This window comes from Lactuca virosa, chromosome 4 (genome assembly GCF_052849685.1).
Source record: "Lactuca virosa cultivar CGN04683 chromosome 4, Lactuca_virosa_CGN04683_v6, whole genome shotgun sequence".
Lineage (NCBI taxonomy): Eukaryota > Viridiplantae > Streptophyta > Magnoliopsida > Asterales > Asteraceae > Lactuca > Lactuca virosa.
In genome coordinates, this window is record NC_136429.1 from 514,549,175 (window position 1) to 514,693,353 (window position 144,179).

The 144,179-nt window shown below is 39.1% G+C and overlaps 3 protein-coding genes, 1 non-coding gene and 3 pseudogenes across 4 annotated transcripts; 3 read left to right on the forward strand and 4 right to left on the reverse strand.

Moving 5' to 3' along the window:
- Positions 1 to 14,943: 14,943 nt before the first annotated feature.
- On the reverse strand, positions 14,944 to 15,829 carry LOC145107062 (uncharacterized). The gene is made up of 2 exons (XM_079043940.1): positions 15,118 to 15,829; positions 14,944 to 15,026 (listed from the first exon to the last, which is right to left on the reverse strand). Exons 1-2 carry the CDS (start codon positions 15,827 to 15,829, stop codon positions 14,944 to 14,946), a joined length of 795 nt encoding a protein of 264 aa, XP_078900066.1.
- A 13,795-nt stretch (positions 15,830 to 29,624) lies between these two features.
- Positions 29,625 to 34,032, forward strand: LOC145169495 (pescadillo homolog; annotated as a pseudogene).
- A 9,507-nt stretch (positions 34,033 to 43,539) lies between these two features.
- On the reverse strand, positions 43,540 to 44,425 carry LOC145107063 (uncharacterized). Its single transcript, XM_079043941.1, has 2 exons — positions 43,714 to 44,425; positions 43,540 to 43,622 (listed from the first exon to the last, which is right to left on the reverse strand). Exons 1-2 carry the CDS (start codon positions 44,423 to 44,425, stop codon positions 43,540 to 43,542), a joined length of 795 nt encoding a protein of 264 aa, XP_078900067.1.
- Positions 44,426 to 58,219: 13,794 nt separating this feature from the next.
- On the forward strand, positions 58,220 to 62,627 carry LOC145169497 (pescadillo homolog; annotated as a pseudogene).
- A 9,509-nt stretch (positions 62,628 to 72,136) lies between these two features.
- Positions 72,137 to 73,022, reverse strand: LOC145107064 (uncharacterized). Its single transcript, XM_079043942.1, has 2 exons — positions 72,311 to 73,022; positions 72,137 to 72,219 (listed from the first exon to the last, which is right to left on the reverse strand). Exons 1-2 carry the CDS (start codon positions 73,020 to 73,022, stop codon positions 72,137 to 72,139), a joined length of 795 nt encoding a protein of 264 aa, XP_078900068.1.
- A 13,794-nt stretch (positions 73,023 to 86,816) lies between these two features.
- LOC145169498 (pescadillo homolog) lies at positions 86,817 to 91,224 on the forward strand (annotated as a pseudogene).
- A 15,710-nt stretch (positions 91,225 to 106,934) lies between these two features.
- Positions 106,935 to 107,041, reverse strand: LOC145110208 (small nucleolar RNA R71). Its single transcript, XR_013709589.1, has one exon. It is a non-coding gene; the product is annotated as a small nucleolar RNA R71 (small nucleolar RNA).
- Positions 107,042 to 144,179: the final 37,138 nt, after the last annotated feature.

A 144,179-nucleotide genomic window follows, 5' to 3' on the forward strand; every position in this document is an offset into this window, starting at 1 on the left:
CCAGAATACCCTTGGAAGTCAAACTGGTCAACTCTTGGTCAAAGTCAAAGTCAACAGCCGAGGTCAACAGTCCATGTTGACCTGACTCACTGAGTGCACTATACTGACTCGTCGAGTTCTTCCAAACTCACAGAGCCATGAAACCCTCGTTGACTCGCCGAGTCATCTCCCAGACTCGCCGAGTTGAATCGCAACTCAAGACTCGTAACCCTAATGTGACTCGCCGAGTCGGGCGGCCCGACTTATCGAGCTCCTTCGCCCCAATCCATAATCTAGCGATTCTGAGCTAACCAATTGTTCCAAATTGTAGATCCAACCTTATAGGGCATGCTTCTCACGTAAAGGTGCAAACTTTACGTGTATGCAAGGTGATTTTGGCTCAATACAAGCTAGGGAGAAGGTCCATGTCAAAACTGACGATAACCTGAGTAACTTGCAATATTGGAAACTCATCATGTCCCCTTCCTGAATCTAGTCCCTTTCCGCGCTGACAGGATGATGCATCCATCAGTTTCCGGGCAACTCCCATGAACAACCAGCTATATCACATAAACACTCATACGTGGCCCAATCAGGCTCGGGCTGGAATACCAGGTACGCCTACGACGGGTCCAGTCATCCCTAGGATGGTATACCCTCATATCGTCACGCCTGTTTTGCCCAATCAACCCTCGGGTTGGAATACCAAACACATCAGGTCCAATCAATCATAGGGTCCGGTCATCCTCATGATGGAATACCCTAGATTGGAATACCACTACATACATAACCCATGTCTACAACCATACTTGGAATCCAAGGAACTATCCTTGCATCTCCTTCAAACTCCTCTGATTCGACACAACCGAGTACAGCTCACCCAAATCTCAACAATACGCTTACCCCAAACACGCTACAACATGGAACATAAATATCACGATCTCTACGCCCACGACCTATGACTAGAATACCCTCACATGGTCCTCAGCATAGGTCTAGATTGCTTCCGAGTCTGTCAACCCCGCTACCTCCACTTCTGATTGTCCAAAGCTCCATCCTGGAGATACTCGCCTCCTCAACTTCCAAGGAGGCCTAAACCATGACCTCGCAACATCAGTCAGTGCCGCAGTGTTGAAATCCCACCTTACACTATCCACTGGTGGAACACGTTGCCATTCTATCACACATATACTCAGAACCTGATCACATAGCTAATAAACCCATGCAGAGTCTTCATCACACTTTCCCAACATATTCATCACTTGAAGACAGTCCCACTGATTGCTATTAGCATAGCAGTATACTCAAAGCCCACACATAGATCTACAATACATACAGAGTCTTCAGCATACTGGACCGCCTCATTGCACCCCTCTAGTAACCGTCATCCAAACTGCATCAGGCAGTATCTTCCAAAGCAAACGCCGCATCCGAGAATTTCCAATTCTCCCCCACTTAGAGCACTAACTACTGTCTACCGGCGGCGAAGTTGGTACGCGACTCAATTGTCCCTATCCGAGGCAACGAACTTCAAAGAATCCGAGTTCCTGTTGATGATTTCTGAATCCCTGAATCCTGGCTGCTCGTCCTGGTCTGGCGATTTCTCTATCCTATCTCTTTCTCCTGAATGCACCACCGGATCCTATATAATCCCTTAACAATAAATTCTCACTAGCATCTCCTATGCCCTAATAACTCACGCAGGAAATAAACGGAACTCATAATACCATCATGAACAAAAGATAAGAGAAAAGACATACCGGTCGTCACCTCTGGCGCTGCCCCGGTCTCCTCGGCTATAAGCTGATAGGCACGCCCTTGAGCCTTTGGAGGCTCTGCTCTACCCTGACCCCCGTCAGTAAGCCTCAAAGTGGCTGGTGCTGGGGCCTGCACTGGCCTGGCAGCCAATAGAGGACACTGGGCCTTCATATGGCCCACCTGCTCGCAATGATAACAAAGTCGGACTCCGACAGCTGGAGTCTGCTGTCTGCAGTCCCTGGCTATGTGACACTCCTTGCCACACTTGTGGCACCCAGAAGAAGACCGACAACCTCCATCATGCACCTTGCCGCACTTCCCACAAGTGCGACTCCTCTGACTTCCCTGTCGATAATCAGTGGCCCTCAACCGTTTCGGCGCAGGCTGTGACTGCACCGGGGCCTGCCTCTGCTCCTTCAGCTGGAGCTCAATCTCTAACTCGCGCCGCCTGGCGGCCTCCTATAGATCCAGCAAGGTATCACATCTCTGCGTGGACACGAACTGTCTAATGTCCGTCTTGAGCATGCTCAGATACCGGGTCATCTGAGCCTGCTCCGTCGCAAACTCAGGGAAAAACATCGCCCTCTCCGTAAATATCCTGGTGATCTCCGTCACCGACTCTGAATCCTGTCTCTGCTCCAAAAATTCCTGAGCCAGCCTCTCCCGCTCAACCCGCGGAACATAACGGGTACTGAACATGTCCCGAAACTGATCCCAAGTAACCGCAGCCCGCTGCGCGTCAAAATATGATCCCGTAGTCAACCTCCACCAATCCTTTGCCCCGAGCCTCAACAGGTTCAGAGCACACCTCACCCTCTGGTCAGCAGGGCATGAACACGTGAAGAAACATCCCTCCACGTCCGACAACCATCTCATAGCAACAATCGGATCCTGAATCCCGTCGAAGGTAGGGGCTTCGTATTATTGAAGTCCCGATACTGGAAGCCCCGACCGACTCATCCCCTTGCCGCTGCTACAGCCGTTTAGCTGCCGCGACAGCCGTCTCAGCAAGAGCTGCATATCGGTCATCAAAATACTCCCTCATAGCGGACTTAATAGTCCCAAACAACTCCGGAATCTGACCCTAGACAATCTCGACCACCTCCTCGCGGATGATCTCCCTGACCCGATCCTCTGTCAACACTGGCTCCCCCTGGCCGATAATCTCAAGTGCTACTGGGGCCTCCTGCTCACCCTGTCCCGATCTCGATCCGGATCCAGTCACGACACGCCTCGTAACCACCATACTGAAAATATAAGAGGAAGATATCAGACAATCCGCATAGATAACCGGGAACCAACTCCCTTCTAAACCCTAGGGGTTGTGACTTCCTTGCTATGCGTATGGGTCATGTTCTTTCAGTAGTACGGGCCCATACTACCTTCCACACCTACCCATATTTGTCTCAAGTATCATCACAACACCCTAACACTATACATATATACACATACTGGTTGCTCGACCTCACCCCTAGAGGAAGGCTAAATATCACATAATTGGCCTCTCGGCCTCTCACAACCCACCCTACCACCAACTATCACACGACCCTCCATTGGTGCCAATTACTATTGCATGAATACAATCACATGCCGCACGGCTTAAACAATCTTAAGCTAAAAGATTCAATCCTACAACGGTTGGACTCAGACAAGAGCTGCGCAGTAGGACCAAATCCCTTACCCTAAGACCATTTAACCCCTGTAGCATGTGACTTAGAGTATTCACCCAATAGTTAGTTCACACACGAAAGATTCACACAACACTCGATATGGTACTCTACATAAGATAAGGCATCAAAGGTCAGGCAGTTCTATCATACAATTCCTGAGGATCCCTATCTTATCACTAGCATGTTATTCTAACATATCACATAAACAAATAACTGTATCGTATTTTAGGGTCTACTTACTGGCTCCGGCTGATCGTACACCCTGCATCCTCCTTTACTTATTTTGAAAACCATTAAAAACATTTAGAAAATCTTTCCTTGATTTGAGACTGGATTCACACGAATGTTCCTCCAATTCACTCAAACCAAGGCTCTAATACCAACTTGTTGTTGGATTAATGTCTAAGTCCATAACTATAATTGGTAAGACTTGACCCGACCCGGCATGGTCCATTTGGGTTGCATGGCATCATGCATTTGGATAGACTATAATGAGAAAAATAACACTTAAGGTTGGTTAATATATTATAAGTTCTAATATATATTAATAAGGTTATTTAATTAGTATTGATCAAGAATTAATTTGGAATTAATTAAGTGATCAAAAGGAGACTAATTAAATATATGGGTTGATTGTGTAAATCATTCATTCTTATATATGTGGGCTTGTGATCCAAGATTCCTTATGTTGGACTAAGTCCATGGGGTGACCCATGGATACTCCATGGAGGTTAAAATCCATGGAGCATAAGGAATGGGTAAAGTTATGAGTTACATGGTGTAACCCTAATAGCCACCATATAAAAGAATCCCATGGCTCAAGAAATCGGACACTAATGTGTGAGTGTGAGGGCTAGACGATTTCAAGGAGTGTTCAAGTTTCTCTCAAGTTATTCCAAGTGTATTTGGTGTTGTGTGAATCATTTGAGGTGTCACACTTGGGGCACTAGGCACTCAAGCTTCATGAAGACATTCTACATCAATGAGGTATGTATTCTATCTTGTTATATTTATTATTTTGTATGCTAGATTAGGATAATACCTTGGATGTTCATAATTGTATGTATAATAAAAAAAACATAGATCCAAGGTATTTAGGGTTGCATGTACACTTAGGAGTGTTAGAATGCTCATAACCCAACAGTGGTATCAGAGCCTAGGCTTGTTTTCTTGTTATACTTGCAAAAGTAGCTGAAAAATCGAGTTGGATGCATATATTCGATTGTTTTGGCTGGAATTGGACTAGGAACATTACCCTAAGATGTTTTTGGACTTATAAACTTGTTTTTGATGTGGTAATGTTCATGCTAATCCAATTTCTAAGATAATTGTCATAATTTCAAGATTTGTATTAGTTTGTATGTTCATGCTAATTTCTTGAAGATTGATGATTTGAATCATCTTGTTCTTATGAGGTTCTTAGATTAATAGAAAAGTTGTGTGAAATAGTTGTTTTCAATCCATTTTAATCTAAGAGTTGATTCCAAAGTGTGTTTTTGTAACTTGTCCTCAAGTTATATGAAAAGTCACATTTAAGAATCATAAAACTCATAAAAGTTGGCAAAGGTTACAAAATGAAGAGTCTAGTTCTAATTAAATGGTTTTATGACTCCATAACTTGTCCTCAAGTTATGGAACTTGAAGAGTTTTTTTTAATTAAAACTATTTTAAACTCATAAGTTATGGAATTAATTAGTTTTGAATAGTTTCAAAACTTGCCCTCAAGTTTTGGAATTTGAAAAGTTTTCACTTATGAATACTTTAATTCCAAGTTAGCCCTTAGAATTTTAAAAGTTAAAATTCAACCCTTATACTTTATAATATTATAAGTTAATAATATTTATATATATGTATAAGAGTAAAGTCAGTCTTACCGTTAGTAGGCCTCATTCACGAAGCCGGTCTATAAGGGGGGTATAAGGTTACTGCCTATAAAATGGCAGTTTAATGGGTGTCCACTCTCACCCACCGCTTCCTTGACTGGTGGAGGGTCGTTAGCCGAACGGGTATGACAAGGACTATAATTCTCCTTTCATTAAAAGTATTAATGATAAATACTAAGTAACTAAACACTTATTAATACCCAATCTTAGTTACTTAGGAAAATGTGAATTTGGTGCTAACCCATGAAATTACACTTTGCACTTTGCTTAAGTCGTTAGTGGAGCGTGTGTGGTTAACCGGCACACTAACCTGGACTTAACAAGGTAGGCAAAGGGTAACTTAATATTTATCATAGTATCGGTGGAGCGTGTGTGGTTAACCGGCACACTGATTAAGGGGTAAATATTAAGGGTACCAAGTATATTTGCATGGTTATTCACACCTTGTTTTGTGATCCTCGGCATCCCAGTCACAAAACCTGAAGGGCACACTCGAGATTGAAACATGCCTTTGAACAGTTCAATGAATCTCAAAGATCTAGGACTTTCAAATCCAATTAAAACCTAATAAATTATTTCGTTTTTCATGGTGGAAATTGGTGAATCGTCATTCACCTACCTTCAAATATTTTATAGCTTGGATTACGGCATCCCTGTTCTAAGTTATAAAATAGTTTGTTGGGTCCTAGCCTTAATATTTCATATTGGGTGTCATATTAAGGACTTTAAATCAATTATCTTGAATATCTCCCAAAAAGATGTCTGGTCTAGACATTTATGATCTTCCCAAATCTCTTGAAACAAGCTTTCCTAAATGAAGATGATGTCCCATGGATATCATACTTCTTTCACCTCCTCAAATTATTCTCCCTAACCCACAAGTTCCTAAAAAGTTTAAGGTCACTCAAGCCCTATTGGCAAGGCAAGGTCTAGGTGTGATCACATCTTGGAGATGTAGTCACATATTGACAAGCCGGGAGAGTTGGGTGTCAAAGTCTTGAGAAAGTTGGTGGCTCAACTACTTTCTAAGTCACATAGTGAGTTCTTTTGGGAATCCTATGAAACAGACTAAGACAAGACCCTTAATGATCTTGTCTATTTGCTAAGATCAACTTCCTAAAACGCTATGGACATTGACAATGATGACATTGGATATCCAGTAAAGCTCTCTCTTCCCAATGGAAAGGGATCGGCCATAGTCAACTCGGTTGACCCAATGGTAAAGAGAGAGGCGAAGTCTGAGATAGTCCCATTATCAAGGGTCCATAGGTAACTATTGCCAAAGGAAGGGGCATTGGTTACGAAGCTGCCAAATTTACCTAAGGATGTTAAAGTCAATAAGTTTGGCTCTACTTCAGGTAAAGTCCATTGTCTAACTCTATTAAGTACATGCTGATTCTGATCGCGAAGATGGATTTCAATCGCATGGTTCGGTGATCAGAATTTTGGGCTATTACTTAAGAGTTATGATATTTATATTGCTTAGGAATAGATAACAACAAGGTTTTCATATGGATTGTAAGGAAAAGTTTTTCCGCAAATTTTTAAAATAAAAGAAAAAGGTTTTGATTTTATTTATTTTAAGTATCCTTACAATGGCATTTGTGAAAAGTTGTTGCTTATAAGATTCCATTGATAGCAATATTGGAAAAATGGATTTGATTCTTTCGGTTGTGGTAGTGTCTAATATTACCAAATAAGGAAAGATTCTCATCACCCAAGGTTCAATTGGACCGAAACTTGGAATCATGCAAGTTTTATACTATGATGAATGAGAACTTTCAGCTTGGAAAATTAAGACTAATTCCTTATGTGAATAAGGAAAGGACTAAGGGATCGAGTACACATTCTTGTGCACTGGTCAAGTCCACCACAAAAGATCAAGACGACTATTCGTCATGATTTACTTAAGTTCAGTAAATATGGTTATACTTATAAGTTTAAGTATAAGTCTGTAGCATTGGAGAAGTTTCAATGTGAGACAGAACGAATAAGAAGAATCAAAGTATGGCAGAAAGATACAAGTTTCTCAAATCTGAAAAAATAGGAGAGTACTTTAGTATCATGTTTATGATCATCTTAATGATTAAGATACCATATCACAATTGGTCCTCTAAAGTCATCTTAGTGCATTCTTATGACTAAGAAGAGGAGTCATGAATTGTTGAAATGGTTAAATCAAAAAGATGAGTCATACTTCGTTCCAAAACAATTCTTAGAGTCATACTCCAAGATTGTAACTTGAGTGACATATCTTAAAGAGGGTTTGTTAACACTAGTCAAATGTAAGAGTAAAAGGTTATCTACTCTTGTACATTTGAAATTGGTAAGTTGTGATGTTTTGGATAAAACAGAGACCAACTTAGGCCAATTGTGTAAAGTGTTAGTCTTGATAGAGAATCCACACTATCTCTTGAATATTTGACAAGGGAGTCTTATATGTCAAGAGGACAGTGGGAGTCTTAAAGCTCTTGAAAGTTTCAAGACTTAATCAAGAATAAAACCTAAAGTCCTTCACTAGCACACGACTTGAGGTTTATAACCTATCGTGTTGAAATTTTTGTGCCTATTCAAGTTGGCTTTGCATAGGAGTTCTGAGAGTTCTCAATTGGTTGCACAACTACTTGGAAGCAATGGCAGGCACCTGAGCTGCCAAATGGCAAGAATTTAAGATTGCACAAGTTTAATCAATATGAGTTTGGATTTGTCACTAACCTTGTCTTGTGATTATGGTTTTGACAAATTCACATGGATAAGAACACATACACTATTAAATCTAAGTGTTATAAGGTTTCTCTCCGATTCATGAAAATGATGGTGAGGAAACACTTTCACTAAGTAGATTTTAGCTAGATAGCAATTGTGATATTTGCATTCTCAAAGTCGTTAGTGGAGCGTGTGTGGTTTACCGGCACACTAACATGGACTTGTGAGAAGTGGAAAAGGTCTAAACAATTGAGACTATGATTATGGCATCCCTTTTCATAGTTCTAAAATTGTTTAGACACACATGTGAGCTATCTAAGAGAGGTGTATGATTTTGATAAAGTTTTATCAAAACAATCTAGTATCAGAAATCTGAACTTTGGTAAGAAAGTCAGCTGATTTCTGAGTACATGTCAAAGCTAGTGGGAGCATAAGTGTTATGTTAATAATCATCATGTTAGTGGGAGCATGATAATTATGACAAAGGTTGCAAGTTAGCAATGTTAATTATAGAAAACAAAAGTTTCAATTCGTGAGGTTGCAGGGGTTGAAAAAGTTGTTTTGCTATAATTAAGGGAGAGAAAATTATACTTCATTTCAATTCTAAAAGCTTAGATTGAGATTTTAATCGTATTTAATCAAGGATATATATATGAATTTCATGTTGGAATGGCTCAACATAAGGAAATTCTATATATGGGTCCATTATTTGCGTTCTAAAATTCGATTATGATTAGGAAATTATACTTCATTTCAATTCTAAAAGCTTAGATTGAGATTTTAATCGTATTTAATCAAGGATATATATATATATATATGAATTTCATGTTGGAATGGCTCAACATAAGGAAATTCTATATATGGGTCCATTATTTGCGTTCTAAAATTCGATTATGATTACGGCATCCCTTTTCATAATCTGAATTTTGAGAACTTGGCAAATTGAAATGGAAATATTATAGCAAAAGACTGGTTTAGTCTTTATGTGAGACATCATGAATCGTGTCCCATATGCTTCGGATATAGGATCGATTACATGTGCTATATTCATCCTTTCTAAAATTTTCAAAATGCCTGGGGCATTATGAAGGGAAAAGGTCTAGAATTGGATATGACTAAAATGATTAAGCAATTATCGAGGACAATCTAAGGTTTACCAAAGATTGGTTGCTCAAGGATAGTTGGAAGTATAATGTTAATTCTGGAAGGACCATATTGACATAATCTGTAAGGAGGCAACTCTTGTTCAGAAGTGATAGTCAAAATGGAATATGGAAATGTTTCAAAGTTAGAAATTATTCAATCTGTGTAAGATTAGGAAACTTAATGAAAGAAGGATGTTTCCAAGGAGCTGATCTCCTTTGGAATGCTCTGTAATGATTGTTGTCAAGTCTTTCTGACTTCGTGCATAATCATTAAGAGGATCAATGCATATAAGTTTAGAATCTAACAGATTTCAGTAAATGGCATGAATATGGAATTCTTGCATTTGCAGTAAGGATTTGGGACTGTGAAAAGAGGATCATTGGAGTGATGTTCAATTGATCTATTTTACAAAGTAAAGATCATAGACAAACATAGTATGCATACTTGGTGTATGACATGACTAGTGTTTAGAAAACATAGTGTACATGCTTGGAGCATGGGACAACTATTGTTTTAAATTCAAGTATAAAGTTGATAAAACCGAAACAATGAATAATGAGTAATCGGTATGGGATAAATAAAAGTGTTTATTTATATTCATAGGGTTTGATACCATATTTGATTCATTTATTCTTGTGTTTCACTTTGCATGTTTTGACTTCCAGAATAAGTAAGTCGCTCTTCCTGAATGATTAAGTTATTCAAACCATCCACAGTCGGTCATATGTTGGAAGTAGATATGAATCAAGACTGTCATGGGTTGGTTTGTAGAGGTCCAAGTTGGTCGACAAAGTGGTGCTACAACACTCATGAGTGCTCATAAGTTCTGAGTATTGGATTCAACCCGCGCTCATTTGAATCACTTCATGGATTTTATCACGAGTGATCATGAGACGATAATATCTTATATTCTTCAAACCTAGAGATATGAGTTGTTACTATGAGTTGGTTATACATTGATTGCACGAAAACGCATTGGTAACTCGATGTTATAAAACGTGCCTTTGTGTATGATTCAACAAGTAGTAGAACAAGCCATATGAGTCGAAGTTTATCCATTCCTTTTACCTTCGGGATAAAAGCGATATCTGTGGGCCCCTCGATGATTTAAAGATGATACATGTGAGTGCTTGGCCAAGCCAGGACTGATTTGATTTGTTCAATCGGTCAGTCATCATGAATCGGAAATCGGGAAACAACAAATGGACAGAGAGAATGATTGATAATCCATGTCTCAGTCCATATGATATCTAGAATGGAGGAATATATGATCCCTTATCTAATGGACAAGTCATTGACAAAGGTCAGAGTTCATCGACAAGGTCAGAGTTTGACAGAAGCTTTTGAGAGCTACGATTGCTGATCGGTTCCTGAAGTCATACGCAATAATAGTTTTAGACTTATCCAAGTGGGAGACTGTTGGATTAATGTCTAAGTCCATAACTATAATTGGTAAGACTTGACCCGACCCAGCATGGTCCATTTGGGTTGCATGGCATCATGCATTTGGATAGACTATAATGAGAGAAATAACACTTAAGGTTGGTTAATATATTATAAGTTCTAATATATATTAATAAGGTTATTTAATTAGTATTGATCAAGAATTAATTTGGAATTAATTAAGTGATCAAAAGGAGACTAATTAAATATATGGGTTGATTCTGTGAATCATTCATTCTTATATATGTGGGCTTGTGATCCAAGATTCCTTATGTTGGACTAAGTCCATGGGGTGACCCATGGAAACTCCATGGAGGTTAAAATCCATGGAGCATAAGGAATGGGTAAAGTTATGAGTTACATGGTGTAACCCTAATAGCCACCATATAAAAGAATCCCATGGCTCAAGAAATCGGACACTAATGTGTGAGTGTGAGGGCTAGACGATTTCAAGGAGTGTTCAAGTTTCTCTCAAGTTATTCCAAGTGTATTTGGTGTTGTGTGAATCATTTGAGGTGTCACACTTGGGGCACTAGACACTCAAGCTTCATGAAGACATTCTACATCAATGAGGTATGTATTCTATCTTGTTATATTTATTATTTTGTATGCTAGATTAGGATAATACCTTGGATGTTCATAATTGTATGTATAATAGAGAAAACATAGATCCAAGGTATTTAGGGTTGCATGTACACTTAGGAGTGTTAGAATGCTCATAACCCAACACTTGTAACACCCAAAAATTCAAGCCAATTTAAACCTTTTTAAAAACATTACATATCCATTAACTATTACAAAACTTGTTTTCAAAATGTATCATATCAGAGTATCCCAGAAACAAATTCATAAAAAGTGAGGAGTTGTACGATCATGCCTTTGCCTTGCCATGATCTCCTGATGTACCTGAAACAATAAACTGAAACTGTAAGCCCGAAAGCTTAGTGAGTTACCCCCAGAATACCCATACACACAACCATACACGTAAAGCAATGAACAACATACTATGGGTCCAGTCAACCATCGGGTTGGAATACCCCTGGCCCTCAACCATCGGGTTGGAATGCCAACATACTACGAGTCCAATCATCCTCGTGATGGAATACTCTCGGCCCATAACCATCGGGTTGGAATGCCCACACACCTACACATGCAACAACTACTATGGTTCCAATCATCCATCGGGATGGAATACCCCAGGCCCTCAACCATCGGATTAGAATGCCAACCTACTATGAGTCCAATCATCCTCGGGATGGAATACTCTCGGCCCACAACCATCGGGTTGGAATACCCACATACGATGAGTCCAATCATCCTCGGGATGGAATACTCTCGGCCCATAACCATCGGGTTGGATTGCCCACATACGATCAATCAAACATGTGCACATATATCAGATAATCATATAACAGTCTACAAGACAACATACTAGGGCTCTATCATCCTCGGGATGGGATACCCTCCACTACTGCTCAATCATGCACATATAACAGGTAATCTCCTACCAGCATACAGACAGTCAGACCAAACTATAGGTCACTAAGCATAACCACATCTGATCTACCAGGATACAAATCTAACTGATCATACTAGCATATAACCATCCTATCTACCAGGATGTCGAGCTAACATATCACAATAGTAACTATCTCAAATAACAAATCAAAGGGTCGGCCTTGGTTCCGTAGACCCTAGAGTATAGTGAGGATAACTACCTTGCAATTTCCGAACTGAAGGAATAAGATCAAATCCTCCGATCACAGCCACGAACTCCACCACCTAACACTATGATGGAACCACATCTATAAGTGCTCAATTACCAGAATACCCTTGGAAGTCAAACTGGTCAACTCTTGGTCAAAGTCAAAGTCAACAGCCGAGGTTAACAGTCCATGTTGACCTGACTCGCCGAGTGCACTATACTGACTCGTCGAGTTCTTCCAAACTCACAAAGTCATGAAACCCTCGTTGACTCGCCGAGTCATCTCCCAGACTCGCCGAGTTGAATCGCAACTCAAGACTCGTAACCCTAATGTGACTCGCCAAGTCGGGCGGCCCGACTCGCCGAGTTCCTTCGCCCCAATCCATAATCCAGCGATTCTGAGCTAACCAATTATTCCAAATTGTAGATCCAACCTTCTAGGGCATACTTCTCACGTAAAGGTGCAAACTTTACGTGTATGCAAGGTGATTTTGGCTCAATACAATCTAGGGAGAAGGTCCATGACAACAATGCTCACAAACAAGCTAAAGGGTTGATACTTTATGATTTCATGGACCAAGACAAGTCTAGATCTGAAGTTGCACCCTCATATCTAGACCCAAAACCCGAAATGGATCTTAAACATGCTAAGTGGCCCCAAATCTCATCCATGAAAAGATCTAGATGCAACAAGGTCAAGGTAACGACTTGTTACCTTCAAACTGATGCCACTGAGCAGAGAAATCGAATCCACCAGCTCCTCTATGATCTTCTTAAACTCCAAGCCTTCTTGCAAAAACACACTTTCCCTCCTTCACACACTCAAAATGGGGGTTTGGATCGGTTAGGGCTGCTTCTGGACGTCAAGGGGGTGATAAGGGGGCTGAGGTAAGGACTTAAGGCCCTTTAAATAGGGTGCAATCCCTAAAACTAGGGTTTTCTCTTCCCAGCACCAACTCGTCGAGTCCAGCCGCCGACTTGGCGAGTTAGTCACTTAACACGTGGCAAAAACCCGCTCCTACTCGACGAGTAGGCATACCTACTCGCCGAGTAGACTCCTTAAATTACACATAAGCCCCTAAATCATACGTCTGAAGTTTGGGATGTTACAAGCCACCTCCTGTGAGAACGACCCCCAAGAAACCCTAAGTGAAAGAGTGCCTTTTTAGATCCCCATTATAGTGTTTAGAGGAGTTCTTGAATGTGAAGAGTGAAGTGTGAAAAGCTTGGAGTTGGGAAGCATCTTGATGGATCTTTGAACGTGATGGGCATAAAATTAGATAAGAAAAATAATGAATTAGTGATTTTGGGCTCAAAAATAGGATATGAACAGTAACAATCCAAAGAAATTTGAATTAATTGGGCTTATGAATCGAATAATGATCGGATCAACATTTTGTACTCTTAAACTTAATAAAATCGAATCAAAATGATTTTAACCAATGAAAATGAAAATTAATTGGATCAACAAAATTTGGAAATAAAAGCAAATATATCCAATGGAATCAAAATGATCAAAAACGATTTCAAGAACACGATTCCGAGAGATTTCGATAGATTTTGAATTAAAAAGATAATTGGATCAACAAATTTGAAATTGAAAGCAAATATATCTAATGGAGAGACTCACCAAAAAATTCGAATCTTCGAGTTGATTACACACAAAAATATTGCTATCTAGGATCGTTGATTTTGAAAAGTTGTTAAACCTTCAAGATTAAGCTCTGATACCACATGTAGGGTCCCAATGAAGATGACCAATGCAGAATTAAAGAATCAATACATAATCGATAAGACTCAGGTTAAAGTTTAAGCACAAATTTGTATAGATATTGGAGAAAGTACAAAAAATATAGAAGCATGTGCTTGCTTACTATACTACTCTCTCTCTCTCTCTATCTATCTCTCTCTTACTCTCTCTATCTCTCTAGAACTAGAACTAGACTAGAAATCTATACAATAGGAGCTCTCTAAAACCTATACATGAAAACTATGCAAGTATATATATATATATATATATATATATATATATGTATATATATATATATATATATATATATATATATATATATATATATATATATGCAAGCTCTACCCAAAAAACCCATATCATAAAGGGTAAGCCTAAGACACCATCCAATAAAGAGCTTTGCATCCATGTGTGCACTTTTCCATAATTTATGACCATTCTCCTGATATCACCTCCGACATGCACATGATGTACTTTACTCGAGAGAAAAGATGGAAGATAAGTCTTATTGGTTTGGCGGTACAATTGGTTCCGAGTCCTAATTTATAAGACATGTTGGTCTAATTTATACTATAAGACTTGTTGGCTAATATTTGGGAAAAACTCGAAGATAAGAACTAATTAGATTGGTTAAATATCTATTTTGAGCGAAATAAGGCTTTTAATAGACAATTTGCTACATGTTTCTGTGTTTGGTCTTTATAACCCTGTTGCATGAGGAGTAGAGGGCGGCCAAAGTTTTGGTTATCATGGTGGACTATTGTGAAGCAGGGCCGTCTCAAGACGATTTGAGGCCCGGGGCGAAAAAAAAATGGGGCCCTTAGTGATAGATATATAAATATAATTTTTATTTTTGGTAAAGGAGGGCGGTACCTCCGAAAATTTTTATTAATTAGAAAAAAATTAATACAACTGCAGGCTGGGGACTCCCCACCTATGGAAAGGAAAAAGCTTCGGGACAGGCCCAGAAGCCAAACAATCTAATACTATAAATACAAAGCAACAAAATAAAAAAGGCTATAACATGATTTGCACCCTTTTACATAAACATAGCAAAGAAAAACAAAAAAAATTTACATTTACGAGCTTTTTTAGAAGCAAAGTCATTATAAATAGTATCAAGATCAATTTTATCCAACATATCTTTTTCGATACATAACATAGCCAAACCATTCAATCTTTCCTTTGACATAGATGATCTCAAATAACTTTTTAATAATTTTAATTTTGAAAAACTTCTTTCTGCTGATGCTACAGTAACAGGTATAGTTAATAATATTCGATATGCAATGAAAACATGTGGATAACAATCTTCAGTTTTAACGAACTCAAGAATTTCAACAGCGGACATAAAAACGTTTGTCAAAGTCATTTGTAACACTTGAAGTTCGGAAAACAAATCATTTGAATCTACATCACACAAGTTATTATGAGAAAATTGTTTTGTGAAATTAGTACAACTTTTTTTAAGTTCAATGTCATCCAATGACTTTAACTTTTTTGAATTATATAAAAATTCAAAAATATTTTCAAAAATAGTTAATTGTTCAAATCTACTCTTTAATGAAACAATTGCCATATCAACAACAACCATAAAATATTCAATTCTAAACGATTCTTCGGCTGACTGTAATTCTTGTGCATTATCAATCTCATCAAATTGCATTTTTCTAGTAACTTGACGTCTTATTCGAAATGTAGGTTCAACATCCATATCAATTGATATGGCTTTAGCGTTATCTAAACTAGGTGAAAATCCTTCATTTCTATATTTCTCAAAGAACGACATTATACTTTTTAATTGATTAATGGTGGCATCAATACACATAGATTTAGTTTGTAATTTTTTACTTACCATATTAATAGCAAATAAAATATCATACCAAATTACCATACCAAGTAAAAATTCATAACTTTCTATGGCACCAACTAAACTTTCTGCTTCACTTTTTGATTTAGCATCATTGCATGATTTACCTAATTCAATTAAACCTTGCCTTATTTTAGGAGCTTGAAACCTAAAAGCTTTGACACTTTTAATTCTACTTTCCCAACGTGTATTAGATAAACATTTTTCAGTTAAATTGTGAACATTTTCAAGTAGTATGTTCCATCTTTTAGTAGAACTCGAAAATAGTACAAATATGCGTTGCACAACTCCAAAAAAAAGAAATAGTTTTTTCACATGAATGAGTCATATCACTAACTGTAAGATTAAGACTATGGCAAGCACATGACATATACAACGCTCTTGGATTAATTTCAAGTAATTGTTTTTGAACCCCTTGGTGTTTCCCTTTCATGTTAGAACCATTATCATAACCTTGCCCTCTTATGTCATCAATATTAAGACCGATTGATTTAATTGCATATAATAATTCGTTAAATAGTCCTAAACCAGACGTATCATCTACCTTCAAAAATTCTAAAAAGTATTCTTCAACTTTTATTTTGTTACTAGATATGTTCACACATCGAATAACTAGAGTCATTTGTTCTTGGTGACTTACATCGGGGGTACAATCAAGAATCACATTAAATATTTTGCTTCTTTAATAATTTTAATTATAGAATTTCTAACGTTGTGAGCTAAAATAGAAATTAGTTCATTTTGGATATTGTGCCCTAAATAATGATTATGGGTTTCATGATTTTCTATGCCTTTAACATGATCTTGCATTACACTATCAAATTGTGTCATCATTTGAATTACTCCTAAAAAATTACCGTTATTATCTTGATTAAGCTTCTCGTTAGATCCTCGAAAAGCTAAATTATATTTGGATAAATATTTCACGGCAACAATTATTCTTATTAAAACTTGTCTCCAACGTTCTTTTTCTTTTATATATATATTTGTTGTAAGTCCTTATCAATTGTTTCATTCTTACCCAATCTTACTCTTAGCTCATTCCAAGATCGCACACATAAAATATGTTGAGCACTATTTTCATGTTCATCAAGTCTTTCATAAAGGTGTTTCCAATTATTAAATCCATTATTTGCCAAAGAAATTTGATTATTATTATTATTAATAGGTTTAAAGAATTTACAACAAAAACAATAAATTATATCTACTTGTTTAGAATAAATTAACCATTTTCGATCGCTTGTTTCACCATTACCTAGCTTTCTAGTATAAGCACCATAAGAAAAATGTCTAGATAAACTATCTTTAGGAAACACAAGATTTGATTCTCTAATTGGTCCTTTTTCAACTAAAATTTCCCTTAATTTATTGTCAATATTATCCCAATTACTTGGATCATAAATATTTAAAGGAGGAACAAATTGATGGCCATTTTCATTCATATCATTTTCACTACTAACATTATTTTCATTACTAATTTCATTCTCATTAGTGCTATTTTCATCTTCATTAGTGGCATTACTTTCATTAGGAATTTTATTCTCGTTAGTGTTATGTTCATTCTCATTAGTGGCTTTATTATCAATTTCATTCGTATTAGTGTTATTTTCATCCTTATTGGTAACTATATTTTCATTACGAATTTCATTCTCATTATTATTATTTTCATCTTTATTAGTAACGTTATTTTCATTATCAAATTCAATCTCATTAGTGTTAATTTCATTATCATTGTGGCTATTTTCATTATCACTTGTAATATTTTCATGTTGAATTGAAGCATTGGGATTATCTATTTTTTTATAAATTTATCCATGAATCCGTTTTGAGTCTGTTCATCTTGTTCTATTTTTTGTTTCTTTTTCCTTTTTTGACTTCCGGATAGATGTTTTCTAGGAAGCATTATTATATATTGGTTATTATATGTGGATTTTTATTTAAACAAAGCAATGGAAGACAATGATAATATAAGATTATTAGATAGAGCAATGGAAAAAGAACACCTGATTCATCAATTTGTAGGCTCACTAGGCTGTTGCCAAGTTGCTATCTGCTTCCAAAAAGATTTATATTTCTTTTTCAATTACTCAATTACCTACACTCAATATATGAGACAAAGTTAAATTCGTATATATAAAAAAACAGAAACAGAAAATTGAAAAGTTCAAGTTGATTAAATGGGGCTGATAACAGAAATCAGAAGTCAACAAAACCGATTTTGGGTATCATCTATATCATGATTCAGAAATTAGTTTTGGGGACTTTCACAAATCAACAAAATCTATTTGAAAGATAAAATATAAGAAATCAGATGGAGAAGAAAATTGAGAAAACACGATGTAACATCCCAATTTTCACGTCCAAAATTTTCCTTTTTGATTAATTGATTTGTAAAACATTTGTAATAAAACACCATTCGATCATATCATTTCATAAAAATATATCTCGTGTCTGAAAACCAAATCATGAAAATAATAATAATGTCAGAGTACAATCCCAGAACATCTCATAATGCGGAAAAACCAATGCGTGTGTGTATGATGTGCCGCTACCGCGCCAGCTCCTTCCCCTTCGCTGAAGAGGTACCTGAAACAAAACTGTAAACTGTAAGCACAAAGCTTAGTGAGTTCCCCCATCGTCCACATACCATACAATCATATAGCATACATACTGCCAGGCATTTCTGGGGTGCCTGACCTACCCGGTACGGCCATTCTGGGGTGCCGACCTACCCGTACGGCCATTCTGGGGTGCCGACCTACCCATGCGGCCATTCTGGGGTGCCGTCCTACCCGTGTCAAGCCATTTTGGGGCGCTGACCTACCCATGTCGAGCCATTCTGGGGTGCTGACTACCCTTCGGTCCTAACAACCGAACCTCGGGGACTATTTCACCCCTACTACTACTATCACATATATCATAACATAATCTACTGTCAGACATATCTGGGGTGTCCGACCTACCCTTCGGTCCTAACAACCGAATCTCGGGGACCGTTCCCCCTCCTACTACCTCTATCTCATATAACACATCATGCTAGCAGCTAAACATATCATAACATACTGTTAGGCATATCTGGGGCGCCTAACCTACCCTTCGGTCCTAACAACCGAATCTCTATCACTATCACATATCATATCACGCTAGCATATAACATATCAGGTAGTAGCAACACAGATGAATATCACAAAGACAAACATCTATCGATCCCTACTGGTGGGCCGACATTGTGGCCTTAGACCCACCGCTATTGGAAGGTAACTCACCTCGTAGTAGCTGCTGATCTGTGCGGGAACTCTCTATCTGCTGCTGCTGCTCCGGAAATCCTCCGGCTATAAATCCCACAAAACACACAATCAGAATCTGATATCTACTCTTTGGGTAAAATGACCATTTACCCCTGATCAAGTCAAGTCAAAGTCAAAATCAACTTCCAGTTGACCTGACTCGCCGAGTTGGCTAGCCAACTCACCGAGTCCCTAACCTTCCATTTGTCCTTATACACGACTCTACTCGTCGAGTTGGGCCGTCAACTCGACGAGTTCTTCTCTCATATGAACGTCACATGAAAACTCATCCGACTCGCCGAGTTGATGAACAACTCGTCGAGTCCACCTTCATCTGATGAACAAGATCTGTCCTCGACTCGCCGAGTTGATGAACAACTCGTCGAGTTCTAAGAAGATTGCCTTGGACTCGCCGAGTCCAAGAACGGACTCGCCGAGTCCAGTCTTGACCAATTCCATACAGTTGATTTAAATGGGATCTAACACACCAAAACCATAGATCTGGCCTCCTAATGTCCACTTTATACGTAAAGTTCCAAACTTGATGCACATGCATGGGGTTTTTAGCTCAAAATCCACATAAAGTGTCCTACAATGAGCATGGGGCTATCATGGCCCTAAAGTTGGCACCTTTATGCCATGAAACCCCTCTTAAGGCCCAGATCTGAAGTCAAAACCCACTCCACACTTCCAATACCAAAACACGACTTAGCAATCCAAAGAAATCCCAAGTTAAAGATGAATAACACATAGATGAGTCAAGACAGGGGCATTATACCTTGAAGCTGCTGAAAATGAAGTAAAATCTCTGGATCTACTGTCCCCAACTCAGGTTCCAAGCTCCTTTCTTCCTTCCAAGCTTTACAACCACACAAGAACACCAAAAATGGCCTCAACAATGCACAAACGGCTAGGGTTTCAATGAGAAGTGTTTTAGGAGCATAAGGGACAATATGGCCGTCATATCATTGCTTAAATAGGGTGCAAACCCTCGGATTAGGGTTTTTGGTCCGAACAACACCTACTCGCCGAGTCCGGGACCCGACTCGCCGAGTTCATCACTTAAGTCACGCGTCCCTTCTCGCTTCTACTCGGCGAGTTGGTCCTTCAACTCGCCGAGTCCAAGGCCAAAATGCAAAATATTTAAAGAATTAATAAAAAGAATACGTACCAAGAACCAAGTGCTACAAATCTCCCCCACTTATTTTAGACTTCGTCCTCGAAGTCTGCTGCTCGCTCCTGAAACAGCTCGGGGTAATGCTCCATCATCTCGTCTACCGGCTCCCAAGTCCACTCCGACCCCTTCCAGTGCTGCCATTGCACCTTCACGAGTTCCACTCTCTTGTTCCTCAAATCCTTCGACTTCCGGTCGAGAATCGCCACAGGCCGCTCAATGTAGTTCAGGCTGTCATCAACCTGAATATCCTCTAGGGGCACCACTGCTGAGTCGTCCACCAGGCACTTCCGCATCTGGGAGACGTGGAAAGTGCTGTGGATCTGACTGAGTTCGGCTGACAGATCCAGCCTGTACGCCACCTTGCCCACCCGGGCTACAACCCTGAATGGTCCAATGTACCTTGGGCCCAACTTGCGCCGCTTCCTGAATCGGATGACGCCTTTCCAAGGCGACACCTTCAGGAGAACCATATCCCCGACCTGGAACTCCAGGTCCGAATGACGCTTGTCGGCATAATTTTTCTGCCGACTCTGAGCAGTCTGAAGCCTGCTCCGGACCTGCTGAATCCTCTCCGTCGTCTTGAGCACCACTTTGGTGCTCCCCATGACTCTCTGTCCAACCTCGCCCCAACATATCGGGGTCCTGCACCTCCTCCCATCAACATCTCGAAGGGAGGACGGTCGATGCTCGCGTGGTAACTATTGTTGTAGGAGAACTCTACCAATGGAAGGTAGGTATCCCAACTACCTCTGAAGTCTAAAACACATGCCCTCAGCATATCCTCCAGAGTCTGGATGGTCCGCTCGCTCTGGCCATCCGTCTGCGTGTGAAAGGCGGTGCTGAAATGCAGACGAGTACCCAACTTGTCATGGAATTTCTTCCAAAACCTGGAAGTGAACCGCACATCCCTATCCGAAATCACCGAAACTGGCACTCCATGCCGCGCCACCACCTCTCTGATATAGATATCGGCCAATTTCTCGGCCGAGATGCTCTCCTGAATCGGGATAAAGTGGGCGCTCTTGGTAAATCGATCGACGATGACCCAAATCGAATCCACTCCCCGCGCGGTCCTGGGAAGCTTGGTGATAAAATCCATCGTAATATCCTCCCATTTCCACAGCGTAATATCCAACGGCTGCATCTTTCCGTGTGGTCTCTGATGCTCGGCCTTGACCTTCCTGCAGGTCAAGCACCGCTCCACATACCATGCCACATCCCGCTTCATGCAGGGCCACCAATAGTCAAGACGAAGATCCCTATACATCTTCGTCGCCCCGGGATGAATGGAGAATCGGGATTTGTGCGCCTCCTTCATCAAAACCTGGCGCACGCCTCCGAGGTATGGAACCCACACCCTGCGGTGTAGCGTCAATAATCCCCTGCTGTCATAGTCGAAGGAGGAAACCTGACCCACTATACGCTCACTCTTCCGATGTTCCTCCTTCATAGCCTCCTGCTGGGCCTCTCGGATCTGCTCCAATAACGGGGTCACTACTGTCATCTGCATGCATATATCTCTGATCGGTGCCGCCTTGCGGCTAAGCGCATCGGCCACCACATTGGCCTTCCCCGGATGGTAAAGGATCTCACAATCGTAATCCTTCACCACGTCCAACCACCGACGCTGCCTTATGTTTAGATTCGGCTGATCCATGAGGTACCTCAAGCTTTTGTGGTCCGTGTAAATCGTACAACGAACCCCATAGAGGTAATGACGCCAAATCTTAAGGGCGAACACAACAGCCCCCAGCTCCAAATCGTGCGTCGGGTAGTTCGCCTCGTGAGGCTTCAGCTGCCTCGAAGCGTAAGCGATAACATGCCCTTTCTGCATCAATATTGCGCCCAAGCCTGAGATGGACACATCACAGTACACGACGAGATCCTCCATGCCCTCTGGCAGGGCTAAGATTGGCGCCTCGCACAATCTCTATCTCAGTGTCTCGAATGCAGCCTGCTGTTCAGGCCCCCAACGAAAGACCACGGCCTTCCTCGTTAGCCTGGTCAGGGGTAAGGCTATCTTGGAGAAATCCTGGATGAATCTCCGATAGTAGCCAGCTAATCCCAGGAAACTCTGAATCTCAGATGGAGACTTCGGAACCTCCCATCTCATCACGGCCTCCACCTTGGCCGGATCTACCGAAATCCCGTTCTGGTTGACAAGGTGCCCAAGAAACTGCACCTCGCGCAACCAGAACTCACACTTGGAGAACTTGGCATATAAGTTCTCCCTCCTCAAAGTCTCTAGAACCTCTCGCAGATGCTCCTCGTGCTCCTCCTGCGTCTTGGAGTAAACCAATATATCATCAATAAACACTATCGCAGACCGGTCTACCATCGGTCTACACACGCGGTTCATGAGGTCCATGAATGCGGCAGGAGCATTGGTGAGCCCGAAAGGCATCACCACGAACTCATAGTCGCCATAACGCGTCCGAAACGCCGTCTTCTGTACATCCTCCTCTCTGACCCTCATCTGATGATACCCTGAACGCAAATCAATCTTGGAGAACCAAGATCCCCCCTGTAGCTGGTCAAAGAGGTCGTCAATCCTCGGGAGTGGGTAACGGTTCTCCACCGTTACCTTATTCAGCTCCCTATAGTCTATACACATACGATGCGACCCGTCCTTCTTCTTCACAAACAGAATCGAGGCTCCCCAAGGCGGACTACTCGGCCTGATAAATCCCTTGTCTAGCAGCTCCTGCAGCTGCGTAGACAACTCCTGCATCTCGGGAGGAGCCAACCGATATGGTGCCTTGGCTATCGGAGCCGCACCAGGAACTAGGTCGATCCTGAACTCTACCTGTCGCTCCGGAGGTATCCCTGGCAACTCCTCGGGGACTACATCCGCGAACTCTCATACTACGGGCACATCGCCCACCGTCGCCCTACCCGCCTCCCGGGTATCCATAACATACGCGACATAACCTGCGCAACCCTGCTGAAGGTAACGCCTAGCTCTCGCTGCTGAACACCAAGCTGGTCCTCGCTGTGGCCTTTCGCCCTGAATCACTAGCTCTCCCCCACCTGGGGTCCTGACTCGCACTAGCTGTTGTGCGCAATCTATCACCGCCCCGTTAGGGCTTAGCCAATCCATACCGATAATCACCTTGTTCCCCCGTAAAGGTATGGGAACCAGATCCACCAGGTAGCGCTCCTCAAATAATCTCAGTACATAATTTCGGAAGACCTCAGATGCTCGCACTGATCGGTCGTCAGCAATCTCGACCTCTAGAGGGCAATCCAACATGCCCGAAGACTCAGAAAACTTCTTGCTAAGCGCAAGAGAAACAAACGATCGGGTAGCACCCGAATCAAACAATACCTGAACTGGGATACCGTTCACATGGAACAATCCTAAACAGAGCACATATCAATATCATAAACATCATATAAATAAATCAGAGGGAAAGAATCATACCCGTCACCACATCGGGTGCGGCGCGTGCCTCCTCGGTAGTCAGCTGAAATGCCCGAATCCTCACCACCGGAGCCTTTGCCTTGCCCTGCCGGCCATCTGTAATCCGCAGGGTCGCTGGAGCTGGCGCCTTCACTGGCGCTGCTGCTGCTGTCAACTGGGGGCAGTTGGCCTTCTTGTGGCCCCTCTGGTTGCAGTGGAAACACAGCAACTCAGACGTCTGAATAACATGTGCAGGGGTGGTACAATCCCTGCTGAAGTGCCCCGTCTTGCCGCACTTATAGCAGCCCGACGACCCCAATCTACATGCCCCCTCATGTGGCCTGCCGCATTTCCTGCAGCGGCCCGGTCCTGACTGGCCTTTCGGCCTACCATCTGATCCTTTGGGCTTCTTTCCCGAAGCCCCTATCGTCTGTCCCTCCTCTTCCTTCCTCTTCCGGATGTGCTCCAGATCTATATCCCTCTCCCTTGCCCTGACAATCATAGAATCCAGGGTAGGGCAAGCTGAAAAACTGACATGCTCCCGAATGTCGGCTCGCAACATGTCATGGTAGCGGGTCCTCCTCATATCCTCATCACCCGCATACTGGGGCACCAGTAACGCCCTCTCCCGGAACTTGGCGGTGATCTCCGCCACAGTCTCCGTCGTCTGCCTCATATCCAAAAACTCCCTGGCCAGCTGTTGAAGCTCTACATCTCGCGCAAACTCTGCTCTGAACCGGGTCACAAAGTTCGGCCATGTCATAGCCTCAACAGCCGAGGCTCCCAATGAGTCACCAACAGACTCCCACCAATCTCTAGCTCTGTATCTCAAACACCCTGCTGCATATCTCACCTTCGACCCCTCGGGGCAGAAGCTGGTCAGCTGCGCAGACTCAATGTCTGCAATCCAGCGTCTGGCCACAATGGGGTCCTTCGCCCCGTGGAAGTCCGTCGCACCACTGCTCCTGAAGTCCTTAAAGGACAGTGTGCGAGATCCTGACTGGCCAGATGCCATGTCACTCCTGAACGCCCTGAGGCGGTCCTCCATCAGCTCAACTATCCCTTCCTTGATCGACCCGAAAATGATGGGGGTCGACTCAAGGATGCCTCTGGTGATCTCTGACGCGATGAACTCGCGTAGCCTCTCATCCACTGGTTCGGAACCTGAACCCGGACCTGATCCCTCTCCCGAACTGCCAACTGCTGGCCTCGAACGTAGTACCACCATTCTGCAATACATAATGATAACTGTCAGTGGTACTGATACATCTTAGAGGGATCACATCTACTGCAAGGTTCCTGGTCTCGCCTCAGCCTTCCTCAATTCAAGTACGGATCCTCTGCTTTCAGTAGTACGGGCCCATACTACCTTCCACATCTATCCGTACTTTCCTCAAGAACTGCCTTGACTCCACCAAGTCCCTTCTACTACTACTGCTGATCTCATGCTACTCTCATCCTAGGCTTGCCCTAGGTAACCACCCACCCACTCTCCGTCATCAGCTGCATAAGAAGTCCCTGCTTTCTTCCCCTAACTAGCTCGCGAATACTATTACATATTACTCAGACTAGATAATTCTTCGAATGAGAGACCCTACCCTACAACGGTTGGACTCAAACAAGAGCTGCGAAATAGGGCTAGACCCAACCTTCTGGAATTATTTAGTCCTTGCAATATGTAACTTAACGTATTCATTTACTAGTTAGTGAAAGACAGCTAGAACTCCTAAAAGCACAAAGCAAGCAGCATTCAGACAAAGGAAACTACTCAAGCAAATCTATTTCCATAACAAGAAACTGTACTAGCATACAATGCTAAGCTCATACTATCAGGCATAACCTAAACAGGCTATCCTACTGCTGTCTACTCAATACTAGCATGCAATTCTCATAAAGCTGAAGCACATAAAGCAGGCACATAAGGCATCATTCCTAGATCCTTAGTCCTATTCTAGCATGCAGTTCTACTGAAACTGGTAAATCATAACATGAACTTGTATGGGTACTCTGGGGAAAACTTACTTGAGCTCGGCCGGTCGCGCACATCACACACCTTGTTCTTTCTCAAAACTCTTTTACTTAGCCTTTAGAAAATCATTTCTTTATAAAAATCTTTTAATCCCTCGATTTGAGTCCAGACACCCCCGAAGGTGTGTCCGAATCCCTCAAACCAGGGCTCTGATACCAACTTGTAACATCCCAATTTTCACGTCCAAAAATTTCCTTTTTGATTAATTGATTTGTAAAACATTTGTAATAAAACACCATTCGATCATATCATTTCATAAAAATATATCTCGTGTCTGAAAACCAAATCATGAAAATAATAATAATGTCAGAGTACAATCCCAGAACATCTCATAATGCAGAAAAACCAATGCGTGTGTGTATGATGTGCCGCTACCGCGCCAGCTCCTTCCCCTTCGCTGAAGAGGTACCTGAAACAAAACTGTAAACTGTAAGCACAAAGCTTAGTGAGTTCCCCCATTGTCCACATACCATACAATCATATAGCATACATACTGCCAGGCATTTCTGGGGTGCCTGACCTACCCGGTACGACCATTCTGGGGTGCCGACCTACCCGTACGGCCATTCTGGGGTGCCGACCTACCCATGCGGCCATTCTGGGGTGCCGTCCTACCCGTGTCAAGCCATTCTGGGGCGCTGACCTACCCATGTCGAGCCATTCTGGGGTGCTGACTACCCTTCGGTCCTAACAACCGAACCTCGGGGACTATTTCACCCCCTACTACTACTATCACATATATCATAACATAATCTACTGTCAGACATATCTGGAGTGTCCGACCTACCCTTCGGTCCTAACAACCGAATCTCCGGGACTGTTCCCCCTCCTACTACCTCTATCTCATATAACACATCATGCTAGCAGCTAAACATATCATAACATATTGTTAGGCATATCTGGGGCGCCTAACCTACCCTTCGGTCCTAACAACCGAATCTCTATCACTATCACATATCATATCACGCTAGCATATAACATATCAGGTAGTAGCAACACAGATGAATATCACAAAGACAAACATTTATCATACGATCCCTACTGGTGGGCCGACAATGTGGCCGTAGACCCACCGCTACTTGAAGGTAACTCACCTCGTAGTAGCTGCTGATCTGTGGGGGAACTCTCTATCTGCTGCTGCTGCTCCGGAAATCCTCTGGCTATAAATCCCACAAAACACACAATCAGAATCTGATATCTACTCTTTGGGTAAAATGACCATTTACCCCTGATCAAGTCAAGTCAAAGTCAAAATCAACTTCCAGTTGACCTGACTCGCCGAGTTGGCTAGCCAACTCGCCAAGTCCCTAACCTTCCATTTGTCCTTATCCACGACTCTACTCGTCGAGTTGGACCGTTAACTCGACGAGTTCTTCTCTCATATGAACGTCACATGAAAACTCATCCGACTCGCCGAGTTGATGAACAACTCGTCGAGTCCACCTTCATCTGATGAACAAGATCTGTCCTCGACTCGCCGAATTGATGAACAACTCGTCGAGTTCTAAGAAGATTGCCTTGGACTCGCCGAGTCCAAGAACGGACTCGCCGAGTCCAGTCTTGACCAATTCCATACAGTTGATTTAAATGGGATCTAGCACACAGAAACCATAGATCTGGCCTCCTAATGTCCACTTTATACGTAAAGTTCCAAACTTGATGCACATGCATGGGGTTGTTAGCTCAAAATCCACATAAAGTGTCCTACAATGAGCATGGGGCTCTCATGGCCCTAAATTTGGCACCTTTATGCCATGAAACCCCTCTTAAGGCCCAGATCTGAAGGCAAAACCCACTCCACACTTCCAATACCAAAACATGACTTAACAATCCAAAGAAATCCCAAGTTAAAGATGAATAACACATAGATGAGTCAAGACAGGGGCATTATACCTTGAAGCTGCTGAAAATGAAGTAAAATCTCTGGATCTACTGTCCCCAACTCAGGTTCCAAGCTCCTTTCTTCCTTCCAAGCTTTACAACCACACAAGAACACCAAAAATGGCCTCAACAATGCACAAACGGCTAGGGTTTCAATGAGAAGTGTTTTGGGAGCATAAGGGACAATATGGCCGTCATATCATTGCTTAAATAGGGTGCAAACCCTCGGATTAGGGTTTTTGGTCCAAACAGCACCTACTCGCCGAGTCCGGGACCCGACTCGCCGAGTTCATCACTTAAGTCTCGCGTCCCTTCTCGCTTCTACTCGGCGAGTTGGTCCTTCAACTCGTCGAGTCCAAGGCCAAAATGCAAAATATTTAAAGAATTAATAAAAAGAATACGTACCAAGAACCAGGTGCTACACACGAAATCTAGAAAATTGATAAATCTCTATCACTCTAAGAAATCTGAAAATCAGTAAAAAAAAAAAGTAAAAATCAATTGCTTATTCTTACCTGATCAGATGTTATTGCTTCCTTATTGCTCAATCGATTACTGGAAAGTCTGGATGGAATCGATTTCAGAAATCAGTTGTTCTCGTAATCTCGTTTTCCTTCAATATCGGGAGCGGGAGTGCGGGACTGTGGAAGATACGAGGGGTCGAGGGGACAGTTCAAGAATCAAGGTTCAAGGACGATAGCAATTGGCATTGAAAACTGAAGAGTCCCGCTTTAGGCTTGAACGAATCAACGTGCGTACGAGAAGCTACCGAGAAATCAGGCGCCAATTTTTTTTTTCTGATTACCTAATGGAACTCTATATGGGCCTCAATGTTTCAGAAAACACATACCAGACTATTTCTATTTGCTATAACAGACTTCTTAAATGGGCCCTATACAAATTTTGGGGCCCTGGGCCATTGCCCAACCTGCCCCCCCTATTGGGTCGGGCCTGTTGTGAAGGATAAGAACGATGTGGGGGTGGGGTGGTGGGTCCAAATTCATTCACATATAAGGGTAGTATAATTATTTTACATAGACAAAAAAACAAAATCGTAATATTTGAAAACCACAGCGATGAAATGTATAAATTTTATGAAAATAAAATCGAAACTTCAAATTTGACCAAACAATAGGGGCTAGTTCTGTAATTTAGTCTAAATTAAATAATAAATGCAAAGTTGCCCACAGCGTATTGTGGCTGCCTAAGTCCATTTTATAAGTTGAATTTTAAAGATTGCCCAAATCCATTTTATAAGTTGAATTTTGACGATTATATTAATAAAAGTTAGATATCATTATATTTGTTAGAAGATAAATATACAAAACCGATACCATTGACTAACTCCAATATATACCGTTGAATAAAAATGAATTACATATGACCAAATTCATACGTAGTAAAGTACATAAAAATATTTACGAAAATATAAAGAAATTATATTTTATATCAACACACATAAAAATAAGTAAGATTATTTTAAAGTTAACGAACGGAAGTTCAAATAATCAAACATGTTATATGTGATATGATTCATACGTAAGAAGCATACATAATATAAACATGAAAACGTTAAAATGTTACATCGAAACGTAGACAAACTCAAATTTATACCGAGACATACATACAAAAACAAGTAATTTTTTGGGTTAAATATAAAACGTTAGAAAATAAAAGGGTTGAAACTGATATTTTAAAAGGTTCAAAATAGAAGGACTTAAAATAACATTTTGCGAAATATAGGAATAAAAAATATCATTCTTGAAAGTTAAAAGAAGACAAGGGGTGGAAAGTATATTTCTGAAAGTTGAGGGGAGGTAAATATGGTAACACCGACATTACCTTAATGTAGTAGTATAATACTTTTTTAATGCGAAAACCGTAAGATATATAGTTTCACGATCGAAGAACATACGCCTCCCTTTCTTCGTCGCCGAACTTCGGCCACCCACAGCCTCCCTTTCCCTCTCCAGAGAAAGGATTTCAACTCGCTGAGTCACCTTTCACCGGAGCACCGTACCTCACCATCTTTCCTAGAAGCAGATTCGTGACTGCTAGCAGCCATGCCTAAACATTACAGGCCTCCAGTAAGTTTCAAACGAAACTTACAAGTAATTCCCTACACGGAAGAATATCGTTTTTATGTTGCGTTTTTTACTTATGGTTTGCAGGGGAAGAAGAAGGAAGGGAACGCCGCCAGATACATCACTAGGTCGCAAGCTGTTAAGGACCTGCAAGTCAGTCTTTCCGTGTTCAGGTATTAATTTGCTTTGAATCTACTTGGCGTATGTTGTAGACATATAGATGTGTATGAGGTGAGATAAGAAGCACAAAAGCTCAATGTTTGAATTTGCAATCGACGTAGTTAAATGTATATTCATATTGAGTGTTTTGAATGAGGATCTAGAATGAAGAATTTGAATAAGTTTTTATTGTTAAATGTATTGATTTATCTTCAATGAGCGTTTTTGAGATAAGAGGTTCAGAACCCTAGTTTGGAGTGATAAGAAGTCCATAACCCTAATTTGATGTCATTTACTACCATGATCAAGGGTCTTATTGATTTAAAAAGCAAAACATGTAATAGTGTGGATTTGAATAGTTACTCTCTTGTGTTGTGTATTTGATAGTTAAATATTTGGTACGTATTCAATTCATAAGAGGTTCTATATTTTCAATTATGTATACTCACTCTAATAATCCAAATGTTTTGGTTGTTTATGATTCAATAGGAAATTATGTATCTTCAAAAAAGTTTTTCCTCGAGACCCGAAGAAAAAAGTGAAGGGAAACCACCATACCTATTATCACATGAAAGATATTTTGGGTCTTAAACATGAGCCACTTCTTGTCAAGTTTCGTGAGACTAGGACATATGAGAAAAAGAAAAAGAAAGCAATGTCTAAGAAGAACAAAAATCTTGTTGAATGCGTGTCGACACGCAAGCCTTCTTACACACTTGATAGGCCTATCCTTGAGAGGTTAGTGTGACTATATATCTAACTTATAAAACACTTTTTGTTGCATTTTCCTTTTGACTCAATGAGGACATTACTTAATCCAGTAAGCTATATAGCTATATATTGGTTTTTCTTTTGCACTAAATGCAGAAAGAAAGACTTGATAGCAAAAGTCAAAAGGAGACTTTCCCAATTAAGTCCTAACTTTTTACAAATTTGACTTCAGGTATCCAACATTCATTGATGCATTAAGAGTTTTGGATGATGGACTCACCATGGTGCATCTTTTTGCTGCATTACCTGCTATAGAAAGGGAAAACATTCAAGTAGAAAGAATCCATAACTGTAGAGGGTATATATGTGTAATGTGTTCCCATATTTTGAATATCTAATTTTATATCTTAATGGTTTATATCTTTTTAATTTCTTTAGGTTGAGTCTTGAGTGGCAAGCATATGTCTCTCGCACACATAAATTGCGAAAGGCTTTCATATCTGTGAAAGGCATATATTACCAGGTATAGAAATCATCACATATATAAATTATTAAATTTGATGTTATATAGAATGTAAATTTACCAATTTGCCCCTTTTAGGCAGAGGTTGAAGGGCAAAAAATCACATGGTTGACACCTCATGCACTACAACAAGTAATGCCTCAAGATGTAGATTACAAGATCATGCTTACATTCTTGGAATTATATGAGGTTTGTGATAATGATCAAGCTTCTACCTTTCTTATGAATATTATCTTTTTGTTTTAACTCTTACTTACATATAAATTGATTAAAATATGCAGAATCTCCTTGGTTTTGTTAATTTTAAACTCTACAATTCGATTAATTTGAAATATCCACCTATCCTTGATCCTCGACTGAAATCTTCAGCTTCAGGTATGAATTTTCTATCACATGATAGATTAATTATTACTAGATATCATAAGGTAAATTAACTTTTTAAAAATTTGTGCAGATTTATATGCTTTGACAAGGTATGTTGAAAATGCTGGTGATGAGAATGAAGATGATAAAGAAACAAGAGCATGTAAAACCCTTTTCAAAAACATGACATTCTTCTTGAGTCGTGAGGTAAATAAAGTCGATGTTTTTTTAAAAAAAAAAAAATTAATAAATGCTTCACCTTCAAGCTTCTTTCATCTTGTTAAAGTGAGTGTCTATTTGTTTTACAGGTTCCAAGAGAATCATTGCTTTTTGTGATTACGGCATTTGGTGGTGTGGTTTCATGGGAGGGAGATGGAGCTCCATTTGAGGAATCTAACCAGAGCATTAATTATCAGGTATTTTATTATTTTATTATAAAAAATTCTTTTATATATTTCTTACTAATTAATATTATTCTGGTGTTTTATTTTTGTAGATTGTTGATAGGCCAAGTCAAAGTCACCAGAGATTATATACAGCCACAATGGGTCTTTGATTGCATAAATGCACGAATTATACTACCAACCGAAGAGTATATTGTTGGGAAGTAAGTTCAATGAACACCACTTTTTAACATTAATTTTTAATAGAGTATAATTTTTTGTCCTTAAGTATAGCTGATTTTTGCATATTTGGTCCTCAAAAGTTTTCTATCACAATTTTAGACCTTATTTGAGGTTCTTGTAATGTTTTTGGTACCTTTTCACACTAAATGACCATCTTTGGTCCTAAATTATGGCTGATTTTTGCAATTTTGGTCCCAAAAAGTGTTCTTTAACAATTCTAGTTCTTATTTGAGATTCTTGTAATGTTTTTGTTCATTGTTCAAAGTAAAATGACTATTTTCGGTCCCAGAGTAGAGTATATCTGATTTTTGCAAATAAGGTCCCAAAATATTTTCTTATACATTTTTGGTCCCTTTTTTCCAAGTAAAATGATTATCTTTGGTCCCAGACTATAGCTGATTTTTGCAATTCTTGTCCCAAAAAGTGTTCTTTTACAAATTTAGTCCTTATTTGAGGTTCTTGAAACGTTTTTGTTCCTTGTTCAAAGTAAAACGGACATTCTTGGTCCTTGAGTAAAGCTGATTTTTGCAATTTGGTCCCACAAATTTTTCTTTCAGTTTTGGTTCTTATTTCAGGTTCTTGTAACATTTTTGGTCCCTGTTTCATGTAAAATGACTATTTTCGGCCTAAGTATAGTTGATTTATGCAATTTTGGTCCTAAAAGTATAGTCATTTTTCTTGGAACCTAGACCAAAAAATGTTTCAAAAAACTCAAATAAGGACTAAAATTGAAATAATAAACGATACCCAGGGACCAAAAGATGATAATAGTTGTTAACATTGTTATTGTGTGTAAATCAGGGTTCTTCCACCACATTTGTCTCCATTTGTTGACAATGAAGTAGAAGGGTATGTACCCGAGTATGCAAAGACCATTAAAAGGCATCAAGCTGCTGCTAGAAAAGAGATCCTCCCAATGCCAGGTGGCGAACAAGATGATCTTAATAATGCCCAAAATCTACTTGCTGAAGGCATCATTGATCGCACTAAAGCCAAAGAAGCCGCGGAAAGAAAAAGAAAGGTTACTCTCCTTCCCTCCTGCTTTACAAATTTACATTTTTGGTCCTTGTGCTTTGGTCGTCCTCTCGGATTTGGTCCCCAAAAGAATCTTTCTTTCTTCTTGCTCCCTGTTTCATTACGCCTTACATTCCAATGATTGATGAATAATGATAAAATTTTGTATCTTTTCTTGATCGGCAAATGACCATTATGCCCTTGCATCCCAGAAAGCTTATTTACGATCTTCATTATATTTAGTGTGCTTACCCCCCAATAAGCCCATTAAGTAAGAAAAGAATCAGCTCCTTAGTCTATGAGTTGGTGTTGTGTTGAACCTACCTGTGTAAAATGACGATTTTACCCCTTGGGGATGCAGATGGCGATGCTTCAAGAGGAGTATCATCAGGAACTAAAAAAGGAACTGGAAGGGACAACACAACATGCACCCACTACACCTAAAGAGAGCAAGAAGAAGAATAAGAATGTTGATGATGAAGAAACGGAAGATGATGAAAATCTGCAGCAGTTTGCTGATGATAATGACAACATGTCAAAGGTTGCCATGTCACGTAAAAAGAGGAGACTTTATGAAGCCATGAAGGTTAGTTTACCTTACTTTGTATTTATCTATTTTTTTTATCAAGAAGCCCATAATATGTTTTGTTTATTTAATTTGTGTTTCTTTGTGTCCAGATTTCGCAAGAAAGGAAAAAGGCAAGTGTGGATACTCTCAAGACAAGGAAGAAAAATATTTAAAACTCCAAGAAAACAACATCTGACTGAAGCTGATTTAGAGATTCAAGGTCCTTCCCTGCGTTTTTATAATCAAAGCAATGAATTAAATTTTGTAGGTATAGGCTTTTTTTTACTTGTTTTTATAACGGTGGATTTTTTTCTCAAAATTTGGTTTGTTTCTGGATCTGATGATATTCTTACTAAATCACATATGGTATGACAGTGAATTTGTTCTCTGTGAGTATTAATTTGTGTTTATGTTTTTCACATATTATGTTTAACATCTTAGAATTAGAAAAACTTATAATTTTAAAAGAATGTGAACCCATGTGATATGATTATTTTTTTCACATAACTATCTCCAATAGTATAAGGGAGCTCTTATACCGTTGGAGTGAAATGTTTTTTGGTTAATAATATCAACCTCTTTAGGCTATTGTTAAACCTCTTCTTTTCTTTTCTTCCTTTCTATGTTTGTCATTGCCATATCATTTTCACCCTCATTGCTTTCTTTCAACCTATATTATATTCGTTTTTCATCTTTCATTATTTTAATTTAATACAAATAATAAAAATAATTCTTAAGATAGTTACATTATTTCATTAAATAAAAAAAATACAATAAAAAGTACAACGACAATGGTGAAAAAAGAGTATTAGATAGATTGAAATTTTGTTTGAAAATTGAGTGTGGTTGTGGTTATGGTTGTGCTAGGAAGATGAGGTTGGTTACATGATGATAGCGGCGTTGTGAAAATTGAGGAATTTTGAAAATTCATTTTAGAGGTTAATAAGAGAGAAAATAAGAGAGGGTGGTGTGAAAAAAATTATTAAAGTTTATGGGTATTTGACCGTCCGTTATACCCACCACTAATCATTATAGTGGTGAGTGTCACATCATCACCACAATACCCACCACTAACCATGGGATATCTACCACAATACAATTCTTATTTTTTTTATTTTTAAATAAAATATATATATTTTATTGTAGAGAGAGAAGAGAAAGTTAGAGAGATATAGAGAGAGAGAGAGAGAGAGAATGCAATTGGATGTGGTGATCCATGGTATACACCACAATTTACCACGACCACTATCAACCACTAAACACCATGATGGTGTTCGTGGTTAGTGGTCGTTGCCACCTAGACCACGAAAGGCTTTGTGGTATGCATACCTGATGGCCTTATAGAAGGTATTATGTTTTCTTTTCAAAAAGTAATCGTTGTCAAAAGAGAAGAAAAAAAAAAGGAGAATGCAACGTGGTTCCATTTAGTGTGGGCAACGTCCTAGCCTATACGGTGTTCCCGTCGGGAACAAGTGCTACATGTCGGCCACTGCAGGGTGCGGTCCTTTAATAACGCAAAACCTTACATTTTACATTTCACTGAATGTTTTTTTAAGCTTAATGTTTGATACAATTAAGTCATTTTATTTAACAATGTTCCATTTTATTCCCTTATTTTATTTAACATTTAAAGTTTTATTATTTTTTGATTAATTAGTTTTTATCATTTTAATCTCCAATGTTAAATATTAAATTCGTAATTATCACATGATGTTTTTATTGTATAACTATTAGGGGTGTGCATGGGTCGGTTTGGGTCGGTTTTGGACCCAAACCCAACCCAACCCATAAATGGTCGGTTTCTGATTTTAAGAACCCAATAGGATCGGTTTCTGGTCGGTTCGGTTTCTCGGATTCTGAGGTCGGTTTGGGCGGTTTTTCGGTTTCTTGGGTTCAACCCATATATTCATGGGTTCTGGGTTTAAACCCGTGGGTTTTGGGTTTTAACCCATTTTTCATAAATGAAGCAACAAGTTAAATACTTTAAAAAACATCAAATTTAAGTTAAATCCTTCAAAAAACATGAGTCTTACAACAAATAGTCTATTACAAGTCACAACCATAGCCTGAAATAGTCTATTACAACCAAAAAACAATCAAGTATGGGTCGGTTTCTCGGGTTGGATGGGTCGGTTTTTTTGGGCGGTTTGTCGGTTTTAAGTATGGGTCGGTTTCCCGGGTTGGATGGGTCGGTTTCTAGGTAAAAATCGAAACCGAACCCGATTTTTCGGTTTTTAAAAAATTTAAACCCTAACCGTCGGTTTTGCTTCGGTTTCGGTTTTTTCGGTTTCGGTTTCGTCGGTTTCTCGGTCTTGGTTTGGGTTTGCTCACCCCTAATAACTATAACTAATAATAATTTTATCATCTTTTAATTTAAAAAAAAAGACCCGCTATATTTATCGTTTTCAGTTTTGTTTGTTTGTGCTATTTTATGGTTATAAATAGGGATGCGCATATGTACCGGGTAACCGACCGCAACCGGTACCGGTCGGGCTGGGACCGGGACGATATTCTTGTGGATTTTTGGAACCATGAACCGGTAGAACCGGCAAAAACCGGAACCATATGTTGCTATTTCTCAAGTACCGGTTTCAACATTGAAGACACGGCAAGAACCGGTAGGAACCGGAACCGAAAGAACCGGAACCGGTAGAACCGGCGGTCCGGTTCGGTTCCTATTTTCCACCAAGTTCGGTTCCCGAGCCGGTTCCGGTTCGGACCGTTTCCTGCCGGGTCGATTACTTTGCTCCTCCCTAGTTATAAAAGAAAACGTTGTTGATGTTATTGTATGTCAAAACACTCATGATCTCTTTATTTATATACTATAATATGTTATTTTTATTTAATGATATAGTCAAGTGCTTTTCAATTTTATAAATATTATATATGTTTAAAATTAATAAATTATAAGGGGTTTAATACTATATTTGTGAAGATGATGGTAATTAGTTAAATTCTTAAAAAAAATTAAAAATAGTTAATGAATGGAGATGATTTAAATAAATATCATTTTGTTTAATTAAGTAATTAGTGAAAATATGATATAACAAAGCAAACAAATTATACATAAGGGTCGAGGCTTGAAGATGCTTTTATGTTATACTTATGTTTGAACATGTCACAATTATGTTTTTAATATGTTATGCTTAACAACATTTTCCCAAAAAAACGCTAAAAATGGTAACGAAAATTTTGAAATCATGAATAAACTTAAAACCATTTTAACCACCAATGATCATTTTGCAAAGCATTGAAAGATTAAATCAACCATAGAAGGAAAAAATATCACAACCATTGAAAACTTTGATTCTCATGGGAATTGGGAGTTGATGAAGTATGGCACGAAACTCCAAAGTATAAGTTATCTAAATGTATCCACCAAGTAAGAGTAAACCGATAGAATGCAAAACCTCTCTAGAGGTATCCACCGTCCTAGCCTATGCGTGAGGTTGCAGGGGTTGAAAAAGTTATTTTGCTATAATTAAGGGAGAGAAAATTATACTTCATTTCAATTCTAAAAGCTTAGATTGAGATTTTAATCGTATTTAATCAAGGATATATATATGAATTTCATGTTGGAATGGCTCAACATAAGGAAATTCTATATATGGGTCCATTATTTGCGTTCTAAAATTCGATTATGATTAGGAAATTATACTTCATTTCAATTCTAAAAGCTTAGATTGAGATTTTAATTGTATTTAATCAAGGATATATATATATGAATTTCATGTTGGAATGGCTCAACATAAGGAAATTCTATATATGGGTCCATTATTTGCGTTCTAAAATTCGATTATGATTACGGCATCCCTTTTCATAATCTGAATTTTGAGAACTTGGCAAATTGAAATGGAAATATTATAGCAAAAGACTGGTTTAGTCTTTATGTGAGACATCATGAATCGTGTCCCATATGCTTCGGATATAGGATCGATTACATGTGCTATATTCATCCTTTCTAAAATTTTCAAAATGCCTGGGGCATTATGAAGGGAAAAGGTCTAGAATTGGATATGACTAAAATGATTAAGCAATTGTCGAGGACAATCTAAGGTTTACCAAAGATTGGTTGCTCAAGGATAGTTGGAAGTATAATGTTAATTCTGGAAGGACCATATTGACATAATCTGTAAAGAGGCAACTCTTGTTCAGAAGTGATAGTCAAAATGGAATATGGAAATGTTTCAAAGTTAGAAATTATTCAATCTGTGTAAGATTAGGAAACTTAATGAAAGAAGGATGTTTCCAAGGAGCTGATCTCCTTTGGAATGCTCTGTAATGATTGTTGTCAAGTCTTTCTGACTTCGTGCATAATCATTAAGAGGATCAATGCATATAAGTTTAGAATCTAACAGATTTCAGTAAATGGCATGAATATGGAATTCTTGCATTTGCAGTAAGGATTTGGGACTGTGAAAAGAGGATCATTGGAGTGATGTTCAATTGATCTATTTTACAAAGTAAAGATCATAGACAAACATAGTATGCATACTTGGTGTATGACATGACTAGTGTTTAGAAAACATAGTGTACATGCTTGGAGCATGGGACAACTATTGTTTTAAATTCAAGTATAAAGTTGATAAAACCGAAACAATGAATAATGAGTAATCGGTATGGGATAAATAAAAGTGTTTATTTATATTCATAGGGTTTGATACCATATTTGATTCATTTATTCTTGTGTTTCACTTTGCATGTTTTGATTTCCAGAATAACTAAGTCGCTCTTCCTGAATGATTAAGTTATTCAAACCATCCACAGTCGGTCATATGTTGGAAGTAGATATGAATCAAGACTGTCATGGGTTGGTTTGTAGAGGTCCAAGTTGGTCGACAAAGTAGTGCTACAACACTCATGAGTGCTCATAAGTTCTGAGTATTGGATTCAACCCGCGCTCATTTGAATCACTTCATGGATTTTATCACGAGTGATCATGAGACGATAATATCTTATATTCTTCAAACCTAGAGATATGAGTTGTTACTATGAGTTGGTTATACATTGATTGCACGAAAACGCATTGGTAACTCGATGTTATAAAACGTGCCTTTGTGTATGATTCAACAAGTAGTAGAACAAGCCATATGAGTCGAAGTTTATCCATTCCTTTTACCTTCGGGATAAAAGCGATATCTGTGGGCCCCTCGATGATTTAAAGATGATACATGTGAGTGCTTGGCCAAGCCAGGACTGATTTGATTTGTTCAATCAGTCAGTCATCATGAATCGGAAATCGGGAAACAACAAATGGACAGAGAGAATGATTGATAATCCATGTCTCAGTCCATATGATATCTAGAATGGAGGAATATATGATCCCTTATCTAATGGACAAGTCATTGACAAAGGTCAGAGTTCATCGACAAGGTCAGAGTTCGACAGAAGCTTTTGAGAGCTACGATTGCTGATCGGTTCCCGAAGTCATACGCAATAATAGTTTTACACTTATCCAAGTGGGAGACTGTTGGATTAATGTCTAAGTCCATAACTATAATTGGTAAGACTTGACCCGACCCGGCATGGTCCATTTGGGTTGCATGGCATCATGCATTTGGATAGACTATAATGAGAGAAATAACACTTAAGGTTGGTTAATATATTATAAGTTCTAATATATATTAATAAGGTTATTTAATTAGTATTGATCAAGAATTAATTTGGAATTAATTAAGTGATCAAAAGGAGACTAATTAAATATATGGGTTGATTCTGTAAATCATTCATTCTTATATATGTGGGCTTGTGATCCAAGATTCCTTATGTTGGACTAAGTCCATGGGGTGACCCATGGATACTCCATGGAGGTTAAAATCCATGGAGCATAAGGAATGGGTAAAGTTATGAGTTACATGGTGTAACCCTAATAGCCACCATATAAAAGAATCCCATGGCTCAAGAAATCGGACACTAATGTGTGAGTGTGAGGGCTAGACGATTTCAAGGAGTGTTCAAGTTTCTCTCAAGTTATTCCAAGTGTATTTGGTGTTGTGTGAATCATTTGAGGTGTCACACTTGGGGCACTAGGCACTCAAGCTTCATGAAGACATTCTACATCAATGAGGTATGTATTCTATCTTGTTATATTTATTATTTTGTATGCTAGATTAGGATAATACCTTGGATGTTCATAATTGTATGTATAATAGAGAAAACATAGATCCAAGGTATTTAGGGTTGCATGTACACTTAGGAGTGTTAGAATGCTCATAACCCAACACTTGTAACACCCAAAAATTCAAGCCAATTTAAACCTTTTTAAAAACATTACATATCCATTAACTATTACAAAACTTGTTTTCAAAATGTATCATATCAGAGTATCCCAGAAACAAATTCATAAAAAGTGAGGAGTTGTACGATCATGCCTTTGCCTTGCCATGATCTCCTGATGTACCTGAAACAATAAACTGAAACTGTAAGCCCGAAAGCTTAGTGAGTTACCCCCAGAATACCCATACACACAACCATACACGTAAAGCAATGAACAACATACTATGGGTCCAGTCAACCATCGGGTTGGAATACCCCTGGCCCTCAACCATCGGGTTGGAATGCCAACATACTACGAGTCCAATCATCCTCGTGATGGAATACTCTCGGCCCATAACTATCGGGTTGGAATGCCCACACACCTACACATGCAACAACTACTATGGTTCCAATCATCCATCGGGATGGAATACCCCAGGCCCTCAACCATCGGATTAGAATGCCAACCTACTATGAGTCCAATCATCCTCGGGATGGAATATTCTCGGCCCACAACCATCGGGTTGGAATACCCACATACGATGAGTCCAATCATCCTCGGGATGGAATACTCTCGGCCCATAACCATCGGGTTGGATTGCCCACATACGATCAATCAAACATGTGCACATATATCAGATAATCATATAACAGTCTACAAGACAACATACTAGGGCTCTATCATCCTCGGGATGGGATACCCTCCACTACTGCTCAATCATGCACATATAACAGGTAATCTCCTACCAGCATACAGACAGTCAGACCAAACTATAGGTCACTAAGCATAACCACATCTGATCTACCAGGATACAAATCTAACTGATCATACTAGCATATAACCATCCTATCTACCAGGATGTCGAGCTAACATATCACAATAGTAACTATCTCAAATAACAAATCAAAGGGTCGGCCTTGGTTCCGTAGACCCTAGAGTATAGTGAGGATAACTACCTTGCAATTTCCGAACTGAAGGAATAAGATCAAATCCTCCGATCACAGCCACGAACTCCACCACCTAACACTATGATGGAACCACATCTATAAGTGCTCAATTACCAGAATACCCTTGGAAGTCAAACTGGTCAACTCTTGGTCAAAGTCAAAGTCAACAGCCGAGGTTAACAGTCCATGTTGACCTGACTCGCCGAGTGCACTATACTGACTCGTCGAGTTCTTCCAAACTCACAAAGTCATGAAACCCTCGTTGACTCGCCGAGTCATCTCCCAGACTCGCCGAGTTGAATCGCAACTCAAGACTCGTAACCCTAATGTGACTCGCCAAGTCGGGCGGCCCGACTCGCCGAGTTCCTTCGCCCCAATCCATAATCCAGCGATTCTGAGCTAACCAATTATTCCAAATTGTAGATCCAACCTTCTAGGGCATACTTCTCACGTAAAGGTGCAAACTTTACGTGTATGCAAGGTGATTTTGGCTCAATACAATCTAGGGAGAAGGTCCATGACAACAATGCTCACAAACAAGCTAAAGGGTTGATACTTTATGATTTCATGGACCAAGACAAGTCTAGATCTGAAGTTGCACCCTCATATCTAGACCCAAAACCCGAAATGGATCTTAAACATGCTAAGTGGCCCCAAATCTCATCCATGAAAAGATCTAGATGCAACAAGGTCAAGGTAACGACTTGTTACCTTCAAACTGATGCCACTGAGCAGAGAAATCGAATCCACCAGCTCCTCTATGATCTTCTTAAACTCCAAGCCTTCTTGCAAAAACACACTTTCCCTCCTTCACACACTCAAAATGGGGGTTTGGATCGGTTAGGGCTGCTTCTGGACGTCAAGGGGGTGATAAGGGGGCTGAGGTAAGGACTTAAGGCCCTTTAAATAGGGTGCAATCCCTAAAACTAGGGTTTTCTCTTCCCAGCACCAACTCGTCGAGTCCAGCCGCCGACTTGGCGAGTTAGTCACTTAACACATGGCAAAAACCCGCTCCTACTCGACGAGTAGGCATACCTACTCGCCGAGTAGACTCCTTAAATTACACATAAGCCCCTAAATCATACGTCTGAAGTTTGGGATGTTACAAGCCACCTCCTGTGAGAACGACCCCCAAGAAACCCTAAGTGAAAGAGTGCCTTTTTAGATCCCCATTATAGTGTTTAGAGGAGTTCTTGAATGTGAAGAGTGAAGTGTGAAAAGCTTGGAGTTGGGAAGCATCTTGATGGATCTTTGAACGTGATGGGCATAAAATTAGATAAGAAAAATAATGAATTAGTGATTTTGGGCTCAAAAATAGGATATGAACAGTAACAATCCAAAGAAATTTGAATTAATTGGGCTTATGAATCGAATAATGATCGGATCAACATTTTGTACTCTTAAACTTAATAAAATCGAATCAAAATGATTTTAACCAATGAAAATGAAAATTAATTGGATCAACAAAATTTGGAAATAAAAGCAAATATATCCAATGGAATCAAAATGATCAAAAACGATTTCAAGAACACGATTCCGAGAGATTTCGATAGATTTTGAATTAAAAAGATAATTGGATCAACAAATTTGAAATTGAAAGCAAATATATCTAATGGAGAGACTCACCAAAAAATTCGAATCTTCGAGTTGATTACACACAAAAATATTGCTATCTAGGATCGTTGATTTTGAAAAGTTGTTAAACCTTCAAGATTAAGCTCTGATACCACATGTAGGGTCCCAATGAAGATGACCAATGCAGAATTAAAGAATCAATACATAATCGATAAGACTCAGGTTAAAGTTTAAGCACAAATTTGTATAGATATTGGAGAAAGTACAAAAAATATAGAAGCATGTGCTTGCTTACTATACTACTCTCTCTCTCTCTCTATCTCTCTCTCTCTTACTCTCTCTATCTCTCTAGAACTAGAACTAGACTAGAAATCTATACAATAGGAGCTCTCTAAAACCTATACATGAAAACTATGCAAGTATATATATATATATATATATATATATATATATATATATATATATATATATATATATATATATATGCAAGCTCTACCCAAAAAACCCATATCATAAAGGGTAAGCCTAAGACACCATCCAATAAAGAGCTTTGCATCCATGTGTGCACTTTTTCATAATTTATGACCATTCTCCTGATATCACCTCCGACATGCACATGATGTACTTTACTCGAGAGAAAAGATGGAAGATAAGTCTTATTGGTTTGGCGGTACAATTGGTTCCGAGTCCTAATTTATAAGACATGTTGGTCTAATTTATACTATAAGACTTGTTGGCTAATATTTGGGAAAAACTCGAAGATAAGAACTAATTAGATTGGTTAAATATCTATTTTGAGCGAAATAAGGCTTTTAATAGACAATTTGCTACATGTTTCTGTGTTTGGTATTTATAACCCTGTTGCATGAGGAGTAGAGGGCGGCCAAAGTTTTGGTTATCATGGTGGACTATTGTGAAGCAGGGCCGTCTCAAGACGATTTGAGGCCCGGGGCGAAAATTTTTATAATTTTTATTTTTGGTAAAGGAGGGCGGTACCTCCGAAAATTTTTATTAATTAGAAAAAAATTAATACAACTGCAGGCTGGGGACTCCCCACCTATGGAAAGGAAAAAGCTTCGGGACAGGCCCAGAAGCCAAACAATCTAATACTATAAATACAAAGCAACAAAATAAAAAAGGCTATAACATGATTTGCACCCTTTTACATAAACATAGCAAAGAAAAACAAAAAAAATTTACATTTACGAGCTTTTTTAGAAGCAAAGTCATTATAAATAGTATCAAGATCAATTTTATCCAACATATCTTTTTCGATACATAACATAGCCAAACCATTCAATCTTTCCTTTGACATAGATGATCTCAAATAACTTTTTAATAATTTTAATTTTGAAAAACTTCTTTCTGCTGATGCTACAGTAACAGGTATAGTTAATAATATTCGATATGCAATGAAAACATGTGGATAACAATCTTCAGTTTTAACGAACTCAAGAATTTCAACAGCGGACATAAAAACGTTTGTCAAAGTCATTTGTAACACTTGAAGTTCGGAAAACAAATCATTTGAATCTACATCACACAAGTTATTATGAGAAAATTGTTTTGTGAAATTAGTACAACTTTTTTTAAGTTCAATGTCATCCAATGACTTTAACTTTTTTGAATTATATAAAAATTCAAAAATATTTTCAAAAATAGTTAATTGTTCAAATCTACTCTTTAATGAAACAATTGCCATATCAACAACAACCATAAAATATTCAATTCTAAACGATTCTTCGGCTGACTGTAATTCTTGTGCATTATCAATCTCATCAAATTGCATTTTTCTAGTAACTTGACGTCTTATTCGAAATGTAGGTTCAACATCCATATCAATTGATATGGCTTTAGCGTTATCTAAACTAGGTGAAAATCCTTCATTTCTATATTTCTCAAAGAACGACATTATACTTTTTAATTGATTAATGGTGGCATCAATACACATAGATTTAGTTTGCAATTTTTTACTTACCATATTAATAGCAAATAAAATATCATACCAAATTACCATACCAAGTAAAAATTCATAACTTTCTATGGCACCAACTAAACTTTCTGCTTCACTTTTTGATTTAGCATCATTGCATGATTTACCTAATTCAATTAAACCTTGCCTTATTTTAGGAGCTTGAAACCTAAAAGCTTTGACACTTTTAATTCTACTTTCCCAACGTGTATTAGATAAACATTTTTCAGTTAAATTGTGAACATTTTCAAGTAGTATGTTCCATCTTTTAGTAGAACTCGAAAATAGTACAAATATGCGTTGCACAACTCCAAAAAAAAGAAATAGTTTTTTCACATGAATGAGTCATATCACTAACTGTAAGATTAAGACTATGGCAAGCACATGACATATACAACGCTCTTGGATTAATTTCAAGTAATCGTTTTTGAACCCCTTGGTGTTTCCCTTTCATGTTAGAACCATTATCATAACCTTGCCCTCTTATGTCATCAATATTAAGACCGATTGATTTAATTGCATATAATAATTCGTTAAATAGTCCTAAACCAGACGTATCATCTACCTTCAAAAATTCTAAAAAGTATTCTTCAACTTTTATTTTGTTACTAGATATGTTCACACATCGAATAACTAGAGTCATTTGTTCTTGGTGACTTACATCGGGGGTACAATCAAGAATCACATTAAATATTTTGCTTCTTTAATAATTTTAATTATAGAATTTCTAACGTCGTGAGCTAAAATAGAAATTAGTTCATTTTGGATATTGTGCCCTAAATAATGATTATGGGTTTCATGATTTTCTATGCCTTTAACATGATCTTGCATTACACTATCAAATTGTGTCATCATTTGAATTACTCCTAAAAAATTACCGTTATTATCTTGATTAAGTTTCTCGTTAGATCCTCGAAAAGCTAAATTATATTTGGATAAATATTTCACGGCAACAATTATTCTTATTAAAACTTGTCTCCAACGTTCTTTTTCTTTTATATATATATTTGTTGTAAGTCCTTATCAATTGTTTCATTCTTACCCAATCTTACTCTTAGCTCATTCCAAGATCGCACACATAAAATATGTTGAGCACTATTTTCATGTTCATCAAGTCTTTCATAAAGGTGTTTCCAATTATTAAATCCATTATTTGCCAAAGAAATTTGATTATTATTATTATTAATAGGTTTAAAGAATTTACAACAAAAACAATAAATTATATCTACTTGTTTAGAATAAATTAACCATTTTCGATCGCTTGTTTCACCATTACCTAGCTTTCTAGTATAAGCACCATAAGAAAAATGTCTAGATAAACTATCTTTAGGAAACACAAGATTTGATTCTCTAATTGGTCCTTTTTCAACTAAAATTTCCCTTAATTTATTGTCAATATTATCCCAATTACTTGGATCATAAATATTTAAAGGAGGAACAAATTGATGGCCATTTTCATTCGTATCATTTTCACTACTAACATTATTTTCATTACTAATTTCATTCTCATTAGTGTTATTTTCATCTTCATTAGTGGCATTACTTTCATTAGGAATTTTATTCTCGTTAGTGTTATGTTCATTCTCATTAGTGGCTTTATTATCAATTTCATTCGTATTAGTGTTATTTTCATCCTTATTGGTAACTATATTTTCATTACGAATTTCATTCTCATTATTATTATTTTCATCTTTATTAGTAACGTTATTTTCATTATCAAATTCATTCTCATTAGTGTTAATTTCATTATCATTGTGGCTATTTTCATTATCACTTGTAATATTTTCATGTTGAATTGAAGCATTGGGATTATCTATTTTTTTATAAATTTATCCATGAATCCCTTTTGAGTCTGTTCATCTTGTTCTATTTTTTGTTTCTTTTTCCTTTTTTGACTTCCGGATAGATGTTTTCTAGGAAGCATTATTATCTATTGGTTATTATATGTGGATTTTTATTTAAACAAAGCAATGGAAGACAATGATAATATAAGATTATTAGATAGAGCAATGGAAAAAGAACACCTGATTCATCAATTTGTAGGCTCACTAGGCTGTTGCCAAGTTGCTATCTGCTTCCAAAAAGATTTATATTTCTTTTTCAATTACTCAATTACCTACACTCAATATATGAGACAAAGTTAAATTCGTATATATAAAAAAACAGAAACAGAAAATTGAAAAGTTCAAGTTGATTAAATGGGGCTGATAACAGAAATCAGAAGTCAACAAAACCGATTTTGGGTATCATCTATATCATGATTCAGAAATTAGTTTTGGGGACTTTCACAAATCAACAAAATCTATTTGAAAGATAAAATATAAGAAATCAGATGGAGAAGAAAATTGAGAAAACACGATGTAACATCCCAATTTTCACGTCCAAAATTTTCCTTTTTGATTAATTGATTTGTAAAACATTTGTAATAAAACACCATTCGATCATATCATTTCATAAAAATATATCTCGTGTCTGAAAACCAAATCATGAAAATAATAATAATGTCAGAGTACAATCCCAGAACATCTCATAATGCGGAAAAACCAATGCGTGTGTGTATGATGTGCCGCTACCGCGCCAGCTCCTTCCCCTTCGCTGAAGAGGTACCTGAAACAAAACTGTAAACTGTAAGTACAAAGCTTAGTGAGTTCCCCCATCGTCCACATACCATACAATCATATAGCATACATACTGCCAGGCATTTCTGGGGTGCCTGACCTACCCGGTACGGCCATTCTGGGGTGCCGACCTACCCGTACGGCCATTCTGGGGTGCCGACCTACCCATGCGGCCATTCTGGGGTGCCGTCCTACCCGTGTCAAGCCATTCTGGGGCGCTGACCTACCCATGTCGAGCCATTCTGGGGTGCTGACTACCCTTCGGTCCTAACAACCGAACCTCGGGGACTATTTCACCCCTACTACTACTATCACATATATCATAACATAATCTACTGTCAGACATATCTGGGGTGTCCGACCTACCCTTCGGTCCTAACAACCGAATCTCGGGGACTGTTCCCCCTCCTACTACCTCTATCTCATATAACACATCATGCTAGCAGCTAAACATATCATAACATACTGTTAGGCATATCTGGGGCGCCTAACCTACCCTTCGGTCCTAACAACCGAATCTCTATCACTATCACATATCATATCACGCTAGCATATAACATATCAGGTAGTAGCAACACAGATGAATATCACAAAGACAAACATCTATCGATCCCTACTGGTGGGCCGACATTGTGGCCTTAGACCCACCGCTATTGGAAGGTAACTCACCTCGTAGTAGCTGCTGATCTGTGCGGGAACTCTCTATCTGCTGTTGCTGCTCCGGAAATCCTCCGGCTATAAATCCCACAAAACACACAATCAGAATATGATATCTACTCTTTGGGTAAAATGACCATTTACCCCTGATCAAGTCAATTCAAAGTCAAAATCAACTTCCAGTTGACCTGACTCGCCGAGTTGGCTAGCCAACTCGCCGAGTCCTTAACCTTCCATTTGTCCTTATACACGACTCTACTCGTCGAGTTGGGCCGTCAACTCGACGAGTTCTTCTCTCATATGAACGTCACATGAAAACTCATCCGACTCGCCGAGTTGATGAACAACTCGTCGAGTCCACCTTCATCTGATGAACAAGATCTGTCCTCGACTCGCCGAGTTGATGAACAACTCGTCGAGTTCTAAGAAGATTGCCTTGGACTCGCCGAGTCCAAGAACGGACTCGCCGAGTCCAGTCTTGACCAATTCCATACAGTTGATTTAAATGGGATCTAGCACACCAAAACCATAGATCTGGCCTCCTAATGTCCACTTTATACGTAAAGTTCCAAACTTGATGCACATGCATGGGGTTTTTAGCTCAAAATCCACATAAAGTGTCCTACAATGAGCATGGGGCTATCATGGCCCTAAAGTTGGCACCTTTATGCCATGAAACCCCTCTTAAGGCCCAGATCTGAAGTCAAAACCCACTCCACACTTCCAATACCAAAACATGACTTAGCAATCCAAAGAAATCCCAAGTTAAAGATGAATAACACATAGATGAGTCAAGACAGGGGCATTATACCTTGAAGCTGCTGAAAATGAAGTAAAATCTCTGGATCTACTGTCCCCAACTCAGGTTCCAAGCTCCTTTCTTCCTTCCAAGCTTTACAACCACACAAGAACACCAAAAATGGCCTCAACAATGCACAAACGGCTAGGGTTTCAATGAGAAGTGTTTTAGGAGCATAAGGGACAATATGGCCGTCATATCATTGCTTAAATAGGGTGCAAACCCTCGGATTAGGGTTTTTGGTCCGAACAACACCTACTCGCCGAGTCCGGGACCCGACTCGCCGAGTTCATCACTTAAGTCCCGCGTCCCTTCTCGCTTCTACTCGGCGAGTTGGTCCTTCAACTCGCCGAGTCCAAGGCCAAAATGCAAAATATTTAAAGAATTAATAAAAAGAATACGTACCAAGAACCAAGTGCTACAAATCTCCCCCACTTATTTTAGACTTCGTCCTCGAAGTCTGCTGCTCGCTCCTGAAACAGCTCGGGGTAATGCTCCATCATCTCGTCTACCGGCTCCCAAGTCCACTCCGACCCCTTCCAGTGCTGCCATTGCACCTTCACGAGTTCCACTCTCTTGTTCCTCAAATCCTTCGACTTCCGGTCGAGAATCGCCACAGGCCGCTCAATGTAGTTCAGGCTGTCATCAACCTGAATATCCTCTAGGGGCACCACTGCTGAGTCGTCCACCAGGCACTTCCGCAGCTGGGAGACGTGGAAAGTGCTGTGGATCTGACTGAGTTCGGCTGACAGATCCAGCCTGTACGCCACCTTGCCCACCCGGGCTACAACCCTGAATGGTCCAATGTACCTTGGGCCCAACTTGCGCCGCTTCCTGAATCGGATGACGCCTTTCCAAGGCGACACCTTCAAGAGAACCATATCCCCGACCTGGAACTCCAGGTCCGAATGACGCTTGTCGGCATAATTTTTCTGCCGACTCTGAGCAGTCTGAAGCCTGCTCCGGACCTGCTGAATCCTCTCCGTCGTCTTGAGCACCACTTTGGTGCTCCTCATGACTCTCTGGCCAACCTCGCCCCAACATATCGGGGTCCTGCACCTCCTCCCATCAACATCTCGAAGGGAGGACGGTCGATGCTCGCGTGGTAACTATTGTTGTAGGAGAACTCTACCAATGGAAGGTAGGTATCCCAACTACCTCTGAAGTCTAAAACACATGCCCTCAGCATATCCTACAGAGTCTGGATGGTCCGCTCGCTCTGGCCATCCGTCTGCGTGTGAAAGGCGGTGCTGAAATGCAGACGAGTACCCAACTTGTCATGGAATTTCTTCCAAAACCTGGAAGTGAACCGCACATCCCTATCCGAAATCACCGAAACTGGCACTCCATGCCGCGCCACCACCTCTCTGATATAGATATCGGCCAATTTCTCGGCCGAGATGCTCTCCTGAATCGGGATAAAGTGGGCGCTCTTGGTAAATCGATCGACGATGACCCAAATCGAATCCACTCCCCGCGCGGTCCTGGGAAGCTTGGTGATAAAATCCATCGTAATATCCTCCCATTTCCACAGCGTAATATCCAACGGCTGCATCTTTCCGTGTGGTCTCTGATGCTCGGCCTTGACCTTCCTGCAGGTCAAGCACCGCTCCACATACCATGCCACATCCCGCTTCATGCAGGGCCACCAATAGTCAAGACGAAGATCCCTATACATCTTCGTCGCCCCGGGATGAATGGAGAATCGGGATTTGTGCGCCTCCTTCATCAAAACCTGGCGCACGCCTCCGAGGTATGGAACCCACACCCTGCGGTGTAGCGTCAATAATCCCCTGCTGTCATAGTCGAAGGAGGAAACCTGACCCACTATACGCTCACTCTTCCGATGTTCCTCCTTCATAGCCTCCTGCTGGGCCTCTCGGATCTGCTCCAATAACGGGGTCACTACTGTCATCTGCATGCATATATCTCTGATCGGTGCCGCCTTGCGGCTAAGCGCATCGGCCACCACATTGGCCTTCCCCGGATGGTAAAGGATCTCACAATCGTAATCCTTCACCACGTCCAACCACCGACGCTGCCTTATGTTTAGATTCGGCTGATCCATGAGGTACCTCAAGCTTTTGTGGTCCGTGTAAATCGTACAACGAACCCCATAGAGGTAATGACGCCAAATCTTAAGGGCGAACACAACAGCCCCCAGCTCCAAATCGTGCGTCGGGTAGTTCGCCTCGTGAGGCTTCAGCTGCCTCGAAGCGTAAGCGATAACATGCCCTTTCTGCATCAATACTGCGCCCAAGCCTGAGATGGACACATCACAGTACACGACGAGATCCTCCATGCCCTCTGGCAGGGCTAAGATTGGCGCCTCGCACAATCTCTGTCTCAGTGTCTCGAATGCAGCCTGCTGTTCAGGCCCCCAACGAAAGACCACGGCCTTCCTCGTTAGCCTGGTCAGGGGTAAGGCTATCTTGGAGAAATCCTGGATGAATCTCCGATAGTAGCCAGCTAATCCCAGGAAACTCCGAATCTCAGATGGAGACTTCGGAACCTCCCATCTCATCACGGCCTCCACCTTGGCCGGATCTACCGAAATCCCGTTCTGGTTGACAAGGTGCCCAAGAAACTGCACCTCGCGCAACCAGAACTCACACTTGGAGAACTTGGCATATAAGTTCTCCCTCCTCAAAGTCTCTAGAACCTCTCACAGATGCTCCTCGTGCTCCTCCTGCGTCTTGGAGTAAACCAATATATCATCAATAAACACTATCGCAGATCGGTCTAACATCGGTCTACACACGCGGTTCATGAGGTTCATGAATGCGGCAGGAGCATTGGTGAGCCCGAAAGGCATCACCACGAACTCATAGTCGCCATAACGCGTCCGAAACGCCGTCTTCTGTACATCCTCCTCTCTGACCCTCATCTGATGATACCCTGAACGCAAATCAATCTTGGAGAACCAAGATGCCCCCTGTAGCTGGTCAAAGAGGTCGTCAATCCTCGGGAGTGGGTAACGGTTCTCCACCGTTACCTTATTCAGCTCCCTATAGTCTATACACATACGATGCGACCCGTCCTTCTTCTTCACAAACAGAATCGAGGCTCCCCAAGGCGAACTACTCGGCCTGATGAATCCCTTGTCTAGAAGCTCCTGCAGCTGCGTAGACAACTCCTGCATCTCGGGAGGAGCCAACCGATATGGTGCCTTGGCTATCGGAGCCGCACCAGGAACTAGGTCGATCCTGAACTCTACCTGTCGCTCCGGAGGTATCCCTGGCAACTCCTCGGGGACTACATCCGCGAACTCTCGTACTACGGGCACATCGCCCACCGTCGCCCTACCCGCCTCCCGGGTATCCATAACATACGCGACATAACCTGCGCAACCCTGCTGAAGGTAACGCCTAGCTCTCGCTGCTGAACACCAAGCTGGTCCTCGCTGTGGCCTTTCGCCCTGAATCACTAGCTCTCCCCCACCTGGGGTCCTGACTCGCACTAGCTGTTGTGCGCAATCTATCACCGCCCCGTTAGGGCTTAGCCAATCCATACCGATAATCACCTTGTTCCCCCGTAAAGGTATGGGAACCAGATCCACCAGGTAGCGCTCCTCAAATAATCTCAGTACACAATTTCGGAAGACCTCAGATGCTCGCACTGATCGGTCGTCCGCAATCTCGACCTCTAGAGGGCAATCCAACATGCCCGAAGACTCAGAAAACCTCTTGCTAAGCGCAAGAGAAACAAACGATCGGGTAGCACCCGAATCAAACAATACCTGAACTGGGATACCGTTCACATGGAACAATCCTAAACAGAGCACATATCAATATCATAAACATCATATAAATAAATCAGAGGGAAAGAATCATACCCGTCACCACATCGGGTGCGGCGCGGCCTCCTCGGTAGTCAGCTGAAATGCCCGAATCCTCACCACCGGAGCCTTTGCCTTGCCCTGCCGGCCATCTGTAATCCGCAGGGTCGCTGGAGCTGGCGCCTTCACTGGCGCTGCTGCTACTGTCAACTGGGGGCAGTTGGCCTTCTTGTGGCCCCTCTGGTTGCAGTGGAAACACAGCAACTCAGACGTCTGAATAACATGTGCAGGGGTAGTACAATCCCTGTTGAAGTGCCCCGTCTTGCCGCACTTATAGCAGCCCGACGACCCCAATCTACATGCCCCCTCATGTGGCCTGCCGCATTTCCTGCAGCGGCCCGGTCCTGACTGGCCTTTCGGCCTACCATCTGATCCCTTGGGCTTCTTTCCCGAAGCCCCTATCGTCTGTCCCTCCTCTGCCTTCCTCTTCCGGATGTGCTCCAGATCTATATCCCTCTCCCTTGCCCTGACAATCATAGAATCCAGGGTAGGGCAAACTGAAAAACTGACATGCTCCCGAATGTCGGCTCGCAACATGTCATGGTAGCGGGTCCTCCTCATATCCTCATCACCCGCATATTGGGGCACCAGTAACGCCCTCTCCCGGAACTTGGCGGTGATCTCCGCCACAGTCTCCGTCATCTGCCTCATATCCAAAAACTCCCTGGCCAGCTGTTGAAGCTCTACATCTGGCGCAAACTCTGCTCTGAACCGGGTCACAAAGTTCGGCCATGTCATAGCCTCAACAGCCGAGGCTCCCAATGAGTCACCAACAGACTCCCACCAATCTCTAGCTCTGTCTCTCAAACACCCTGCTGCATATCTCACCTTCGACCCCTCGGGGCAGAAGCTGGTCAGCTGCGCAGACTCAATGTCTGCAATCCAGCGTCTGGCCACAATGGGGTCCTTCGCCCCGTGGAAGTCCGTCGCACCACTGCTCCTGAAGTCCTTAAAGGACAGTGTGCGAGATCCTGACTGGCCAGATGCCATGTCACTCCTGAACGCCCTGAGGCGGTCCTCCATCAGCTCAACTATCCCTTCCTTGATCGACCCGAAAATGATGGGGGTCGACTCAAGGATGCCTCTGGTGATCTCTGACGCGATGAACTCGCGTAGCCTCTCATCCACTGGTTCGGAACCTGAACCCGGACCCGATCCCTCTCCCGAACTGCCAACTACTGGCCTCGAACGTAGTACCACCATTCTGCAATACATAATGATAACTGTCAGTGGTACTGATACATCTTAGAGGGATCACATCTACTGCAAGGTTCCTGGTCTCGCCTCAGCCTTCCTCAATTCAAGTACGGATCCTCTGCTTTCAGTAGTACGGGCCCATACTACCTTCCACATCTATCCGTACTTTCCTCAAGAACTGCCTTGACTCCACCAAGTCCCTTCTACTACTACTGCTGATCTCATGCTACTCTCATCCTAGGCTTGCCCTAGGTAACCACCCACCCACTCTCCGTCATCAGCTGCATAAGAAGTCCCTGCTTTCTTCCCCTAACTAGCTCGCGAATACTATTACATATTACTCAGACTAGATAATTCTTCGAATGAGAGACCCTACCCTACAACGGTTGGACTCAAACAAGAGCTGCGAAATAGGGCTAGACCCAACCTTCTGGAATTATTTAGTCCTTGCAATATGTAACTTAACGTATTCGTTTACTAGTTAGAGAAAGACAGCTAGAACTCCTAAAAGCACAAAGCAAGCAGCATTCAGACAAAGGAAACTACTCAAGCAAATCTATTTCCATAACAAGAAACTGTACTAGCATACAATGCTAAGCTCATACTATCAGGCATAACCTAAACAGGCTATCCTACTGCTGTCTACTCAATACTAGCATGCAATTCTCATAAAGCTGAAGCACATAAAGCAGGCACATAAGGCATCATTCCTAGATCCTTAGTCCTATTCTAGCATGCAGTTCTACTGAAACTGGTAAATCATAACATGAACTTGTATGGGTACTCTGGGGAAAACTTACTTGAGCTCGGCCGGTCGCGCACATCACACACCTTGTTCTTTCTCAAAACTCTTTTACTTAGCCTTTAGAAAATCATTTCTTTATAAAAATCTTTTAATCCCTCGATTTGAGTCCAGACACCCCCGAAGGTGTGTCCGAATCCCTCAAACCAGGGCTCTGATACCAACTTGTAACATCCCAATTTTCACGTCCAAAAATTTCCTTTTTGATTAATTGATTTGTAAAACATTTGTAATAAAACACCATTCGATCATATCATTTCATAAAAATATATCTCGTGTCTGAAAACCAAATCATGAAAATAATAATAATGTCAGAGTACAATCCCAGAACATCTCATAATGCAGAAAAACCAATGCGTGTGTGTATGATGTGCCGCTACCGCGCCAGCTCCTTCCCCTTCGCTGAAGAGGTACCTGAAACAAAACTGTAAACTGTAAGCACAAAGCTTAGTGAGTTCCCCCATTGTCCACATACCATACAATCATATAGCATACATACTGCCAGGCATTTCTGGGGTGCCTGACCTACCCGGTACGACCATTCTGGGGTGCCTGACCTACCCCGTACGACCATTCTGGGGTGCCGACCTACCCATGCGGCCATTCTGGGGTGCCGTCCTACCCGTGTCAAGCCATTCTGGGGCGCTGACCTACCCATGTCGAGCCATTCTGGGGTGCTGACTACCCTTCGGTCCTAACAACCGAACCTCGGGGACTATTTCACCCCCTACTACTACTATCACATATATCATAACATAATCTACTGTCAGACATATCTGGAGTGTCCGACCTACCCTTCGGTCCTAACAACCGAATCTCCGGGACTGTTCCCCCTCCTACTACCTCTATCTCATATAACACATCATGCTAGCAGCTAAACATATCATAACATACTGTTAGGCATATCTGGGGCGCCTAACCTACCCTTCGGTCCTAACAACCGAATCTCTATCACTATCACATATCATATCACGCTAGCATATAACATATCAGGTAGTAGCAACACAGATGAATATCACAAAGACAAACATCTATCATACGATCCCTACTGGTGGGCCGGCAATGTGGCCGTAGACCCACCGCTACTTGAAGGTAACTCACCTCGTAGTAGCTGCTGATCTGTGGGGGAACTATCTATCTGCTGCTGCTGCTCCGGAAATCCTCCGGCTATAAATCCCACAAAACACACAATCAGAATCTGATATCTACTCTTTGGGTAAAATGACCATTTACCCCTGATCAAGTCAAGTCAAAGTCAAAATCAACTTCCAGTTGACCTGACTCGCCGAGTTGGCTAGCCAACTCGCCGAGTCCCTAACCTTCCATTTGTCCTTATCCATGACTCTACTCGTCGAGTTGGACCGTCAACTCGACGAGTTCTTCTCTCATATGAACGTCACATGAAAACTCATCCGACTCGCCGAGTTGATGAACAACTCGTCGAGTCCACCTTCATCTGATGAACAAGATCTGTCCTCGACTCGCCGAATTGATGAACAACTCGTCGAGTTCTAAGAAGATTGCCTTGGACTCGCCGAGTCCAAGAACGGACTCGCCGAGTCCAGTCTTGACCAATTCCATACAGTTGATTTAAATGGGATCTAGCACACCAAAACCATAGATCTGGCCTCCTAATGTCCACTTTATACGTAAAGTTCCAAACTTGATGCACATGCATGGGGTTTTTAGCTCAAAATCCACATAAAGTGTCCTACAATGAGCATGGGGTTCTCATGGCCCTAAATTTGGCACCTTTATGCCATGAAACCCCTCTTAAGGCCCAGATCTGAAGGCAAAACCCACTCCACACTTCCAATACCAAAACATGACTTAACAATCCAAAGAAATCCCAAGTTAAAGATGAATAACACATAGATGAGTCAAGACAGGGGCATTATACCTTGAAGCTGCTGAAAATGAAGTAAAATCTCTGGATCTACTGTCCCCAACTCAGGTTCCAAGCTCCTTTCTTCCTTCCAAGCTTTACAACCACACAAGAACACCAAAAATGGCCTCAACAATGCACAAACGGCTAGGGTTTCAATGAGAAGTGTTTTGGGAGCATAAGGGACAATATGGCCGTCATATCATTGCTTAAATAGGGTGCAAACCCTCGGATTAGGGTTTTTGGTCCGAACAGCACCTACTCGCCGAGTCCGGGACCCGACTCGCCGAGTTCATCACTTAAGTCTCGCGTCCCTTCTCGCTTCTACTCGGCGAGTTGGTCCTTCAACTCGCCGAGTCCAAGGCCAAAATGCAAAATATTTAAAGAATTAATAAAAAGAATACGTACCAAGAACCAGGTGCTACACACGAAATCTAGAAAATTGATAAATCTCTATCACTCTAAGAAATCTGAAAATCAGTAAAAAAAAAGTAAAAATCAATTGCTTATTCTTACCTGATCAGATGTTATTGCTTCCTTATTGCTCAATCGATTACTGGAAAGTCTGGATGGAATCGATTTCAGAAATCAGTTGTTCTCGTAATCTCGTTTTCCTTCAATATCGGGAGCGGGAGTGCGGGACTGTGGAAGATACAAGGGGTCGAGGGGACAGTTCAAGAATCAAGGTTCAAGGACGATAGCAATTGGCATTGAAAACTGAAGAGTCCCGCTTTAGGCTTGAACGAATCAACGTGCGTACGAGAAGCTACCGAGAAATCAGGCGCCAATTTTTTTTTTCTGATTACCTAATGGAACTCTATATGGGCCTCAATGTTTCAGAAAACACATACCGGACTATTTCTATTTGCTATAACAGACTTCTTAAATGGGCCCTATACAAATTTTGGGGCCCTGGGCCATTGCCCAACCTGCCCCCCCTATTGGGTCGGGCCTGTTGTGAAGGATAAGAACGATGTGGGGGTGGGGTGGTGGGTCCAAATTCATTCATATATAAGGGTAGTATAATTATTTTACATAGACAAAAAAACAAAATCGTAATATTTGAAAACCACAGCGATGAAATGTATAAATTTTATGAAAATAAAATCGAAACTTCAAATTTGACCAAACAATAGGGGCTAGTTCTGTAATTTAGTCTAAATTAAATAATAAATGCAAAGTTGCCCACAGCGTATTGTGGCTGCCTAAGTCCATTTTATAAGTTGAATTTTAAAGATTGCCCAAATCCATTTTATAAGTTGAATTTTGACGATTATATTAATAAAAGTTAGATATCATTATATTTGTTAGAAGATAAATATACAAAACCGATACCATTGACTAACTCCAATATATACCGTTGAATAAAAATGAATTACATATGACCAAATTCATACGTAGTAAAGTACATAAAAATATTTACGAAAATATAAAGAAATTATATTTTATATCAACACACATAAAAATAAGTAAGATTATTTTAAAGTTAACGAACGGAAGTTCAAATAATCAAACATGTTATATGTGATATGATTCATACGTAAGAAGCATACATAATATAAACATGAAAACGTTAAAATGTTACATCGAAACGTAGACAAACTCAAATTTATACCGAGACATACATACAAAAACAAGTAATTTTTTGGGTTAAATATAAAACGTTCGAAAATAAAAGGGTTGAAACTGATATTTTAAAAGGTTCAAAATAGAAGGACTTAAAATAACATTTTGCGAAATATAGGAATAAAAAATATCATTCTTGAAAGTTAAAAGAAGACAAGGGGTGGAAAGTATATTTCTGAAAGTTGAGGGGAGGTAAATATGGTAACACCGACATTACCTTAATGTAGTAGTATAATACTTTTTTAATGCGAAAACCGTAAGATATATAGTTTCACGATCGAAGAACATACGCCTCCCTTTCTTCGTCGCCGAACTTCGGCCACCCACAGCCTCCCTTTCCCTCTCCAGAGAAAGGATTTCAACTCGCTGAGTCACCTTTCACCGGAGCACCGTACCTCACCATCTTTCCTAGAAGCAGATTCGTGACTGCTAGCAGCCATGCCTAAACATTACAGGCCTCCAGTAAGTTTCAAACGAAACTTACAAGTAATTCCCTACACGGAAGAATATCGTTTTTATGTTGCGTTTTTTACTTATGGTTTGCAGGGGAAGAAGAAGGAAGGGAACGCCGCCAGATACATCACTAGGTCGCAAGCTGTTAAGGACCTGCAAGTCAGTCTTTCCGTGTTCAGGTATTAATTTGCTTTGAATCTACTTGGCGTATGTTGTAGACATATAGATGTGTATGAGGTGAGATAAGAAGCACAAAAGCTCAATGTTTGAATTTGCAATCGACGTAGTTAAATGTATATTCATATTGAGTGTTTTGAATGAGGATCTAGAATGAAGAATTTGAATAAGTTTTTATTGTTAAATGTATTGATTTATCTTCAATGAGCGTTTTTGAGATAAGAGGTTCAGAACCCTAGTTTGGAGTGATAAGAAGTCCATAACCCTAATTTGATGTCATTTACTACCATGATCAAGGGTCTTATTGATTTAAAAAGCAAAACATGTAATAGTGTGGATTTGAATAGTTACTCTCTTGTGTTGTGTATTTGATAGTTAAATATTTGGTACGTATTCAATTCATAAGAGGTTCTATATTTTCAATTATGTATACTCACTCTAATAATCCAAATGTTTTGGTTGTTTATGATTCAATAGGAAATTATGTATCTTCAAAAAAGTTTTTCCTCGAGACCCGAAGAAAAAAGTGAAGGGAAACCACCATACCTATTATCACATGAAAGATATTTTGGGTCTTAAACATGAGCCACTTCTTGTCAAGTTTCGTGAGACTAGGACATATGAGAAAAAGAAAAAGAAAGCAATGTCTAAGAAGAACAAAAATCTTGTTGAATGCGTGTCGACACGCAAGCCTTCTTACACACTTGATAGGCCTATCCTTGAGAGGTTAGTGTGACTATATATCTAACTTATAAAACACTTTTTGTTGCATTTTCCTTTTGACTCAATGAGGACATTACTTAATCCAGTAAGCTATATAGCTATATATTGGTTTTTCTTTTGCACTAAATGCAGAAAGAAAGACTTGATAGCAAAAGTCAAAAGGAGACTTTCCCAATTAAGTCCTAACTTTTTACAAATTTGACTTCAGGTATCCAACATTCATTGATGCATTAAGAGTTTTGGATGATGGACTCACCATGGTGCATCTTTTTGCTGCATTACCTGCTATAGAAAGGGAAAACATTCAAGTAGAAAGAATCCATAACTGTAGAGGGTATATATGTGTAATGTGTTCCCATATTTTGAATATCTAATTTTATATCTTAATGGTTTATATCTTTTTAATTTCTTTAGGTTGAGTCTTGAGTGGCAAGCATATGTCTCTCGCACACATAAATTGCGAAAGGCTTTCATATCTGTGAAAGGCATATATTACCAGGTATAGAAATCATCACATATATAAATTATTAAATTTGATGTTATATAGAATGTAAATTTACCAATTTGCCCCTTTTAGGCAGAGGTTGAAGGGCAAAAAATCACATGGTTGACACCTCATGCACTACAACAAGTAATGCCTCAAGATGTAGATTACAAGATCATGCTTACATTCTTGGAATTATATGAGGTTTGTGATAATGATCAAGCTTCTACCTTTCTTATGAATATTATCTTTTTGTTTTAACTCTTACTTACATATAAATTGATTAAAATATGCAGAATCTCCTTGGTTTTGTTAATTTTAAACTCTACAATTCGATTAATTTGAAATATCCACCTATCCTTGATCCTCGACTGAAATCTTCAGCTTCAGGTATGAATTTTCTATCACATGATAGATTAATTATTACTAGATATCATAAGGTAAATTAACTTTTTAAAAATTTGTGCAGATTTATATGCTTTGACAAGGTATGTTGAAAATGCTGGTGATGAGAATGAAGATGATAAAGAAACAAGAGCATGTAAAACCCTTTTCAAAAACATGACATTCTTCTTGAGTCGTGAGGTAAATAAAGTCGATGTTTTTTTAAAAAAAAAAAAATTAATAAATGCTTCACCTTCAAGCTTCTTTCATCTTGTTAAAGTGAGTGTCTATTTGTTTTACAGGTTCCAAGAGAATCATTGCTTTTTGTGATTACGGCATTTGGTGGTGTGGTTTCATGGGAGGGAGATGGAGCTCCATTTGAGGAATCTAACCAGAGCATTAATTATCAGGTATTTTATTATTTTATTATAAAAAATTCTTTTATATATTTCTTACTAATTAATATTATTCTGGTGTTTTATTTTTGTAGATTGTTGATAGGCCAAGTCAAAGTCACCAGAGATTATATACAGCCACAATGGGTCTTTGATTGCATAAATGCACGAATTATACTACCAACCGAAGAGTATATTGTTGGGAAGTAAGTTCAATGAACACCACTTTTTAACATTAATTTTTAATAGAGTATAATTTTTTGTCCTTAAGTATAGCTGATTTTTGCATATTTGGTCCTCAAAAGTTTTCTATCACAATTTTAGACCTTATTTGAGGTTCTTGTAATGTTTTTGGTACCTTTTCACACTAAATGACCATCTTTGGTCCTAAATTATGGCTGATTTTTGCAATTTTGGTCCCAAAAAGTGTTCTTTAACAATTCTAGTTCTTATTTGAGATTCTTGTAATGTTTTTGTTCATTGTTCAAAGTAAAATGACTATTTTCGGTCCCAGAGTAGAGTATATCTGATTTTTGCAAATAAGGTCCCAAAATATTTTCTTATACATTTTTGGTCCCTTTTTTCCAAGTAAAATGATTATCTTTGGTCCCAGACTATAGCTGATTTTTGCAATTCTTGTCCCAAAAAGTGTTCTTTTACAAATTTAGTCCTTATTTGAGGTTCTTGAAACGTTTTTGTTCCTTGTTCAAAGTAAAACGGACATTCTTGGTCCTTGAGTAAAGCTGATTTTTGCAATTTGGTCCCACAAATTTTTCTTTCAGTTTTGGTTCTTATTTCAGGTTCTTGTAACATTTTTGGTCCCTGTTTCATGTAAAATGACTATTTTCGGCCTAAGTATAGTTGATTTATGCAATTTTGGTCCTAAAAGTATAGTCATTTTTCTTGGAACCTAGACCAAAAAATGTTTCAAAAAACTCAAATAAGGACTAAAATTGAAATAATAAACGATACCCAGGGACCAAAAGATGATAATAGTTGTTAACATTGTTATTGTGTGTAAATCAGGGTTCTTCCACCACATTTGTCTCCATTTGTTGACAATGAAGTAGAAGGGTATGTACCCGAGTATGCAAAGACCATTAAAAGGCATCAAGCTGCTGCTAGAAAAGAGATCCTCCCAATGCCAGGTGGCGAACAAGATGATCTTAATAATGCCCAAAATCTACTTGCTGAAGGCATCATTGATCGCACTAAAGCCAAAGAAGCCGCGGAAAGAAAAAGAAAGGTTACTCTCCTTCCCTCCTGCTTTACAAATTTACATTTTTGGTCCTTGTGCTTTGGTCGTCCTCTCGGATTTGGTCCCCAAAAGAATCTTTCTTTCTTCTTGCTCCCTGTTTCATTACGCCTTACATTCCAATGATTGATGAATAATGATAAAATTTTGTATCTTTTCTTGATCGGCAAATGACCATTATGCCCTTGCATCCCAGAAAGCTTATTTACGATCTTCATTATATTTAGTGTGCTTACCCCCCAATAAGCCCATTAAGTAAGAAAAGAATCAGCTCCTTAGTCTATGAGTTGGTGTTGTGTTGAACCTACCTGTGTAAAATGACGATTTTACCCCTTGGGGATGCAGATGGCGATGCTTCAAGAGGAGTATCATCAGGAACTAAAAAAGGAACTGGAAGGGACAACACAACATGCACCCACTACACCTAAAGAGAGCAAGAAGAAGAATAAGAATGTTGATGATGAAGAAACGGAAGATGATGAAAATCTGCAGCAGTTTGCTGATGATAATGACAACATGTCAAAGGTTGCCATGTCACGTAAAAAGAGGAGACTTTATGAAGCCATGAAGGTTAGTTTACCTTACTTTGTATTTATCTATTTTTTTTATCAAGAAGCCCATAATATGTTTTGTTTATTTAATTTGTGTTTCTTTGTGTCCAGATTTCGCAAGAAAGGAAAAAGGCAAGTGTGGATACTCTCAAGACAAGGAAGAAAAATATTTAAAACTCCAAGAAAACAACATCTGACTGAAGCTGATTTAGAGATTCAAGGTCCTTCCCTGCGTTTTTATAATCAAAGCAATGAATTAAATTTTGTAGGTATAGGCTTTTTTTTACTTGTTTTTATAACGGTGGATTTTTTTCTCAAAATTTGGTTTGTTTCTGGATCTGATGATATTCTTACTAAATCACATATGGTATGACAGTGAATTTGTTCTCTGTGAGTATTAATTTGTGTTTATGTTTTTCACATATTATGTTTAACATCTTAGAATTAGAAAAACTTATAATTTTAAAAGAATGTGAACCCATGTGATATGATTATTTTTTTCACATAACTATCTCCAATAGTATAAGGGAGCTCTTATACCGTTGGAGTGAAATGTTTTTTGGTTAATAATATCAACCTCTTTAGGCTATTGTTAAACCTCTTCTTTTCTTTTCTTCCTTTCTATGTTTGTCATTGCCATATCATTTTCACCCTCATTGCTTTCTTTCAACCTATATTATATTCGTTTTTCATCTTTCATTATTTTAATTTAATACAAATAATAAAAATAATTCTTAAGATAGTTACATTATTTCATTAAATAAAAAAAATACAATAAAAAGTACAACGACAATGGTGAAAAAAGAGTATTAGATAGATTGAAATTTTGTTTGAAAATTGAGTGTGGTTGTGGTTATGGTTGTGCTAGGAAGATGAGGTTGGTTACATGATGATAGCGGCGTTGTGAAAATTGAGGAATTTTGAAAATTCATTTTAGAGGTTAATAAGAGAGAAAATAAGAGAGGGTGGTGTGAAAAAAATTATTAAAGTTTATGGGTATTTGACCGTCCGTTATACCCACCACTAATCATTATAGTGGTGAGTGTCACATCATCACCACAATACCCACCACTAACCATGGGATATCTACCACAATACAATTCTTATTTTTTTTATTTTTAAATAAAATATATATATTTTATTGTAGAGAGAGAAGAGAAAGTTAGAGAGATATAGAGAGAGAGAGAGAGAGAATGCAATTGGATGTGGTGATCCATGGTATACACCACAATTTACCACGACCACTATCAACCACTAAACACCATGATGGTGTTCGTGGTTAGTGGTCGTTGCCACCTAGACCACGAAAGGCTTTGTGGTATGCATACCTGATGGCCTTATAGAAGGTATTATGTTTTCTTTTCAAAAAGTAATCGTTGTCAAAAGAGAAGAAAAAAAAAAGGAGAATGCAACGTGGTTCCATTTAGTGTGGGCAACGTCCTAGCCTATACGGTGTTCCCGTCGGGAACAAGTGCTACATGTCGGCCACTGCAGGGTGCGGTCCTTTAATAACGCAAAACCTTACATTTTACATTTCACTGAATGTTTTTTTAAGCTTAATGTTTGATACAATTAAGTCATTTTATTTAACAATGTTCCATTTTATTCCCTTATTTTATTTAACATTTAAAGTTTTATTATTTTTTGATTAATTAGTTTTTATCGTTTTAATCTCCAATGTTAAATATTAAATTCGTAATTATCACATGATGTTTTTATTGTATAACTATTAGGGGTGTGCATGGGTCGGTTTGGGTCGGTTTTGGACCCAAACCCAACCCAACCCATAAATGGTCGGTTTCTGATTTTAAGAACCCAATAGGATCGGTTTCTGGTCGGTTCGGTTTCTCGGATTCTGAGGTCGGTTTGGGCGGTTTTTCGGTTTCTTGGGTTCAACCCATATATTCATGGGTTCTGGGTTTAAACCCGTGGGTTTTGGGTTTTAACCCATTTTTCATAAATGAAGCAACAAGTTAAATACTTTAAAAAACATCAAATTTAAGTTAAATCCTTCAAAAAACATGAGTCTTACAACAAATAGTCTATTACAAGTCACAACCATAGCCTGAAATAGTCTATTACAACCAAAAAACAATCAAGTATGGGTCGGTTTCTCGGGTTGGATGGGTCGGTTTTTTTGGGCGGTTTGTCGGTTTTAAGTATGGGTCGGTTTCCCGGGTTGGATGGGTCGGTTTCTAGGTAAAAATCGAAACCGAACCCGATTTTTCGGTTTTTAAAAAATTTAAACCCTAACCGTCGGTTTTGCTTCGGTTTCGGTTTTTTCGGTTTCGGTTTCGTCGGTTTCTCGGTCTTGGTTTGGGTTTGCTCACCCCTAATAACTATAACTAATAATAATTTTATCATCTTTTAATTTAAAAAAAAAGACCCGCTATATTTATCGTTTTCAGTTTTGTTTGTTTGTGCTATTTTATGGTTATAAATAGGGATGCGCATATGTACCGGGTAACCGACCGCAACCGGTACCGGTCGGGCTGGGACCGGGACGATATTCTTGTGGATTTTTGGAACCATGAACCGGTAGAACCGGCAAAAACCGGAACCATATGTTGCTATTTCTCAAGTACCGGTTTCAACATTGAAGACACGGCAAGAACCGGTAGGAACCGGAACCGAAAGAACCGGAACCGGTAGAACCGGCGGTCCGGTTCGGTTCCTATTTTCCACCAAGTTCGGTTCCCGAGCCGGTTCCGGTTCGGACCGTTTCCTGCCGGGTCGATTACTTTGCTCCTCCCTAGTTATAAAAGAAAACGTTGTTGATGTTATTGTATGTCAAAACACTCATGATCTCTTTATTTATATACTATAATATGTTATTTTTATTTAATGATATAGTCAAGTGCTTTTCAATTTTATAAATATTATATATGTTTAAAATTAATAAATTATAAGGGGTTTAATACTATATTTGTGAAGATGATGGTAATTAGTTAAATTCTTAAAAAAAATTAAAAATAGTTAATGAATGGAGATGATTTAAATAAATATCATTTTGTTTAATTAAGTAATTAGTGAAAATATGATATAACAAAGCAAACAAATTATACATAAGGGTCGAGGCTTGAAGATGCTTTTATGTTATACTTATGTTTGAACATGTCACAATTATGTTTTTAATATGTTATGCTTAACAACATTTTCCCAAAAAAACGCTAAAAATGGTAACGAAAATTTTGAAATCATGAATAAACTTAAAACCATTTTAACCACCAATGATCATTTTGCAAAGCATTGAAAGATTAAATCAACCATAGAAGGAAAAAATATCACAACCATTGAAAACTTTGATTCTCATGGGAATTGGGAGTTGATGAAGTATGGCACGAAACTCCAAAGTATAAGTTATCTAAATGTATCCACCAAGTAAGAGTAAACCGATAGAATGCAAAACCTCTCTAGAGGTATCCACCGTCCTAGCCTATGCGTGAGGTTGCAGGGGTTGAAAAAGTTATTTTGCTATAATTAAGGGAGAGAAAATTATACTTCATTTCAATTCTAAAAGCTTAGATTGAGATTTTAATCGTATTTAATCAAGGATATATATATGAATTTCATGTTGGAATGGCTCAACATAAGGAAATTCTATATATGGGTCCATTATTTGCGTTCTAAAATTCGATTATGATTAGGAAATTATACTTCATTTCAATTCTAAAAGCTTAGATTGAGATTTTAATTGTATTTAATCAAGGATATATATATATGAATTTCATGTTGGAATGGCTCAACATAAGGAAATTCTATATATGGGTCCATTATTTGCGTTCTAAAATTCGATTATGATTACGGCATCCCTTTTCATAATCTGAATTTTGAGAACTTGGCAAATTGAAATGGAAATATTATAGCAAAAGACTGGTTTAGTCTTTATGTGAGACATCATGAATCGTGTCCCATATGCTTCGGATATAGGATCGATTACATGTGCTATATTCATCCTTTCTAAAATTTTCAAAATGCCTGGGGCATTATGAAGGGAAAAGGTCTAGAATTGGATATGACTAAAATGATTAAGCAATTGTCGAGGACAATCTAAGGTTTACCAAAGATTGGTTGCTCAAGGATAGTTGGAAGTATAATGTTAATTCTGGAAGGACCATATTGACATAATCTGTAAAGAGGCAACTCTTGTTCAGAAGTGATAGTCAAAATGGAATATGGAAATGTTTCAAAGTTAGAAATTATTCAATCTGTGTAAGATTAGGAAACTTAATGAAAGAAGGATGTTTCCAAGGAGCTGATCTCCTTTGGAATGCTCTGTAATGATTGTTGTCAAGTCTTTCTGACTTCGTGCATAATCATTAAGAGGATCAATGCATATAAGTTTAGAATCTAACAGATTTCAGTAAATGGCATGAATATGGAATTCTTGCATTTGCAGTAAGGATTTGGGACTGTGAAAAGAGGATCATTGGAGTGATGTTCAATTGATCTATTTTACAAAGTAAAGATCATAGACAAACATAGTATGCATACTTGGTGTATGACATGACTAGTGTTTAGAAAACATAGTGTACATGCTTGGAGCATGGGACAACTATTGTTTTAAATTCAAGTATAAAGTTGATAAAACCGAAACAATGAATAATGAGTAATCGGTATGGGATAAATAAAAGTGTTTATTTATATTCATAGGGTTTGATACCATATTTGATTCATTTATTCTTGTGTTTCACTTTGCATGTTTTGATTTCCAGAATAACTAAGTCGCTCTTCCTGAATGATTAAGTTATTCAAACCATCCACAGTCGGTCATATGTTGGAAGTAGATATGAATCAAGACTGTCATGGGTTGGTTTGTAGAGGTCCAAGTTGGTCGACAAAGTAGTGCTACAACACTCATGAGTGCTCATAAGTTCTGAGTATTGGATTCAACCCGCGCTCATTTGAATCACTTCATGGATTTTATCACGAGTGATCATGAGACGATAATATCTTATATTCTTCAAACCTAGAGATATGAGTTGTTACTATGAGTTGGTTATACATTGATTGCACGAAAACGCATTGGTAACTCGATGTTATAAAACGTGCCTTTGTGTATGATTCAACAAGTAGTAGAACAAGCCATATGAGTCGAAGTTTATCCATTCCTTTTACCTTCGGGATAAAAGCGATATCTGTGGGCCCCTCGATGATTTAAAGATGATACATGTGAGTGCTTGGCCAAGCCAGGACTGATTTGATTTGTTCAATCAGTCAGTCATCATGAATCGGAAATCGGGAAACAACAAATGGACAGAGAGAATGATTGATAATCCATGTCTCAGTCCATATGATATCTAGAATGGAGGAATATATGATCCCTTATCTAATGGACAAGTCATTGACAAAGGTCAGAGTTCATCGACAAGGTCAGAGTTCGACAGAAGCTTTTGAGAGCTACGATTGCTGATCGGTTCCCGAAGTCATACGCAATAATAGTTTTACACTTATCCAAGTGGGAGACTGTTGGATTAATGTCTAAGTCCATAACTATAATTGGTAAGACTTGACCCGACCCGGCATGGTCCATTTGGGTTGCATGGCATCATGCATTTGGATAGACTATAATGAGAGAAATAACACTTAAGGTTGGTTAATATATTATAAGTTCTAATATATATTAATAAGGTTATTTAATTAGTATTGATCAAGAATTAATTTGGAATTAATTAAGTGATCAAAAGGAGACTAATTAAATATATGGGTTGATTCTGTAAATCATTCATTCTTATATATGTGGGCTTGTGATCCAAGATTCCTTATGTTGGACTAAGTCCATGGGGTGACCCATGGATACTCCATGGAGGTTAAAATCCATGGAGCATAAGGAATGGGTAAAGTTATGAGTTACATGGTGTAACCCTAATAGCCACCATATAAAAGAATCCCATGGCTCAAGAAATCGGACACTAATGTGTGAGTGTGAGGGCTAGACGATTTCAAGGAGTGTTCAAGTTTCTCTCAAGTTATTCCAAGTGTATTTGGTGTTGTGTGAATCATTTGAGGTGTCACACTTGGGGCACTAGGCACTCAAGCTTCATGAAGACATTCTACATCAATGAGGTATGTATTCTATCTTGTTATATTTATTATTTTGTATGCTAGATTAGGATAATACCTTGGATGTTCATAATTGTATGTATAATAGAGAAAACATAGATCCAAGGTATTTAGGGTTGCATGTACACTTAGGAGTGTTAGAATGCTCATAACCCAACACTTGTAACACCCAAAAATTCAAGCCAATTTAAACCTTTTTAAAAACATTACATATCCATTAACTATTACAAAACTTGTTTTCAAAATGTATCATATCAGAGTATCCCAGAAACAAATTCATAAAAAGTGAGGAGTTGTACGATCATGCCTTTGCCTTGCCATGATCTCCTGATGTACCTGAAACAATAAACTGAAACTGTAAGCCCGAAAGCTTAGTGAGTTACCCCCAGAATACCCATACACACAACCATACACGTAAAGCAATGAACAACATACTATGGGTCCAGTCAACCATCGGGTTGGAATACCCCTGGCCCTCAACCATCGGGTTGGAATGCCAACATACTACGAGTCCAATCATCCTCGTGATGGAATACTCTCGGCCCATAACTATCGGGTTGGAATGCCCACACACCTACACATGCAACAACTACTATGGTTCCAATCATCCATCGGGATGGAATACCCCAGGCCCTCAACCATCGGATTAGAATGCCAACCTACTATGAGTCCAATCATCCTCGGGATGGAATATTCTCGGCCCACAACCATCGGGTTGGAATACCCACATACGATGAGTCCAATCATCCTCGGGATGGAATACTCTCGGCCCATAACCATCGGGTTGGATTGCCCACATACGATCAATCAAACATGTGCACATATATCAGATAATCATATAACAGTCTACAAGACAACATACTAGGGCTCTATCATCCTCGGGATGGGATACCCTCCACTACTGCTCAATCATGCACATATAACAGGTAATCTCCTACCAGCATACAGACAGTCAGACCAAACTATAGGTCACTAAGCATAACCACATCTGATCTACCAGGATACAAATCTAACTGATCATACTAGCATATAACCATCCTATCTACCAGGATGTCGAGCTAACATATCACAATAGTAACTATCTCAAATAACAAATCAAAGGGTCGGCCTTGGTTCCGTAGACCCTAGAGTATAGTGAGGATAACTACCTTGCAATTTCCGAACTGAAGGAATAAGATCAAATCCTCCGATCACAGCCACGAACTCCACCACCTAACACTATGATGGAACCACATCTATAAGTGCTCAATTACCAGAATACCCTTGGAAGTCAAACTGGTCAACTCTTGGTCAAAGTCAAAGTCAACAGCCGAGGTTAACAGTCCATGTTGACCTGACTCGCCGAGTGCACTATACTGACTCGTCGAGTTCTTCCAAACTCACAAAGTCATGAAACCCTCGTTGACTCGCCGAGTCATCTCCCAGACTCGCCGAGTTGAATCGCAACTCAAGACTCGTAACCCTAATGTGACTCGCCAAGTCGGGCGGCCCGACTCGCCGAGTTCCTTCGCCCCAATCCATAATCCAGCGATTCTGAGCTAACCAATTATTCCAAATTGTAGATCCAACCTTCTAGGGCATACTTCTCACGTAAAGGTGCAAACTTTACGTGTATGCAAGGTGATTTTGGCTCAATACAATCTAGGGAGAAGGTCCATGACAACAATGCTCACAAACAAGCTAAAGGGTTGATACTTTATGATTTCATGGACCAAGACAAGTCTAGATCTGAAGTTGCACCCTCATATCTAGACCCAAAACCCGAAATGGATCTTAAACATGCTAAGTGGCCCCAAATCTCATCCATGAAAAGATCTAGATGCAACAAGGTCAAGGTAACGACTTGTTACCTTCAAACTGATGCCACTGAGCAGAGAAATCGAATCCACCAGCTCCTCTATGATCTTCTTAAACTCCAAGCCTTCTTGCAAAAACACACTTTCCCTCCTTCACACACTCAAAATGGGGGTTTGGATCGGTTAGGGCTGCTTCTGGACGTCAAGGGGGTGATAAGGGGGCTGAGGTAAGGACTTAAGGCCCTTTAAATAGGGTGCAATCCCTAAAACTAGGGTTTTCTCTTCCCAGCACCAACTCGTCGAGTCCAGCCGCCGACTTGGCGAGTTAGTCACTTAACACATGGCAAAAACCCGCTCCTACTCGACGAGTAGGCATACCTACTCGCCGAGTAGACTCCTTAAATTACACATAAGCCCCTAAATCATACGTCTGAAGTTTGGGATGTTACAAGCCACCTCCTGTGAGAACGACCCCCAAGAAACCCTAAGTGAAAGAGTGCCTTTTTAGATCCCCATTATAGTGTTTAGAGGAGTTCTTGAATGTGAAGAGTGAAGTGTGAAAAGCTTGGAGTTGGGAAGCATCTTGATGGATCTTTGAACGTGATGGGCATAAAATTAGATAAGAAAAATAATGAATTAGTGATTTTGGGCTCAAAAATAGGATATGAACAGTAACAATCCAAAGAAATTTGAATTAATTGGGCTTATGAATCGAATAATGATCGGATCAACATTTTGTACTCTTAAACTTAATAAAATCGAATCAAAATGATTTTAACCAATGAAAATGAAAATTAATTGGATCAACAAAATTTGGAAATAAAAGCAAATATATCCAATGGAATCAAAATGATCAAAAACGATTTCAAGAACACGATTCCGAGAGATTTCGATAGATTTTGAATTAAAAAGATAATTGGATCAACAAATTTGAAATTGAAAGCAAATATATCTAATGGAGAGACTCACCAAAAAATTCGAATCTTCGAGTTGATTACACACAAAAATATTGCTATCTAGGATCGTTGATTTTGAAAAGTTGTTAAACCTTCAAGATTAAGCTCTGATACCACATGTAGGGTCCCAATGAAGATGACCAATGCAGAATTAAAGAATCAATACATAATCGATAAGACTCAGGTTAAAGTTTAAGCACAAATTTGTATAGATATTGGAGAAAGTACAAAAAATATAGAAGCATGTGCTTGCTTACTATACTACTCTCTCTCTCTCTCTATCTCTCTCTCTCTTACTCTCTCTATCTCTCTAGAACTAGAACTAGACTAGAAATCTATACAATAGGAGCTCTCTAAAACCTATACATGAAAACTATGCAAGTATATATATATATATATATATATATATATATATATATATATATATATATATATATATATATATATATATGCAAGCTCTACCCAAAAAACCCATATCATAAAGGGTAAGCCTAAGACACCATCCAATAAAGAGCTTTGCATCCATGTGTGCACTTTTCCATAATTTATGACCATTCTCCTGATATCACCTCCGACATGCACATGATGTACTTTACTCGAGAGAAAAGATGGAAGATAAGTCTTATTGGTTTGGCGGTACAATTGGTTCCGAGTCCTAATTTATAAGACATGTTGGTCTAATTTATACTATAAGACTTGTTGGCTAATATTTGGGAAAAACTCGAAGATAAGAACTAATTAGATTGGTTAAATATCTATTTTGAGCGAAATAAGGCTTTTAATAGACAATTTGCTACATGTTTCTGTGTTTGGTATTTATAACCCTGTTGCATGAGGAGTAGAGGGCGGCCAAAGTTTTGGTTATCATGGTGGACTATTGTGAAGCAGGGCCGTCTCAAGACGATTTGAGGCCCGGGGCGAAAATTTTTATAATTTTTATTTTTGGTAAAGGAGGGCGGTACCTCCGAAAATTTTTATTAATTAGAAAAAAATTAATACAACTGCAGGCTGGGGACTCCCCACCTATGGAAAGGAAAAAGCTTCGGGACAGGCCCAGAAGCCAAACAATCTAATACTATAAATACAAAGCAACAAAATAAAAAAGGCTATAACATGATTTGCACCCTTTTACATAAACATAGCAAAGAAAAACAAAAAAAATTTACATTTACGAGCTTTTTTAGAAGCAAAGTCATTATAAATAGTATCAAGATCAATTTTATCCAACATATCTTTTTCGATACATAACATAGCCAAACCATTCAATCTTTCCTTTGACATAGATGATCTCAAATAACTTTTTAATAATTTTAATTTTGAAAAACTTCTTTCTGCTGATGCTACAGTAACAGGTATAGTTAATAATATTCGATATGCAATGAAAACATGTGGATAACAATCTTCAGTTTTAACGAACTCAAGAATTTCAACAGCGGACATAAAAACGTTTGTCAAAGTCATTTGTAACACTTGAAGTTCGGAAAACAAATCATTTGAATCTACATCACACAAGTTATTATGAGAAAATTGTTTTGTGAAATTAGTACAACTTTTTTTAAGTTCAATGTCATCCAATGACTTTAACTTTTTTGAATTATATAAAAATTCAAAAATATTTTCAAAAATAGTTAATTGTTCAAATCTACTCTTTAATGAAACAATTGCCATATCAACAACAACCATAAAATATTCAATTCTAAACGATTCTTCGGCTGACTGTAATTCTTGTGCATTATCAATCTCATCAAATTGCATTTTTCTAGTAACTTGACGTCTTATTCGAAATGTAGGTTCAACATCCATATCAATTGATATGGCTTTAGCGTTATCTAAACTAGGTGAAAATCCTTCATTTCTATATTTCTCAAAGAACGACATTATACTTTTTAATTGATTAATGGTGGCATCAATACACATAGATTTAGTTTGCAATTTTTTACTTACCATATTAATAGCAAATAAAATATCATACCAAATTACCATACCAAGTAAAAATTCATAACTTTCTATGGCACCAACTAAACTTTCTGCTTCACTTTTTGATTTAGCATCATTGCATGATTTACCTAATTCAATTAAACCTTGCCTTATTTTAGGAGCTTGAAACCTAAAAGCTTTGACACTTTTAATTCTACTTTCCCAACGTGTATTAGATAAACATTTTTCAGTTAAATTGTGAACATTTTCAAGTAGTATGTTCCATCTTTTAGTAGAACTCGAAAATAGTACAAATATGCGTTGCACAACTCCAAAAAAAAGAAATAGTTTTTTCACATGAATGAGTCATATCACTAACTGTAAGATTAAGACTATGGCAAGCACATGACATATACAACGCTCTTGGATTAATTTCAAGTAATCGTTTTTGAACCCCTTGGTGTTTCCCTTTCATGTTAGAACCATTATCATAACCTTGCCCTCTTATGTCATCAATATTAAGACCGATTGATTTAATTGCATATAATAATTCGTTAAATAGTCCTAAACCAGACGTATCATCTACCTTCAAAAATTCTAAAAAGTATTCTTCAACTTTTATTTTGTTACTAGATATGTTCACACATCGAATAACTAGAGTCATTTGTTCTTGGTGACTTACATCGGGGGTACAATCAAGAATCACATTAAATATTTTGCTTCTTTAATAATTTTAATTATAGAATTTCTAACGTCGTGAGCTAAAATAGAAATTAGTTCATTTTGGATATTGTGCCCTAAATAATGATTATGGGTTTCATGATTTTCTATGCCTTTAACATGATCTTGCATTACACTATCAAATTGTGTCATCATTTGAATTACTCCTAAAAAATTACCGTTATTATCTTGATTAAGTTTCTCGTTAGATCCTCGAAAAGCTAAATTATATTTGGATAAATATTTCACGGCAACAATTATTCTTATTAAAACTTGTCTCCAACGTTCTTTTTCTTTTATATATATATTTGTTGTAAGTCCTTATCAATTGTTTCATTCTTACCCAATCTTACTCTTAGCTCATTCCAAGATCGCACACATAAAATATGTTGAGCACTATTTTCATGTTCATCAAGTCTTTCATAAAGGTGTTTCCAATTATTAAATCCATTATTTGCCAAAGAAATTTGATTATTATTATTATTAATAGGTTTAAAGAATTTACAACAAAAACAATAAATTATATCTACTTGTTTAGAATAAATTAACCATTTTCGATCGCTTGTTTCACCATTACCTAGCTTTCTAGTATAAGCACCATAAGAAAAATGTCTAGATAAACTATCTTTAGGAAACACAAGATTTGATTCTCTAATTGGTCCTTTTTCAACTAAAATTTCCCTTAATTTATTGTCAATATTATCCCAATTACTTGGATCATAAATATTTAAAGGAGGAACAAATTGATGGCCATTTTCATTCGTATCATTTTCACTACTAACATTATTTTCATTACTAATTTCATTCTCATTAGTGTTATTTTCATCTTCATTAGTGGCATTACTTTCATTAGGAATTTTATTCTCGTTAGTGTTATGTTCATTCTCATTAGTGGCTTTATTATCAATTTCATTCGTATTAGTGTTATTTTCATCCTTATTGGTAACTATATTTTCATTACGAATTTCATTCTCATTATTATTATTTTCATCTTTATTAGTAACGTTATTTTCATTATCAAATTCATTCTCATTAGTGTTAATTTCATTATCATTGTGGCTATTTTCATTATCACTTGTAATATTTTCATGTTGAATTGAAGCATTGGGATTATCTATTTTTTTATAAATTTATCCATGAATCCCTTTTGAGTCTGTTCATCTTGTTCTATTTTTTGTTTCTTTTTCCTTTTTTGACTTCCGGATAGATGTTTTCTAGGAAGCATTATTATCTATTGGTTATTATATGTGGATTTTTATTTAAACAAAGCAATGGAAGACAATGATAATATAAGATTATTAGATAGAGCAATGGAAAAAGAACACCTGATTCATCAATTTGTAGGCTCACTAGGCTGTTGCCAAGTTGCTATCTGCTTCCAAAAAGATTTATATTTCTTTTTCAATTACTCAATTACCTACACTCAATATATGAGACAAAGTTAAATTCGTATATATAAAAAAACAGAAACAGAAAATTGAAAAGTTCAAGTTGATTAAATGGGGCTGATAACAGAAATCAGAAGTCAACAAAACCGATTTTGGGTATCATCTATATCATGATTCAGAAATTAGTTTTGGGGACTTTCACAAATCAACAAAATCTATTTGAAAGATAAAATATAAGAAATCAGATGGAGAAGAAAATTGAGAAAACACGATGTAACATCCCAATTTTCACGTCCAAAATTTTCCTTTTTGATTAATTGATTTGTAAAACATTTGTAATAAAACACCATTCGATCATATCATTTCATAAAAATATATCTCGTGTCTGAAAACCAAATCATGAAAATAATAATAATGTCAGAGTACAATCCCAGAACATCTCATAATGCGGAAAAACCAATGCGTGTGTGTATGATGTGCCGCTACCGCGCCAGCTCCTTCCCCTTCGCTGAAGAGGTACCTGAAACAAAACTGTAAACTGTAAGTACAAAGCTTAGTGAGTTCCCCCATCGTCCACATACCATACAATCATATAGCATACATACTGCCAGGCATTTCTGGGGTGCCTGACCTACCCGGTACGGCCATTCTGGGGTGCCGACCTACCCGTACGGCCATTCTGGGGTGCCGACCTACCCATGCGGCCATTCTGGGGTGCCGTCCTACCCGTGTCAAGCCATTCTGGGGCGCTGACCTACCCATGTCGAGCCATTCTGGGGTGCTGACTACCCTTCGGTCCTAACAACCGAACCTCGGGGACTATTTCACCCCTACTACTACTATCACATATATCATAACATAATCTACTGTCAGACATATCTGGGGTGTCCGACCTACCCTTCGGTCCTAACAACCGAATCTCGGGGACTGTTCCCCCTCCTACTACCTCTATCTCATATAACACATCATGCTAGCAGCTAAACATATCATAACATACTGTTAGGCATATCTGGGGCGCCTAACCTACCCTTCGGTCCTAACAACCGAATCTCTATCACTATCACATATCATATCACGCTAGCATATAACATATCAGGTAGTAGCAACACAGATGAATATCACAAAGACAAACATCTATCGATCCCTACTGGTGGGCCGACATTGTGGCCTTAGACCCACCGCTATTGGAAGGTAACTCACCTCGTAGTAGCTGCTGATCTGTGCGGGAACTCTCTATCTGCTGTTGCTGCTCCGGAAATCCTCCGGCTATAAATCCCACAAAACACACAATCAGAATATGATATCTACTCTTTGGGTAAAATGACCATTTACCCCTGATCAAGTCAATTCAAAGTCAAAATCAACTTCCAGTTGACCTGACTCGCCGAGTTGGCTAGCCAACTCGCCGAGTCCTTAACCTTCCATTTGTCCTTATACACGACTCTACTCGTCGAGTTGGGCCGTCAACTCGACGAGTTCTTCTCTCATATGAACGTCACATGAAAACTCATCCGACTCGCCGAGTTGATGAACAACTCGTCGAGTCCACCTTCATCTGATGAACAAGATCTGTCCTCGACTCGCCGAGTTGATGAACAACTCGTCGAGTTCTAAGAAGATTGCCTTGGACTCGCCGAGTCCAAGAACGGACTCGCCGAGTCCAGTCTTGACCAATTCCATACAGTTGATTTAAATGGGATCTAGCACACCAAAACCATAGATCTGGCCTCCTAATGTCCACTTTATACGTAAAGTTCCAAACTTGATGCACATGCATGGGGTTTTTAGCTCAAAATCCACATAAAGTGTCCTACAATGAGCATGGGGCTATCATGGCCCTAAAGTTGGCACCTTTATGCCATGAAACCCCTCTTAAGGCCCAGATCTGAAGTCAAAACCCACTCCACACTTCCAATACCAAAACATGACTTAGCAATCCAAAGAAATCCCAAGTTAAAGATGAATAACACATAGATGAGTCAAGACAGGGGCATTATACCTTGAAGCTGCTGAAAATGAAGTAAAATCTCTGGATCTACTGTCCCCAACTCAGGTTCCAAGCTCCTTTCTTCCTTCCAAGCTTTACAACCACACAAGAACACCAAAAATGGCCTCAACAATGCACAAACGGCTAGGGTTTCAATGAGAAGTGTTTTAGGAGCATAAGGGACAATATGGCCGTCATATCATTGCTTAAATAGGGTGCAAACCCTCGGATTAGGGTTTTTGGTCCGAACAACACCTACTCGCCGAGTCCGGGACCCGACTCGCCGAGTTCATCACTTAAGTCCCGCGTCCCTTCTCGCTTCTACTCGGCGAGTTGGTCCTTCAACTCGCCGAGTCCAAGGCCAAAATGCAAAATATTTAAAGAATTAATAAAAAGAATACGTACCAAGAACCAAGTGCTACAAATCTCCCCCACTTATTTTAGACTTCGTCCTCGAAGTCTGCTGCTCGCTCCTGAAACAGCTCGGGGTAATGCTCCATCATCTCGTCTACCGGCTCCCAAGTCCACTCCGACCCCTTCCAGTGCTGCCATTGCACCTTCACGAGTTCCACTCTCTTGTTCCTCAAATCCTTCGACTTCCGGTCGAGAATCGCCACAGGCCGCTCAATGTAGTTCAGGCTGTCATCAACCTGAATATCCTCTAGGGGCACCACTGCTGAGTCGTCCACCAGGCACTTCCGCAGCTGGGAGACGTGGAAAGTGCTGTGGATCTGACTGAGTTCGGCTGACAGATCCAGCCTGTACGCCACCTTGCCCACCCGGGCTACAACCCTGAATGGTCCAATGTACCTTGGGCCCAACTTGCGCCGCTTCCTGAATCGGATGACGCCTTTCCAAGGCGACACCTTCAAGAGAACCATATCCCCGACCTGGAACTCCAGGTCCGAATGACGCTTGTCGGCATAATTTTTCTGCCGACTCTGAGCAGTCTGAAGCCTGCTCCGGACCTGCTGAATCCTCTCCGTCGTCTTGAGCACCACTTTGGTGCTCCTCATGACTCTCTGGCCAACCTCGCCCCAACATATCGGGGTCCTGCACCTCCTCCCATCAACATCTCGAAGGGAGGACGGTCGATGCTCGCGTGGTAACTATTGTTGTAGGAGAACTCTACCAATGGAAGGTAGGTATCCCAACTACCTCTGAAGTCTAAAACACATGCCCTCAGCATATCCTACAGAGTCTGGATGGTCCGCTCGCTCTGGCCATCCGTCTGCGTGTGAAAGGCGGTGCTGAAATGCAGACGAGTACCCAACTTGTCATGGAATTTCTTCCAAAACCTGGAAGTGAACCGCACATCCCTATCCGAAATCACCGAAACTGGCACTCCATGCCGCGCCACCACCTCTCTGATATAGATATCGGCCAATTTCTCGGCCGAGATGCTCTCCTGAATCGGGATAAAGTGGGCGCTCTTGGTAAATCGATCGACGATGACCCAAATCGAATCCACTCCCCGCGCGGTCCTGGGAAGCTTGGTGATAAAATCCATCGTAATATCCTCCCATTTCCACAGCGTAATATCCAACGGCTGCATCTTTCCGTGTGGTCTCTGATGCTCGGCCTTGACCTTCCTGCAGGTCAAGCACCGCTCCACATACCATGCCACATCCCGCTTCATGCAGGGCCACCAATAGTCAAGACGAAGATCCCTATACATCTTCGTCGCCCCGGGATGAATGGAGAATCGGGATTTGTGCGCCTCCTTCATCAAAACCTGGCGCACGCCTCCGAGGTATGGAACCCACACCCTGCGGTGTAGCGTCAATAATCCCCTGCTGTCATAGTCGAAGGAGGAAACCTGACCCACTATACGCTCACTCTTCCGATGTTCCTCCTTCATAGCCTCCTGCTGGGCCTCTCGGATCTGCTCCAATAACGGGGTCACTACTGTCATCTGCATGCATATATCTCTGATCGGTGCCGCCTTGCGGCTAAGCGCATCGGCCACCACATTGGCCTTCCCCGGATGGTAAAGGATCTCACAATCGTAATCCTTCACCACGTCCAACCACCGACGCTGCCTTATGTTTAGATTCGGCTGATCCATGAGGTACCTCAAGCTTTTGTGGTCCGTGTAAATCGTACAACGAACCCCATAGAGGTAATGACGCCAAATCTTAAGGGCGAACACAACAGCCCCCAGCTCCAAATCGTGCGTCGGGTAGTTCGCCTCGTGAGGCTTCAGCTGCCTCGAAGCGTAAGCGATAACATGCCCTTTCTGCATCAATACTGCGCCCAAGCCTGAGATGGACACATCACAGTACACGACGAGATCCTCCATGCCCTCTGGCAGGGCTAAGATTGGCGCCTCGCACAATCTCTGTCTCAGTGTCTCGAATGCAGCCTGCTGTTCAGGCCCCCAACGAAAGACCACGGCCTTCCTCGTTAGCCTGGTCAGGGGTAAGGCTATCTTGGAGAAATCCTGGATGAATCTCCGATAGTAGCCAGCTAATCCCAGGAAACTCCGAATCTCAGATGGAGACTTCGGAACCTCCCATCTCATCACGGCCTCCACCTTGGCCGGATCTACCGAAATCCCGTTCTGGTTGACAAGGTGCCCAAGAAACTGCACCTCGCGCAACCAGAACTCACACTTGGAGAACTTGGCATATAAGTTCTCCCTCCTCAAAGTCTCTAGAACCTCTCACAGATGCTCCTCGTGCTCCTCCTGCGTCTTGGAGTAAACCAATATATCATCAATAAACACTATCGCAGATCGGTCTAACATCGGTCTACACACGCGGTTCATGAGGTTCATGAATGCGGCAGGAGCATTGGTGAGCCCGAAAGGCATCACCACGAACTCATAGTCGCCATAACGCGTCCGAAACGCCGTCTTCTGTACATCCTCCTCTCTGACCCTCATCTGATGATACCCTGAACGCAAATCAATCTTGGAGAACCAAGATGCCCCCTGTAGCTGGTCAAAGAGGTCGTCAATCCTCGGGAGTGGGTAACGGTTCTCCACCGTTACCTTATTCAGCTCCCTATAGTCTATACACATACGATGCGACCCGTCCTTCTTCTTCACAAACAGAATCGAGGCTCCCCAAGGCGAACTACTCGGCCTGATGAATCCCTTGTCTAGAAGCTCCTGCAGCTGCGTAGACAACTCCTGCATCTCGGGAGGAGCCAACCGATATGGTGCCTTGGCTATCGGAGCCGCACCAGGAACTAGGTCGATCCTGAACTCTACCTGTCGCTCCGGAGGTATCCCTGGCAACTCCTCGGGGACTACATCCGCGAACTCTCGTACTACGGGCACATCGCCCACCGTCGCCCTACCCGCCTCCCGGGTATCCATAACATACGCGACATAACCTGCGCAACCCTGCTGAAGGTAACGCCTAGCTCTCGCTGCTGAACACCAAGCTGGTCCTCGCTGTGGCCTTTCGCCCTGAATCACTAGCTCTCCCCCACCTGGGGTCCTGACTCGCACTAGCTGTTGTGCGCAATCTATCACCGCCCCGTTAGGGCTTAGCCAATCCATACCGATAATCACCTTGTTCCCCCGTAAAGGTATGGGAACCAGATCCACCAGGTAGCGCTCCTCAAATAATCTCAGTACACAATTTCGGAAGACCTCAGATGCTCGCACTGATCGGTCGTCCGCAATCTCGACCTCTAGAGGGCAATCCAACATGCCCGAAGACTCAGAAAACCTCTTGCTAAGCGCAAGAGAAACAAACGATCGGGTAGCACCCGAATCAAACAATACCTGAACTGGGATACCGTTCACATGGAACAATCCTAAACAGAGCACATATCAATATCATAAACATCATATAAATAAATCAGAGGGAAAGAATCATACCCGTCACCACATCGGGTGCGGCGCGGCCTCCTCGGTAGTCAGCTGAAATGCCCGAATCCTCACCACCGGAGCCTTTGCCTTGCCCTGCCGGCCATCTGTAATCCGCAGGGTCGCTGGAGCTGGCGCCTTCACTGGCGCTGCTGCTACTGTCAACTGGGGGCAGTTGGCCTTCTTGTGGCCCCTCTGGTTGCAGTGGAAACACAGCAACTCAGACGTCTGAATAACATGTGCAGGGGTAGTACAATCCCTGTTGAAGTGCCCCGTCTTGCCGCACTTATAGCAGCCCGACGACCCCAATCTACATGCCCCCTCATGTGGCCTGCCGCATTTCCTGCAGCGGCCCGGTCCTGACTGGCCTTTCGGCCTACCATCTGATCCCTTGGGCTTCTTTCCCGAAGCCCCTATCGTCTGTCCCTCCTCTGCCTTCCTCTTCCGGATGTGCTCCAGATCTATATCCCTCTCCCTTGCCCTGACAATCATAGAATCCAGGGTAGGGCAAACTGAAAAACTGACATGCTCCCGAATGTCGGCTCGCAACATGTCATGGTAGCGGGTCCTCCTCATATCCTCATCACCCGCATATTGGGGCACCAGTAACGCCCTCTCCCGGAACTTGGCGGTGATCTCCGCCACAGTCTCCGTCATCTGCCTCATATCCAAAAACTCCCTGGCCAGCTGTTGAAGCTCTACATCTGGCGCAAACTCTGCTCTGAACCGGGTCACAAAGTTCGGCCATGTCATAGCCTCAACAGCCGAGGCTCCCAATGAGTCACCAACAGACTCCCACCAATCTCTAGCTCTGTCTCTCAAACACCCTGCTGCATATCTCACCTTCGACCCCTCGGGGCAGAAGCTGGTCAGCTGCGCAGACTCAATGTCTGCAATCCAGCGTCTGGCCACAATGGGGTCCTTCGCCCCGTGGAAGTCCGTCGCACCACTGCTCCTGAAGTCCTTAAAGGACAGTGTGCGAGATCCTGACTGGCCAGATGCCATGTCACTCCTGAACGCCCTGAGGCGGTCCTCCATCAGCTCAACTATCCCTTCCTTGATCGACCCGAAAATGATGGGGGTCGACTCAAGGATGCCTCTGGTGATCTCTGACGCGATGAACTCGCGTAGCCTCTCATCCACTGGTTCGGAACCTGAACCCGGACCCGATCCCTCTCCCGAACTGCCAACTACTGGCCTCGAACGTAGTACCACCATTCTGCAATACATAATGATAACTGTCAGTGGTACTGATACATCTTAGAGGGATCACATCTACTGCAAGGTTCCTGGTCTCGCCTCAGCCTTCCTCAATTCAAGTACGGATCCTCTGCTTTCAGTAGTACGGGCCCATACTACCTTCCACATCTATCCGTACTTTCCTCAAGAACTGCCTTGACTCCACCAAGTCCCTTCTACTACTACTGCTGATCTCATGCTACTCTCATCCTAGGCTTGCCCTAGGTAACCACCCACCCACTCTCCGTCATCAGCTGCATAAGAAGTCCCTGCTTTCTTCCCCTAACTAGCTCGCGAATACTATTACATATTACTCAGACTAGATAATTCTTCGAATGAGAGACCCTACCCTACAACGGTTGGACTCAAACAAGAGCTGCGAAATAGGGCTAGACCCAACCTTCTGGAATTATTTAGTCCTTGCAATATGTAACTTAACGTATTCGTTTACTAGTTAGTGAAAGACAGCTAGAACTCCTAAAAGCACAAAGCAAGCAGCATTCAGACAAAGGAAACTACTCAAGCAAATCTATTTCCATAACAAGAAACTGTACTAGCATACAATGCTAAGCTCATACTATCAGGCATAACCTAAACAGGCTATCCTACTGCTGTCTACTCAATACTAGCATGCAATTCTCATAAAGCTGAAGCACATAAAGCAGGCACATAAGGCATCATTCCTAGATCCTTAGTCCTATTCTAGCATGCAGTTCTACTGAAACTGGTAAATCATAACATGAACTTGTATGGGTACTCTGGGGAAAACTTACTTGAGCTCGGCCGGTCGCGCACATCACACACCTTGTTCTTTCTCAAAACTCTTTTACTTAGCCTTTAGAAAATCATTTCTTTATAAAAATCTTTTAATCCCTCGATTTGAGTCCAGACACCCCCGAAGGTGTGTCCGAATCCCTCAAACCAGGGCTCTGATACCAACTTGTAACATCCCAATTTTCACGTCCAAAAATTTCCTTTTTGATTAATTGATTTGTAAAACATTTGTAATAAAACACCATTCGATCATATCATTTCATAAAAATATATCTCGTGTCTGAAAACCAAATCATGAAAATAATAATAATGTCAGAGTACAATCCCAGAACATCTCATAATGCAGAAAAACCAATGCGTGTGTGTATGATGTGCCGCTACCGCGCCAGCTCCTTCCCCTTCGCTGAAGAGGTACCTGAAACAAAACTGTAAACTGTAAGCACAAAGCTTAGTGAGTTCCCCCATTGTCCACATACCATACAATCATATAGCATACATACTGCCAGGCATTTCTGGGGTGCCTGACCTACCCGGTACGACCATTCTGGGGTGCCTGACCTACCCCGTACGACCATTCTGGGGTGCCGACCTACCCATGCGGCCATTCTGGGGTGCCGTCCTACCCGTGTCAAGCCATTCTGGGGCGCTGACCTACCCATGTCGAGCCATTCTGGGGTGCTGACTACCCTTCGGTCCTAACAACCGAACCTCGGGGACTATTTCACCCCCTACTACTACTATCACATATATCATAACATAATCTACTGTCAGACATATCTGGAGTGTCCGACCTACCCTTCGGTCCTAACAACCGAATCTCCGGGACTGTTCCCCCTCCTACTACCTCTATCTCATATAACACATCATGCTAGCAGCTAAACATATCATAACATACTGTTAGGCATATCTGGGGCGCCTAACCTACCCTTCGGTCCTAACAACCGAATCTCTATCACTATCACATATCATATCACGCTAGCATATAACATATCAGGTAGTAGCAACACAGATGAATATCACAAAGACAAACATCTATCATACGATCCCTACTGGTGGGCCGGCAATGTGGCCGTAGACCCACCGCTACTTGAAGGTAACTCACCTCGTAGTAGCTGCTGATCTGTGGGGGAACTATCTATCTGCTGCTGCTGCTCCGGAAATCCTCCGGCTATAAATCCCACAAAACACACAATCAGAATCTGATATCTACTCTTTGGGTAAAATGACCATTTACCCCTGATCAAGTCAAGTCAAAGTCAAAATCAACTTCCAGTTGACCTGACTCGCCGAGTTGGCTAGCCAACTCGCCGAGTCCCTAACCTTCCATTTGTCCTTATCCATGACTCTACTCGTCGAGTTGGACCGTCAACTCGACGAGTTCTTCTCTCATATGAACGTCACATGAAAACTCATCCGACTCGCCGAGTTGATGAACAACTCGTCGAGTCCACCTTCATCTGATGAACAAGATCTGTCCTCGACTCGCCGAATTGATGAACAACTCGTCGAGTTCTAAGAAGATTGCCTTGGACTCGCCGAGTCCAAGAACGGACTCGCCGAGTCCAGTCTTGACCAATTCCATACAGTTGATTTAAATGGGATCTAGCACACCAAAACCATAGATCTGGCCTCCTAATGTCCACTTTATACGTAAAGTTCCAAACTTGATGCACATGCATGGGGTTTTTAGCTCAAAATCCACATAAAGTGTCCTACAATGAGCATGGGGTTCTCATGGCCCTAAATTTGGCACCTTTATGCCATGAAACCCCTCTTAAGGCCCAGATCTGAAGGCAAAACCCACTCCACACTTCCAATACCAAAACATGACTTAACAATCCAAAGAAATCCCAAGTTAAAGATGAATAACACATAGATGAGTCAAGACAGGGGCATTATACCTTGAAGCTGCTGAAAATGAAGTAAAATCTCTGGATCTACTGTCCCCAACTCAGGTTCCAAGCTCCTTTCTTCCTTCCAAGCTTTACAACCACACAAGAACACCAAAAATGGCCTCAACAATGCACAAACGGCTAGGGTTTCAATGAGAAGTGTTTTGGGAGCATAAGGGACAATATGGCCGTCATATCATTGCTTAAATAGGGTGCAAACCCTCGGATTAGGGTTTTTGGTCCGAACAGCACCTACTCGCCGAGTCCGGGACCCGACTCGCCGAGTTCATCACTTAAGTCTCGCGTCCCTTCTCGCTTCTACTCGGCGAGTTGGTCCTTCAACTCGCCGAGTCCAAGGCCAAAATGCAAAATATTTAAAGAATTAATAAAAAGAATACGTACCAAGAACCAGGTGCTACACACGAAATCTAGAAAATTGATAAATCTCTATCACTCTAAGAAATCTGAAAATCAGTAAAAAAAAAGTAAAAATCAATTGCTTATTCTTACCTGATCAGATGTTATTGCTTCCTTATTGCTCAATCGATTACTGGAAAGTCTGGATGGAATCGATTTCAGAAATCAGTTGTTCTCGTAATCTCGTTTTCCTTCAATATCGGGAGCGGGAGTGCGGGACTGTGGAAGATACAAGGGGTCGAGGGGACAGTTCAAGAATCAAGGTTCAAGGACGATAGCAATTGGCATTGAAAACTGAAGAGTCCCGCTTTAGGCTTGAACGAATCAACGTGCGTACGAGAAGCTACCGAGAAATCAGGCGCCAATTTTTTTTTTCTGATTACCTAATGGAACTCTATATGGGCCTCAATGTTTCAGAAAACACATACCGGACTATTTCTATTTGCTATAACAGACTTCTTAAATGGGCCCTATACAAATTTTGGGGCCCTGGGCCATTGCCCAACCTGCCCCCCCTATTGGGTCGGGCCTGTTGTGAAGGATAAGAACGATGTGGGGGTGGGGTGGTGGGTCCAAATTCATTCATATATAAGGGTAGTATAATTATTTTACATAGACAAAAAAACAAAATCGTAATATTTGAAAACCACAGCGATGAAATGTATAAATTTTATGAAAATAAAATCGAAACTTCAAATTTGACCAAACAATAGGGGCTAGTTCTGTAATTTAGTCTAAATTAAATAATAAATGCAAAGTTGCCCACAGCGTATTGTGGCTGCCTAAGTCCATTTTATAAGTTGAATTTTAAAGATTGCCCAAATCCATTTTATAAGTTGAATTTTGACGATTATATTAATAAAAGTTAGATATCATTATATTTGTTAGAAGATAAATATACAAAACCGATACCATTGACTAACTCCAATATATACCGTTGAATAAAAATGAATTACATATGACCAAATTCATACGTAGTAAAGTACATAAAAATATTTACGAAAATATAAAGAAATTATATTTTATATCAACACACATAAAAATAAGTAAGATTATTTTAAAGTTAACGAACGGAAGTTCAAATAATCAAACATGTTATATGTGATATGATTCATACGTAAGAAGCATACATAATATAAACATGAAAACGTTAAAATGTTACATCGAAACGTAGACAAACTCAAATTTATACCGAGACATACATACAAAAACAAGTAATTTTTTGGGTTAAATATAAAACGTTCGAAAATAAAAGGGTTGAAACTGATATTTTAAAAGGTTCAAAATAGAAGGACTTAAAATAACATTTTGCGAAATATAGGAATAAAAAATATCATTCTTGAAAGTTAAAAGAAGACAAGGGGTGGAAAGTATATTTCTGAAAGTTGAGGGGAGGTAAATATGGTAACACCGACATTACCTTAATGTAGTAGTATAATACTTTTTTAATGCGAAAACCGTAAGATATATAGTTTCACGATCGAAGAACATACGCCTCCCTTTCTTCGTCGCCGAACTTCGGCCACCCACAGCCTCCCTTTCCCTCTCCAGAGAAAGGATTTCAACTCGCTGAGTCACCTTTCACCGGAGCACCGTACCTCACCATCTTTCCTAGAAGCAGATTCGTGACTGCTAGCAGCCATGCCTAAACATTACAGGCCTCCAGTAAGTTTCAAACGAAACTTACAAGTAATTCCCTACACGGAAGAATATCGTTTTTATGTTGCGTTTTTTACTTATGGTTTGCAGGGGAAGAAGAAGGAAGGGAACGCCGCCAGATACATCACTAGGTCGCAAGCTGTTAAGGACCTGCAAGTCAGTCTTTCCGTGTTCAGGTATTAATTTGCTTTGAATCTACTTGGCGTATGTTGTAGACATATAGATGTGTATGAGGTGAGATAAGAAGCACAAAAGCTCAATGTTTGAATTTGCAATCGACGTAGTTAAATGTATATTCATATTGAGTGTTTTGAATGAGGATCTAGAATGAAGAATTTGAATAAGTTTTTATTGTTAAATGTATTGATTTATCTTCAATGAGCGTTTTTGAGATAAGAGGTTCAGAACCCTAGTTTGGAGTGATAAGAAGTCCATAACCCTAATTTGATGTCATTTACTACCATGATCAAGGGTCTTATTGATTTAAAAAGCAAAACATGTAATAGTGTGGATTTGAATAGTTACTCTCTTGTGTTGTGTATTTGATAGTTAAATATTTGGTACGTATTCAATTCATAAGAGGTTCTATATTTTCAATTATGTATACTCACTCTAATAATCCAAATGTTTTGGTTGTTTATGATTCAATAGGAAATTATGTATCTTCAAAAAAGTTTTTCCTCGAGACCCGAAGAAAAAAGTGAAGGGAAACCACCATACCTATTATCACATGAAAGATATTTTGGGTCTTAAACATGAGCCACTTCTTGTCAAGTTTCGTGAGACTAGGACATATGAGAAAAAGAAAAAGAAAGCAATGTCTAAGAAGAACAAAAATCTTGTTGAATGCGTGTCGACACGCAAGCCTTCTTACACACTTGATAGGCCTATCCTTGAGAGGTTAGTGTGACTATATATCTAACTTATAAAACACTTTTTGTTGCATTTTCCTTTTGACTCAATGAGGACATTACTTAATCCAGTAAGCTATATAGCTATATATTGGTTTTTCTTTTGCACTAAATGCAGAAAGAAAGACTTGATAGCAAAAGTCAAAAGGAGACTTTCCCAATTAAGTCCTAACTTTTTACAAATTTGACTTCAGGTATCCAACATTCATTGATGCATTAAGAGTTTTGGATGATGGACTCACCATGGTGCATCTTTTTGCTGCATTACCTGCTATAGAAAGGGAAAACATTCAAGTAGAAAGAATCCATAACTGTAGAGGGTATATATGTGTAATGTGTTCCCATATTTTGAATATCTAATTTTATATCTTAATGGTTTATATCTTTTTAATTTCTTTAGGTTGAGTCTTGAGTGGCAAGCATATGTCTCTCGCACACATAAATTGCGAAAGGCTTTCATATCTGTGAAAGGCATATATTACCAGGTATAGAAATCATCACATATATAAATTATTAAATTTGATGTTATATAGAATGTAAATTTACCAATTTGCCCCTTTTAGGCAGAGGTTGAAGGGCAAAAAATCACATGGTTGACACCTCATGCACTACAACAAGTAATGCCTCAAGATGTAGATTACAAGATCATGCTTACATTCTTGGAATTATATGAGGTTTGTGATAATGATCAAGCTTCTACCTTTCTTATGAATATTATCTTTTTGTTTTAACTCTTACTTACATATAAATTGATTAAAATATGCAGAATCTCCTTGGTTTTGTTAATTTTAAACTCTACAATTCGATTAATTTGAAATATCCACCTATCCTTGATCCTCGACTGAAATCTTCAGCTTCAGGTATGAATTTTCTATCACATGATAGATTAATTATTACTAGATATCATAAGGTAAATTAACTTTTTAAAAATTTGTGCAGATTTATATGCTTTGACAAGGTATGTTGAAAATGCTGGTGATGAGAATGAAGATGATAAAGAAACAAGAGCATGTAAAACCCTTTTCAAAAACATGACATTCTTCTTGAGTCGTGAGGTAAATAAAGTCGATGTTTTTTTTTAAAAAAAAAAATTAATAAATGCTTCACCTTCAAGCTTCTTTCATCTTGTTAAAGTGAGTGTCTATTTGTTTTACAGGTTCCAAGAGAATCATTGCTTTTTGTGATTACGGCATTTGGTGGTGTGGTTTCATGGGAGGGAGATGGAGCTCCATTTGAGGAATCTAACCAGAGCATTAATTATCAGGTATTTTATTATTTTATTATAAAAAATTCTTTTATATATTTCTTACTAATTAATATTATTCTGGTGTTTTATTTTTGTAGATTGTTGATAGGCCAAGTCAAAGTCACCAGAGATTATATACAGCCACAATGGGTCTTTGATTGCATAAATGCACGAATTATACTACCAACCGAAGAGTATATTGTTGGGAAGTAAGTTCAATGAACACCACTTTTTAACATTAATTTTTAATAGAGTATAATTTTTTGTCCTTAAGTATAGCTGATTTTTGCATATTTGGTCCTCAAAAGTTTTCTATCACAATTTTAGACCTTATTTGAGGTTCTTGTAATGTTTTTGGTACCTTTTCACACTAAATGACCATCTTTGGTCCTAAATTATGGCTGATTTTTGCAATTTTGGTCCCAAAAAGTGTTCTTTAACAATTCTAGTTCTTATTTGAGATTCTTGTAATGTTTTTGTTCATTGTTCAAAGTAAAATGACTATTTTCGGTCCCAGAGTAGAGTATATCTGATTTTTGCAAATAAGGTCCCAAAATATTTTCTTATACATTTTTGGTCCCTTTTTTCCAAGTAAAATGATTATCTTTGGTCCCAGACTATAGCTGATTTTTGCAATTCTTGTCCCAAAAAGTGTTCTTTTACAAATTTAGTCCTTATTTGAGGTTCTTGAAACGTTTTTGTTCCTTGTTCAAAGTAAAACGGACATTCTTGGTCCTTGAGTAAAGCTGATTTTTGCAATTTGGTCCCACAAATTTTTCTTTCAGTTTTGGTTCTTATTTCAGGTTCTTGTAACATTTTTGGTCTCTGTTTCATGTAAAATGACTATTTTCAGCCTAAGTATAGTTGATTTATGCAATTTTGGTCCTAAAAGTATAGTCATTTTTCTTGGAACCTAGACCAAAAAATGTTTCAAAAAACTCAAATAAGGACTAAAATTGAAATAATAAACGATACCCAGGGACCAAAAGATGATAATAGTTGTTAACATTGTTATTGTGTGTAAATCAGGGTTCTTCCACCACATTTGTCTCCATTTGTTGACAATGAAGTAGAAGGGTATGTACCCGAGTATGCAAAGACCATTAAAAGGCATCAAGCTGCTGCTAGAAAAGAGATCCTCCCAATGCCAGGTGGCGAACAAGATGATCTTAATAATGCCCAAAATCTACTTGCTGAAGGCATCATTGATCGCACTAAAGCCAAAGAAGCCGCGGAAAGAAAAAGAAAGGTTACTCTCCTTCCCTCCTGCTTTACAAATTTACATTTTTGGTCCTTGTGCTTTGGTCGTCCTCTCGGATTTGGTCCCCAAAAGAATCTTTCTTTCTTCTTGCTCCCTGTTTCATTACGCCTTACATTCCAATGATTGATGAATAATGATAAAATTTTGTATCTTTTCTTGATCGGCAAATGACCATTATGCCCTTGCATCCCAGAAAGCTTATTTACGATCTTCATTATATTTAGTGTGCTTACCCCCCAATAAGCCCATTAAGTAAGAAAAGAATCAGCTCCTTAGTCTATGAGTTGGTGTTGTGTTGAACCTACCTGTGTAAAATGACGATTTTACCCCTTGGGGATGCAGATGGCGATGCTTCAAGAGGAGTATCATCAGGAACTAAAAAAGGAACTGGAAGGGACAACACAACATGCACCCACTACACCTAAAGAGAGCAAGAAGAAGAATAAGAATGTTGATGATGAAGAAACGGAAGATGATGAAAATCTGCAGCAGTTTGCTGATGATAATGACAACATGTCAAAGGTTGCCATGTCACGTAAAAAGAGGAGACTTTATGAAGCCATGAAGGTTAGTTTACCTTACTTTGTATTTATCTATTTTTTTTATCAAGAAGCCCATAATATGTTTTGTTTATTTAATTTGTGTTTCTTTGTGTCCAGATTTCGCAAGAAAGGAAAAAGGCAAGTGTGGATACTCTCAAGACAAGGAAGAAAAATATTTAAAACTCCAAGAAAACAACATCTGACTGAAGCTGATTTAGAGATTCAAGGTCCTTCCCTGCGTTTTTATAATCAAAGCAATGAATTAAATTTTGTAGGTATAGGCTTTTTTTTACTTGTTTTTATAACGGTGGATTTTTTTCTCAAAATTTGGTTTGTTTCTGGATCTGATGATATTCTTACTAAATCACATATGGTATGACAGTGAATTTGTTCTCTGTGAGTATTAATTTGTGTTTATGTTTTTCACATATTATGTTTAACATCTTAGAATTAGAAAAACTTATAATTTTAAAAGAATGTGAACCCATGTGATATGATTATTTTTTTCACATAACTATCTCCAATAGTATAAGGGAGCTCTTATACCGTTGGAGTGAAATGTTTTTTGGTTAATAATATCAACCTCTTTAGGCTATTGTTAAACCTCTTCTTTTCTTTTCTTCCTTTCTATGTTTGTCATTGCCATATCATTTTCACCCTCATTGCTTTCTTTCAACCTATATTATATTCGTTTTTCATCTTTCATTATTTTAATTTAATACAAATAATAAAAATAATTCTTAAGATAGTTACATTATTTCATTAAATAAAAAAAAAATACAATAAAAAGTACAACGACAATGGTGAAAAAAGAGTATTAGATAGATTGAAATTTTGTTTGAAAATTGAGTGTGGTTGTGGTTATGGTTGTGCTAGGAAGATGAGGTTGGTTACATGATGATAGCGGCGTTGTGAAAATTGAGGAATTTTGAAAATTCATTTTAGAGGTTAATAAGAGAGAAAATAAGAGAGGGTGGTGTGAAAAAAATTATTAAAGTTTATGGGTATTTGACCGTCCGTTATACCCACCACTAATCATTATAGTGGTGAGTGTCACATCATCACCACAATACCCACCACTAACCATGGGATATCTACCACAATACAATTCTTATTTTTTTTATTTTTAAATAAAATATATATATTTTATTGTAGAGAGAGAAGAGAAAGTTAGAGAGATAGAGAGAGAGAGAGAGAATGCAATTGGATGTGGTGATCCATGGTATACACCACAATTTACCACGACCACTATCAACCACTAAACACCATGATGGTGTTCGTGGTTAGTGGTCGTTGCCACCTAGACCACGAAAGGCTTTGTGGTATGCATACCTGATGGCCTTATAGAAGGTATTATGTTTTCTTTTCAAAAAGTAATCGTTGTCAAAAGAGAAGAAAAAAAAAAGGAGAATGCAACGTGGTTCCATTGAGTGTGGGCAACGTCCTAGCCTATACGGTGTTCCCGTCGGGAACAAGTGCTACATGTCGGCCACTGCAGGGTGCGGTCCTTTAATAACGCAAAACCTTACATTTTACATTTCACTGAATGTTTTTTTAAGCTTAATGTTTGATACAATTAAGTCATTTTATTTAACAATGTTCCATTTTATTCCCTTATTTTATTTAACATTTAAAGTTTTATTATTTTTTGATTAATTAGTTTTTATCATTTTAATCTCCAATGTTAAATATTAAATTCGTAATTATCACATGATGTTTTTATTGTATAACTATTAGGGGTGTGCATGGGTCGGTTTGGGTCGGTTTTGGACCCAAACCCAACCCAACCCATAAATGGTCGGTTTCTGATTTTAAGAACCCAATAGGATCGGTTTCTGGTCGGTTCGGTTTCTCGGATTCTGAGGTCGGTTTGGGCGGTTTTTCGGTTTCTTGGGTTCAACCCATACATTCATGGGTTCTGGGTTTAAACCCGTGGGTTTTGGGTTTTAACCCATTTTTCATAAATGAAGCAACAAGTTAAATACTTTAAAAAACATCAAATTTAAGTTAAATCCTTCAAAAAACATGAGTCTTACAACAAATAGTCTATTACAAGTCACAACCATAGCCCGAAATAGTCTATTACAACCAAAAAACAATCAAGTATGGGTCGGTTTCTCGGGTTGGATGGGTCGGTTTTTTTGGGCGGTTTGTCGGTTTTAAGTATGGGTCGGTTTCCCGGGTTGGATGGGTCGGTTTCTAGGTAAAAATCGAAACCGAACCCGATTTTTCGGTTTTTAAAAAATTTAAACCCTAACCGTCGGTTTTGCTTCGGTTTCGGTTTTTTCGGTTTCGGTTTCGTCGGTTTTAGTCGGTTTCTCGGTCTTGGTTTGGGTTTGCTCACCCCTAATAACTATAACTAATAATAATTTTATCATCTTTTAATTTAAAAAAAAAAGACCCGCTATATTTATCGTTTTCAGTTTTGTTTGTTTGTGCTATTTTATGGTTATAAATAGGGATGCGCATATGGACCGGGTAACCGACCACAACCGGTACCGGTCGGGCTGGGACCGGGACGATATTCTTGTGGATTTTTGGAACCATGAACCGGTAGAACCGGCAAAAACCGGAACCATATGTTGCTATTTCTCAAGTACCGGTTTCAACATTGAAGACACGGCAAGAACCGGTAGGAACCGGAACCGAAAGAACCGGAACCGGTAGAACCGGCGGTCCGGTTTGGTTCCTATTTTCCACCAAGTTCGGTTCCCGAGCCGGTTCCGGTTCGGACCGTTTCCTGCCGGGTCGATTACTTTGCTCCTCCCTAGTTATAAAAGAAAACGTTGTTGATGTTATTGTATGTCAAAACACTCATGATCTCTTTATTTATATACTATAATATGTTATTTTTATTTAATGATATAGTCAAGTGCTTTTCAATTTTATAAATATTATATATGTTTAAAATTAATAAATTATAAGGGGTTTAATACTATATTTCACAAGTGTGAAGATGATGGTAATTAGTTAAATTCTTAAAAAAAAATTAAAAATAGTTAATGAATGGAGATGATTTAAATAAATATCATTTTGTTTAATTAAGTAATTAGTGAAAATATGATATAACAAAGCAAACAAATTATACATAAGGGTCGAGGCTTGAAGATGCTTTTATGTTATACTTATGTTTGAACATGTCACAATTATGTTTTTAATATGTTATGCTTAACAACATTTTCCCAAAAAAAAGCTAAAAATGGTAACGAAAATTTTGAAATCATGAATAAACTTAAAACCATTTTAACCACCAATGATCATTTTGCAAAGCATTGAAAGATTAAATCAACCATAGAAGGAAAAAATATCACAACCATTGAAAACTTTGATTCTCATGGGAATTGGGAGTTGATGAAGTATGGCACGAAACTCCAAAGTATAAGTTATCTAAATGTATCCACCAAGTAAGAGTAAACCGCTAGAATGCAAAACCTCTCTAGAGGTATCCACCGTCCTAGCCTATGCGGTGTTCCCATCGGGTACTAGTGTTGTGTGTCAGCCACCGTCGGTTGCAGCCCTTTAATAACATAAAACCTTACATTTTAGATTTTAATGTATATTTTTTTAAGTTTAACTAGTAGAACATCCCATGCTTTGCACGAGTTGGAGATTTTTGCATGTTTTCGCTTTGAATGTTGTATGAGTGGTTATACTAATTTCATTATAGATACATGTAATCGTAAAAGATTTATTTTCATTACATTATGTGACAAAAGATACATGTTCGTTATTAGTAAAAGATATATTTATGATAGAACGGATAGTAGCAATGTAATCCCAACCGCACCCCCTCCGCAAAAGTAAATGCACACTAGCTTTCCAGTTTGGAGAAAACACCCTTCATCTATTCTTTAACCGTAGAAATGCATTTGATTTGATTTCATCCACAACCCTAACTGGGATGTTTCAATCTTTGCAATGGGGACTGAAAATAACAATGCGAGACGGATAAAAGCTATTCAAGGGAAGTAATCCCAGATACACGCAATTCGCACCAAGTCTTCGTTAGAGCCCAAATTTCCATAGAACCAACATACTTACAAATTCGTGCCTATAAACTACATTGCTAGTATGGGTAAAAACTTCAGTGCAATTTGGAAATCATCACTTTTATCAAGAATTAAAAAAAAAAAAAAAAGGTATATCGATCGTAGATACTTGTGGCCGTTTTTTACTCCACCAATTATAATGGAATTCCATAAAGGGTGAAACTGAAGTTTGGTACTTTAGATCCATGGATGAATACTGACCCCTCTTCTTTGTCTTCAATAGAATCACAATTTATGGCACTATTACTTCACCTAAAAGACAAACAATTTTAATTGGAAAATAATAATCGAGTTATCCAAAGAGGTCTTCCATTTAATCTTGCACCAAGTATACACAAGTTTAATTTTTCCATCATTTCTATTTAATAATATGTTTCTGCTAATTTTTTTCCATTCCTATTCTGAAGCGTATGCAGATTTGGTGTTCATCTTGAATCCATTGAGTTCGAATTCATAAGCTGTTACACATCACATTCTTTTCCCATCAATCTGGTTTATTATTTTTATTTATTTATTATTATTTTTTTTTTGCTTTTGATGTATTTTGTTTTAATGTAGATGTGATGTAACTTTGTGTGTGTATACATATGCAATTTTTAAAGTTGTTTGTAAGTTTACACATACAAATGGATATGACACAAACTTGGGCAAGTATTTTTTTTCTTGAATAATAGATGATTTGATTTCCTCTTTCTTTGTTTTGTAAACGCATCAAGAATAATCTGTCTCTAGGCTGAGCATGAGAATTTATGGCTCTCCATCCTGATCGGTTTTAGGCATAAGAACAATCCTATGTGCTCATACAAACCCTAATGCTTGGATCTAGGTTTCTCTATTGTACATGCATTGAATCCAAGACTTGCAAACCCTAATCTAGCATACATAATTCGAAAATTAACTTAATACATCAGATCTAGATGTTTACCTCTTCAAAGATTGGCTTAGATCTTCTTATCTTCTTCTCTTGAGCTTAGAGTCACAATTGTAACTCCTCTAATGGATCACAAACACCTCAAGCAAGAAGGCAACTTTGAGAGAGGAGGGAGGATGCTAATTTTCGGCCCTAGGGTTTCTCTTGGAAGCAAGTGGCCGAAAATTGGAGCCTTGGGGTCTTATTTATAGTGCAGGTTGCTAGGGTTTCAGTCTAAACCCTAATGGATACCTTAGCCACCAAGTAGCCCAAGGAACCTTCTGGAATAAGGCCCTTGGACGAAAATTATGATGATCCTTCATCATAATTTCGTTCCCCTTAGTCCATTAAGTTTCTCAGCCCAAAACTCAACTATCACACATTTGACAGTTTATGTCCCTTTATTTAATTAATCTCTTTTAGTCACCAAATTAATTCCTAATTAATTTATGACTAATACTAATTAAATAAATATGATTTCTCCTTTAATATATTATTCTTATAATATATTAATAAACCATAATATCCTCTCTCTCATATCAAATTACCTTGTCAAGTTGCTTTGGTGAAGGCAACCCAAAAGGACCATGCATAACCGGGTCAAGTACATACCAAATATAGTGACGGGCTTAGACACTAATCCAACAGTCTCCCACTTGGATAAGTCTAGTAACTATATCTCACATACGACTTCAGGATCTGGTTAGCAATCGTAGCTCTTATACGCTTCTGTCAACTCTGATCAAAATCTTGTCCTTCAGATAAGGGATCGTATAATCCTCTATTCTAGATATCATGCTGACAATACTTATTATCCAGCATTTTGTTTCTCGATCTCTGATTTATTCGACATAGAATTTAGTTGAACACATCAACTTCATTCTGACCGGGCCCGGCACATAAGTCAAACTAAATCATCGAGTGGCCAAGATATCGCTTTTATTCTCTTAGAATAAAAGGTACAGAAAAACTTCGACTTATATGCTTTTATCATTTACTAGCTAATTCACACACAATAATGCGTTTTATAACATCAAGTTACTGATGCGTTTTCGCATTATCAATGCATAATCAACTAGCAAACAACAACCATATCTCTAGGTTTAAAGATTATATGATATTATCATCTTGCGATCACTTATGGTAACTTTCATGAAATGATACTAGCAAGTGCGGGTTTATTCCAATGCTCAAAACAAATTTCATAAGCACTCATAAACTTCGTAGCAAACCTTTGCTATGTCTAAAACCTTTCAGACAATCTACAAACAAATTTATGACAATCTTCTTTCATATCTACTTCCAACATATGAGCGATTGTGGACTGTTCGAACAATCTTATTATTCAGGAAGTCAAAACATGCAAAACTGGAAATAACAGATAAATAATCAACACAAGATAGTAACTTTCTTATAAATAACACACCTTTATTTAATCATCAAAATGTTGAATACAAAATTATCCATTACAAATTTCCTACCTATCTAATCTAAACTAATATCGTCCTTTAGTCCAACGCTCCTAGCGTGCTTCAAATGCTTAACCATGCTCAGTCCCCTCGTAAGGGGATCTGTTGGGTTATCTTCTGACGATACCCTCTTCACAACGAGGAGTCCCTCTTCTACCCGATGTCTAATAAAATGGTATTTCCTGTCGATATGTCGAGATCTGCCATGATCTCTTGGTTCCTTGGTCAAGGCAACCGCTCCTTCATTATCATAGAAAATTTCCATGGGCTCCTTTATGGATGGCACAACTCCAAGGTCTCCAATGAAGTTCTTCAACCATATATCCTCCTTTGACGCCTCGCTTGTCGCAATGTACTCTGATTCGCACGTTGAATCAGCCACGGTCTCTTGCTTGGAACTTTTCCAAGTCACTGCTCCTCCGTTCAGGGTAAAGACCCAGCCTGACTGCGATCGGTAATTATCCCGATCCGTTTGAAAACTAGCGTCACTGTACCCTCGCACCCTTAAGTCATCACTCCCACCGAGGACTAGAAACCATTCCTTGGTCCTTCGTAGGTACTTAAGAATATTCTTGACAGCAATCCAATGCGCCCTACCAGGGTTCCCTTGATATCTGCTAACCATGCTCAAAGCGAAGGCCACATCAGGGCTAGTACAGGTCATAGCGTACATAATCGAGCCAACTGCAGAAGCGTAAGGTACTCGACTCATATCAGCTATCTCTGCCTCTGTACTTGGGCTCTGAGTCTTACTCAGTTTGGTATTGCATTGGATTGGTAACTCCCCTTTCTTGGAATTTTCCATACTAAAACGTTTTAGTACCTTTTCCAAGTATGTATCCTGACTGAGTCCTATCAGTCTCTTACTTCTGTCTCTCACTATCCTTATTCCCAGTATATATGCAGCTTCTCCGAGGTCCTTCATAGCGAAACACTTCCCAAGCCAGGATTTGACCTCCTGCAAGGGTGGAATGTCGTTTCCTATGAGTAGTATGTCATCGACATACAATACGAGGAAGCTCACTATACTCCCACTGGCCTTGACATACACACATGACTCATCTTCGTTTCGCAGAAAACCAACCTCTTTGACCTTCTCGTCAAAACAAAGATTCCATCTGCGAGATGCTTGCTTTAATCCATAAATGGATTTCTCAAGCTTGCACATTCTATTTGGATGTTTTGCATCGACAAAACCCTCTGGCTGATTCATGTAAACATCCTTAGCCAACTTCCCATTTAGGAAAGCGGTTTTTACGTCCATCTGCCAGATTTCATAATCATGAAACACAGCTATTGCGAGCATTACCCTAATAGACTTTATCTTGGCAACTGGCGAGAAGGTCTCATCATAGTCAACTCCAGGAGTTTGAGTAAAGCCCTTCGCGACCAATCGCGCTTTATAAGTATGCACTTTCCCATCCATGTCTGTCTTCTTCTTGAAGATCCACTTGCACCCGACTGTCTTACGACCTGGTACATTATCAACCAAATTCCAAACTTGGTTGTCATACATAGACTGGATCTCGCTGTCCATTGCCTCTTTCCATTTAGCAGACTCTGGGCCTGCCATGGCTTCCTTGTAGCTATTAGGTTCGTCCAGATTTACTAGTGTACTATCACTAATAAACGTATCCCCGTCAGTAGTAATATGGAAACCATAAAACTAGGGTGGAACAATAACTCTACTCGAACGTCTAAGAGGTAAGGACTGGTCAATTGGTTCAACAGGAGTTTCCTCCTCAGGTTGAACGCCGGTGTCAGAGGTTCCTTCATCTCCTGACTCTTGAAGCTCTTCAAGGTCAATCTGACTCTCATTGTCTCCTTGACTTATGAGTTCTCTCTCTATGAAAACTCCTCTTCTAGCAACAAAGACAACATTGTCACTTGGTCTATATAAGAGATAGCCAAAAGACTTATGTGGATAGCCGATGAAATAACACTTCTCACTACGAGGTTCTAGCTTTTCGTGAGTCTCTAGTCTTACGAAAGCTTCACAACCCCAAACCTTGATATGTGCTAACGAGGGAGCTTTCCCTGTCCACATCTTGTGAGGTGTCTTGGAAACCTTCTTGGTGGGAACTAAGTTAAGGATATGGGCGGCAGTCTCTAAGGCATACCCCCAGAATGAGATTGGTAACGAAGCACGACTCATCATAGAACGAACCATGTCCAACAAGGTTCGATTACGTCTCTCAGCCACACCATTCAATTGTGGCGTTCTAGGAGGTGTCAATTGCGAAACTATTCCACATTCTTTTAGATAGTCGTGAAACTCAAGACTTAGGTACTCTCCTCCTCGATCAGATCGAAGCATCTTGATTTTCTTGCCCAGCTGATTCTCCACTTCATTCTTAAACTCTTTGAACTTTTCAAAGGTTTCTGACTTTTGCTTGATCAAGTAGATATATCCATATCTGCTATAATCGTCTGTAAAAGTCACGTAGAAGCGACAAGCGTCCCTTGTGGTGGATCTAAAGGGTCCACATACATCTATATGTATAAGATCCAATACACCCTCACCCCTTTCACATGTACCAGTAAAGGGTGACTTGGTCATCTTCCCAAGTAAACAAGATTCACATACGTCATCGTCCCTAAGGTCGAATGACTCCAAGACTTCATCCTTTTGGAGTTGGGCTATGCGTTTCTTGTTAACATGGCCAAGGCGACAATGCCACAAGCATGCTTTGTCCAAACTTGTGGACGAATCAATATTCAAAACATCATTTCCTAAATTATCTATAACTAACACAGATTCATAAATCCCATTACAAGGTAATGCATTGAAATAAAAGACACCATTCAAATAAGCATTAATAGAACCATTACTATTATCAAACGAATATCTGAAACCTTGTCTAAACAATCCATGAAAAGAAATGATGTTCCTTGCCATATCTGGCGAATAGCAACAATTATTTAAATCTAGCCCTAACCCATTACTCAACACTAAGGAATAAACTCCGATCTTGGTTACTGGTGAAGACTTCTTGTTTCCCATGATCAAGTTTATCCTTCCATGCTCCACTTCCCTACTTTTTCTTAGCCCCTACAAATCAGAACAAATGTGGTAACCACATCCAGTATCAAGGACCCATGAAGTAGCAAGTGATGAGTTATTAGATTTAATTAAATACATACCTGCAAAGGTGGGCTTTATCTTCCCATCCTTAATATCCTGTAAATATTTAGGGCAGCTTCGTTTCCAGTGGCCCTTCTGGTGGCAATAGAAGCACTCTGCTTCCTTGGGGTCAGAAGAGGGCTTAACAGAACCTGCTTTGGTCCCACTAGAAGAGGAACCATCTTGTGTCTTACCCTTATGGTGGCTCTTAGAAGGAGCCTTCCTCTTCTTTCCCTTTCCTTGGCCAATTGCCAACACAGGAGCAGCCACAGTAGAGGATGATGCAATAGATTTGTCCTTGAGGTTGCTCTCAGCTGTCCTCAGGAGCCCTTGAAGTTTACTCAGGGTGACCTCTTCTTTGTTCATATGGTAGGTCATTCTAAACTGGTTGTAGCAGGAAGGCAAGGAGTGGAGGATGATGTCGATAGCCAAATCCTCATCAAACTTAACATTAAGTTTGAGAAGACGATCAACATACCTCTGCATTCTTTGCAAATGAGCAGTTAGGGATTCTCCACTCCCCATCCTAGTGGTGATCATGTTGGTGATGATCTCATAGCGCTCTTGTCTCGCGCTCTGGTGGTACCTGTCCAGCAAATCTTGGTGCATCTCATATGGATACATGTCCTCATAGGACTTTTGGAGTTCGAGGTTCATGGTGGCCAACATGATGCAATGAACTTTCGTTGCATCACGCTCGTGGGCCTCAAAGGCGGCCATCTCTTCAGGAGTAGCTTCTTCTGGGTTGATCTTTTCTAGCTTCTCGTCGAGGACATATTCTTTGTCCTCGTAGCGAGTTATCATGCGAATGTATCTCATCCACTCGTTGAAGTTCGAGCCATCAAATGTCACCTTTTGACATAGGTTCATCAACGAGAATGACCCAGAAGTGATGTTGTTTGTGTTTGCGTTAGACATCTGAAATAGAAAGGAACAAAGTTTGATTAGAAATGAATCCCCAATTAAACACCCAAATGAGAAATTAGGGCTAGGATCCAACAACATTATTTACAACTTAGAAAAGGGATGTCGTAATCTAAAAGTAAATAATTTGAAGGTAAGTGAATGACGATTCACTAATTTTCACCATGAAAAATTAAGTTTTAAATGTATTTGAAAATTCCTAGATTTCTTTTGAGATTCATTGAACATTTCAATGGCATGTTTAAATCTCGATATGCACTTCAAATTTGCGACTGGGATGCCGAGGATCGCAAACAAGTTTGTGAATAACCATGCGAATTAACATGGTGCACTCAATGTCTTCATCACCTAATCAATGTGCTGGTTAGCCACACACGCTCCATTGATCTATGATAAAACATCGAGCCACCCTTTGTCACCAATGTCAATCCCAAATTAGTGTGCTGGTTAGCCACGCACGCTCCACTAACGTTTGACAGGGGTACAAAGTGTAATTCCATGGAATAGCATCATTTTCACATTTTACCCTAAAGTAATTAAGATGGGAATTTGAAAAAAAAAATTGTAGTTACTTTGCAATATTCATTATACTTATAATGAGGAATTAAGTGCCCTATCCTATCCGTTCAGCTAACGACCCTCCACCAATCAAGCAAGCGGTGGATGTGAGTGTACAACCATTAAGCGCCATTTTATAGGCAGCAACCTTATACCCACCTTATAGACTGACTTCGTGAATGAGGCCTACTAGCGATAAGACTAGCTTATTCTTATACATATATATTAATTAATTTTGTAATAATATAATAGTATAGGGTTGAATTTTAAACTTGTAAAATTCTAAGGATTTGAAATTTAAATCATTCAAAATTAAACTTTTAATCGTAAAATTTAAATTTCAAAACTTGAGGACAAGTTTTGAACTTTTCAAAACACAAGGGATCAAATAACAAATAATATAAATCAAACAATTAATTTAGTGATTATCTATATTTGACCTAATTCAATTTCTTGCAAGATAAGTTACCCAATTAATTCAAATAATCAATTTTAATCATATAAGGAATTTATTATCTAATCAATTGGTAATTATCTTGTGTTTTGGCAAGGATAATCTTTCAATAACAATAAAATTCGAATTTTATCAGTTAAAAATATATAAGGCAATTATTCTTCACCAAAACAGCAAGAAATCCCGAGATATCCTCTGTCTGAGTCCCAAACTCGCCTAGTAGCAATCTGAACTCGCCGAGTAGGGCCAACTCGCCGAGTCCAGATACTGACTCGCTGAGTTGGTTCAGGCAGAGGCAAGAAAATCGTTTTTCAGCAAGAATTCGACAATTGCATCACATACAACAGAAACCAATCAAGGCTCTGATACCACTGATGGGTTTTAGGCATAAGAACAATCCTATGTGCTCATACAAACCCTAATGCTTGGATCTAGGTTTCTCTGTTGTACATGCATTGAATCCAAGACTTGCAAACCCTAATCTAGCATACATAATTCGAAAATTAACTTAATACATCAGATCTAGATGTTTACCTCTTCAAAGATTGGCTTAGATCTTCTTATCTTCTTCTCTTGAGCTTAGAGTCACAATTGTAACTCCTCTAATGGATCACAAACACCTCAAGCAAGAAGGAAACTTTGAGAGAGGAGGGAGGATGCTAATTTTCGGCCCTAGGGTTTCTCTTGGAAGCAAGTAACCGAAAATTGGAGCCTTGGGGTCTTATTTATAGTGCAGGTTGCTAGGGTTTCAGTCTAAACCCTAATGGACACCTTAGCCACCAAGTAGCCCAAGGAAACTTCTGGAATAAGGCCCTTGGACAAAAATTATGATGATCCTTCATCATAATTTCGTTCCCCCTTAGTCCATTAAGTTTCCCAGCCCAAAACTCAACTATCACACATTTGACAGTTTATGCCCCTTTATTTAATTAATCTCTTTTAGTCACCAAATTAATTCCTAATTAATTTATGACTAATACTAATTAAATAAATATGATTTCTCCTTTAATATATTATTCTTATAATATATTAATAAACCATAATATCCTCTCTCTCATATCAATTTACATTGTCAAGTTGCTTTGGTGAAGGCAACCCAAAAGGACCATGCATAACCGGGTCAAGTACATACCAAATATAGTTACGGGCTTAGACACTAATCCAACGCATCCATGGTTACACTTGCAACTTCTTGGGTAGATAAGGAAATAATTATATAATATAGTAATTTGGAAGCCCCCTTGTGAACATTACTCTGTTCTGATCGGTGGGATTTTTTTTAATATGTCTGATTCCACCGCCAATGTAATCAATAAAATGGGGTTAGTGTGCGTCTCCACTGCTTCATTCCTTGGAAGTATACGAACCCACTGGAACACATTTTCTTCATATCTTTTCATCCGTCTCCACAATACGCACCACCTTCATGCTTCGTTCTCTATCTCGACAAAAATCAGTCTCTCAGGGAGGTGTCACCGTTGATCAGGTCCTGTTATGCTCATCAGTTCCTTCTCACTTCCTTCGACTCCTCTTTGAAGTCGATACCACATGTATTACTCCCTTCACAACCCATCTTCAGTTCTAATTCTCCGTGTTATTCCACTTCAACCCACCGCAGAGAAAGAACTTCGTTGAGGCTGATCTTGATTTGATTTTAGTTTCAGCTTTATTAATTTGTTTTCAATTGTTTGATTACACAGACCCAAAAAGCGAGAAGAAGATGAAGAAGGAATGACTGAAGGTCAGGTATTTGGCGAATGCACCGTCAGTGAAGAAGTTCAAGAAGGTAAATTAGCTTCTCTACTTATTTAATTTGAATCCCCAAATTCGTATGTTTATTAGGGTTTGAATAAAGTGTGCCTTTGATCTATTATTTGGATCGCTACATTAATGTATCATCTGCAATTTTATAAACAATTGCACTTTTTTCTATTTAATGGTCATACTTTGCTCAATTTGTGGACCTAAACTAATTAAAAACGACAAATTTGCAATTGGTTGTTGATTAAGTAACAATCAATCAATATTTTCTCTTTTCTTCCTTTCAGTTAAGTTTCGATTCGACTGCATTCTTCCTTTGACCTTCTATTTAAGTATCCATGTTTTATTATGGTTACACTTGAACCTGATGCTTTAATTATTTTGATTTTGCTGGTGATAGCAGGGGCTTATTGATATTGCTATATTTATACGTATTTTTAGGCAATATTTAAGTACATTTTTATATATATATTGGTTATTTGCATAGAATAATGGTACTTATAAGGTTAAATTATATTTTGCAGCCAAAAAGAAGACATTTTGAAGAAAAGGGACTAAAAGCGTTAAAGAATGGAACTTTGGAGGTTAAAGGCTTGAAGGACAAGAGAATCATAAAAATATGTACTCACGAGGTGAGAATTAGAAGATTCACGAGGTGAGTATGACCTTCTAGAAGATAAACATCGCAAATCAGGAATCCGTGTTGTATAAGGATATTTACGGATTCACGAGGTGAACTTTGGATATCCATGAGGTGAATCGGGAAAAATTCAATACTATATATATCCTTGATCCCTACGACTTTGGGGAGGTTGGCTGGCTTAGAAAGGTTCCAGAAGTCGAAAATCAGAGAGAAAGAAGGCCTGGAAGTTGGTTTTAACACCAAGGAAGAAGAAGTTCATAAATCGATTCATAGTTTAGTACCTTTAAACATGCTTTTGATTATGGATTGTGTTTGCTTATTTGCTAGGATGTCCAGCTAAATCTAGCTGCTTCTGTTAGCTAGATAAAGCTGGAACTCATGGTTTTATTTAATTAAACTAGACTTTGCTTGTTGGTTATGTCTTGTGTTGATTGGATTACCTAGCATGCTTGACTTGTTAATTTAATTGCTTAAACTTCTTATTCTGTGTAGTTAATGACCATTATTCTGCATGAATTTGAACACCTAGTAATTTAGTGAACATTAGATTATTAGAGCTAAGATCGAACCAATCTTAGTTGAGAACTTGAATTAATGAATTAGGCTGTGCTAGAGAACTCATATTATGACCATAATTGTGTTTATCAAATCAATCTTACATAGCTCCAATCCATTAAATAATTGATTCTGTGTTAGCTATTGTATGACTATACATAGATCTACATGAATTAGTTAATATTAGTAAATTTAGACCTAAATTGCTAATTCTATTTTAATTGGTAACCAACAGTAATTGTCATAACTAATTTATAAATCATTGAGTGAAAGTGGATTCGAACTAACATAAGTGTTTTGTTTATTGATTGAATTGTGTTAAGAATTAAGTTCATCTAAACTTGCAAAATTAGATAAAACCCCTTCCTTTGTTAATAATTAGGTTAATTTAGTAGTAGATAAATTAATTAGACAATATTGTTCCCTGTGATCGACACCCGACTTACCCTACTATTCTATAATTTTGACTAGGTACACTGCCTAGGTGCAATTTAGTTAGTTAAGGTAGTTAGGTTATAAATATTAAAATTAGGTGTAGCTAATTGCACGCATCAAGTTTTTGGCGCCGTTGCCGAGGAACGGCTTATTTGATAGTTTATTTATTTACTTTAGATTAATCGATCATATTTGTGGGGTAAAACCTGCAAAAAGTTATTTTTATTTAGCTTATTTTTTTCTAGTACCTAACTCATGACGTGAGCCTTAAGTTCACGACGTGAATTCAGTGTTTTCTACTTTTTTTCGTTTTTCTTTTCTGCTTGTTTATCTGCGACAACACGACGTGGTAGACTTTACCACGTCGTGGTGGCCAGTCAGTAAGCAATTTTCATTTTGTTTTTGTTTATTTTTACGTTTTTATTTTGTTCGTTTTGCAGGAGTTCATGACCAGAGGTTCCAATACACCTTTGGTGACACCACTTGATGATCCAGAGTCAGCCCTTCACAAAAAGAAGGATAAGAACGCGAAAGACGATCAAACACCAAAGAAGACACCCTTATAAGAGTTCAAGTCAGTGTTCTCAAAGAGGTCGGGGAAGAAAACGGGAGGATCAAGTTCATCTTCAAAGGACAAGAGAAAGATTGAAAGTATAGACCAAATACCTATCCCAAACGAGTCGGAACACGAGTCCGAGAACGAATTTGGACTATATACGAGCGAACACGAAGACGAGCCAAGCAACGAAATGACAAATATTGACGAGATGTCCATGGGAGCTTACAAGAAGCGTATCAGAGATGATATTGGTCCGAGTTTGGTACAACCCGCAATTCCTGTTACTGCCACATTCGAGCTGAAGAGACACATCCTTACTGCACTTAAGGATATACCATTCTATGGGAAAGATCATGAGGATGCTTTTAAGCATCTAGATGAAGTGAATGACATTGCAGATTATTTCAATGTCCCAAATGTCAATAGAGATACTGTTTTGTTAAGGATACTACTAATCACTTTCAAAGGAGCTGCAAAAGATTGGTTAAAAGCACTTCCTCTTGGTACAATACTACTTGGGCTCAAATGCGTGAGCAATTTCTAGATCGGTTTTGCCCACCATCTAAGATTGCTAAACTCAAGAAGGCGATAATCAACTTTGAGCAACAACCAGGGGAGTCACTATACGAGGCATGGGAGCGTTACAAAGGATTGCTAAGGAATTGTCCTCAACATGATCTAAACATCCAACAAGAGATGTCTATTTTCTATGATGTGGTCAATGTTATGACAAGGAAACTCCTTGATTCTCAAGGGCCATTGACAAAGAAAAATCCAAGAGAGGTCAAGGAGTTAGTTGAAGAATTCTCCAAACACTCTCGTGAGTATCACAACCCGAGACAAGATGGAGCAAAAGGCAGTTAGGGTACACATTCTGAAGAGATGGCTGCTATGATGGCGATGCTCAATACTATGGACCGGAGATTGACCCAAATGGACCAATCAATTCATGCAATAAGAGTTGGATGTGAGAAATGTAGTGGACCACACTTGACTAAGGATTGCCATTTAGATGATTATGGGAACAAGAAGGCTCAAATTTGCTACTCAAGTGGGGACAAGTATGATGACGTTTGGAGGAAGCCAAAGATGATGAGTACAAGAAACAGAAGGAGGAGAAATACAGGCAGACTAGTCGGGGTTTTTACCAAAAAGAGCAACCACCAGTTGAGAAGAAAGCTGATTTGGAGACTATGTTGGTTCATTTCATGGAAGCTTCAGAAAAGAGACATGATGATACTGAAGTAGCATTGAAGGATCAAAGAACAATGATGAAAGAACAGTAGACCTTGATGAAAAATCATCAAGCCATGATGATTGACCAGCAAAACTCACTATGAAATCAGCAAGCCTCTATCAATAACCTTGAAGCTCAACTTGGCCAACTTACAACTTTGGTTAATGAGAAGCTATTTCCTCAAATTCCTGAAAAGAAGACTCAATCCCATGTTATGGCAATTGATACTGAAGAAGAGGCAATCTCTGAGTTTTTAGAAGCCCTAGAAGTAGAGTCAAAGCCATCCGGACCAAAGCCAAAGAAGACGAAGCTCGAAAACGAAAATGTTGCTGAATTACCAGACTCACGTCGTGAGCCTGCCATGCTCACATCATGGGCTCGGTCTGAACAGAAAAATTCAGATTTCGTCTCGGCTTACCAACCGCCTTTGCCGTTTCCATCTCGAGCAAATCTCAGTCCACTGGAAAGGGAACATCTGGAATTTATTCAGCAAATAAAGGGTATTCCTATTAATACCCCTTTTATCGATTCACTTTCAAAAATTCTAGAATACGCGAAGCTCCTACAAGATCTTATGGATACTCATCAACAATTAAAGAAGAACTCTAAAGTAATTCTTAGTGAGCAAAGTTCAAGAGTGGTATTGGGAGACATACCTAAGAAGATGGGAGATCCTGGACGCCTTACTCTTCCATGTGATTTTGGTAACAACTTGAAGACTTATGCCTTAGCCGATTCTGGGGCTAGCATAAATTTGATGCCATTTTCATTTTATCAAAAGCTGAAGATTCAGAAAATGAAGGGTACAAAGATGACCATCCACATTGATAATCGTTCGGTGACTCACCCAAGGGAAATTGTAGAATACATCCTTGTTAAAATTGGGAAATTTGTTTTACCAGTTGATTTTGTGATTATGGATATGAAGGAGGGTGATAATGTCCCAATTATTCTTGGTTGCCCTCTACTTAATACTGCTAGAGCTTTAGTTGATGTTCGTGAATCCAAGCTTACATTGAGGGTTGGTGATGATGAGGAGACATTTGGAATACAATATGGTTTTCAAGGAGAAGATGTAAAAGGTGAGGTGTTCAATATGGATGAAGATAATGATCTTGAAGAATTGGAAAATCTAATGGAAGAAGAAATCAAAACAATTCATCAAGTCAAACGCACCAAACCGAGAGCATCCGTCCCGTTTTTAGTTGAAGTCATTGCCTACACGAAACCAACAACTTTGATGAGTGAGGAAAGCGATGAATTGTCGAGTGATGAAGACGAGGTTACTTCCAAGGAGACAAGTCCAATGGTGAAAGAAGAAAAGATTCCTATGGAGTTGAAGAATAAAGAGAACTTGGAGAATAAAAGGACCAAAAGAAAGCTTGATGTGGATGACGTGAAAGCTAAAAAAGAAAACTCGAAGAAGGCGTACATTAGACGAGTTCAAGCTTACAAGAGGCGATGGAAAGAGCAAAAGATTCAGTTGGTGATGGACTCTTCAGACGATTCAACGTAAGGAGGCACGGAGTCCGGCTCATGACTCCAAGAAAAAGAAGCGCTTCTCGGGAGGCAACCCGAGCTCGGTTTGAATTTTATTTTCCTTTATGTCTTTAGTTTAGTTTTTGCATATTTAGTTTTTTTTAGATATTCAATCATCTAATCATCCAAATTAAGTGGTAAAAGTTGAGTATGGGGTTCCTAAATTAAGTGGTAAATAAGAAGAATTGTTAATTAAGGTTTATATTTTTTGATCAGACATAACTCACGAGGTGAGTTCGATAATATTCACCTCGTGAGCTCATAATACATACGGGGTGGGACATTTTAACCAAATGAAACTATTAGCCCATTATTATGTAATTAAATGGCCCAACCACGTTAGCCCACAAAAACTCACGACGTGAGTTAGAAAGAATTCACGAGGTGAATCCAAAAGTGACATGGGACCACAGCTTAAATAATTCAGAATCCTTTTGACCAAACCACTTTCTCAACCTCACGAAGTGAAGATTGTTCTTTGGTCCCCCCCCCCACCCGATTTCGGCCTAGATTGACTGAATTCAATACTTTTGCTTACGTAATCTTCACACAAAGGTAAACATCTCATATTTCTTTTGGTTAATTTTCACTAATTTATTGATTTAGGGGCTAGGGTTTTTCATATGCTTCAATGTCGAAATTTTGCCCCAAATATGTTATTCATCCATTGCATGTTACGTGATTGTGCTTAGAAATGGTGTATGAGTAAACCCTAACAAGAATTAAGTCCCGATTTCTGATCATTAAGACCAATTTTCGCTGTGAATAGCGAACTCACGACGTGAATCCTTAGGAATTCACGAGGTGAATCCTGGCACCATCAAAACAGTTTTCTGTTTATTAAATGATTTCTTGGATTTTTGTTTTGTGGTTGTTTGTTGTTTTGTTTTGAAGAAATGGGTCCAAGAAGAGAGGTTCCAGTTGGGGTGGCTAGTTTGTACCCATTTTACGTCTTCCCAACAACTTTGCCTCGGGATATTTTGACACGGTGCAACAACCGGTTGGGATGGTTACACAACAGAGAGTTTGCTATTGCCCCAATAGTTAATTGGCAAAGGCTTCAGGAGGTTGGACTCGTTGAAAGACTAAACCCGTTTCTTACCAAAACTTTTATAGGAAACGGGTATTCGTTTACACGCAAGGGATGGAGTAATTTGTTCGCCATCCAAGAAAGAGTTTACAAGCAATTGTGTGTTGAATTCTTTTCTACCGTGGTGTTCCATGAAAATTTCCAAGACCCTAACTACTCACAAGCATTGGTCTTTCGTTTGGGTGGGGAATATAGGGAGTGCAGTTTGGTAGAATTTTCATGGAGGATGGGTTAATACGAGGCCTACAAGACCGTAACCCCAGAGTTTTGTGGCATCCCCATTTTCCCGGCCAGAAAAGACCGATTTTGTTTATGCTTTATAAAAATCAGAGTATCTCTTTTAATAAAAATGTTGCGGAATTTGTTCCCAGAAAAACATGATAAATACGTTATCAAGGCATTTCCGAAGAAATGTATTTTTATCCATTTTAAAACATTTGGGATGTCATCGTCAATACCGAAACATAAGCATAAACAGGATTTACATTCATTTACACTAGTGATCTACATCTCTTTTAAATCCCTCGGTGTAAAGTAGCTTCATATCGACACATGTGATACAAATAAGCTTGAGTGGGTCAGGTTGGGAAACCTGGTGAGTACATAGGGTTTTCAACCCACAATAATATAATTATTAGGTTTAATCATCAAAAAATTAACCCAATTACCCATCCCCATTATCTTATTTATTCTTAAGGATCTACCCTAAGAATCAGTTATTTCTCGTTCATTCATTCCTAAGGATCATCCTAAGGAATCGGCACGAAGTCCATCATCATCGGGGTTTAGGCACTAAGTCTGCATAGTCGCCAGGATTTATACAACAGGCACTAAGTCCGCATAGTCGTCATGGGTTTTAGGCACTAAGTCTGCATAGTCGCCAGGGTTTATACAACAGGCACTAAGTCCACATAGTCGCCAGGGTTTTGGCACCAAGTCTGCATGATCGCCAAGGTTTAGGCACCAAGTCTGCATGATCGCCAGGGTTTAGAGTACACCGGGTGAACACATCGTTCACAACACCTACAGGTTGCGAGCCTGCTAGTGTTCCACTGGACTATCTGAATAGTCTGTGGTTGTCATCCATACTCTGCTAGATGACGGGGCCAGCATTTGGGAACAAGGCTTCTCACATCGTCCACCTCTCACCCTTACCTCATGGTCTATATCACCTCTCAACTCATCGTCCAACTCATATTTCATCTACCCATATTTTACCCAACATATTATGTATATATAAATACATATACAGTTTAAATCATATAAAACTTGTATAAAATCATTCATCCAGCATAGATAGCAAGTATACAGATAATATGCACACATAGCACGTAATTTATATAAAATACTTCATATCTATGTGTAAGATGAAAGTAACTATGCACTCACCTGGTAAGGTGGTGACTCGGTACTCGGACAACACTTCGTTACTCTTAAAACAATTTTCCATTGACGAAACCTAATATCATTACCACTAGAGTTTAGTCTAACGTTTGACGAGACTAATTAACAATCTAACTATTATTACTATTATATAAGAACGAAACAATATTTCTCAACCACTATGTACAGACAGGGGGCAAACATGAAACACCGGAGGGCAGGATCATTTCGGCATATAGGACTTCTGAATCCAACAACCCTATGCGTCCCTTTAAACTAGATTCTCCGTACCGCGAATAGTTAAAAAAATATTATAACGACACTTATATAAGTCATAATAATAGCTCAAATATTTATTATAACTTCATAATAACAATACTAATTTTAAATATAAGCTATATTAAAATAGGGTAAGCATAACTTACTTACAAGGGGGTTTTAGCTAGGAGTCGGGCTCTGCAGGGGCAGAACTTCGTCGCTGAATCTTTCTAAGAAAGATTCGTGCAACGCTTCAGCGCTCACCTTACTATACTAAAACTACAGAAAGAGAAGTCGAATCATGAGGGACCGAAATGCTCGGGGGATAAGAAGAGAAAGACTCTTGAATCAAGAGAATGGTGCAAGAAATATGAGAGCCCAAGCCTCTTATTTATAGTAATTGAATTTACAAAAACTACCCTCCATAATTACTTAATGACCTTATAGTTATATAAACGACTAAACACCCCTTCATAATACTATTTTAAATAGATTTAACGATATTTGTACTAAACTAATGTCGAAAGTACTCAACACTAGTCTTATAATAACCGCATCGTCGATACCTTTCTAATGATATATACATTTGTATATATATGTGTACGTATATATCATTTATACTTTATTTTAATACGTAAATATGCTATTATAATTTGTAACTCGTTCATACGAACTCCGTTTTTGACGTTCTTTATATCCACGCGTTGGTATTTACGAGTACTACAACTTTCATTTAGACACCGTCAACTAATTCTCATTCTATCTCAGATTTACAAAACTGTATCGAATTTATCGCGCTCGAAGAGTAGGGACCAAGTTTCGTCCACATCTTTAAAATACGAGCTCTACTCTTGACATTATTTATATCCACGCGTAGGTAAAAACAAGATCTAAAACTTTCATTTAGACTCCGTCGGCTAATTCTCGACCGATCTTAAATTTAACAGTAGGAGGAGATTATACTGTTAAATGTCTGCGTAAAATTCATAACTTCTACATGCGGACTCCGTTTTCGTCTGTCTTTTTACCATTGAGTTCCTATTAATGAGATCTTCAACTCTCATTTAGGTCGCGTAGGCCAAAAACTGCTCGAACTAAAATTCGAGTTTCGGGTCATGCACTGCTATGCCAAATCTTAGAAAATTCATAACTTCCTCATACGAAGTCAGATTTGGGCGTTCTTTTTTTGTATGTTCTCGGTTTAACGTATACTACAAGTTTTGTTTAGATCACTAAGGATAAAAAGTCTTCTACCGTAAATTCACTATTTACGTCTCCCGGTGCCGTGCCGGTTTTGCCGTAAAACTTCGACGGGCCATAACTTCTTCGTTATAACTCGGATTTCGGCGTTCTTTATATGTACGGAACCCTTGTAACATATGATGGGTTTTGTACAAACAATCCTATGTGTGCATGCAACCCTAGAATTGGATCTATGTTTTCACTATTAGATAGACAACATTATGAACACATGAATAAAACCCTAATGTAGCTTGCTATTTTCGAAATTCATATATAAGGTTAGATCACATACCTCTGTTGTTATATTGCAATAACAACTTAAATCTTCAAACCCTAAGTCTTGAAAGCAAGCACCACAAGTGTAGTGCCTCTAATGGCTCACAAACACCACAAGCAATTGGAGAGGCTATAGAGAGAGAAGGGGAGAGGTAGAAATCGTCCTTGGGACTTCTTAGAAGCATGTACACGAATTCCTAAGGCCTTAGGGGTCTTTATATAGGGTTGGGATTAGAGTTTCTGTCCTTATCCTTATCCAGTTACTTGCCCACCAAGCAACCACAAGATAAGCCTTGAAAAACCCTTATCTCTTGGACCTTGGACGATTTTAAGGATATCCTTATCCTTGAATTCGTCCATCCTTTAACAAGGATAACCATTGCCCTATTTTGCAACTATTACATAATTACAATTCAGCCCTTCTAGTTTAATTAATTACACTTGATCACAAAATTAATTCCTAATTAATTATTGACCAATATTAATTAAACAAATACGATTTCTCCTTTAATATATTATTCTTATAACATATTAATAAATCATAATAACCTCTCTCTCTATTTAATTTCTCCAGTCAAGTTGCTTTGGTGAAGGCAACCCAAAAGGACCATGCACAACCGGGTCAAGTATTTACCAAATATGGTTACGGGCTTAGACACTAATCCAACAGTCTCCCACTTGGATAAGTCCAGTAACCACAAATGTAACGTACAACTCGATTAGCAATCGTAGCTCTCAATGACGCTGCTGAACTCTGATCTCATCAGTAACCTGTCCTTTAGATAAGGGATCGTACAGTCCTCTGTTTTGATATTGTGCGGACAATTTTTACGGAACTAATTGTCCAGCAGTTGGTTTCTCGATCTCAGATTCATTTGACATAGAACTTAATTGAACACATCAATTCAGTCCTGACCGGGCCCGACACATAAGTCAAATCAAATCATCGAGCGGTCGTGATATCGCTTTTACCCTCTTAGGATAGAAGTAACAGATAAACTTCGACTTATATGCATTTACTATCTACTAATCAACTATACACAACAATGCGTTTTATGACATCAATTTACTGATGCGGTTTCGCATTATCAATGCACAACCAATTAGTAAACAATAAACCATATATCTTGGTTTTAAGACCATATGATATTATCGTCTTGCGATCACTTTTGTCACGTTCCGTAAAGTGATTCCAGCAAGCGCGGGTTTATTCCAATGCTCAAAACTTGTTCATAAGCACTCATGAACGTTGTAGCAAACCTTTGCTATGTCTAATACCATTTAGACAATCTACACACCAATTCATGACAATCTTCATTCATACCTACTTCCAACATATGAACGATTGTGGACTATTTGAATAATTCGATTATTCCTAATAAACTCAATTATTCTGGAAGTCAAAACATGCAAAGTGAAACAATAGTTAAACAATTAACATAAGACAGTAACTTTACTCATAAATAATACTCCTTTATTTAATCATCAAACGTCAATTACATTTATCTATTACATGTTTCTAAAACTATCTAATCTAAACTAATATCATCCTTCAGCCCAATGCTCCTAGCGTGCTGCAAGTGCTTAACCCTACTCAGTCCCTTCGTAAGCGGATCTGCTGGGTTATCTTCTGATGATATCCTATTAACCACGAGGTGTCCTTCTTCTACTCGATGTCTAATAAAGTGATACTTTCTGTCGATATGTCGAGATCTACCATGATCCCTCGGTTCCTTGGTTAAGGCAACCGCTCCTTCATTATCACAGAAAATTTCCATAGGCTCCTTTATGGCAGACACAACTCCAAGGTCCAATGAAGTTCTTCAACCATATCGCCTCCTTTGACGCTTCGCTCGCTGCAATGTACTCTGATTCGCACGTTGAATCAGCTACAGTTTCCTGCTTGGAACTTTTCCAAGTCACTGCTTCTCCATTTAGGGTAAAGACCCAGCCCGACTGCGAACGATAGTTGTCTCTGTCGGTCTGGACGCTGGCGTCACTATACCCTCGCACCTTTAAGTCATCACTCCCTCCGAGGACTAAGAACCATTCCTTGGTCCTCCGAAGGTACTTAAGTATATTCTTGACCGCAATCCAATGGGCTCTGCCAGGGTTCCCTTGATATCTACTGACCATGCTCAAAGCAAAGGCCACATCAGGGCGAGTACAAGTCATAGCATACATGATTGAGCCAACTGCGGAAGCGTATGGAACTCGGCTCATTTCTGCTATCTCAGCTTCTGTGCTCGGACTTTGAGTCTTACTCAACTTGGCATTACTTTGTATCGGTAATTGTCCCTTCTTCGAATTTTCCATACTAAAACGTTTTAGTACCTTATCCAAGTAAGTATTCTGACTAAGTCCTATTAGTCTCTTACTTCGATCTCTCACTATCCTTATTCCCAAAATATAGGAAGCCTCTCCGAGGTCCTTCATAGCGAAGCATTTCCCGAGCCACGACTTAACATCCTGCAGTGTCGGGACGTCGTTTCCTATGAGTATTATGTCATCGACATACAGAACGAGGAAACTTACTATGCTCCCACTAGCTTTGACATATACACACGATTCATCTTCACTTCGTACAAATCCAAACTCTTTGACTTTCTCATCGAAGCAAAGATTCCATCTGCGAGACGCTTGCTTAAGTCCATAAATGGACTTCTCAAGCTTACACACTCTATTCGGATGCTTCGGATCAACAAAACCCTCTGGCTGAGCCATGTAAACATCCTCAGCCAACTTTCCATTAAGGAAAGCGGTCTTGACATCCATTTGCCAAATCTCATAATCATGAAATGCGGCAATTGCTAGCATCACCCTAATAGACTTTATCTTAGCAACTGGTGAGAAGGTCTCATCATAGTCAACTCCGGGAGTTTGAGTAAAGCCCTTCGCAACCAATCGCGCCTTATATGTGTGTACATTTCCATCCACGTCGGTCTTCTTCTTAAAGATCCATTTGCACCCAACGGTCTTACGTCCGGGCACATTATCAACCAAATTCCAAACTTGGTTATCATACATGGATTGAATCTCGCTGTCCATTGCCTCCTTCCATTTCGCAGACTCCGGGCCTGCCATGGCTTCCTTATAGCTTTTAGGTTCATCTAGATTTATTAGTGTACCATCACTAATATACGTATCCCCTTCGGTAGTAATATGAAACCCATATAACTGGGGTTGAACTCTAACTCTTTCGGAACGTCTTAGAGGTAAGGACTTGTCAATTGGTTCAACCGGAGTTTCCTCCTCGGGTTGAGTGCCAGCGGTAGAGGTTCCTTCATCACTCGACTCTTGAATCTCTTCAAGCTCGATTTGCCTCCCACTGTCTCTTTGGCTTATGAGTTCTCGCTCTCGGAAAACCCCTCTCCTTGCAACGAAGACAACATTGTCACTTGGTCTATAGAAGAGATATCCAAAGGATTTCTGCGGGTAGCCGATGAAAATACATCGCTCACTACGAGGTTCGAGCTTGTCGTGAGTATCTCGTCTTACGAAAGCCTCGCAACCCCAAACCTTGATATGTGCCAACGAGGGAGCTTTCCCTGTCCACATCTCGTGAGGTGTTTTGGCAACCTTCTTCGTAGGGACTAGGTTAAGGATATGGGCGGCAGTCTCTAAGGCATACCCCCAGAAAGAGATAGGTAGTGAAGCACGACTCATCATAGAACGAACCATGTCCAACAAGGTTCGATTACGCCTTTCTGCCACACCATTCAACTGCGGTGTCCTAGGTGGCGTCAATTGCGAAACGATTCCACATTCTTTAAGATAATCATGGAATTCAAGACTTAGGTACTCTCCTCCTCGATCGGATCGAAGCATCTTGATTTTCCTGCCCAATTGATTCTCCACTTCATGTTTGAATTCTTTGAACTTTTCAAACGTTTCTGACTTTTGCTTGATTAAGTAAATATACCCATATCTACTATAATCATCGGTGAAAGTCACATAGAAGCGGTTCGCATCCTTTGTGGTGGATCTAAAGGGTCCACATACATCGGTATGTATGAGATCCAACAAACCCTCACCCCTTGCACAAGAACCAGTGAAGGGTGACTTGGTCATCTTTCCAAGTAAACAAGACTCACACGTGTCATCTTCCCTAAGGTCGAATGACTCCAACACTCCATCCTTTTGGAGTCGGGCTATGCGCTTCTTGTTGACATGTCCAAGTCGACAATGCCACAAACATGCTTTATCCATACTATTGGACGAATCCATGCATAAAACATCATTTCCTAGGTTATCTACAATCATAACAGTTTCATAAATCCCATTACATGGCATTGCTTCAAAATATAAGACACCATTTAGATAAGCACAAATAGAACCATTCTCATTATTAAAAGAAAATCTAAATCCTTGTCTAAACAAACCATGAAATGAAATGATGTTTCTTGCCATTTCTGGCGAATAGCAACAATTATTCAAATCTAAACATAAACCATTCCTAAGCACTAGAGAATACACTCCAATCTTGGTCACAGGCGACGATCTTCTGTTCCCCATGATTAGGTTTATTCTTCCATGCTCCACATCCCTATTTCTTCTTAGTCCCTGCAAATCAGAACAAATATGGTAACCACACCCTGTATCAAGAACCCAAGAAATAGCATGAGATGAATCATTAGATTTAATTGTGTATATACCTGCAAAAGATGGCTTGATATTTCCATCCTTGATGGCTTGCAGGTAGTCTGGGCAGCTTCTCTTCCAATGCCTTATTTTGTGGCAATGGTGGCACTCTGCCTCCTTTGGGTTAGGACAGGGTTTAGCAGGATCAACTTTGGTCCCACTAGAAGAGGAACCATCTCGGGACTTAACCTTGCGATGGTTCTTAGACGAAGCCTTCCTCTTCTTTCCTCTTCCTTGCCCAATGGCCAAAACAGGAGCAGCGGGTGGATTGGGAGTGGGTGCAACAGACTTGTCCTTGAGGTTGCTCTCAGCAACCCTAAGGAGGCCTTGGAGCTTACTTAGGGTGACCTCTTCCTTGTTCATGTGGTAGGTCATCCTAAATTGGTTGTAACACGAGGGCAAGGAGTGAAGAATAATGTCGATAGCCAAATCCTCCCCAAAGTTAACATTTAACTTGCGAAGACGATCAACATATCTTTGCATCTTTTGCAAGTGCACGGTAAGAGACTCTCCACTTCCCATTTTAGCAGTGATCATATTCGTTATGATCTCATAGCGCTCTTGCCTCGCGCTTTGGTGATATCTCTCCATCAAGTCTATATGCATCTCATAAGGATACATGTCCTCATAGGACTTTTGGAATTCGGAGTTCATTGTGGCTATCATGATGCAATGGACTTTCGTTGCATCACGTTCGTGGGTCTCAAAGACAGCCATTTCTTCGGGAGTAGCGATTTCTGGATTGATCTTCTCGAGCTTCTCGTCGAGGACATACTCTTTGTCCTCGTAACGCGCGATGGTGCGAATGTATCTTATCCATTCGCTAAAGTTCGATCCATCGAAAGTCACTTTTGGACAAAGACTCATTAGCGTGAATGAGTTAGCAGCAGCGTTGTTTGCGTTAGACATCTACAAATAGAAAAGGACAAAGTTTGATTAGAATTGAATCCATAATTAAACACCCAAAATGAAAAATTAGGGCTAGGACCCAACAACATTATTTACATATTAGAAAAGGGATGTCGTAATCCAACACGCAAATAATTTGGAGGTAAGTGAATGACGATTCACTAATTCTTCACCATGAAAAACATAAGCTTAAGTTTTAAATGTATTGAGAATTCCTAGATTTTCTTGGAGATACATTGAACTTTTCAATGGCATGTTTGAATCTCGATATGCCCCTCTCGTTTGTGACTGGGATGCCGAGGATCACAAAGTGGGTGTGAATAACCATGCAAATCTACATGGTGCCTTCATTGTTACAATCACCTATTCGATGTGCCGGTAAACCACACACGCTCCATCGAACTATGATAAACAATGAATCACCCTTTGCCACCTTTGCTTAGAACCAATTAGTGTGCCGGTAAACCACACACGCTCCACTAACTTCTTTAGCAAGGGTGCAAAGTGTAATTTCATGGGATTGCATCAATTTCACTTTTGCCTAAAGTAACTAGGATTGGGAATTTGTAAAAAAACGTTTAGTTACTTTATTATACTTATTAATGAAGAGTGGATTGCCCTATCCTACCCGTTCGGCTAACGACCCTCCACCAGTCAAGCAAGCGGTGGGTGTGAGTGTACACCCATTAAGCGTCATTTTATAGGCAGCAACCTTATACCCACCTTATAGACCGGCTTCGTGAATGAGGCCTACTAACGGTAAGACTAGCCTTTTAATTATACATATATATATATCTATTAAGCTTGTAATAATATAATAGTATAGGGTGTATTTTAGACATTTCAAAATACTAGGGTTTTAATCTTCAATTTAAAATTTTCGAATTTAATACCATTTAAATTAAAATTTTAAATATTAAAACAATTGATTTAATAATTATCTTAAATTAAACTATTAATTTAATTATCAAATCATAAGGGATTATCTAAATCATAAGGATAATTACCATTTAAACAATTAATTTATCCTAATCCCTTTAATCCCTCTAAATTTCGAAAATAAGGGGATGGGATAATTCCAAATCTTTGATTTAACATATTTAACCATTAAAAGATAATTACAAGATATGGGATTATCCTAATCCCTGAAATTTAGGATCTTATCTTGGGGAAGGAGGCAAATCTCGAAATCTAAGGGTTTGCAAACCCTAGATTTCGAAATCTTGGATTAAAAGGAAAGGATTCAAAAACCCTTTCAAGATTTTCGCAAATTAGGGTTAGGAAACCCTAATCTCGAAATCTATGGCCTCCTGGGGTTTATTGGCTATAAACCCTAATTTGTCAAGTTCATACAATTGAATAATACTAATTGAAAACAAGTTAACCAAAGTCTCTGATACCACTGATGGGTTTTGTACAAACAATCCTATGTGTGCATGCAACCCTAGAATTGGATCTATGTTTTCACTATTAGATAGACAACATTATGAACACATGAATAAAACCCTAATGTAGTGTGCTATTTTCGAAATTCATATATAAGGTTAGATCACATACCTCTGTTGTTATATTGCAATAACAACTTAAATCTTCAAACCCTAAGTCTTGAAAGCAAGCACCACAAGTGTAGTGCCTCTAATGGCTCACAAACACCACAAGCAATTGGAGAGGCTATAGAGAGAGAAGGGGAGAGGTAGAAATCATCCTTGGGACTTCTTAGAAGCATGTACACGAATTCCTAAGGCCTTAGGGGTCTTTATATAGGGTTGGGATTAGAGTTTCTGTCCTTATCCTTATCCAGTTACTTGCCCACCAAGCAACCACAAGATAAGCCTTGAAAACCCTTATCTTTTGGACCTTGGACGATTTTAAGGATATCCTTATCCTTGAATTCGTCCATCCTTTAACAAGGATAATCATTGCCCTATTTTGCAACTATTACATAATTACAATTCAGCCCCTCTAGTTTAATTAATTACACTTGATCACAAAATTAATTCCTAATTAATTATTGACCAATATTAATTAAACAAATACGATTTCTCCTTTAATATATTATTCTTATAACATATTAATAAATCATAATAACCTCTCTCTCTATTTAATTTCTCCAGTCAAGTTTCTTTGGTGAAGGCAACCCAAAAGGACCATGCACAACCGGGTCAAGTATTTACCAAATATGGTTACGGGCTTAGACACTAATCCAACAACATATACTACAACTTTGGTTAAGATTAATCCTTCTAAATAATCTTCCATCAAAAACTCATTTTTGATGCTCATCGTCTCTAAATTGACTAGTCCGGATCTGCGGGCGTTACAATTATCTCCCCCTTAGGATGATTACGTCCCGGAATCATCAACGAAACAGGGTTGTATAATGACTCTGTACGTTATCTCTTTATCCTAGGTAATAATCGTAACTTGTATGTTCCTTCGAATGAGTATCTAATTCTTAGACTTCTCGACTGCAGGCAGTGCTCGATGTTGCACTTGCTCCTTATCTCACGTTAGACTCCAAATTATGACCTTCAAGTCACAATCTCGATCCTCACTGGATACGAACTTAAGATAAGTTTTTTTTATTACTACAATGGAACGATGTGTCATATTCTAATGACCTATCATCGTATGTTGCAACGCTTAGACTCAGGTCTCTTAGAGTCTTCCAGAACAGACTATACTTTCGTTCATGTTCTAATCTTATCTTAAAAGGTAGCATTTCTAGCTACAAGCAACTTTTCGCGATACCTCTACTGATCGCTTTTTATTTCAATCTTCCATCTTAAGTCGGATGCTACATCGAACTTGATTCTCTGAACCACATAACATACTCAGCGTAGTCGGACTCAATTTGATATGACCACTAGGGTCGGAATAACAATCATCTTCTTAGTCATTACCGAAACGATGGTAACGACATACTTGAATAAAACGAAATCAAATACTAGCTCCTTGGTAACCTTGTGACTTTCCCTAATCCAAGCGTGAGTCTTGTGCTTCCGGTAGTATAGGCCTCTACAACCATTCACACATACTCATACTCGTCCCAAGTATTATCTCACAGTTCTCCAAGTCATTATCACAAAAACAATTTTAACACATACAAATGTGTCCAAACAATCATATAATTTTCCCTAGACTCTACTAGGACTTCTTCCATGCGTATCTTCAATCATCAATTCTGCTTCAACTCGGTTGGTGATGGAAATGTCAGACGATGGGATAACTTCATGGATAATCTTTCTTTCTGCTAATCGAAAGTGTGCTTCTCCCGTACTAGACGTATTATTTATTAAACTCATTCTAAAGGCATGATATCACTCTTACGATATCTTCCGATAGGTATCATTCAATATCGTAAGCCTTCTCATTTCCTCCATTTACTCAATTCACTACGAGTCTTAACCATGATGTTCTACACACCAAAGCAGTCGTTTGGTGTATCGAGACGAGAGTATAGATAGAGGAAGTTTTAGACGCGTATTCCTCCTTATTACTTTGAAAAATTACATGCCAGTTCTAATATCATAATTAAACGTTTAGAAATCTGAACACACAAAGTTTCCAGATCCGGTCGGCAACAGACCATAGATCCGATCAAACGATAACATCATAAAGCATCACAAATCATTTAGCACATAAAAGCAATTTAGACATCTTCCCTAAATGACCTAGTGCCCGTGTCTATTTAGGTGTACTTCCTAAAATATATTAGACACACTCCTCACGGTCATCGCTTAGCATTCTAAGTTTAAGTGTAGAAATAAATCCTTATTCCTAGTTCGCTTAAACTAATGCTCTGATACCAGCTGTGACATTCCCATTTTCCCGGCCAGAAAAGACCGATTTTGTTTATGCTTTATAAAAATCAGAGTATATCTTTTAATAAAAATGTTGCGGAATTTGTTCCCAGAAAAACATGATAAATACGTTATCAAGGCATTTCCGAAGAAATGTATTTTTATCCATTTTAAAACATTTGGGATGTCATCGTCAATACAAAAACATAAGCATAAACAGAACTTACATTCATTTACACTAGTGATCTACATCTCTTTTAAATCCCTCAGTGTAAAGTAGCTTCATATCGACACATGTGATACAAATAAGCTTGAGTGGGTCAGGTTGGGAAACCTGGTGAGTACATAGGGTTTTCAACCCACAATAATATAATTATTAGGTTTAATCATCAAACAATTAACCCAATTACTCATCCCCATTATCTTATTTATTCTTAAGGATCTACCCTAAGAATCAGTTATTTCTCGTTCATTCATTCCTAATGATCATCCTAAGGAATCGACACGAAGTCCATCATCACCGGGGTTTAGGCACTAAGTCTGCATAGTCGCCAGGATTTATACAACAGGCACTAAGTCCGCATAGTCGCCAGGGGTTTTAGGCACTAAGTCTGCATAGTCGCCAGGGTTTATACAACAGGCACTAAGTCCACATAGTCGCCAGGGTTTTGGCACCAAGTCTGCATGATCGCCAAGGTTTAGGCACCAAGTCTGCATGATCGCCAGGGTTTAGAGTACACCGGGTGAACACATCGTTCACAACACCTACAGGTTGCGAGCCTGCTAGTGTTCCACTGGACTATCTAGAATAGTCTGTGGTTGTCATCCATACTCTGCTAGATGATGGGGCCAGCATTTGGGAACAAGGCTTCTCACATCGTCCACCTCTCACCCTTACCTCATGGTCTATATCACCTCTCAACTCATTATCCAACTCATATTTCATCTACCCATATTTTACCCAACATATTATGTAGATATAAATACATATACAGTTTAAATCATATAAAACTTGTATAAAATCGTTCATCCAGCATAGATATCAAGTATACAGATAATATGCACACATAACACGTAATTTATATAAAATACTTCATATCTATGTGTAAGATGAAAGTAACTATGCACTCACCTGGTAAGGTGGTGACTCGGTACTCGGACAACACTTCGTTACTCTTAAAACAATTTTCCATTGACGAAACCTAATATCATTACCACTAGAATTTAGTCTAACGTTTGACGAGACTAATTAATAATCTAACTATTATTACTATTATATAAGAACGAAACAATATTTCTCAACCACTATGTACAGACAGAGGCCAGACATGAAACACCGGAGGACAGGATCATTTCGACATATAGCACTTCTGAATCCAACAACCCTATGTGGCCCTTTAAACCAGATTCCCCGTACCGCGAGTAGTTAAAAAGATATTATAACGACACTTATATAAGTCATAATAATAGCTCAAATACTTATTATAAGTTCATAATAACAATACTAATTTTAAATATGTAACATCCCAAAATTCAAGCCCAAAAATTTCATTTTTAATTAAGTATTTCACAATTCAGTTTACCAAAACATTTCCCATGCCATTTCACTGTAAAAAGAAACATAACAAAGTGTCTGAAAATCATATCGTCAAAAGTAAAATAAACCAGAGTACATTCCCAGAAAACTCTATACGGAAACCATGTGTGTGTGTGTGATGCGCTGCTACACTGCCGACTCCTTCCCCTTGGACGAAGAGGTACCTGAAACCAAAACTGAAACTGTAAGCACAAAGCTTAGTGAGTTCCCCCATCATACCACATACCATACAATCACATAGCCTATATACTGGCGGGCAATTTTTGGGTGCCCGACCTACCCGGTACGGCCATTCTGGGGTACCGACCTACCCCTGTCAAGCCATTTTTGGGTGCTGACCTACCCGTGTCAAGCCGTTCTGGGGTGCTGACCTACCCATCGGTCCTAACAACCGAACCTCGGGGACTATTCCACCCCCTACTACTACTATCACATATATCGTAACATAAACATACTATCAGACATATCTGGGGTGTCCGAACTACCCTTCGGTCCTAACAACCGAACTTGGGGACTATTCCCCTCCTACTACCACTATCACATATAACATATCATGCCAGCATATAAACATATCATAACATACTGTCAGACATATCTGGGGTGTCTGACCTACCCTTCGGTCCTAACGACCGAACTTGGGGACTATTCTCCCCCTACTACCACTATCACATATAACATATCATGCCAACATATAACATATCAGGTAGTAGCAAACCTAGATGAATATCACAAAGACAATCATCTAACATACAACTCCTACTGGTGGGCCGACATTGTGGCCATAGACCCACCGCTACTGGAAGGTAACTCACCTCGTAAGGCTGACTGCTGAAATGCTGATCGGGAAATGTCTGACTACTGCTCCGGTAACTCCCGGGCTGCAATTCCCATAAAGACACTTAGTCAAACATTGCTAACTAATCGTTGGGTAAAGTGGCTAATTTACCCTTGGTCAAGGTCAAAGCCTTGGTCAAAGTCAACTTCCAGTTGACCTGACTCGCCGAGTTGGGCCGCCAACTCGTCGAGTCCCTTTCCTTTCATCTGACCCCCTCCCGACTCTACTCGTCGAGTTTAGCAAAGACTCGACGAGTTCCCTTCTATAATATCATCGAATGAACATTCATCCGACTCGTCGAATTGTATGAACAACCCGTCGAGTTCTCCTTCATCCTATGAACATGTCCAGTCCGCGACTCGTCGAGTTGTATTAACAACTCGTCGAGTTCATCTTCAAAAGTTAGGAGATTGCCTTGGACTCGCCGAGTCCGTTCATACACTCGTCGAGTCCCATGATTCCCAGGTCCCTTTGATGAATCAAAGAATCAAGTATAAAACAAATCAGAGTATGAAATCAATTAAGAATGCGAGATTGAACACCAGATGTAAATATGATCTTGTTTCAGCTCTATCACGCTTTCGAATGTTTACAGAGAATCAAGACAGGTCTGTAAAAACTCTTATCTAACTCTAGTAAATATCCCTATTTATAGGGAACTGAAAGCGTACAAAAAATATACTAAGGCATAGACACTAACGCTTCGAATAAAAGCGCCTTAGTAAAATACATTATAAAACATTCGAAGAGTTAAGAATACAATTCGACTTATTACAATAATTCGACCCTTACAATCTCCCCCTTTGTAATCAAAGTCGAACTACTTAATTTGTAAGAAGCTGGATGGAATACAACATTACTCTTCGAATCTCCGTGTACCAGGAGATTATCTTCTTCAGTTCTTTCTTATCTCCTTCATTGTTCTTCTTACAGTGATTCATACGAACAATTAAATTCATATATTGAGACGTTGAATACCTTTCCACTTCGCATGCCTAGAACCAGAAACGTTTTGCTTTACCAGCCTTGTCTTTTCCTGCGAAGACCATTCCAAAAGGCTTCAGGCAAATTTCACCATCAGCATACTTCTTCAATTATGCCTGAGTCTTCGTAGGAGCCATCGGAGCTTTAATTTTCATACCTTTAGCCGTAGCTAACTCCACATCAGTAAGAGCCAAGCACTCATAGTAATTTTCGATGAAAATCTTGATGTGAGCAACCCCAAGCTTGAATTCATCAGGTTCTGTGTTTTGAAGGTATGAAAATGATTTGTCTTTTAAAATTAATGCAACTTGTATAAGATCATACAAGTTCATTAATGGAAAATTTGCAACAGTAAACTCACAAATATTTCCATTTGCCCTGGCAACCACATACTTGAAATTTTGGACTGTGTTTTCGAATACCACATCCTTTTTCATACTGATCACTTTCTTGATTTTAACCAATGACCACACTTCCTTAGGGGCTTTTGCAAGAACAGCATGAAAACGAATTTTCATGTGTGTACCTTCATCCTTTTCTTTAAAATTTCTTTCTTCTTTGAACTGAGGCATGATGAACATCATTTCGTTTATTGGAAAATCCAGCTGGCTTGCATCAGTATTCGTGACCAAATAAGTTTGTTTTGGTTTCTTCTCAAACGAATACATGCGATTATACGCTACCTTGGCCTCAATCGTTTCGTAATTGTAGTGTTTGGATGGATCACCTTTGTCCATTCCCTTCGGATCACCAGCACGCTGAGCCATAATGCTTTGAATCAACCTTAGTTTTTCAATTTCAGCTTCTGCTTCAGCCTTTTTTTCTTCTTTCGACTTTTCCACAACAATCGATTTCCCTTTATCTTTCAAGGCTGAAGTATCAATTACTTCTTTTGGTTTCGAACCACTCTCACCAGTCTCTGTAGATTTACCAATTACAATTCCTTTCGAAATAGGTCTTGTAATAGGTAACGTTGTAACGATTGTTGAAGTAACCATCCCAGCAGAAACTATAACTGGCTTTGTTGTTGGGATCTTTGAAGAAAATACATTTCCTACAACTTTTGCATCTTCATCACTCGCCTTCGATTCACCAGTTTTTCTTTCTCCCCTTGCACCCCTGTGAAAACAGGTGGGGCATATGTTGTTGGAAGAAGGCTTGTAATGCAAAATATAGGAGCGAGTTGCTTGTTGAGAAGTGCTTCGAATTGTATGAATTTTTGTGATAAAAATTCAGGAGTAATTAGGGAAGAAGAAATCGGCTTAACTGATAGATCTTTTAACTCTTTTAACAAAGTGATCACTTCCAAAAAGTTGGCACTTTCGGATGTTGAAAGTTGAGTTAGTTGTGGACTCAAATTTTCATACAATTTAACAAATCGTGTGACTGCATCACAAATGATATCAACCTTTTGATTCAGAGAAGCATAATCTTGTTGAAAATTTCCAATTTCTTTTTGCATGTCTTCGCGGAGTTCACGAATTTGCAAATTGACATCCTCCCTTACTTTCTTCACTTCTTGAACAAAAAGAACATGCCGTTCTTTTGTGACATTCTTCAATTCTTTCACATCACTGGTAAACTTTGAATTTTGAGAATTGATCTGAAGTTCATTATTTTGATCATGATGATCAACCTTCTCCAAACTTCGAGATTCAGAGTCTTTAATCATCCCCGATACTTTACTGACAATTCTGGCTTCGAACATTTTCAACAATGAATCAACCTCCAAACTCGAAACAGACGAACCACCCCCCAGATCAGCTTGAGATTGAATTATAGAATTCAACTTCTGATTCAGAATTTTAAATTGCTTCATGGTCACCAGCATATGATCTGGAAACGCCTCTTCCTCTTCATGAAATTCTAATTCTTCAAACGTACCTCCAAACCCCTCAGTATCAGTTTCTGTCTCCATAAAAATGGTTTCTTGAACATTCGAATTCGGTTTTGGGTGTGTCAGTGGATTGAGAAGAAAAAATAGAAGTGAATGGTTGATTGATAATGTTTTCGAATGTAGGAGAATCAGTAGTTGAAGTAGTGAGAATAATGGATGGTGGTAAAGAAACAATACATTCGAAGGGAGCAGAAGTAGATTGACCATGATCTTCATTCTTCACATCTCCATCACCCATATTGACATTTGCATCTGTATCAGATACGTTTGCAGGGATGCCTGAAGTTCGTACCGCCTCAGAAACTGATTTGGCAACCGAATCTTCGGGTGGTATGACGACTGTCTGCTCAGGAGTTGAACTTCCTGCGTGAGGAGTTAACTCTGGTGTTTCTGGAATTCTTTCACCATCATCTTCTGTTGACTCAGTAGAAATCACGAGTTTTCAGGTCTTCTTCTTCTTCTTCTTTGACAAATGTTTTGCCATATCCTCAGCTGTCACACCCCCAAACCAAGGATGGCGGAAACGTCCGGGGGTGGAGGACTTCATGTATAGTATCATAACAACAATTGTAATAGTAATTGAAGCAAACACAACCAACATATATATAATTGAAAAAGTTACATCATTGTATGAATTACATGTTTACGAATCAATTACAATATGTTGACAAAATATGAAATAGTAGACGCCTTAGCGCCCCATCCTCAAAAGCACTTGGTTACCTGTTTAATGATTTCCTGAGAATACAAGTTGTTTGAAAAAGTGTCAACACAAAGATTGGTGAGTTCATAAGCTTTTGTTTGGTATTATTAAAAGCCTTTCGTTTGTAAAAGTAGTATTTGTGTTAGAAAATCCAATATTTTCCTTAATGTGTAAATGTAGTCTTAAAACCCAAAGACCGAAATGTACAAGTAATTTGTCATATTTATAGTAAAACAATGCAAGTTTAAATCGACATAAACTCGTTAAATTTTAATGAAGTTCCCGTAAATTCCAATGTTTATTAATACTTTATGTGAGTTTATTATAACCATACTATGACCAAGGTTGCCTAAAACGACGTTCTTCAGGCGTCGGAAATGTTATGACATTTGTCACCCCAGACCTATCGGTCTAACTGTTGCATGCAGTTTAGGTGTGGGTTTGTCAAACCCAATATAGATCTATACACAACTATCATGCTCTCCTCAAGGAGACTCTGGTTACAATACAGGACTTAATGGTAATTTGAAGTAAATGTCTCACAAAGTCATTAACGGAATTACGTGTTATGAAAACTTGGTACCGTATGGCCGTACCTTGCTTAATGAAAATATCCTTTGTATAAATGTACCCTTTTTAAATGTATGTGTTATGTAATGTATCATAAACTATACCTATTATAGTTTATCAACCAAGGGTAGTACGTAGTAATGTATGCAAACTATATTCAAAATAGTTTATTAAATGTTTGAATGTATCGGTTGTACTTTGATTATAATCACTTGTTATTCTTTATATTTTATATGTCCAAATCCATTTGTAAACTGATGTGTGTCTAAATATTAAGATAAAATGTCATATATTGCAATAACATATAATCACATAAAGATATACACCTTGCTCAACATGTTACAAGGTGAAATGAAATTGACAGCAACTTTTCGTTGAATACAGTTTCTGTTACTGTTCTTAGAAAATTTATAGAAAAATCATCAAAGCTCTAAATCCAAATCCGCAAATTCTGAGAGTTTGGAATATGAGTCTAGTTTGTTCGTAAATTTTATCATGATTTTTAGTGATCTCTAACAGAGGTGAAAATGTTCATAATCACAGACTGGTCCGGGTTTGCCTCTGAAATGACAGGCAGTTTTGTAAAAATCACCATAAATTGTAGAAAAATCATATGGAGATGTACAAGTAGCCATTTTAAAGCTAAGAGTTTGATCTACTTGCACCTGGAACAGTTTTGAAAACTAAAATATTTAAGTTGACCAAAACAGTCCGTGATCGAAGTTCATCTTTTCTGATGTAATCTGATAGAAAAAGTTTAATTGTGTTCTTGATGATTTTACTTGTATTCCCCCCTTAAAACTTAAGAAAAACATGTAAATGTAGGGGTATGAACTCACCCTATGTGGTTTCAGTAGATGAAAGTGAGAGAGAGGAAGTGTTCAACCCAAGGACACTAAGAAGATGTCTTGATGATTCGAGAATCTAACATCGAATAAGATGGAATAGTGTTTTATCGCTTTGGTTCGTTGTTTAGCACTGTTAAGGCTAAGGAAAATCAAACACATGAACTTTCCAAATGATGATTTCTCATTAAAATAGCGAATTGTATAGTGATTACATAACGTAAACCCTAACATACAAGGGTTATTGGAATTGACCGGTTTGACTTGTTGACTTTGTTTGACTTTGACTTGACCGAAATTTGACGGTTGTCACATCATCCCCCCGTTAGAAGGAATTTCGTCCCGAAATTTTCATTTTTGACTGGGATTTCAAGAGTGTGGGAAGAGATGTGGATACTTTTGTTTCATCTGATCCTCGCGTTCCCAGGTGAATTCGGGTCCTCGTTTAGCGTTCTAACGGACCTTCATGATGGGAATACGACTTTGTTTCGTTCGTTTGATTTCCCGATCCATGATTTCGACTGGTTCCTCCACGAAGTGGAGATTTTCGTTAACTTCGATTTCGTCGAGTGGTATTACGAGTGTCTCATCAGACAAACACTTCTTTAGGTTCGACACGTGAAATGTGGGATGTACTTTGTCGAGTTCCTGAGGTAATCGAAGTTTGTATGCTACTGGCCCAATCCTAGCAAGGATTTCGAATGGCCCGATGTACCTTGGATTTAGTTTCCCGCGTTTGCCGAATCGTATCATTCCTTTCCAAGGGGAAACTTTTAGTAGTACACGATCACCCACCTGGAATTCCAAGGGTTTGCGTCGTTTGTCTGCGTAACTCTTTTGCCGATCGCGAGACGCTTTCAGTCTTTCTCGAATTTGAACGATCTTTTCTGTGGTTTCCCTTATGATTTCAGGGCCAGTGAGGGTGCTATTAGAGACTTGCCCTCTAGCTAGCTGTGTATCCCCCACCTCAGCCCAACACAGGGGTGATCTGCATTTGCGACCGTAAAGAGCTTCGAATGGAGCGACTTTGATGCTAGTATGATAGTTGTTATTGTAGGAGAATTCGATAAGCGGTAGATGGGTATCCCATGCTTTACCGAAGTCTATCACACAAGCTCTTAACATGTCTTCCAACGTTTGAATGGTTCGTTCGCTCTGTCCGTCGGTTTGTGGGTGGTAGGCCGTACTCATGTCAAGCCTAGTTCCCAATGATTTTTGTAGAGACTGCCAAAACCGTGAGGTAAATCTACTATCTCTATCGGAGATAATGGATATCGGCACACCATGGAGTCGTACAATCTCTTTGATGTACGTTCTAGTCAGCTTCTCCATTTTGTCGGTTTCTTTTATCGGTAGGAAGTGTGCTGATTTGGTCAATCTGTCTACGATTACCCATATGGTGTCAAGCCCGCCCGATGTCTTAGGCAGCTTGGTTATGAAGTCCATGGTTATTCGTTCCCACTTCCACTCAGGTATATTCGGCTGTTGTAATAGCCCGGATGGTTTCTGGTATTCGATTTTGACCTTGGCGCAAGTCAGACACTTGCTCACATAGGTAGCAATCTCAGCTTTTATGTTCGGCCACCAGTATAATTTCTTGAGGTCCAGATACATCTTATCTGACCTGGGATGGATGGAGTATCGAGTCTTGTGTGCTTCATTCATGACGACGTCTCGGAGTCCACCGAATTTCGGTGTCCAGATTCGATTCATGAGATAACGTACTCCATCATCCTTGACTTCTAAGTTTTTATCCATTCCCCTTAACGTCTCTCCTGCCACCTTTTCTGGTTTCAAAGCTTCTAGTTGAGCTTCCTTGATTTGTATGGTCGTGTGGGAATGGATCGTCATTGTTAAGGATTTTACTCGGCGGCCCGAGTACTCCTTCCTGCTTAGAGCATCAGCCACTACATTGGCCTTGCCCGGATGATAACGAATTTCGCACTCGTAGTCATTCAGCAACTCTACCCATCTCCTCTGTCGCATGTTGAGCTCTTTCTGATTGAGGATATGCTGAAGACTTTTGTGATCAGTGAAGATAATGCATTTCGTGCCGTAGAGGTAGTGTCTCCAGATCTTCAAAGCGAATACCACTGCTCCTAATTCCAGGTCGTGCGTAGTATAATTAACCTCGTGCGTCTTAAGCTGTCTTGATGCATACGCGATAACCTTCCCTCTCTGCATGAGCACACATCCGAGGCCTTGATTCGAAGCATCACAGTACACTACGAAGTCTTCGGTTCCCTCTGGGAGAGACAAGATCGGTGCGCTGCATAGGGCTTGTTTTAACGTTTGGAAAGCAGTTTCTTGTTTATTTTCTCACTTGAATATCACACCTTTCTGCGTCAAGGTGGTGAGTGGTTTCGCAATCTTGGAGAAGTTTTGTATAAATCTTCGGTAGTAGCCAGCAAGCCCAAGGAATTGTCGAATTTCGGTTGGCGTCTTGGGTGCTGACCAATTCTCGATTAATAAAAATTCCTTCTCTGCTTTGACGAATATTCAAACCAAGAAAATTATTTATTTTTCCCATCATGCTCATTTCGAATTTACTTTTCATCAAATCTTCGAATTCTCTAGATAAAGCAGGGTCAGTTGAGCCAAAAATAATATCATCAACATAAATTTGAACAAGCATTAGATGATCCCCGACTTTCTTTCGAAATAATGTGGGATCAACAGATCCTTGTTTAAATTTAGATTGTTTCAAAAATGAAGTAAGAGTTGCATACCATGCTCGTGGTGCTTGTTTCAAACCATAAACTGTCTTATCTAAAATATAAACATGATTTGGAAATTCTTCGTTAATAAAACCTAGGGGTTGTTCCACGTAAATTGTTCTTCAAGCTCTCCATTTAAAAATGCACACTTTACGTCCATTTGATAAACATCAAAGTCTTTGTGAGCTGCATAAGCCAGAAATATACGAACCGCCTCGAGTCTTGCGACAGGGGCAAAAGTTTCTTCATAGTCGATTCCTTCTTGTTGTGAATATCCTTTAACAACAAGTCTGGCTTTGTTTCGAACAATATTTCCATCTTTGTCGATTTTATTTTTAAAAATCCATTTTAACCCGACAATCGAAACATTTTCAGGTTTAGGAATTAATCTCCAAACCTTGTTTCGTTCAAATTCAGACAATTCAGATTGCATTGCAACAACCCAATCTAAGTGTTCCATTGCAACCTTAACTGTTTTTGGTTCAATTTTAGAGATGAAAACATTGAACATGCAAAATTCTTGATGAGTATTCAATACCTCATTCTTTGCACGAACTTGAGCTCTTGTTAAAACACCCTCTTGTGGATTCCCAATCGCTTGATTCTTCGGATGATCTCTTATCCATTTTTCCATTGGCGGATATGCTGGATCAAATTCCAAAGGTGCATCTTCGTATATATCATCATTCTCTGAACCTGCAATCGAACAAACATCATCAAAATCATTATTATTCTCAATGTTTTCTAAATGCCCCCCCCCCCTCAACATTATGCTCCCTCTCAACATCATGCTCCCCCTCAACATTAGCATTCACTCTTCCATTCTCCCCCTCGAAAGAATGCTCTTCCTCAACTAGAGTATTCGAATCCAATTGCTCCCCCTCCACTGGATTGTTTTGCATACTTTCGCCTTTCTCTGGAGAAGTTGATGTTGAATCATCAGTAAGCTTTGTTAGTTCAGAGAGATGATTATCATTTGCATTTATTTCAGCATCAACTACATGATCTGAAATTCCAAAAATTAAATCATAATCAATATCTAAGGTTTGTGAGGATTCAGATTCATCTTGTATGTTTTTTAGAATAAGACGATTTTCAAACTGCAATGTAGTTTGTTTAATGTAATAATCATCAAATGTAAGATTAAAAGTTTCTTCAACTTTTCGTGTTCTTTTGTTCAACACACGATATGCTACTGAATTATGCGAATATCCCAAGAAAATCCCTTCATCTGCTTTAGCTTGAAATTTCGTAAGATTATCCTTGAGATTCATAATGAAGCACCTGTTGGTGCGAGGCGGTATGGAGCTCTGGCTACGGGGGTAGCTCCGGGTATTAAGTCAATTCTGAAATCGACTTGTCGTGCGAGTGGTACACCAGGAAGATCTTCTGGGAACACATCCGGGAAGTTGCACACTTCGGGGATGTCTTTGATGTCTTTCACGTCTTGTTTCTTGTCTACTACGTGGGCCAAGAAGGCGTGGTACTCCTTCCGGAGATACTTTTGGGCTTTGATGCATGAGATGATTTGTAAATTCGCACTAGGTTTGTCACCATAGATGAGAAGGGTTTCGTCATTTGGTAGATTGAGGCGAACGGCCCTTTCGTAACATAGAATGTCGGCACGGTGAGGAACTAACTAATCCATCCCGATGATTACGTCGAAGCTTTTTATGGTGACTGGCATCAGGTCAATTTTAAATGTATGGTTGTCTAGAGTGAGAGTACACTCTGAGTATATATCGCTAGTGCGTTCTACTGTCCCATTTGCCATTTCTACTACATAAGTATCCTTTAGTGATTGGGGATTTTGTTCAAGTAGTTGTTTATATTGGTGGCTCACGAAACTCCTCTCCGCTCCACTATCGAATAGTACGCATGCATAAGAGTTATTGAGGAGAAACGTACCGGTAACCACCGCGGGATCCTCAACTGCTTCCCCATGTCCTATTGCCAGGATTCTTCCTACTCCACCAGCATTAGGGGCTTGTGCTTTGGGGCAGTTTCTTTTGAAGTAACCTGCGTCTCCACAGTTGTAGCAGGTTCGGGTTGCCCCCGTACTGGCGACTTGGTTGATTGGTCGAGCCGGCGCTTTACAGAAACGAGTAGTGTGCCCCTTCCTGTCGTAGTTGTTACAGTGTATCTCCCTACAAGCACCATTGTGGTGAAAGTTGCACTTGTTGCACTTGGGTAGGGTTCCAGCATATGGCTTCGGTGGTGCAGTAGTGGCAGCATGGACAGCAACAGTTTGTTGCTTCTTAGCGGGGTCCTGTGCTGGTTGGCTCTTCTTTTGGTTCCAGAACTTCCTTTTGTTGTTTCCCCCTTTTGATTGATCAGTGGTGGTGGTTGTAGTATTATGACCGGCTCGGTGGTCAACAAGTTGTTGTGCCAGCTCCCTGGCACTGTCAAAAGTAGTTGGCCTTGAAGCCAGGACACTACTTTGCACTTGGGGAGACAGTCCCCAAAGGTATCGCTCCACCTTTTTCTCCTCCGGAGTAACCATTGTTGGGCAGAGGAGAGCCAATTCATTGAATCGGGTGGTGTAGGTTTCAAGGTCGGAGCCCGTCATCCTGAGGTTCCAAAGTTCTTGTTCCAGCTTTTGAATTTCACCTCTCGGGCAGTACTCCTTCATCATCAAGGTTTTTAGTTCTGCCCAGGATATGGAGCTAGCCACTTCGAGAGTAAGTGAATTAATCCGACAGTTCCACCAAGTAAGGGCCCGGCCGGTGAAAGTGAAGGCTGCGAACTTAACTTTGCTCGCTTCGGGGCAAGAGCACACTTGAAAGACTACTTCAGTCTTTTCAAACCATTGCATTAAAGTGATGACTCCCCCGCTCCCATTGAAGTTGTCGGGTTTGCCATTGGTGAAGTCTTTGTAGGAACACTCTCTTGTACGCCACGTACTGTCTCCGTGGTTAGAGTTTGTAGCACCCGATCCAGAACCACCAGCTCCGTTTGTCCCTATCTGCGATATTGCGGCCGCTACGGCTGCTGTTACTGCAGCCTGGAACATCGCAGGATCAAACTGCGGAGGCAGCGGCGGAGGAGGTGTTGCTGTGTTGCCGGAAGGTCTTGGTCTTCTCCTTGGCGGCATGGTTCTGTCATAAGTCGTAAACCAATGTACTTTTAGTAAAAGTATATTTATAGAAAGAGAAATCTTTTATACATAAAGTATATTATTACGTTGTTTTCCGGTATGTTTACGATACATACGATTTTATACTTTTAATTGACCCAATACATTGGGTTATGAGGTAAAATGAAAGTATAAAATATTTTATTTGAGTTTCCTTGTTTCCAAGTATATGACTGTTTGTAAAAGTTTCACATATACTAATTTAGTCGGGACATAATTAATATATTATATTTTAAAATGATTTTTATCGGTTACTTAATTAGTTGCAAAGTGCATACCAGTCATATGTGATTAAGATATAATAGTCCTTCGAATAGATGACCCTAACTCCAAGACCACAACCAAACAAGGACAGGAAGTGAAACAAAGATACATAAATTCTAAGTCTATAGCATCTTAGTTACATATGACCTTTGCGCATCCACTTAGCAGCTATTGATCTATAAATAAAGACCTATTTAATTCTCAGATAATTTATTATAGTAACACAAAATACTCCTATAGTATTTGTAAATGTTTAGTTTTGAGTTCTTAAAGTATCCTTTGTAGTGTGTTATTAGGTTTGTTAGATTTGTTGCCCATCCTGACCATCCCCCGGTATATGCAAGTCAATTCCCGGACAGATATAGTTGATCAGGCTATATCCTTCCCAGATTTAATCCACATATACTAAGGCATACTCAAAATGTTCAACTCTTCTTCTTTTGCTTTATGTTTTCGCTAGTTATGATACCATGCGAGCATGTAATGTATGTATGTATACTTTAATCAAGAAAATCATTTATTTTCTAAGAGTATATTTATTTGAAAAATGCACAAATCAGAGACTATTAGTCCCAATTGTGTTTATAGTTTGTATATCTTATGTGGTTTGATATACTTAATTCACTATAAACTGTGCTCTGATACCAATCTGTCACACCCCCAAACCAAGGATGGCGGAAACGTCCGGGGGTGGAGGACTTCATGTATAGTATCATAACAACAATTGTAATAGTAATTGAAGCAAACACAACCAACATATATATAATTGAAAAAGTTACATCATTGTATGAATTACATGTTTACGAATCAATTACAATATGTTGACAAAATATGAAATAGTAGACGCCTTAGCGCCCCATCCTCAAAAGCACTTGGTTACCTGTTTAATGATTTCCTGAGAATACAAGTTGTTTGAAAAAGTGTCAACACAAAGATTGGTGAGTTCATAAGCTTTTGTTTGGTATTATTAAAAGCCTTTCGTTTGTAAAAGTAGTATTTGTGTTAGAAAATCCAATATTTTCCTTAATGTGTAAATGTAGTCTTAAAACCCAAAGACCGAAATGTACAAGTAATTTGTCATATTTATAGTAAAACAATGCAAGTTTAAATCGACATAAACTCGTTAAATTTTAATGAAGTTCCCGTAAATTCCAATGTTTATTAATACTTTATGTGAGTTTATTATAACCATACTATGACCAAGGTTGCCTAAAACGACGTTCTTCAGGCGTCGGAAATGTTATGACATTTGTCACCCCAGACCTATCGGTCTAACTGTTGCATGCAGTTTAGGTGTGGGTTTGTCAAACCCAATATAGATCTATACACAACTATCACGCTCTCCCTCAAGGAGACTCTGGTTACAATACAGGACTTAATGGTAATTTGAAGTAAATGTCTCACAAAGTCATTAACGAAATTACGTGTTATGAAAACTTGGTACCGTATGGCCGTACCTTGCTTAATGAAAATATCCTTTGTATAAATGTACCCTTTTTAAATGTATGTGTTATGTAATGTATCATAAACTATACCTATTATAGTTTATCAACCAAGGGTAGTACGTAGTAATGTATGCAAACTATATTCAAAATAGTTTATTAAATGTTTGAATGTATCGGTTGTACTTTGATTATAATCACTTGTTATTCTTTATATTTTATATGTCCAAATCCATTTGTAAACTGATGTGTGTCTAAATATTAAGATAAAATGTCATATATTGCAATAACATATAATCACATAAAGATATACACCTTGCTCAACATGTTACAAGGTGAAATGAAATTGACAGCAACTTTTCGTTGAATATAGTTTCTGTTACTGTTCTTAGAAAATTTATAGAAAAATCATCAAAGCTCTAAATCCAAATCCGAAAATTCTGAGAGTTTGGAATATGAGTCTAGTTTGTTCGTAAATTTTATCATGATTTTTAGTGATCTCTAACAGAGGTGAAAATGTTCATAATCACAGACTGGTCCGGGTTTGCCTCTGAAATGACAGGCAGTTTTGTAAAAATCACCATAAATTGTAGAAAAATCATATGGAGATGTGCAAGTAGCCATTTTAAAGCTAAGAGTTTGAACTACTTGCACCTGGAACAGTTTTGAAAACTAAAATATTTAAGTTGACCAAAACAGTCCGTGATCGAAGTTCATCTTTTCTGATGTAATCTGATAGAAAAAGTTTAATTGTGTTCTTGATGATTTTACTTGTATTCCCCCCTTAAAACTTAAGAAAAACATGTAAATGTAGGGGTATGAACTCACCCTATGTGGTTTCAGTAGATGAAAGTGAGAGAGAGGAAGTGTTCATCCCAAGGACACTAAGAAGATGTCTTGATGATTCGAGAATCTAACATCGAATAAGATGGAATTTGTGTAAGATATCAATGATTTGAGTAGAATGGAGTGTAATAATTATATGAATGATGAAGATACTTACTAATTGAATAAAGAAATCCCTGAAGAAAGCCTTGAAGTTCTTGAAGTTGAGAGAAAAGATGAGAGAATTTTGGAGAGTGTCCTTTGGTTGCTAAGTGTAGAATGAAAGAACTTTATGGAGAATGAGGAGAGAGGATCAATCCTCCAGCTCTTAGAACGTGGGAAGAGCTGGAGATTGGGTGTAAAGGTCCACTAAGGAGACAAGGGGTAGTGGGAAAGAGTGGCTGATCATAGAGTGAGGTGGTGGTGGTTTGCTTTTGCCATAAATTAAGGAAAAGCAAATATTCCCTCAATAATTAGTTCAACCACTAATTCTTTTAATATATTTTTATAAAAACCCTGGAGATTTATATATTTTGGGGCCTTAGTTTATAAAATAAAGTTTTGGGTGAAAATCCCACGTTAAAATAATGAAAAACGGAGTTAAAACGAAGTCGTAGTCGAAAAACCGGTAAAAAGGGGCCGTCTGCGAGACCCCTCGCATGGAGGCCGGATTCGGACCCTCACATGCGAGGCTGCTGTCTGATGGCTTCGGATTCAGTCTCCTGAGAGGCTTCAGCTTCGGTCCTGATGAGAGGCTTCGGATCCGAGGCCTCGGATGAGAGGCTTCGGTCCTGAAGCTTCAGTTCCAGGTCCTTAAGGCTATTTTACCCGTTTTTACCCCGTTTCAAGCGATTTTTGACCCGGTTAAGGGTCGATATGACCCAAATGATTACAAAAAGTTAAAGTAACTTTTGAGAGAGATTTGGGAGAGATTTGGGAGAGATTTCAAATAGAAAGAGATAGAGTGAAAACGATTTAGAGAGGTTTCGTTTGTGATTAATTTGAGTGTCCGGCTTCACAACGCAAGGTTCGTAAACCCCGTTAAACCGTGTTTTAGTGTCGTACACAATCCCGATGATTGTGAAATAGTGTTTTATCGCTTTGGTTCGTTGTTTAGCACTGTTAAGGCTAAGGAAAATCAAACACATGAACTTTCCAAATGATGATTTCTCATTAAAATAGCGAATTGTATAGTGATTACATAACGTAAACCCTAACATACAAGGGTTATTGGAGTTGACCGGTTTGACTTGTTGACTTGGTTTGACTTTGACTTGACTGAAATTTGACGGTTGTCACATCAGCCCTTCGTTTCTTGGACACCGGAGAAACAGGTGCTAGCACTTCTCTAATTAAAACACCTTGATGAGTGATTTGAGGTTTTCGAACCACTTTATGTGTAGGAGACTTGCTTTTATGGGTTGACTTCATTTCGATTCTTCGAAACATACCAGTCTTCGAAGGAATGACTACATGCTCTTGTGTTTCTTCAATAATAGGCTCAATCACTTGAGTCTCAGCAACAGACACTTCAACTGTTTCAGGTTTCTTCTTTGGAGATTTCGAAGATTTTAACTCTGTTTCAGTCTTCTTCGTCTTCTTGGATTTCTTATCATCTCTTCCCAATAGTATGCCAGTTTCGATTGTAGAATCAATGGTCTTCAAATATGCCACCAAGACAGAATTCGAAGGATCAACTCTTTTAAGCATTGCATCGGGAATACGAGCAACTGATGGAAAAACTTCAGCACTATCTGTGACATCCTTCGGATAATGGTACGATTCAAAAACAGCTTTTTCTTCATCATTGGGTACCAAAATCCCTTCCTTGTTGTAAAAGTATTGCAAAATCAAACTCCAGTATCTTGCACACGAAATACCGTGAATAGCATTCGTGTGCTCTACACCCTTTTGGAATTCCTTCAATAATTGTGTAGAATAATCCACTTGAAGATCATAATAGATTCCAGCAACCATTGCATAAACCTCCATTCTTCCTTTATCAAGACCATCTGTTCTCCCAGTTAAACATCTTAGAAAAATTCCAAATAAGAAATTCCATAGTCGTGGAAGACCAGATTTCTTAAAATCACTGATCTTTGATAGTGGAGGCTGATATCCCATCTCATTAAACATATTGACAATTTGAGGAAATGTGAAAGCAACATATGGAGGTGAATTCGGAATTTCAAGAATTTGACAAAAGAGTTTATTGGATAGCCTGACCTTTTTGTCGTTCACCAGATGAAAAGTAATCGTATCAGAAGCTTTGTTGTAAGTAGCAGTTGATCCTGCTTGAGAAAGCCATGACATTGGAACAGAGAATGAACTAAACATCGCCTTAGACAAAACAGAGTTCTTCAAGGCAACGATTAGCATCTTCAATTCTTCCGGGTATTGAGAAACATCACCCTCCAAGTGATAGTTTGTTGCTTGAATCTTCATTATTAGTAATGAAGAGACATCTTCAGTGGTATGAGAATCAACATGAACAGAAGTCGCCATTGTTAGGGTTTGAAGATTTTGATGATCAGAGAATTTGGGAATTTTTCTTTTTGATCGCGTAAACTGATAATGAACCCTTGAATCCCCTTTTATATGTAACCCTGAAGTTTGAATTTGAAGCGGGATAGGTATTTAATGATATCCGACGTGGCACCTTGAAAATCGGATCATTACTGCGTAATAGTAGCCATGCGTCAAAAAGTAGCTGTCACATCTCCTTGAAAATCGGACAGAATACCATACGTCATTTATAGACAGCCTTTATTGTTATCCCCAAGATGATTGTAACCGTCAGAACCCTTCGTATGGAAGCAAGGCTCTTTCACTTTTGGGATGAAAAGCGAAGTCATATGCCAGATGTTTGAAATCATCAGCCTGAGTTGGTATTACTCAGAACCTCAAGGATTTCGTGAGTGCAGTGTTCCAAAGAATGTAGATAAGAAACAAAGATAAGAAAAATTTGGGATATTGTGATGTCAAAATTTCAATTTGACACAAAAGCAGATGAAATCCCAGACAAAGATTGCTTTGTTAATCATTAAGAAAAATGATCAACAGCTTGTGTAGGTTCCCGTGAATTACAATCGAGTACTTGTTGATAAGTATCGAAGGGTTTCTTTTATAATGCTTCGTGGGTAGGAAAAATTTTCGTTACATATCATCCTAAACATAAGGTGAGAAATTGTAACAGAAATTACTTGTTTAACTAGTGTTGTCAGTGACAAGTGTGTTTTGAAAAATTTTAAGTGACATGGATTTTCGAATGAAACTCACACGGAAATCATATTCAAGAAAAAAATTTGTGCTGGATCTTGTTGGGTAACAAACATCATGGTTTTCGAATGTTTGATCAAGACCACTCATTTGAAATGAATATGATTTGGAGTTTCAAAATTTTGGTACTGAAACAAATGTTTCGTGAAAATCTGGAAGATTGTCCCCTGTCAATTCCTTAAAAGTATATTGAAAATTGGGTTTCACTTTCATCACGGTCTCATGATGTCAGATCATAAACACAGATTTTTGATATGTCTAAGTCTCGATGGGTTTGATCAGAGACCTCTCGGACATATGTCTTCGTGTGTGATCGTGTAAGAACTTTATAGGTGAAAAAGATTGATGTAAGACACGAAAAGTACCTCTGTTATTTTTGGACCAAACAGTAAACTCTTAACTCATTTTGAGAAGAGTCAGGTAGCTCAGAGACTAATGTGAATATAAGCCTGATTGGGAAGAAATTTTCGTATGAATAATTTCATTAAGGCTTTCGTACACACACATTGAGTCATTGGAGGCTTTTGGACAATATGCAGCAGCATGCTTCTAGGGACAACTTAGCTAGTTCAAGTGATGAAAAATGTATTGATTCATACGAAAAAAAATGTACCTGACCCTAGAACTGCAAGCATAATCCACTTTATATCTTCATGATGTTCTGCAACAAAATACTAAAAAGAAATAAGATTAAAAATATTTTTGTTGTTTTGAATTTTTCGAAAGTAGAGACAGAACAAACAAAAATCTTTTTGGATTTTTAAGTTTTCAAAAATTAAATGACAAAACAAAAGAAAATCTTTTTGGATTTTTGATTTTTCGAAAATTGAATGACAAAACAAAAGAAAATCTTTTCGGATTTTTGATTTTTCGAAAATTGAATGACAAAACAAAAGAAAATCTTTTTGGATTTTTGATTTTTCGAAAATTAAAAATAAACTGTACTTGTTGCAAAAATACGAAATTTTATCATCCCCTTATAAGTGACAAATGTACGAATTCGAAGGGGTCGAAGCGTTGACTATGAACAGTAATCTCTGAATCAACCCTTAAAATAAGTGACAAATTTACGAATTCGAAGGGGTCGAAGCGTTGACTATGAACAATAACCTCTGAATGCTGACGGATATTGCTTTGTCTTTCATTCAGCGCCTCTGAATCATTCCTGGTCATTCATCATTCGCCTTTTTCACATGGAACAGAATTTCCATCGATCATTCCAAGTCCTTCTATAATTTTCACAAGGGATTCTTCATCTAAAGGTTTCGTGAAAATATCAGCTAACTAATCAGTTGTTTTCACGAAATGTACTTCAATATTCCCATCCTCCACGTGATCCTTGATGAAATGATAACGAAGTGCTATATGTTTAGTCTTCGAATGCTGCACAGGATTATGACAAATTCTTATTGCACTTTGAAAATCACAATATAATGGAATCTTTTTCATATTGATTGCATAATCACGCAATTGACTTTGAATCCATATAATTTGTGAAGTGCAAGCAGCAGCAACCACATATTCTGCTTCAGCTGTTGAAATGGATACACATGTTTGCTTTTTCGATTACCAGCTCACCAATTTGCCATCTAGAAATTGACATCCACCACTTGTGCTTTTTCGATCAAGATTACACCCACCCAAGTCTGCATCCGAATATGCTTGTACAAAGAACCCAGTTTTCGAAGGATACCACAATCCTAACAAAATTGTTCCTTTAAGATAACGAAATATATTCTTCACAGCAGTGAGATGTGGTTCTTGTGGATTAGACTGATACCTTGGACAATTACACACAGAAAACATGATATCAGGTCTACTTGCTGTAAGATAAAGTAATGAACCAATCATGCTCCTATAAAGAGTTATGTCAACTGCAGGTTTATCTAACGAAGGTGTCAACTTTATGCCAGTTGCCATTGGAACTCGTAACTTTGTGCTATTCGTCAATCCAAACTTTTCTAGCAGATTCTTCGTATATTTTTCTTGATTAATAAAAATTCCTTCTCTGCTTTGACGAATATTCAAACCAAGAAAATTATTTATTTTTCCCATCATGCTCATTTCGAATTTACTTTTCATCAAATCTTCGAATTCTCTAGATAAAGCAGGGTCAGTTGAGCCAAAAATAATATCATCAACATAAATTTGAACAAGCATTAGATGATCCCCAACTTTCTTTCGAAATAATGTGGGATCAACAGATCCTTGTTTAAATTTAGATTGTTTCAAAAATGAAGTAAGAGTTGCATACCATGCTCGTGGTGCTTGTTTCAAACCATAAACTGTCTTATCTAAAATATAAACATGATTTGGAAATTCCTCGTTAATAAAACCTGGGGGTTG

Excerpts from the sequence above, each read along its gene's own strand:
- LOC145107063 (XM_079043941.1), bottom strand. The coding sequence starts at position 44,425 with ATGTCGTTCTTTGAGAAATATAGAAATGAAGGATTTTCACCTAGTTTA. Across the intron at positions 43,623-43,713 it reads TTCTAAAAAAGCTCGTAAAT|TATTAGATTGTTTGGCTTCT; the intron begins GTAAATTTTTTT and ends TTGTATTTATAG.
- LOC145107064 (XM_079043942.1), bottom strand. The coding sequence starts at position 73,022 with ATGTCGTTCTTTGAGAAATATAGAAATGAAGGATTTTCACCTAGTTTA. Across the intron at positions 72,220-72,310 it reads TTCTAAAAAAGCTCGTAAAT|TATTAGATTGTTTGGCTTCT; the intron begins GTAAATTTTTTT and ends TTGTATTTATAG.
- LOC145107062 (XM_079043940.1), bottom strand. The coding sequence starts at position 15,829 with ATGTCGTTCTTTGAGAAATATAGAAATGAAGGATTTTCACCTAGTTTA. Across the intron at positions 15,027-15,117 it reads TTCTAAAAAAGCTCGTAAAT|TATTAGATTGTTTGGCTTCT; the intron begins GTAAATTTTTTT and ends TTGTATTTATAG.